Source organism: Setaria viridis, chromosome 7, assembly GCF_005286985.2.
Source record: "Setaria viridis chromosome 7, Setaria_viridis_v4.0, whole genome shotgun sequence".
Lineage (NCBI taxonomy): Eukaryota > Viridiplantae > Streptophyta > Magnoliopsida > Poales > Poaceae > Setaria > Setaria viridis.
In genome coordinates this window covers 17,515,002-17,618,045 of record NC_048269.2, presented here as the reverse complement: position 1 = coordinate 17,618,045, position 103,044 = coordinate 17,515,002, and the positions used below count along the sequence as shown (strand labels likewise).

At 44.8% G+C, this 103,044-nt stretch overlaps 12 protein-coding genes, 1 long non-coding RNA gene, 1 other non-coding gene and 2 pseudogenes across 21 annotated transcripts; 10 read left to right on the top strand and 6 right to left on the bottom strand.

The window, feature by feature from the left end:
- Nucleotides 1-10,691: 10,691 nt before the first annotated feature.
- Nucleotides 10,692-14,362, bottom strand: LOC117864683 (uncharacterized). Of its 2 annotated transcripts, XM_072294815.1 has the most exons (3): nt 12,714-14,362; nt 11,154-11,306; nt 10,692-11,074 (listed from the first exon to the last, which is right to left on the bottom strand). In XM_072294815.1, exons 1-3 carry the CDS (start codon nt 14,007-14,009, stop codon nt 10,727-10,729), a joined length of 1,797 nt encoding a protein of 598 aa, XP_072150916.1. In that variant the 5' UTR covers nt 14,010-14,362; the 3' UTR covers nt 10,692-10,726. The 2 variants fall into 2 exon arrangements, with proteins under 2 accessions (XP_072150916.1, XP_072150917.1); XM_072294816.1 differs by having other exon boundaries at nt 10,916-11,306.
- A 142-nt stretch (nt 14,363-14,504) lies between these two features.
- LOC117863354 (protein MEI2-like 4) lies at nt 14,505-22,783 on the bottom strand. 4 transcript variants are annotated; one of them, XM_034747014.2, is made up of 15 exons: nt 22,408-22,783; nt 21,685-21,811; nt 21,401-21,446; nt 20,488-20,778; nt 19,729-20,147; nt 19,492-19,650; nt 19,142-19,255; nt 18,908-19,056; nt 18,607-18,698; nt 18,076-18,549; nt 17,199-17,847; nt 17,017-17,101; nt 16,839-16,907; nt 16,146-16,325; nt 14,505-15,187 (listed from the first exon to the last, which is right to left on the bottom strand). In XM_034747014.2, exons 2-15 carry the CDS (start codon nt 21,781-21,783, stop codon nt 15,035-15,037), a joined length of 2,979 nt encoding a protein of 992 aa, XP_034602905.1. In that variant the 5' UTR covers nt 21,784-21,811; nt 22,408-22,783; the 3' UTR covers nt 14,505-15,034. The 4 variants fall into 4 exon arrangements, with proteins under 4 accessions (XP_034602905.1, XP_034602907.1, XP_034602906.1 ...); XM_034747016.2 differs by having other exon boundaries at nt 18,076-18,537; XM_034747015.2 differs by having other exon boundaries at nt 21,401-21,440.
- A 4,547-nt stretch (nt 22,784-27,330) lies between these two features.
- Nucleotides 27,331-29,865, top strand: LOC117865567 (uncharacterized; annotated as a pseudogene).
- Nucleotides 29,866-35,391: 5,526 nt separating this feature from the next.
- LOC117862625 (uncharacterized) lies at nt 35,392-39,680 on the top strand. Of its 3 annotated transcripts, none has more exons than XR_004642021.2 (4): nt 35,392-36,760; nt 36,887-38,051; nt 38,384-39,130; nt 39,243-39,383. It is a non-coding gene; the product is annotated as an uncharacterized lncRNA (long non-coding RNA). The 3 variants fall into 3 exon arrangements; XR_004642020.2 differs by adding an exon at nt 39,540-39,680 and having other exon boundaries at nt 35,393-36,760; nt 36,887-39,130; nt 39,243-39,405; XR_004642022.2 differs by having other exon boundaries at nt 35,393-36,312; nt 36,631-36,760; nt 36,887-39,130.
- On the bottom strand, nt 37,293-40,168 carry LOC140223380 (protein MHF1 homolog). Its single transcript, XM_072295166.1, has 4 exons — nt 39,880-40,168; nt 39,703-39,774; nt 37,920-38,000; nt 37,293-37,689 (listed from the first exon to the last, which is right to left on the bottom strand). The coding sequence occupies exons 1-4, from the start codon at nt 40,040-40,042 to the stop codon at nt 37,559-37,561; spliced, it is 447 nt and encodes a 148-aa protein (XP_072151267.1). The 5' UTR covers nt 40,043-40,168; the 3' UTR covers nt 37,293-37,558.
- A 6,110-nt stretch (nt 40,169-46,278) lies between these two features.
- LOC117864038 (trihelix transcription factor ASR3) lies at nt 46,279-49,523 on the top strand. 2 transcript variants are annotated; one of them, XM_034748007.2, is made up of 3 exons: nt 46,279-47,463; nt 47,808-47,849; nt 48,987-49,523. In XM_034748007.2, the coding sequence occupies exons 1-3, from the start codon at nt 46,809-46,811 to the stop codon at nt 49,277-49,279; spliced, it is 990 nt and encodes a 329-aa protein (XP_034603898.1). In that variant the 5' UTR covers nt 46,279-46,808; the 3' UTR covers nt 49,280-49,523. The 2 variants fall into 2 exon arrangements, with proteins under 2 accessions (XP_034603898.1, XP_034603897.1); XM_034748006.2 differs by having other exon boundaries at nt 48,984-49,523.
- A 195-nt stretch (nt 49,524-49,718) lies between these two features.
- Nucleotides 49,719-51,992, bottom strand: LOC117864037 (uncharacterized). The gene is made up of 2 exons (XM_034748005.2): nt 51,396-51,992; nt 49,719-50,767 (listed from the first exon to the last, which is right to left on the bottom strand). Exons 1-2 carry the CDS (start codon nt 51,825-51,827, stop codon nt 49,862-49,864), a joined length of 1,338 nt encoding a protein of 445 aa, XP_034603896.1. The 5' UTR covers nt 51,828-51,992; the 3' UTR covers nt 49,719-49,861.
- A 2,115-nt stretch (nt 51,993-54,107) lies between these two features.
- LOC117864681 (uncharacterized) lies at nt 54,108-58,265 on the top strand (annotated as a pseudogene).
- Nucleotides 58,266-58,443: 178 nt separating this feature from the next.
- LOC117862670 (chaperone protein ClpC1, chloroplastic) lies at nt 58,444-64,911 on the top strand. The gene is made up of 10 exons (XM_034746171.2): nt 58,444-58,609; nt 59,341-59,933; nt 60,585-60,700; nt 60,781-60,903; nt 60,987-61,172; nt 61,559-61,774; nt 61,959-62,176; nt 62,830-62,905; nt 62,989-63,078; nt 63,317-64,911. The coding sequence occupies exons 2-10, from the start codon at nt 59,381-59,383 to the stop codon at nt 64,493-64,495; spliced, it is 2,757 nt and encodes a 918-aa protein (XP_034602062.1). The 5' UTR covers nt 58,444-58,609; nt 59,341-59,380; the 3' UTR covers nt 64,496-64,911.
- Nucleotides 64,912-68,174: 3,263 nt separating this feature from the next.
- Nucleotides 68,175-75,228, top strand: LOC117862669 (chaperone protein ClpC1, chloroplastic). Its single transcript, XM_034746170.2, has 10 exons — nt 68,175-68,375; nt 68,980-69,585; nt 70,725-70,840; nt 70,932-71,054; nt 71,144-71,329; nt 71,886-72,101; nt 72,276-72,493; nt 73,067-73,142; nt 73,226-73,315; nt 73,591-75,228. The coding sequence occupies exons 2-10, from the start codon at nt 69,024-69,026 to the stop codon at nt 74,767-74,769; spliced, it is 2,766 nt and encodes a 921-aa protein (XP_034602061.1). The 5' UTR covers nt 68,175-68,375; nt 68,980-69,023; the 3' UTR covers nt 74,770-75,228.
- A 147-nt stretch (nt 75,229-75,375) lies between these two features.
- LOC117862671 (serine carboxypeptidase-like 45) lies at nt 75,376-78,483 on the bottom strand. The gene is made up of 9 exons (XM_034746172.2): nt 78,120-78,483; nt 77,472-77,573; nt 77,225-77,320; nt 77,050-77,142; nt 76,879-76,958; nt 76,488-76,769; nt 76,271-76,398; nt 76,040-76,132; nt 75,376-75,884 (listed from the first exon to the last, which is right to left on the bottom strand). The coding sequence occupies exons 1-9, from the start codon at nt 78,373-78,375 to the stop codon at nt 75,611-75,613; spliced, it is 1,404 nt and encodes a 467-aa protein (XP_034602063.1). The 5' UTR covers nt 78,376-78,483; the 3' UTR covers nt 75,376-75,610.
- A 6,706-nt stretch (nt 78,484-85,189) lies between these two features.
- Nucleotides 85,190-86,763, top strand: LOC117863052 (cytosolic sulfotransferase 3). The gene is made up of 2 exons (XM_034746631.2): nt 85,190-85,902; nt 86,115-86,763. The coding sequence occupies exons 1-2, from the start codon at nt 85,328-85,330 to the stop codon at nt 86,629-86,631; spliced, it is 1,092 nt and encodes a 363-aa protein (XP_034602522.1). The 5' UTR covers nt 85,190-85,327; the 3' UTR covers nt 86,632-86,763.
- Nucleotides 86,764-88,939: 2,176 nt separating this feature from the next.
- On the bottom strand, nt 88,940-90,742 carry LOC117863090 (cytosolic sulfotransferase 8). Its single transcript, XM_034746676.2, has 2 exons — nt 90,032-90,742; nt 88,940-89,694 (listed from the first exon to the last, which is right to left on the bottom strand). Exons 1-2 carry the CDS (start codon nt 90,592-90,594, stop codon nt 89,172-89,174), a joined length of 1,086 nt encoding a protein of 361 aa, XP_034602567.1. The 5' UTR covers nt 90,595-90,742; the 3' UTR covers nt 88,940-89,171.
- A 2,767-nt stretch (nt 90,743-93,509) lies between these two features.
- On the top strand, nt 93,510-95,464 carry LOC117865125 (anthocyanidin 3-O-glucosyltransferase). Its single transcript, XM_034749241.2, has 2 exons — nt 93,510-94,168; nt 94,248-95,464. The coding sequence occupies exons 1-2, from the start codon at nt 93,685-93,687 to the stop codon at nt 95,153-95,155; spliced, it is 1,392 nt and encodes a 463-aa protein (XP_034605132.1). The 5' UTR covers nt 93,510-93,684; the 3' UTR covers nt 95,156-95,464.
- Nucleotides 95,465-98,048: 2,584 nt separating this feature from the next.
- Nucleotides 98,049-99,691, top strand: LOC117864467 (2-oxoglutarate-dependent dioxygenase 11). Its single transcript, XM_034748583.2, has 3 exons — nt 98,049-98,396; nt 98,502-98,743; nt 98,833-99,691. Exons 1-3 carry the CDS (start codon nt 98,154-98,156, stop codon nt 99,398-99,400), a joined length of 1,053 nt encoding a protein of 350 aa, XP_034604474.1. The 5' UTR covers nt 98,049-98,153; the 3' UTR covers nt 99,401-99,691.
- A 2,743-nt stretch (nt 99,692-102,434) lies between these two features.
- LOC117866084 (small nucleolar RNA Z247) lies at nt 102,435-102,572 on the top strand. The gene has a single exon (XR_004642777.1). It is a non-coding gene; the product is annotated as a small nucleolar RNA Z247 (small nucleolar RNA).
- Nucleotides 102,573-103,044: the final 472 nt, after the last annotated feature.

Genomic DNA, 103,044 nt, shown 5'->3' with positions numbered 1-103,044 from the left:
ACTCCCTTTGTCCCAAAATATAAGGTACATTTTGTTTAATTAGTATGACCCTTGACTAACAATTACTCTATTAGTAGGTAATTTTTTGACATAAAATTGATCTTATTAGATTCGCATTCAAAAGTGGTCACTTATGAATTTGATTTGCCACATAAGGGTATTCCCTCAATCCTAAATGTAAGATGTTTTTGTTTATCTTATGTTAAACTTATATAACTTAACCGAGTTTAAAGAACAAATACATCGACATTTAAAATATCAAAAAAGTTTCATTAAATCCACCATGAAGTATATCTTGATAATACATTTATTTCGAATTTTAGATATTAATATTTTTTTCTATAAAGTTTGTCAAAGTTTGAATTAACCGGGATAGAACTAAAATGACTTGCGTTTAGAAAGAGAGGGAGAGCTCTGCACCACGTTTTTCGTATATATTGTGGGAGAATATAATATTAGTTGAGTAAATGTTTGATCATTGTCTTGTCCTAATGAATAAAAATACACCTCATATTTTGAGATGAAGGGAGTACTATACGATAATGCATTAGTTCCTTGTCTCATGGTGCTAACTTTTAGCTTTCATCATACCTGCTTCACCACACAACAAATACTTTCTCACATTTGTTTCATAAATATCACCTAAAGTCCGCAAATTGATTGTAATTTAGTTGGTTAGGTTCAGCCCACTTAAGTTTGAGTCTCTAGCTCATGTATGGGTACTCACATTTTTGACTTGTTTTGGTGGTAGATAACGGTCCTAGCTAGACATTTTTAGTTACTTCATCAATCTCAAAACGACTACACCGGCTCAGTTTAGGGAAAAAAATCACAAAGAAGTTTTATGTGATGACCTTTATAATACAGTGGCACGCATTATGTGCCTTACCTTCTTTTGGTAAAAAGTTCAGCTTTATTATCTTCTTTCGATGAAAAAAGTGGGTTTAGTATTACTATGATGCCTCTTCATGGGGTTAAGATGATGGAAATTTGGCCCTCAACCCCTCATATTCCCGCTTTCCATATCCACCTTAGTTATTACTCCCTCTGTTCCAAAAAAAATGAATTGTGCTAGAAATTTTAGAACATATTAACAAGAAGGTAAGATAACCTTCTTATTTTTTGGGATGGAGGAAGTATGTACTAATTGGTGTTAATTGACTATCTCATGCACATGCATATACTAAATGGGATAACAGTGACTTATTTTTTGGAACAAATTTCAAAGTTCAGAATGACTTGCTTTTTGGGATGGAGGAAGTATGTCAACTAGAGAGGACATGTGAAAATTGTACTCTTGCCATGAAGTTATTTTTACAACGTTATGCTTGGGATTTTTTTTAAAAAACAATTCAATTTGTACTCCCTCTATTATAAAAAGAAGTCACTCTAATTTTATCCGGACTCCAAAATCAAATCATTCTAAGTCTGATTAAATTTGGTAAAAAACATAGTATATCTATTCGATCCTATAAATATGGGTACTCTTCAATCATTATAAAAATCCTCTAAACTTTGTATAGATTTCCTATGTATGTGCATAACAATTTTCTAGATTGCAAAAGTGATTATTAATTGGAGGAACGGTTCATATTTTCACCACCATTTAACATTTCCTCAGTGCACATGTTTTTCACGTGCAGTGTTTTATTTGAGCCATGTGCTATTGCAGTGTGGCAGACATGGATGCTTTAGCAAGCCAGATTCAGATTTAGCAGCGCATGTCATGTGTGAAAACGAGTCTAATAATTCGGCTGTCCTTTTTTTTTCTTTTTACCAAAGCTTTCAAAATTCGTCTGTCCTTTTTCTGTTTACCGAACTTTTCAAAATTTTGGCGACCAATGGGCTTTCTGATAGAACAGTACTGGTTGGACACTACAGCAATACATGTGGATTGGTCAGAGAGGGGAATAATTCAGATCACGACCTGTAACGAGCCTGCAACCACAGAATGGAAGTTAAGCTGCCACCTTTTTCAGAATACAGGGCTGCGATCATGTTAAGCTGGGAGAAGTACATTATTAGACGTGCAGAGATTGCTGTAGTGTTTGGTTCCAGCTTTTTGCAACGTAAACGGAAACAGAAAATCGATAGCAGAGTTTGTTTATTTGGTTCAACCAGGTAATGAACATATACTGTACAATCCTCGCTGCTGCCCGTGCTTTCAAGTCAAGGAGAGCAAAGCCGATCGATGCTCCTGCCGCCGCTGCGAAGCCTCTACACGCGCACGTATGTACTTGCTGCTGCAATTGCACCCAGTCGAGTGGCTGTATCTGGTAACACCTGGGTGGGGCGGTGTAGCAGGTTTTCTGAAGGTCTGCATCCAAGCATTGTGAAGCCACCAGGTAGCAGGTGTGTGATAGTCAAGAGCGAACTAGTGATGCCAACTTAAATAGCTAAACTTGTGTGCAAAACAACTAAGAATGCGTAATTAAGTCGTAGCATACATATGCAGAGCAGGATCTTCATGACCCATCATGTCAGATGCATCAAAATAATCAAATCCTTGTTTGTTTGTTCGTTCGTTCATGTAAGCGACGTCTTCCAAGTCGACTCTTGAACGCAGTAGGGACGAAGTCGATGGGCGCAAATCGCCAAGGAAACATAACAGTAAACGAAGTTCCTCCGGTCAAATCGCACAATGCTTAGCATTTGCTGCTCTCGGACACACCAGCCCCGGTCTACTGTTCAGGTCTCCAGGAAGCCTATGATCTCCGGTTAAACACGATAGAGAATTGAATAATAAGCTGGCAGTTTGCGCTTGTGCCGAAAGTCCATGCATGTATTTTGGCCAAACGTACGTCCACTACATCCCAGAGAAACAAGCTAGCGATCGAGTCGACCGGGTGGAACGTCCCTGGAGAGTCAAAGTGGGCCCACGGGCCTATCTGTTGTGTGGCGGCTGTCACCGCCTTGACGCCAAACCGGCCGATCGTCGGCAGTCGCCGGAGCTCCGTATACGCCGTTGACAGCCGGCGCAGGGCCGTGACAGTGACACGGCTCGTCCCTGTGTGCTGGCTCGCTGGTCCCTTTTCACGGCTACACGTCGCTGGAGTGAGACCACACAAGAATTAGCTAGAGGAGCTAGAGTGAGCCGTGGGTGCACGACTTTATCCACTGGGTTCAAATCTTGGTACACACAATCAAGGATGGAGTCCCAAACTAAATCTTTTGCTTGCTAGGAGGGACGCAGTACGTGTAAAATTTTAAAAATTTATTTGAATTTGCAATGTTTAGTCCGAACACGCATGAACATCGTGTAATCTTTTGCCTTGTAGACCCTTGTTGATTCCAAAGCATCTCAACATGCAAGTGGCCTGCAATGCAATACGCATGGGTGACCTATGATCAAAGTCGACTCAATGGTCAATCGGGTCCGCATCGCAAGTCCTTGGAGCTTGCACCCACCATTGACATCAACCAACGCGTGTGTGAGACGTGCTGAGAGTGAAAGCCGAGGTTCATGTAATAGTAATGCACCCTGTTCACCACTATAGCCATGAAAGAATCCACACTGTTGACGGAGCTGATGGCAACATTCCCCACCTCCATATGCAGGGGGAGAGAACACGTAACCTAGTTACGATGCAACCAAAAGTGTAAGGTTCCTAGAGGCCGCAACAAAAGATTCAAGTTTGTTTCCTATTCTTTGAGGTTAGAAATTGGACCGTCAAAATCGCTCTCTAAACCTTGCATTGCACCTATCAAAAATTTGTTTTTGTTCCTTGCATATGTGGGTGAGAAAGAACAGAAGAAGAGATGTAAGTCCACAACTAGATAGCCCATTCACATGTCTACACACGCATAAAGCCTGAATTCCTCTATTCACTTATGGAAAGCATATTGATTTCAAATCCATTTCGACATGCAAGCAACCTGTAACGCAAAATGCATATGTGGCCCATGAACAAACTGGATTCGATGGTCCACCATGTCATCCGCAACGCAAAATTCTTCAGAGCTCACACCCACCATTAAGAACTTCTGCGTGCGTGGGACGTCGAGGGGGCACCTTTTTCACCGCTAGAGTCATGAAAGAGATTGCGCATGTGATAGAGCTAATGTGAACATGCCACCTTCAGATACGACCACACATAATCCAATAAGGTCAGATACGACCACACATAATCCAATAAGGGTGCAAAGAAATGTGAAAGTCTTATAGTATTCGAGATTAAAAGTTGGATCATTACATCTATAAAGATTGGGACAACCACCAAGGGCAGAGACCAGGCGAGGAGTGGCGATTTCCACTAAAATAATTCAAAATTCAAGCACTTTTTTTAAAAAAAATCACTATTGTGGGCCCTCTCAACAAAGAAAAGAAAAATCGAATTTATGGCTTCACTCCTAACAACCGCCATCCTAAACCACAAGTAAACAATAAATGGCGGGGCTAATCTATATATTAATCTCCTTTGTCTAAAATCACGGTCCCTATGCATTCTTCACAATCCAACTCAGCCCTATTTATTTTTAACTTAAAATCATATAGTATTATAACCCGATCTTTATTAAGCTCTACCCTTAAATTTGATAGGCTAAATTAGAGAGCCCTTTACGACCCCACACACAAGTGACAATTGACAATTCGAATGGTTAAGAATCGAAACGCCCGCTCAGGATGGGGAAACATGCCCCTGCTGTCCTTGCTGGAATAATCCAATTGTCCTCTCTCCATCAACACTATTGCAATTTTTACTTTTGTGTCGAGGATTCAATTCACCAATCGCTTCAAACAAGCATTACAATGAAGACTGGAAACAGTGGTTGCACGTAAGCCTACAGCCCCCTAGTTAGTTAGCAGCCCGAGCAGCATTCACGTAGGTGAGTTGGCTGCTGCTGGGGATTCAACGGTCTGCGTCCAGAACCGACACGACGACGAACACGGCCGCCATGCCGGTCAAAGAGGATCAGAGCAGGCGGCCAATGGACGACGCAACAGGGAAGGAATTGAAGGAAACCGTGGGCAATCACTTTCCGGCGGTCAAATTAGGATGGATCAAGCGCTCAACATGAACGGCTGCCATCATGAATTCCCTCAACTCCATCCATCTATACACTTCTGTTCTCGAATAAATGCTGCTTTCAGGACACGCGTAGTCAATTGTTTGGAAGTTTGACTATCAGTACATATATACAAAATGTTCGGGTTTGATATATGAAATTGATACTTGTGGACATGCGTGTCTTCAAAAATTCTTTTTACAGGATGTATATAATTTGTTCAAGTAATAATGGGCAAAGATGTACTGGAGACAATTGTGTCGGCGTCTAAAACAACAACGGGTCACTGGTAGAAAACTGAGCATTAGTTCCGGTTGGAGAGACGCATAGGTCTCGAAAATCCAACCGGAACTACCCCATCTTTAGTCCCGGGACTAAAGATAAACTTTTAGTCCCGGTTGGTATTTCCAACCGGGACCAAAGGGTTTTTGCGTTAAAAAAATATTCTAAATTCCCAAGAGGTTCCCCCCACACGCACGTCGCAAGTCACACGGTTTTCATGTGAAATATGCGCGTGCGATTCGAACCTGCAACCTCTTGCCTCGCGCGTAGCTTCCTTACCATCTCACCTACACAGCACATCCGACTGATGCTATCTTTTTGAATTCACCCGTGGGGGACTCTTTAGTCCCGGTTGGTGTTACCAACCAGGACTAAAGGAGGATCACGAAATTTAGACCCAGGTCTAAAGTCTCTTTAGTCCCGGGTCCAAAAAAGACCGAGATTTTTGTTGAGGATGGAAGGTCATTTTTCTACTTAGTGGGTGCTGCGACTGAATACAACTGAATATTTCATCTCTTTTTTTAAAAAAAAGGAATATTTCATCTCTAGTTACCCTTCATTATAGCTGCAAATGCTAGGCCTTATTTGAGACTCTGGAATTTTGCAATGATTTTTGTTGGTTCAGTAGTACAGCTGCTGAGAAATTCCCACCCCTTGCACTTGCAATTATTAGTCTGCACTACATTTCTGTCTCCTCCATCTCCATAGAAGTAAAAAAGAAAGAAGAACAAATCTGTTTGAGAAAAAAAAATAAATAAAGAAACCGGTGATCATTCAATGCATATACAAGTGTTTTTGTCAACACCCATGACTAACTGAGCTTGTCGCAGCATCTTGACTGGGTCAATACCCCACCTGTACTCAGGCGTTGAAAAATCCTTAAAACATGATCAGCTCACATGGCGGAAGAATACAATAATTTGGCAGCATTGCTAATTAAGCGTACTATTATATTCTTCTCCTTAATTATTTACTCGAAGCAAAGACGCAGCTGGCTACCCTCCAAACGTTCACGACACAAATTAAAAATAACCCAACACGATGCTTTTGGTCAAAGATGCACCACGGATCAATTGGAGCGAGAAGAACATATAGAGAGAATATTTTTTGCTGACTCGGAGAACCCTGGAGGCTGGCTGTAGCTTTCAGTTGGCGAGGCGACAAGCTGGTCAGCTACCTGCTCGCCCAGTTTGGGCAAAAGAAATTGTTGCTCAGCGCATAAGAAAATAGGTGGATAAATGGATTTTATTAGCTAGAAAACTGTTTGAATGTATCGATAAAATATAGAAAATTTGTTATTCTTTAAGTGGTATTACGAGCGACGTTGCCCGCCGGCAGCACGGCATCTACGGTGAATTCGTCAATCTCAAAAACAATGGGTGGCGAGTCTTTCTAATGCCACGATGCAAATGTCAGCTATATAGGTATGCACACACTGGATTTCGATCGGATAGATATTATTCGTGGGGATGGCTGCTTATGTCAGCATGGCAGGGAGCATGAGTGTGGGACTCCATCTCTGACCGAAGGTGATGGAGCAAGAAGATTGACCTGAACCTTTAATTGTACCTGGTCAGAGAGAGTTATCCTCCAAAGTTCTGTTTAGTAGAGCTCCAGTTCCTACTAAAACGGCTTCAGCTCTTGTTTCTCTAGTGGAGTAGCTGAAGCTGTTTTGGAAAACGTTCGGTAAAATAGCTTTTCAATGATAATATGACTAATTTTATGGTCAATTAATACTTGGAGAGGGAGGAGAAGCCAGTTGAGCTATTTTTTTATTTTTTTTACTTCTCTTTAGTGTAAGTCGTTTTATGACTTCTTCCCGACTTGAGTGATAGAGCCGTTTTGAAGTTGCTATTTTGGTAGGATTTCACAAAAACTAGTAGAGAATTTCTACGGAGTATCAACCCCTAGATGCTGGCTAGGTTACGGTGCCACACTACATGTATATGCTCAGCTCGCGACTTGTAACTAATCCAACTGAGGCGAGGCGACTTGGTATATATCAGGTGCCTGACGATGGCGATCGCCGGATCGGGCCACGTCGGCCGATCCACCGGTACACGTGCGCGCCAACTTGGACTCGATCTGGATAACTGTAACCCAGGATGGTGATCACACATACACTTGGTCGATCTCTGGTATCATATATAATATCTCTCGTTCGTCTCTATCCAGTTTGGATGCAGTGCAGGCCGTCCTTATCCGGAAGCTCCTGCTGCAAGAAGTCTGCAACGACTGAAGAGTGGTAGTGGCTTTCCCCTTTCGACATATGATCTCTGCTTCTCTTCCCTGTCCGCTTGGCCGGCGACGTGATTGCAATACAGTATAGAGGTGGCTCCTGCAAAAGCGTGCCACGTACTGTAATCTCTGTCAGTCAGTCGCTTCGTGTAATCTCTGTCAGTCAGTCGCTTCGTGTAGTCTCTGTCAGCCAGTCAATAATCCAGCGCTTTAATCACTTTGCTGCTAGCTTTTACGACGCTCCCTGTCTGTCGGCCGCGCGAACCTTTTCGTCGTCGCTGGTATCTTCGTTTCTTCGTCCCTGCCTCCCTTGCGTGCACACTTGCATTACTTTTACGTGGAGATTTTTCGATCGTCGCAGCCACGTGTGGATCGAAGAGTCGCGCTCCGAGATCTTTGGTGTTCCGTAGGCATAGTTCCTCGAATTGTTTGTATTATTTGAAGTAAGCAGAAGGAATTATATGCGGTCCAAGTAGTAGTTTCATATCTTATGTTCTAGGCAAAAACGATTAAACATGGATAGATATTATTTCAAAAGTAGAAAGAATTCTATGTTGTAAAGGTATTTTTCAGGATGAAATTGTGATGTTTTATACATCGACTGTAAAAATGCTAAGAAAGCTTGACCAATAGCAATAATCCTAGACGGATTTATATCTGGGGTCGGAGGAAGCAGCACTTGCTTGTTTCCCAATTATTGGTGAAAGCAACAGGAATCTGATTGGTTTACTCGATTTCCTTCTCTAAGATATGGAGATAGTCTCCGGTCTCCTCCGAGACAGCAAGCACAACGAGCAGAAGGATATACACTTGGTCACAGTCCATGCCTTCTTGTTTGAGCTACTCTCCTTTTCTTCCTCCATTTTCTTTGCTATGAAAAGTACCCAACACCAAACCTGTCGTCGCCTTCAACACAACATAACTTATAACATTATGAGAATCAAGCGGATTGTGTAAGCAAAAGGAAGGGGCAATGCAACCTGAAGATCTGAGCTTGTCCTGGTCAAACAAAATATTTTGTGATGTGTCTACTATCTTCTTCCTGCCTCTGCTGGCTCCTCCAGCAATCCAGACACAAATCCATCAACTAATGTCACCACAACTTTATCCTAGAAACAAATCGACACGTGACACTAAACCTCCTGACTTACTGATTGATTGGTCTGATTGGCAGGTAATCTGCAAGGGTTTGAACAACAAGAACATGAGATGACAGGAGCACAGAAGGTGAATGGGAAATCTTTGAACGGCTGAAACTACATAGCTGCCGACTGCAGCATATGTCAACACGATATTTGTTCGTTCAAATATCGTGTCGTGGGAGCAAGGGAACCGCGCCAGCTACAGGTCACCTAACTATACCTGGTTACCTGACATCTCATCTGAGATTTGCGATGCTGACTTTCTGGAGCTGTCTTCGCACTCTAAGAGCATCTCATCTGAGATTTGCGTTGCTGATGACTTCCTTGTTACCAAGCCTGATGAGATTTTTCATATTTACATGGCGTGTTCAGATTATGAAACCGCCTATTTTTAGAGTTCACTTCAAGAAACACAAATAATCAAGCTTAACTCTGATTTTTTAGAATTCGCACAAGATGGGTAAACAGGGGCGGCTCTGCATGGGCTCGAATTATCAGAATAAATGGGCTTCTTGTTGGAGGCCTTTTCGCACATGGGTCAGCAATCAGTGGGCTTTATGCCCCATCAAGCCCATCAACAACCTCATAAGCCTTTCTCACACAGTCGCACTGTCAGCACACGAAAACCAGTGTGCAATCATGAATCAGCACAGCCACCAAACATGTAATCCTCATATAGGAGCACCGTTACCACCTGATCTCGTTCGCCCGTATTTGATCCCAATTTTAGTGTTCAAACTTGTTGCTATACAACCTTCGGAATGTTATGTAAGACCAATCAAAGTTAATGACCACAATTTTCCAGCTCCTATTCGTTTCAAAAAAAATTCCAGCTCCTAGGCAGCATCAGAATCATTAACGTATAAACATCAGGATGTGAATTTACTACCGGCATGCCTCTGATTATATAAATATATACAAAAGCCTCATGCCTCTCTTTAGCCCAAAATAATTTCAGCATCAGAGCGAATTCGATCTCTAAGCTGGGAGATGATTTCATCCTTCTCGTCTTTCATCAACCACGACGGGCTTGCAATGCCTCCCTGTCGGCCTGACTTTAGTTCTGGGAGAGCATGGTGTCGAATTAAGGGTGTGTTTGGTTGGGCTGTGGCTTTTGGAAAAGCTGCTGTGAGCTGTGGGCTGTGGAAAAGCAGCTGTGAGAAAGCAGCTGTGGGAAAAGCAGAAGACCGTTTGGTTAGAGGAGTTGTGAAACTGTAGGCTGTGTAAGAAATACTTGTAATGCCCCTAAAGGTCTGTGAGTGTGTTTATACGCAAATTGCTCGTAACAAAATAAATTTTATATATTTTTCATCCTTTAAAGTGATTGGTCCACATAAATAAAATTATATCCATCAAAAGTTCTATACAAGGATGCCATCCTTCAACATGGATGAGCAGGGAGTGGCGGCCAGCTGGCTGACGGCCGGCAACTGGGAGCGACGGGCGGCGGGGTGCGGCGGCCAGGGTCGTCGGGCGGCGGATGTCCGGGGGGAGGGGTGTGGCGGGCGGCCGGGGGCGCCGGGAGGCGAGCCGGCGACCGAGGGTGGCGGACGACGGGCCGGCGGATGGCGAACGATGGGCCGGCAGATGGCGGACGGCTGGCCAGCAGCCGGCGACCTGGGGCGACGGGCGGCGGCAGTCGGGGTCGTCGGGCCGCGGCCGTCCGGGGGCGGGGGGTGTGGCGGGCGGCCGGGGGCATCGGGCTGGCGGCCGTCCGGGGGGCGGGGTGTGGCGGGCGGGGGCGCCGGGAGGCGGGGCGGCGACCGAGGGCGGCGGACAGCGAGCCGGCGGATGGCGGACGGCAGGCGACGGGCGTCAGGCGGCGACCGTCTGGGGGCGGGGGTGTGGCAGGCGGCCGGGGGCGCCGGGTCGGCGGGAAGCGGACCGGCGACCGGGGGCGGCGGATGGCGGGCCGGCGGACAGCGTCCGGCGGCGACGGGCGGCGGGGTGCGGCGACGGGCCGGTGACGGGGAGGAGCGGACGGACGCGTCGGGAGAAATAGATGGGGGCAAAAAACGAATCATTACCTTCATAATCAGTGGCAGGTGGGTAATTTTTTACCCCAAAAGCACTTGAAAGCAGGGGGGAAGGTGCTTTTGATTTTGTACTAGAGCAAAAGTAGCTTTTGGGCAAAAGCACGTAGAGCTTTTAGGCCCTTTGGTTGGCTTTTGGCTTTTGCAAAAGCAAAAGCAGGTTGGAAAGCCCAACCAAAGGCACCCTAAGAGAACAGTCTTAAGAGCCCCACATGAACTCAACAAAAGCCTAATCAGTGCAATTTGTTCTTTTGTCCCTTCAAATCCCTCCATCACAATCTGCCTCAGGAAAGTGTGCTGAAAATCATCTGTGTAGTCGCTGCAAGGAGTTATCGCCAATTCTTCTGATGTCTCCGATGAAAGTGCACAAAACTGAAGTGGCATGTGAACTACCTGTACATGAGCAGCAATATTGGCAACAACTAGGGAATAGATCAATAGAAACTCATACGTGGATGTGAAGCTTCTCCAAGCATGCTGCAGCTTCCAATAACTTCTCCAGTAATTTCTTGATTCGATGGAGCGGCCACACCCTTGGAAGGTCTATCAGTAACTTCTTGAGATTCTCAATCCTACTCGAAAATGCGGTAGGATGAACCCAAAACTTGCAACAAAAGAACTATTGTTAGTTCCAGCCTTTTTTTTACAGTCATGGGGATTTGATAAAACAAGATAGTTTGGATACAACAAGAGGAACATGATATTGGTTAAGTAGCAGCAGTAGGGTCAACAAAACCACTATAATTCATGAGTTGCTTTGCGCTCCACATAAGAAATGTGTGTGGGCATACTTACGGTCTTCATGAATCATGAAAACTCAATTTGAACTAAAAGGGTGACATTCATAATAATGCATAAAAGAATTCCATCACTGCACGTTAAACTTTTCATAAAGTCACAAACATAAATCCAGAGCCCTGCCTGATGGCCATACCATGAAGGCTTACTATGTTGTAGAGTCATGTTGGAGAGATCCTATCTAAAATGCTGTGTAATGAATCAAAGAATGCCAACGTGAGAGTGTGAAATTGGAACATCTCAAAAGGAAAATGAGATTGCAGTTATAAAAAGTTGGCCTTATGAGGAAAATGAAATGGATATAATTTTTTTTAAAAAGGCCAAAACAATTCACTATCTCATTGACGAGGAGATTTTTAGTTAAGTGTCAAATTAGGATCAGTTAAAAAAGTATTGCCATTACAGTTCTTTACACGATAGGGATTGATGAGCGACTCGATTAAAAACAGTAAGAATGCCATAACCTATCTCAGCATGTTTTAATTGGTTCTTAGTAATCATGATGTATTTATGTCATTTTTGGTCTTGTAAAATATCCCAGCTTGCTGTTGACTGTTGCAGTGCTACCCAGTGATTTACCTAACAATTTTTTATTGGTAACTAACCTTTTTTTACCAAAGTAAACCTTGGCATGCTTGACTGTTTGCTGAATTACTAGCACAGTCAGTATAATTTCTAGAACAGCTATATTTTGATTTCCGTACTAGTGAGGGTGGCACGGGCACCCCCTTCGGTAGTTCGGCCAAGGAAAAACAAACAAATTATATCATTTTGGACGACTGCATGGCCACCAACATGTATTTTTACCACACAAACAACAAAGCTCTTACTATTAGGTGTTCATGGCCTAACTAATGGTCAAAAAGTTCCTGAAAGACTCTTTTGTGATTGAAGGGAGTAAACTCTATAGGTTTCTTATTTAGGTTTGTGTGGGTTCCCATTGAGTTACTATCGTGCCCTTACCGGATCGTTCATCATATTTGTTGAGCTTCAATCCCATCAACTCTCTACAGCTAGGTGTTTGTGGCCTAACTAATGGTCAAAAAGTTCCTGAAGTCATCAGATGGGATGATCGGACCTTTGTTTTGACCGAAACTTCTAACTAGTGCAAGGAGCAAAGTTAAGGACATGAGCAATGATTTTGCCTTTAAATCACAACAATGTCCAGCAGTTTTTTTGAAAAAATATTGTTCTTATTTTATTGAGGACTTACCCATGGAGGACTCCGGAAGCATAGTTTCAGAACTTCGACCTTAGCAGCGCTCAGGAAGAAGGATGCTAGCTGCTCCGATGTCCGTCTGAAACCATCCCAGGCTCTCAGCTCCACGAACCGGAGGCTCGCCGTGCCGTCACCATACATCCGCGGCACCGCGCCGCGGCACACGAGGGTCGCGAGCCTCGGGGCGGTCCCGACGGTAAGGGACGAGAGCATGTTGCACCTCTCGATGACCAGCCTCTCCAGCCTCGGCGCGCTGGCTAGGCTGACATCCAAGAAGTTGCAGGCCTCCAAGATCAGCTCCTGGAGCGCTGGCGCCGGCGGCAGGTCCACCGTGGACGGCCGTGCCGCGGCGACGAAGCACAACACGAGGCGCAGGAACACGAGGCCACGGCACGACAGCAGGATGTCGCCGAAGTAGGTGCTCGGGAAGACGGCCTTGACCGCCCGCGGCGTGATCTCGATGGGGAGCCTCGTCAGGGCGGGGAACAGGAGCCCGTAGCCATGGCCGCTCTGCGCCAGGCAGTTCTTGAAGTGGAGCGTCGCGAGGCGGCTCGCCGTCAGGAGAGCCTGGACGGGCTCCGGGTCCGGGAACACGTGGGCGGGCTGCTTGTTCTCGGCTCCAGCCCCGCCCGCCGCCGCGCTGCGCGGGAAGGCGTAGACGGCCAGGCGGTCGAGCTTGCGCCAGCGGAAGGCGGAGGCGAGGCACGCCGCCATGGCCCTCCCGGCGGCGGCGGCGGAGGCGCCGTCGTGGTCCTCCGGCGGCGGCGCCGTGAGGAAGAACTCGAGCCTGAGGGACCTAGCGGCCGGGTACCGCTCGGGAGTGCAGAGGAAGCGGGCGAGCCCGCGCACGTAGGCCTCCATGGCGCGGTCCTCGCAGGCGGCGACCCGCTGGGCGAGCGCCCACCGCGCGTCATCGTCGCCTCCGCCGCCATTGCGGTAGCGGTGTAGGGTCCCCGCGTACTCTGGCGGGAGGTGGTCGCCGACGGAGAAGCCGAACGCGGGGATCCAGCGGGCGGGGTCGAGCCGTCGCCAGCGCCGCGAGAGCGCGGACGTGGACACCGCGGCGCGGGAGTCGCCAACACGGGAGAGGATGGCGATGAGGAGCTCGTCGGGGAGGGCGCAGAGCCAGTCAGCGTGGTCGCCGGAGCAGGACCCGTCGGAGAGGCGGCGCCGCTTGGGGTTGCGATCGCCGTCGTGGTGACCGGACTCCATCGCCTCGATTAGCCTCACTGACATGGCGATCGGCCGTTTCTTAGGTTTATTTAGTGTTGAAACCTTCCGTGTCCTCATCCAACGGTTGCGATGTGGAGGCCGTGGAATTTGGGTCGCGACCGATGGATCAGCCCACAGATCAGAATTTTTCCCGTAACGCCGGAAGTCCGATTCGCATAATTTTTTCTAGTCCATTGCAATGTGAAAAAAAAAACATCGACGCTTACCTTTCCCAAAATTCAATCAAAATATAAATATCAGTTCATTGACATCCGATTGAACGAATAAAAATAAATTTCCACCCCAACAAATGTAGATGTTTCGCGCAACATCCAATTCGAAATCCCCCTTTTATCTAAGATTTGTAATTTTGCAAAAATCAACTATTGAAACATACTAAAATACATATAAAACATTAAAGAAAGGCTAACACACAACAACTAAAATCAATGCTTTGAACAAAGGATGGGAATTATACAATAACAATATTGATACATTTCGAAAACAAGGATTATAACGTTACAAACTACTTGCTGCAACAACCGGAAAAAGATCAAAATTGATGTCGCAACATAAAAAAAATCAGATCATAACATCAGACTTGTATATTTGCAACATGATGGCACTCGGACATTCGGCTGCATCATCGAAGCAGTGAAGATGGTGCAGGCAACACTTATCAGTAGGGTCAAAGACGGCACATGGCTAACAGAATGCACGGGCAGCGTGTGACTTGCACAGTTAACAGCACCCAAAAAGAATTACTCCCCTACAAACGGCGTTCTTACCGGACAACCTGTACAACACTGGGTTACATCATACAGTACTACCCGAAACCTCGAAGCACTCCCTGCGCCTTTCGCCTTTCACAGCAGCAACATTCAGTTAATGGTTAACCGCACGGCTTCGATCAGGAGAAACTGAGCAGCACAGCATCCACCTCCTTGTTTATTACCAGCTGAAAAAATTTGCAACCATCTTTGGGAGCCTCTGGTCCGCAAATACTGTGCTGAAGTAGACATAGCTACATACACCAAAAGAGCGAAAGGGTGGGAGATGCAAATTCGGAAATAAAAAATGGATTGCAGAGTGTGGTTAGTGCTTCATGCGACGGACGTAGGATCAGTAATCACTGGCAATGGAGGAGTCTCGCCTTTGGCGTGATCAGATAGGACGTTATGGTGGTTTTGTTCCCAGCTCAAAATCCTGGACCTCCCAGGCCTGGAACGGACGTTTGGTCCCACAGGGAATGGTTCCTGACGAAAGACAAAAAGAAGTTACTGAAAATGCAAAAAGATGAAACAGAAACAGAATATTCACACTATTAGGGTCTGCTTGGTTCTCGTCCACACTGCCACATGGGCGTGCCCTTAGCCAAACCTGGTCTAAGGTATGTGTTAGGGACTTAGAGAGGGGGACAGCCATAGGCGCAGGAAAGAGGGCTGAGAGAGAGAGAGAACGGGAAGGTGGAAGGGATAAATCCCTAATTACTTCTTAATTCTCAAAGTACAATATTTCCTCGTATATATAGGGGAGATGACTTGACTCCTAAGTAACCTAATAGATTGATTCTTTATATAGATAGAATTCAATCTGATTACAAAAAGTCCTATGACCAAGGGGCACGAGTGGTCCAACCGCCTTTCTATTCCTAACCTGCCACTAACTTGCCCCTTCTCTTCCTGTAGCATGTCTTGCCGACCATAACAGTATGGCTGACAGTTTGGCTAAAAGTTGAGTTAATGACAATTGGGTCTATAGCTGAAAAACTGTGTTATGCCATAACTGTAGCACAAACCAAACATCTGCCACAGAAAGTGTGGCAAAGTTTCACAATTTGTGGTAACCTTGTCTAAAGAGTTGAAAAACGAAAGATAACCATCAAACATACTTTCATCAATCACAAAAGGGAAACAAGAAAACTGGTATGGCCATAGGAAATATAAACACTGAGATTTATGCTCATCGAGTAGAAACAACTCACTAAGGATGACAGTGATGTGCATAAATAGACCAGCCAATGCTGATGCAGGACAAGAGGATATAGATATGTGATAATGAAAAGACAGAATAACCAAAGCGTGGTTGAACTAGCATATTTCAACTTACACCAGAATTGCATTCAGAGCAGAGTTCAGGAATTGCCAGTCAATCAGTCATCATATACCATGATACAACAGATAATAGAAATAGATGGACAAGTAGAGAGCATACTTGATCTCCTGCATTGGGACCATCAGAGTGGAAGAGTATAGGGCGGCAGCGTTTATCTTCATTCATCAAACTTGAGTTCTGGAAATGAGCAACTAGAGCTGATTTTCCTTGGATTCTAGCATAAGCAAGTGATGCCACTTTCTCACTGTTGAACTTCTCCCACCTTTTCCCATTAAATGTCTGTAAGACACAGATGCATTAAAATTCATGTACTTTGTCCATTTTTATTCACAAGGCGCACATGCATTCCAAAATTGAAACTTCATAATCTTTGACTACCATTTAGAGAAAGAGTTTGTAGATTGTGGGATAAAACTTTAGTGTCATTGGATTTTTATCTAAAGCACTTTCCGTATGGTGTTGATCTTTATGGCCTTGAACTTGTAATATAAGATGCATTGCCAGTCAAAGTATGGCATTCAAACCACGAGTCAAACCTTACCTTGTATTGTGAAACAAAAAGAGTACCATTAAACATCATAAAGTAGCAAGTAACATACAACCAGAAATTCTCAAGAAACGACTTGAGACTATCTATATCTAACAGTCACCAATAATATTTCTTTCTTGACGAATGCACAAAAAAAAATCAAAGAGAATGTAGACATGAAAATGAGCCCAGGGCACAAAAAAATTATTATTGAATAGACTAAAACCGACATGGCAAGTTCTTGATATGTTGCAAAATCTCACCTTGTAAAATGGAACAATATTCTCAGGATTGATCATGTTAATAAATGCATAACCAACATTGCACTTATTCTGAAAATGGAGATGGTTAATGGTTAGTCCAACAAATATGCCAGTAACATTGAAGCAACTAAAATTAAGGAAATATCCACTAACAGAGACTAAGAGCAGAACCACACACCTTGAAGTCAATTGGCAGGTATATAAAATCATAAATTCCCCTGTGACTTTCATCAATAGCAGCCAGAAGCATCTTTGATGTGTACCTGCATCACCATAAGGTTTATGGGAACATCAAAACTTGCATGACTTAAAATATAGAGGCTCTTGCATAGAAAACTATAATAAATCCCAGATATATACTTGTTTGGGATATTCTTTATCATCAATGTCGTCCGGGAGTCCTCGCCCCGGACTATGCGGTCAATGTCAAGCTCAAACAGCCTTTTATTGTCAGATTGATTTACATTCGATTCGTTTCTTCGGATCCGCATCCGTTCACCAGCTGAATCAAATGAGGATGGAATCGGAGCCATATGACTCATTCGATGGAACATATGGCCCCTTTGCTGAGGAGATGGAGCACTCATGTGTGCAGGAGAAATAGCTGGGTCCATGAAAGTCCCTCCATTGTGCATACCATTGGTCTCCAACTGATGCAGATGTGTGCTGCCAGAGAAACCCATGACGCTTCCAGCACTCCCAGGATGGAAGCCTGGTGCTTCCATCATCTCCCCCGAATATCCACGTCTATCCCAAATTGATGGATTGAAAGCTGGGGAAGATCCCACATGTTCGTGATTCATAGGGATGATATTATCAAGCATGCGCAACGGTGCTCTTGAAAATCCATGCAATTTCATCAACGGGTGAGATGGTATGTTATTGATAGATGGGCCTGTGCTAGACCATAGCATGGGAGAAGAAGGCTGACAATGTAAGTTATTAGAATTACTCTGAGCTAGGTCGTGATCATGGAGAGGGCAACTGCCAATTCTTGAAATCCCAAGTGCTGTGAAAAAAAAATATTAGACCAAGTAAGCAATCATTTAGCATATTATAGTAACCATACAGAAGGTTTCTTGTAATCAACATCAAAGCATCCATGCTTGTCAGATGGCATTTTGAGAAATCATTGGAAGGTGGGGAGAAAAACGATGCAAATGCACCTAATATGGGTACTCGAAAAATACTACATCTAGATCACCAAATAAGAGAACCAGGATCTAGTAGTTTATACCTTCAGTATGGGTAGAAGATTGATTGCGGAGATTCCCAGAACCTCCTCTGTAAATATGTCTGGCGTCCATTGCTTCAGTAGCTCTAGCGTTGCTCTTAACACCAACAGATGGGATTGAGAAGTTATAAGGGCCACAATTGTTTAGTCTACCGTTAAACTCAGGGAGAGAATGAGGATGGAAACCGCTACTCTCTTGAACGCCATAATCCATTCGCTCATTGTTCTGTCCATTCATCTTTTCGAGTGAATGGCAGTGCTCATCAAGAGCATAGTGGCTGCTTTCTGATCCTGCAGTTGCAATTCCAACAGGAGAGGACCTACTTGGTATGGTAGTTGAGGGAAGACCTAGAAAACTTCTTCCCTCTCTGAATTGGTTTATCGGTGTCTGACCTCTAGAACGCAAAACCTGAACAGTTCCACTTTCTGGGCCAGTGGATCTGATTGATGCCATTTTGACGGAACCTTGCATTATGTCTTATACAGGTCAGAAAATACAACAGATGGTTCAATTTTAGAAATAAAAATACATACCAAAGTATGTTGACAAAGGACTGTTTGGGCTTCCTAGTTTGCATACACCAAACCTTTCCTGCTCCAACGCGCGAGACGTCTGCTTCATCAAACTGCCACACAGAAAACTAACATTAATAATTTAAGATCATTGTGACTACATATACAAAATTACAAATGTGGTTTAGGTGTTGGTGACTGGGTTTTTTGTGATGTATCAACAAGAGGCTCGTTGAAAAGTGAAACACATAACCGTTGAAAAGTGAATATAACCAGTATCGAATGTGGCCCTTAGAGATGTAAAGTGGTCACATAATATTACCGTTTAGTACCATCCAGACAGCTGGGCTCCAATTTGATTTTATTTCCTGCAATATCACTCCTGTTCAAGGCATATTGTGCAGCTTCAGCTGCTCTGAGATCAAAAAACTCTATTGATTTGTGACGATCGTTGTCTGAAGTATTGTGAATCTGCAAGGAAAGTCATTTAGCAATGTTTCACCTGAATTTAGAGCTAGTTGATGTAAGATTATATGTTTTGATCACGACATCATACCTCCTTGATTTCACCATAGACACCAAATATCCGGTGAAGATCATCATTTGTTATTGAGGGGTCAAGGTTGAGTATTAGGGTGCCATGGTTGATATATTTCTCCAAAGGATAGTCCTAAAAGGATTGAGTCACCATTAGATTGTGTAGTAGTTATCAAACTTGCAAATATTCTCATAGTTTCAGTGCCAACTGGCAAAATATAGGCAATTTCATAGATGGACTCAGGTTAAACAAATAAACAAGAAACACTGTAACAACATAACAAAGTATATACCCTCGCAACAAAGTAGAAAAGACACAACGAAAGTATGTTTTAGAATTTAGAAAACAGCATAATATCATGTAAATACCTTTGGAATGGAGTACCGTATGTCAAGTTTCCTATGTCTGATTGCCTTTCTTTGAAGGGCCCTCACAGCATTTTCAGCCGATCTTACATCATAGTAAGATACTATCACAAAACCATGATGTTTGCTAGAAGCATTAAGTGTATGCATGTCTCCGTATTGCTAAAAGGGAAAGTAAATATCATTAGACTACTTAAACCATTTGCCACAAGGTGTATCTAGCTGAAAAGGAAGACTTACCTCAAATATAAATTTCAATTCAGAATCCTCAATATTGCTATCAATGTTTCCAACAATAAGGATTCTCGAAGGTTGTTCCGCATAAGTGCATTTACCATTTAGTTGGACATTTGACCTAGTATGACTATAATCGACCCCACCATTAACTTTAAACAGTTTTTCATTTCTATCTGCTTCTAATTCCATTCCACCTCCAGTACAAAATATATCATCCTCAATGTCATCCTGATAATTACCTTGGGTATTATACCCAACACAACCAAGAACACCTGACAATAAGTCATCGTCGTCAGGGAGCAGGTTGCCAATTATTTGGTTCTCAATTTCCTTTGTCATCTCAAAAGGCTCATCATCTGCTTGGTTGTGATCGACTTTTTCAACCAGCTGACCGACAACACTGTCCTTTGGTGTTAATCTCACTGCACCATAGCAAATGAAAACAATATGAAATTGCCGCAAAAACAACACTTCTTTCTTTTTGGCTTGGATGTAGTATGAAAGTTGAAATTTCACTAAGCCAGTGGAAATGCACAGTGAATAAAGGAGAAAGATTCTTAAAGGAAAAAGGTAGAGTAAATTCGTTTTGTTATATTCTCTTTTGTTCATCTTTCTCCAACTGCTTCACAGACTCTTTCTTCATTTTTATGTTCATGCAAGGATGCTTTAGCTATTGCAGGTACAAACAAGCAGCACATTGTTCAGTATGACAAAATAGACTAAGTAAAAGAAAATGCAAGAGACAAAAGTATGATGGCTCACTTTTCTTGTCAAAAATGTCTGGAAGGGAGCTGGAAAAAAGTCCGCTTTCATATTGGGTCCCATTTAAACTTCCCATTCTACCTTCCAGAGGTGAAACCAACAGCTTGGGAAAAGAATCACGTTGGTGTACATGATTTTGATCTGCTCTCCAGAAAGATGGTGGCAGGTTAACATTTCTTTGGTCGAGCAACTTGTCGTCAAGGCCAAACTGGGCTTTCTGGTCCATTAGCTTGTATGGCTGCATATCTAACTGATTCACTACTGCTCCACTTGGAGAACATGCAAATCTGCCTGTTTGGAGCAAAAGATAAATCAGTCACCATCGGCCATCAAACAACAGTGACACCAACCCAAATAAGTAAGATGAAGCAAAACTAGCAATGTTTAATGAAGAACTGTGTAGGCAATACTGCCAAGACACCACAGGAAAACAGTTGGCAACTAAATCAGCAGTGTGCCCCTCCATAGAAATGCAGCTACCTAAAACTTTCTGGAAAATGGTATACACATCCTCAGATCTTGCTCAATCAGTTGTCCAAACTGAAGAAACATGAATGCCCCCACATAGACCGACTACCACTTCCGTTCTGATTCAGTTGTCATTTAGAGTATAACACGGTCAACCATGCACAATTTTCATCTTTACTCTTTCTAAGAGGTTTGTGGAAAAAAAATTAACAAAATTATAATGAATAAAGACACATTTGATGATAATCTGGTAACATCATTCTTATTTGACGATGTGGGACATCTAGATATTTTGATGTATAATGTGGTCCAAGAAATTAACTTGGTTGAACACAGGATGTAGCCTGCAAGTAGTTTTCTACTTGCCACAATTTTGTTTAGGCAGAGGAAGGTTACCAAGAGAAATTAATTGAACCACAATGTGAACCAAATTTCAGTTACTCACCAACATTCTCAGGAAAGCAACCCTGCTTCAAAACTCCAACCTGCCTCTACAAAAGAATTTGGCATGATGAAATGAATTAGCCTAGTTCTAGTTGTGCATCATAGTAACTAGGTCATGGGCAGTAAAACTAAAAAGCTACTGCTTCGCCAGAAAACATATATGAGTGCGAACCATCATTACCCATCATTTCAAGCTTCAACTAGTGCAAAAAGATCCTTCCAGGGGCAAACGCCTAGTTCATGAAAGGATTGAAGCAGCAATTTGGCAAGTACAGCCGGGCTCACCTCAGGACGCAACCCAAGCTCGTCAGTGAAGGGGGACGATTCAGACCCCGCCGGAAGAAAGTGGGTCGGGGGCATGCGGCGCCTCTGCTCGGTTGGCATCCTGCGGGCGCTGCGCCTCACCGCTAACCTAATAGCGCAAGCAAACGCACCAAGTTTCAACGCTTCCGGGAGCTCAGTTCAAACGGATCAAAATTTCAGGGCATGGAAACCGAAAGCTTGATGAAGAAGCGCGCGGAAATTGGGGTCTCGAAAGAAAATCGGTGACACGGGACACTTGGCAGAAACCAACAGTTTTGGGTGGGTTAAAAATTCCGGATCAGAAGCGCTCGCTTTTACCGATTAAAAAATGTTTGTGCGAAATTCCGTGCGAAACTATGGGCTCCAGCAACATTTGGCGGTAGTAAAAAAAAGTGTGCAGAAAAAGACGGGGAAAATTAATTGACCAAGGGACCTCGACCTCGAAGAGCACGGAAAGCACACAAGCAACTTGTGATCGAAATAAAAGCCGGAACAGAAAAAGAAAGGTTCTGCAAACCGCATCAAGGAACCGAGCTCAGATCATGCGGTGGAACCAAAATCACGCGAAACTCCCCGCGATTCAAGCGCCATTTGCTTCCAGAAAAGCTGGTAACCGTCGAGCCCAAATTGAAAAACCGCACGAGCAGCTCAAAGCACATCCAAAATTCCAAACAATGAGTAAAAATCGCAGAGAGACGGTCTCACCAGTTGGGCACCTGGATCCCCTTCCTTTCCGGTCACAGCCGGGAGCTCGACGGGAACACGCAACCGGTGGGCACAGGGGCGAGCGAGGGAGAAAGCTCCATGGCTCTAGTCCGTCCTACAGGAGCCTAGAGAGGCAGCAGGGCGGCAGCACAGCTCTAGTCCGTCCCCATTCCAGTTCCAGCACTCGCGCCCTCTCCCGCTCCCCCCACAGGTCGCCGCGAGCTCGCCGGGAGCCTTCTCCGGCGAGGTGGTGGTAGTGGTGGTTGTGGTGGTCTGGCGGTGGCGAGACGAAGACAGGAGCAGAGGCGAAGCACCGAAACGAATTTTAAAAGAGCAGAATATTATATTACTATTTTACGAAATTGGAAACGCGAAACAGGAGGGGCGCTCGACGCTCGGGCGAATTATATCGTGCCGGATAGCGCAGGCGCCAGCTTGGCCACGTGGATGGCAGGTGGGCTCTCGTGCGGCGGGCCCATGTGTCGGTGAGACTGCTTGGTTGATGCAAGGGTGGGGGGACCGACGTGGCGGTGGTGGTGGGAAGCGGCGTTCCGACGGGAGCGGAATTATTGGTGTGGGTCCCACGGGGGCAGTTGGGGCAGTGAGTGAGGCTGGCGCGGTGACGTGTGATCTTTTTGGTCCGTCAGGCGCGTCAGTGAGAAGGATAGGGACGCCGCGAGCTGGACCACATCGAGACGAGGACGATCGGCTCGACCGCTCGAGCTGAAAGCATGAGGCCGGTTTCCGTAGCTTATTTTTAGCACACATAGAATGTTTAGATAATTATTAGAAATATTAAATATAAATTATTTATAAAACTTATTACACGGAAGGAGGCTAAACGGCGAGATGAATCTATTAAATCTAATTAGTCCATGATTTGACAATATGCTGCTACAGTAAATATTTGCTAATGATGGATTAATTAGACTTAATAGATTCGTCTCGCCGTTTAGCCTCCATTTGTGCAATTAGTTTTATAATTAATTCATATTTAGTCCTCCTAAACTTTAACTCGAGGAACTAAATGCCCCTTAAACGCATGCGGAACCTGAGGTCTGTTTGGAATGAAAACACAGAGAAATTGAGAAAAATAAAGGAATTGGATAGTAATATAGTAGCAAAATAGAGGATTGAAAAAACACAGAAATCACACAAAATAAGGTGTTTGGAACGTAGAAATTTATAACACATGAATTAGATGATCACATAGACGATAAAACTCATTAGCATTTGATCTAACGCATTAACTAGCGGATAGTATGGACTAGACTACAAGCTGTCTCTCACTTGGGCCTTGTTTAGTTCCCAATTTGGGAGTGCCAAAGTTGGGAGTTTGTCATAAATGCGCAACTGTAGCATTTCGTTTGTATATGTGAATTATTATCCAAACATTGACTAATTAGGCTCAAAAGATTCGTCTCGCAAAGTGCAACAAAACTGTGCAATTAGTTTTTAATTTCGTCTACATTTAGTACTCCATGCATGTACTGCAAGTTTGATGTGATGGGGAATCTTCTTTTTGCATAGTGTCAAAATTTGAAATTTGGGGGAAACTAAACATGGCCTTGCCCTCTTACGTGTGGACCCATGGTCCAAGGACTGAATCTATACAGAATATACCCGTCCTTATCTTCTTCAACCTTTTCCCATGGACCTTTCACATCATTACCATAGCCTAGAAGATTTGTGTAGTTGGTGTTGTTGTTTCCTTTCGTTGGGAGAAAATAGATACTTGTTTCCTTTTATATCTTTCTCTTGATATGTTGGTTTGGAGCTCTTGTTCTTGTTCTCTCGTGGAAGTGAACTGTAGCACAGCGACAGTGACAAGGAAGAACTACTCCGGGTAAGCTTGATGAGTGTGCGGCGGCGCGCGCGCGTCATAGGAAAGTTTCCCTCAGCTCTGACCACATTTTTTCTTCCCTCCAAAAGTACATCTCTGGAAAGTTTCTCGCTCTTTCCTCCATTCCAAACGCGTTCATAGCTTTCCTTTTCTCTGGAACGAAAACCTCCAATTTTCCTGCATTTTTCCTCCGTTCCAATTGGAACGGGGCCTAAGGGTATGTTTGGTTTACGGCCAACGCTGACCAAACAAAATATTAATGTACCCTGACGAATTGGCGCATACTTGGTTGGTTACCATCAGTTGGCACGCCAACGTCTGCCAAACCAAAATACACACAGGCGCGGGTAAAAACACAGGCGGGCAAACTGCTCGCCAACAATTTGGCAGGACGTGGCACTCACAACTTCAAAAGCCAGCCAGCACTAGCGAGCAGGCTGAAAATCTCTTAAATGCCTCGTCTAATTACCATTCTATTTTCATATTTGTATTCTTCATAATTAAATCTACAAAACAAGATGTCACGTGACTATATTTCAATGGAAAAAATTATAATAACATGTGGACTTCACATATCATACTAAGAAGTTGAATGTGTTCTGACTAAATTTGGTAGGGTTACAGTCCAAACACAAGTTTGCCAATGTTTCGACGTTGCCCGCGATTTGATCATGACCAAAATTTAGCAGGACTATGGAGCTTAAACCAAATATGCCCTAAACTTGAGATGCTTGCTACACGGGTAGTTCGCTTCGTAATGCCGGTCATGTTTTCTTCACACTCCTTTGTCGTTTTTTCGAGTGCTTATTTTGGAATTATTTTGGAATATGTAAAGATGTTTATGCTTCAAAAGAGGAATTAATAAGGGGACTCGATGGACAAGAATACAGTCATCCTTATCAGCAATTAGCTAGTTTTTTTTTGTTTTGCGCGAAGGAAATAGAAACACATTCTTCCCTTGATACCATGATACCACCACCCTCTCCCACTGAAATCATCGCATCGCAGTTGGAGCATGCCACGTCTGCACAAGCAGCCAAACTCCGTGCGTCTCCTCCCGCGCCCGGCGCCCGGCGGGTTCGAATAACCGGGGTGCATCATGTGGGGACGGGCGCAAAAAGGAAACGGCGGTCGCCGCTTGGCGGGTCCCGCCTATCCTCGGAGGATAGGGTAGCCGTTTTCCATGACGAGACCGGCCTCGCGTTGTCGCGTTCAGCGGCGGGCCCCCGGGCCCCCCGGCGGGACGCGTGTCGCCACGCCGCTGGTTTTCCTCACGACCGGTCCCGCCTGGCGGTGGGATGGGTAGAGCGGAGGGTCGGGAACCGGGGCCCGTGCGTGCGTGCTTCGTCGAGCAGGTCACGGGTCCGTTCCGAAGATTCGATGCAGAAGGCACGGCGGGTCCCGCCAGACCCCGAGCGTCGGCGCCTCGGCCGCGTCCCGTACTCCCGTGCTTCCGGTGGGCCGTGGGCGCGTCCGGCTTCGGACCACCCGATGAATGCTGTGTGCTTGCGGCTTGCCTCCAGAGAGAGACAGAGATTGTGGGCCCGGCTGAACTCATGGGATGGGGGATTGGTTGGGTAAGGGTTGGGGGGCAGTCTTTTCCGAACTGCTCTATCCGTTCCCTCGGCTAGCCATCCCCGTCTCTCTTTCTGCCCTTTTTTTTTTTCCATGCGCTCTGAAACTGTAACGCGACGACGTTCTTCTGCTCGTTCCATGAAACTGCCACCATTGCTGAATGCTTGACGAATAACCCCTCTGCCTCTGTTGATGAATATCCTGATCGACACGGCAGGCCCGTACATCACCCATGGCAAGTGGGCTAACTGCACCAGGCCTCCAATTTTGGGGCCCCCATGTGTCGACCTCCCTCTGGTAGTCTGGTGCCTGGTGGTCTCTGTAACTCTGTTCCTGCCTGCATCTGCAATTCTGCATGCGACCAGCGGACCAGGCCTGCATGCAACTTTTTGATTTTTTGGCCTGGAGAATCTGTTGGGTCATTGGCTCATTGCGTGTTGCCGGACCAAGAGTCCATAACCGTCCGATAGACCGATACTCCGATTAGCAGGCCTGACCTGCAGGCTGCCGTCTGCCGATTAGGATTCTAAATCTAATCGCTAGATCGCGTGAGCGCCGCCAGCCGCAATCTTGCCGAGTCGCCATCTCCCCGAGCTGCGCGCGAACTGCGATTCTGCGAAGCTACTGCCACAATCAACCCTACATGCAGGCAGCGACTCCACCTCTGGGGCTCTGACGGCAGGTCTGACTTCTTCACAACAAAAGGTACCGCGTGAAGGCGTGATCACGTGATTCACTGAGAAGGTGCAGGTAATGTAATATTGTGCCTATTTTGAAGAATACTAGAAGAATGATGCTTTTTAATGGAAGCTAAGAACTTATCAGTAAGTAAACTTCATCATTTAATCGTTTTGTATGAATACTTATGGTATTACATGAGAAAGTCTACATGCATTTTAGCTATTTGCATGGCCAAAAAAACGTAGGTACGGGCGACACGGGCATCTCACAGTCTCTCACGGTTCCGGCCGTCGGGCCTCCCTCTCCTCGAGTACTCGCGTGACTCGTGGTGGACACCCACAGAACAGAGGCCATACGGGCGAGAGAAGAGAGTAGGGCCGGGGGGAAAAAAGGAACTGACGGTATAGCTGTTCACAAAGGTGCCTTGCCAAAAATACAGAAACGAAGATGGTCACTGAATCATTTTTTTTTTTGATAAAGTGGTCATTGAATCATTGGAATCTGGTAGAGGGCAGCAGGTAGCACACTGATCTCACTCCAATCCTCGTCGCCAACTACAGGACACGGCCGAGTGCGGTTTTATTTCTTATCTCGCTTCGCTCTCTATATCCTGGTGCTTCCTTTCTGGCGACGATAGGATCCCTATCCTTATTTTGACGTGTCGACCGGGGCATGCAGGAGTGGTGTCCGTGGATGCACGCACCAGGCCAGGCCACCAGGCCAGAAGCAAAAGACGGGACTAGCCAAGATGCCGTCATGCCATGCGGTCACTCCGATGCCTTCGTTCTGTGCAGTGCCGGTTCTATAATTTTGAAGGCCTACAATCGAACTAGATATTATGGACTTTTAGACTGAATATTTTTATTTATAATAAGAGTTTTGCTAAATATCTGTCATCAGATATTTCTGAAAAATCTGTCGAATTTTAATCCACCGGATGTTTTTCGAGATTCATGCTGTCATAGTTCTGTTTCCCCTCTGTTCCCTCGGGTACGCTGTGTTTAACGGGTCTGATTTCGCGCTCCAAGACCCGTACTTATCCCTAATTCTCCGTCTCATTGTTCTGTCACTTGCCGCCGCCTCTCCCCTGAAGCTGCACGGGCGTGTTCGCTGGTAGCTGCATCACCTTTCTCCACTGATTTCCCACTCTGATCTGATGTATTCTTTGCTGCTGTATTCGTGCGGTTCGTTGCCGCCCACACCCCCCTTTCCTGTTTTCCTGTTTGTGTTCGTCACCCAGCTGCTTGTTTCCATTTATTCCCCCAACAAATCGAAGGTGTTTTCAATGGAATTTGTTGTTTAATCAGATTAACATCGATGCAGGGCAAGATGTGGAAAGGCATGGGATCCGCGGGATGTGCAACGCGAAGCCGCTCCGTTGGTCCGGTTGCATCATGAACCTCCCCGAGAAGCCATCCTTATGCCTGCATACAATTTTGCTTTGCTGTCTGCAGTGAATTTGTGATTTGAGCGCTACTGCACTAGGGTTAGAGCATTAGTTTGGCAATTTTCGTTTCCCAAATCTTGTTGTTTGCCAACTCCCAAAATAATATAGCGAGGAAAAACAGATCTTATCTCCAACAGTTTGGCAAATTTCGTTTCCCAAAACCCAAAATTGTGGACCCACACGTTTTTTTGCCCGCGCTTTTTCTCTTGGTGGCGTCGCTTGGTCACGCGGGAGGTGTCGCACAGTTTCTTGACCGCGGCGTCGCTAGGTCACGGACAAGGGTTTCCCAAGGTCGCCGCCGGTGCTGGTCTCTAGGAAGCTACAGAAGCCACGGACGGGATCTTCCTTCCAGCCTGCCAGTCCACGAGAGGTCGCCAAGACGCCGAATCTTCCTTGCAGCCGCCCGCCGTCCTCCCAGTCAGGCACTGCAGGTATCCAAGGTTCGTGCTTCCTAGATCAATAACTTGCGGCCAGGATCTTGTATAGATTGTTTGGATCTTCTCAGTTGCACAATTGTCATTTGCAGGCGGGTTAGTCGACGTCATGAGTACTTACAAATCACTTCTCCAAATAGAATTGGATGACGATTCATCTTCAGATGATGATGATTATTTCATCATCACAGCTGCTCGAATTGTGCAAACGTTTTCGGGTCATAAACGAAGACATGGTAGTTCTGTCCCTGGCCATGTTGTTCTTTATCGAGATAGAGAAGGCGGCCATCAAAGGATGTTTCAAGATTATTTGGTAGATAATCCGATCGTACGGACCACATTTATTCCGTTGGAGGTTGGTGTTCATTCACCTTTCATTAGCCCCGTGCTATGCACTTAACTATTATATGTCTTGTTGAAATTTTGTTTATTTTCTTCAGGTACAGGATGAGTAGGGAGCTTTTCGTATGCATAATGAATGTTGTTGAGTCACATGATGATTACTTTGTGCAAAAAAGAAATGCGGCCAATGTACTTGGATTAAGTTGCTTCCAAAAAGTCATTGCTACATTTCGTATGCTCACATATGGGGTTCTTGCCGATGCTACAGATGAGTATGTTCGCATTGGCGAAAGTACTGCACTTGAGAGCCTACGTAGGTTCGTTGCTGCAGTTGTTGATGTATTTGAAGATGAGTACCTGAGACATCCCAATGAGGCCGACACAGCACGCTTAATGGCACTCGGTGAGAAAATAGTTTTCCTGGAATGTTAGGGTCCATCGACTGTATGCATTGGGCGTGGAAGAATTGTCCAGTAGAATCTCAGGGTCAGTACAAGGGGCATGTGGAGAAGTCCACTATCATTTTAGAAGCTGTTGCTTCGAACGATCTTTGGATATGGCATGCTTTTTTTGGAATGCCTGGGTCTCGTAATGACATCAATGTCCTTCACCGGTCTCCTTTATTTGCGAACCTAGCGGAGGGTAGAGCTCCAGATGTGAACTACACCATTAATGGTTGTGATTACACTATGGGTTATTATCTAGTAGATGGTATATACCCCTCATAGGCTACTTTAGTCAAGTCCATCTCTCTACCTATGGGGAACAAGAAGAAATATTTTGCTAAAGCACAACAAGCAACGAGAAAGGATGTTGAAAGAGCTTTTGGGGTTTTGCAATCTAGGTTCGCCATTGTTCAAGGACCAGCTCGCTTGTGGGACATAGAGACACTTAGATTGATCATGAGGGCTTATGTGATCATGCACAATATGATTGTTGAAGATGAAGCATTCGTCGACCCTACTGAGCGGTTCGATTATGGTGGTCAAAATGTGGAACCTTCTCGTGGCCAAGCTACTCGAACATTTGCTGAATTTATTGATGCTCATAAAAGGATCAGAGACCAGGAAACACATTTCCAGTTGAAAGAAGACCTCATCGAGCACCTATGGAACCATCATCCAGATTTATATTAGCTACATAGTACTTTCAATAAAAGGTTGTCTCAATCACATGTAAATAAAAGGTTCTCTGAAACACAAAAAAAAATGTTTACTGGTTCCTCAAATTATTAAATAACATGAACTAAATTTAATTTACCAAATGCCGAGCGATGATCTTCTGCTGCATCGTCTCATAGTACTGCTTCTGCAGCGGGGTAAGGGAGGTAATGTCCATTGACATTATTTCTTTTTCCTCTTTGATCAAGTCCGCTTCAGCTTTTTTTTTCTTCTAATGGGAGTCGCTTCTTCTCTACCTCAAGTGAAGCCAGTAACCTCTCCTCTTTCTTCTTCTCACATTCCATGTCAAAAGCCTCCTTCTTCGCCCACATTTGTCCAAAGCCTCATGGCAAGTTTCGCTACCTCCTCGTCTAAGAGCTTCTTTTGCCTTCTTCACACCCTGTGGTCTTTTTCTTGCTTTGGATTCTGGAGCTGCAATCTCTGTGACATCTTCAGTGTTTGTGGCTTCTACATTCCTTGACGTCGAGTCCATGTTAACCTTCTGTTTTTTCTTGCCTGCTCGCTTCTCCTGCTCGGCCAGTTCCACCCTCTTGGCTTTCCACTTGTCTTGTTCCTTCAATTTATTCCAACAATGTATAAGAGTAAATGTCTCCTTGTCCTTGTCTAATTCCTTGTACATCTCGCATGCGTCTGAAATCTGTACATGTTAATTGTCAATGTATATATCTTTTCAAATGAACCAAATAAAAAAAACAAATGATCCAACATGGAAAACAAACCTTGTCTTGGATAGTTAATCCACTTTGATTCCTACGCTCAATCGCCTCGTAGCATGAACAATACTTGTTCACCTGATATCGAATTGTCAGCCACCTATGCATAATGGAACTCTCTATCCTGACAGCTGCAGTTGTCTTGTTTTTCTTAAAAAAAGCATAAACTCTACTCCAAAACGTGGAACGAGATTGATTGGCCCCGTGAATGGGATCTTTGCTAACATTCAACCAAGCTGAGCATACAACTAGATCCTCCTTCGCATCAAATTTTTTTGTCCTCTTACACAAACCCTTTGTACTGCGAGGGCGTTCAGTACCTTGAGTTGGCTGCACTTCCACATCTTCTTGTTGAACTTCAAAAGAAAAGTCATAAATATCCTGAGTGCCTTGTGTCATCGGAAAGGTGAGGTCATCCAAACCAGCAACAGCAGCAGCATCTCCATTGATCATGTTCATCCAGAATCCACCACCTTCCATTTGAATGAATCTAAAAAAATGACAAATGCGATGATTCAGCAGACAACAATACCATTTGCCGGCCACGAGCAGCAGGTAGCAGAGTACAGTAGCATGCACGAAAACAGTACCATGCATGTCCTGGCAATCTTTTTGAAAGAATATATATGCTTGTTGTATCAGATTCAGGCCACGAAGAAACATTTTGGGTATCTGACGAACATCACAGAACTGAACTGAACTAAATTGTACTTCGACATATATGACAAATGCAATGACAGAAAGCAGGCAACAACAGCCTTTCATCCTAGCAGAGGCAGGCAGTAGCACCCAGCGGCGGCCCAGCAGGCCCTATAGAACCCTAGCAGCCGATGACGTGGATCAATCCTAGCGAGAACCCTAGCGCGCAGCCGCCGTCGTGGATGAAGGATCAAGATCGGCGACGGGAAATAGAGGGAAGATCATACCTGAACCCTAGCGCGCAGCCATCGTTGTCGATGATCTGGGCTTCGAGTCGAGGAAAAGATAAAGACCGGCAACGGGAATAATATCTTCGTGCGGGAAGAAGACGGGACGAAAGTCTTCGCGCGCACGGGAAGGAGATGGGAAGAAAGTCTTCGCGCGCACGGGAAGGGGGCGGCGGCACGGAGAAAGACCGATGCCAAGCACGGAACCCGCGCGTATATTTGCATGCTAGATAGGGAGATATGCCAATTTGAAAAAGATGGGGAATTGGGATACAAACTGTTGGAGAGGGTTTTTCCTCAATTTGCCAAAAAATTATGGATGGGGAAGGCATTTGTCAAACGGTTGGAGATGCTCTTATTTCTTAGTTTTGTTCATCCCCCCAATCTCCTTTTTTCCATGTTCAAGCAGGAGGTTCAAACAGGAGGTCTGCAGTCGCAGCTCCTCCTCGTTTGGACTCGTCAAACCTTACCTAAGGTCCGATCTCCTTTTCCTTCCCCTCCCCTCTCAATCTGGTTCATTTTTCTGTTGTGATTTGGAGGTGTGGTTGATTATGGGATGCATTGGTTTCTCATCTGCATTTTAAGTCTTTTGCTCATATGACATGTCTTTGTTGTTTCTTACGTGCAATTTGTTTCTGTTCTCATAGCAGTTTCCTATGTTCCTTATTTATCAATTTGTATCTTCTTTGTATATTTGTGCCCAGACAAATCTAGTAGTATGATAGCCTACATGTGTATTGATCTAGTGATATAAACATGACAGTAATAAGATATTATGGGTTTTCTTTTCAGTTCAAAAGAATTAGTTATCTTTTATGTCTAGTGTTACTCTCCCTATAGTTTAGACACTCAATAACAAGTCAATACTCACAGGTCTAGATATCTTCGACCCGTTTGGTTTGTGTCACATGCTGATGCGGAATCATCCGAAACCTGCATTGAGCCTAGCCAGTCTGTTTGGTTTGGTCGTAAACGATAAAGTCCATCACAGTGCTATCTAGTTTAACTAAGAAAGCTAGTACTTTCTCATGCTCAGGTGATCTGACGGAGAAGTACCTTAAGACACTGTCCGGAGCAGCTGCATCCTGGATGGATTGATCGATCCTCTAAGCCAAATAGGCTTCTTGTTTAGCATTTCAAGAATGTATGAATCTATATTGTGTGTTTATTTTCTTCCTTTAGGTTTTGCTATTATTTGGCATGCTGCATATCTCATATTCAGGCCATGTAGGCACAATAGAATCGTGGTAGCTAGTAGTTTGTCATGCATTACATGTGCTGACTTATGAATGTGAATTCTGTTGGGTAAAATTTCTACCTTTATGCATATACTGTTTTATATTTGAGCATCTGTGCTTATCGGGGGCATGAAGAAAATTGCATCAAATTTGTGATCATTTTGCTAGGAAATTTCTTTTTGCTTGTAATTCATTTATATTTTAATTATATCAAATATTTTTGAGCCAATTTGATTTGATGATCAGATATTTGTTTGGCACCTTCCCGATATTCATGTTTTTATTTTGTTTTCTATTATGCAGCTTTGTTATGCCGTGTTTGGACTTGTACCGAGGCTAGGTGAAGTGGGAGGAGCAGAGCGAGAATCAGTTTGGAACTGTGTGCATGTTGATGCTCGTTATTGACAAACTTTTACCCCTGTTTATCTTTAATAATGATATGAATTTAATACATAAACTATTGATCACACCTAATAAATCGGTCATTTTCACATTTGCAACATATTTTGGAGGATGTTCTATTTTTGCAGGGAATTGGATCTAAAAGCATATTTTTGGATAAAGCACTGAACGAGCATCAAACTAGACGAAGATGAAGGCCAACGGGCTCAGGAAGGGCTTCGGCCGATTGGCCCAGAGGAGCAGTCTAGGGTCTTCTGGAGCCTTGCGATGCTCATCTTTTGCAAGCAATTTTCCGAGATGACTTAAGAGATAAATTTGTGAAGATACGACAAGGATGACTTCAGGACCAAAGAAAATCAAGCGGAGATTTGGAAATTATTGAAGATCAATCTCATCCCGAAGCTACCTACATTCCAGGTCCACATGCAAGTGAAAATAAAATAAGACTCCTGAGCATCTAAAAAGATTTGGAGATGAAGCAGGATGCCAGGGCCAAGGAAGGCCCAGGCCAATCGGCCTGGGGTTTCCTTCGCCCCCTCACCTTCCAATTTTTGTCATGCGCTCTCTGGACTATAAGTACCTCAAAAATCCACTGAGCCCCATAAACAAGACAACGTACTCGACGTGAAGCGGCAGAGAGCAGAAGGAACTTGAGGGACAAGTCTTCGGAGAGCCAAGGGCCGTGCTGTTGTCGGGGGTTAGCGTAGGCGAACCTCTGCCAGCGTGATCACCCTGCGAGGAAGGTAGGATCACCCTGGAGTTCTGGAGCTAGGAGTCATCAAGATCAAGGTAGGATCCCAATGGTGATCTTGTGATGTACAATTATTCATGGTGAAGTAATAGATGTGTTTATGTTCTTAGCGATGTAAGTATCTTTTTTTGATGGTTTTATGTTTTATCGGGGTTGCTTGCTTTTCAATCTATGAATCGATGATAAATTGCTTAGAATATTCTTGTGGTCGTGGTGATTGGATTTGCATACCTGATCTACCAATGAGTATGACACGTTCTCTTGATCGTGCCCTTAACCTGCTTGCGCTGATAGAGGTGATCGTGACGGTATCTTTCTTGTATAAGGTGAGGGGTTTCGAGATCCAGACCGGAGGTGTAGATTTAAAGATGCTTTTTTACTAGGATCATATATGTGTTGTTTTGCTATTTATGCTCGGAATTATAACATATGCATAGTCTAGGTTTCTCTAGATTGGTTATCTCTGTTCTATCTGTTATCTGTCTGTACATGCTTAGTAGATTAGATCTGAATCATCATCAACACTAAGTCCATACTAACAATGCTAGTTAAAATAGATCTTGTGCTATAAGTTTCACGGATTGATAAACCTTGAGGGAAGAAAGAGATACAATTGATCCATACGCTTACAGTTCACAGCTTGGTGTGCTAACACCCGTAAAAAAATACTGAATATTTTGTCCACGCCTACATGCAACAGAGAGTGTTTAGTTCCCGTTGAGAACTGCAACAGTATTTTTTTTTATTTGTGCCATTCGATTTCAGCAGCAAGCCACTAGCTGCAGGGGACTTTGGTTGTTGTATTTTTTGTGCATGCTGACCTTGAAGCAGCAGTTTTTGTGTTGAGCAGGTCGTCAGCTACAACCTAGAGTTCATCAAGTTCTCGGCTTCTAGCAGGTCTGCTCAAATTTGTGTATTGTTCCTTAATCTTGCTCTGAGCACTTAATCTTGCTGTATTCTATTAGTGATTGTTTGCACTCATGTGTTTCTCCTGACAGCGGTTGTTGAGCACTTAGTTAACTCCTTTTGCTTGATTTGAGGTCTTTGTCATTTTTGATAGTCTTACCTTAGCCAAACAGTTGAGTATGGCAGTTTTTTTGCTAGGCATATCAAATGTGGGTTCTATTTGATAATTAAATCAGATTATGGGAAATGATTTAAGTTATTTTTGTTCTAATGTGCCATGATGGGAAATCAGATTGTGGGTTCTATGTAGGATCAAAAGTTGTTATTTTTTATATGTTTCTGTTCTAATGGGAGAATCTTTGTTGATGGCATGATGTTGTTGCCGGTTTCCATTTTTTGATGGTATGTTTACCTTTTTTTTTTGTTGATTTGTGCACCTATTTGTTGATCAAATGTTGTGGGACTGCCGGACTGGGAGCGGACGTTGGGCGACTGGCGGGCACCAGGGCACGCAGACTGGACAATGCCGAGATGTCCGGCGGGCGGTGGCCATGGGCCAGGCGAGGAGCCAATGATGAAAATTGGCGATTCGTGTCCCCTCCAGAGTCCCGACGTCTACTCGATTGCCTCACGCGGCGGCGGTGTCCTGCGATCGCACGCACAGGACAGGACTGCGGCGTTTGTGGGGGCCTTCTGTAGATACCGACTGTTGGGCCCCCTTCTCCTGTGGGCCCTCGGCCGTCGCCTCCGCTGCATGTCCCCCAGAGCCGGCCCTGGTTCTATGCTTTGTCGACTTCTTTTATTTATAAAATGGAGCGAGGAGCACTGCTTCTTTCGTTGATCCTTATCTTTGAAGCATGGGTCTAACTGGGACTCGACTGGAGCTGTTGGATTCCTCGCATATTCTAGTATTGCACTGCGCATGGACTCAGGCCTTTGGATGGAACAAGTTCCTGAGGCAGTACAAACTTCTTCAGCGGCATTCTTGGATTCTTGGATTCTTTGCTTCAACGGCATTCTTTGCTTCTTTGCCAGATCACATCCAAATCTGCACCTAGTAAAAATTTTAGTAGTCACTGCATGAATATCTCTTCCTGACAAAAAACCAAAAAAATGTCGCTGAAGTAAAGAAGCTTCTAGCAAAGAAGCAAAGAATGCCACCGAAGTAAAGAATCCAAGAACACGGCTGAAGAATTTTGTGCAGCCTCAGGAACTTGTGCCATCTAAAGGCCTGAGTCCATGCGTAGGGCAATACTAGAATATGCAAAGAGTCCAACAGCTCCAGTCAATCCCAATTAGATCCATGCTTCATAGATAAGGCTCAAGAAAGGGCCTCGCTCCACTATAAAAAGGAGTCGACACAGCATGGAACGAAGACATCGGAGAAGTTCGCAGATCACCTAGAGCAAAGTACTAGCATACAACCTGTAATTAGCTCATCGTGCAGTGTACCATAAGGTTGTAAGGTATTTTCCCTTTTTCTTTATCCAAGTGTTTGGGTTGCTTGTTTGCGAGCTGAATATAAATATATTAGAGTGGGTATTTGTCTATATATGATTAAGGATCTTGATTGAAATATTCACATTGGGTTCTTTGGCTTGTATGATTAAGATATTCGTATTAGAATATGCAGAGTATGTATAAGTCCTTGGTTCTTTGGCCAAAAATCGTGTCCTTAGCTTGGTGTCCTTATCTTCTGTTTCAGTCGTCTTAGGTCGCGTTTAGTGTGGTGACGGTGTTGTAGTTTCCTTTTAGTATTGTTATGCTTCTATTGTTGGTCGCAGGTGGTGGTTCATGTAAATCTGCATTTTGGAGGGATCTCTTCTGAAGTTGCATCATTGTAATTCTCTTCTTCTGGATAAAAACTGTGCTATGCACGTCGTGCATAAAAATTCCTCGCAGCTTAAGAGACAGGTTTGCTTCTATCGTGTGGATTATTTTTTTTTCGCGGGTACTATCGTGTGGATTATGAAAGAACCACGTACGAAGAAAATTGTATTGAGGTTCTAATGCCAATTTTGTTTTTGATTGATCGAGCAGGCGACCGGGGTGAGGTGAATCGGAATCTTTAAAAAATTCCCATAAAAAACAAGGCACGTATATTCAACTTTTTTTTGAGCCTACGTATATTCAACTTAAGAATGAAGTTGACCAGTAGCGGGGTGGGTGAGTTGTGCGTGCTGTTGTTGGCTGGTGTCGTTTTTCCTTTTGTTTTCCCCCGTTTAGGTAGCCTTCCAGGGCTACTTTCTTGACAGGCACTGTCGGTGCCGGTTCATTAATAAGAAATTTGTTAAAAAGGAATTTACATTCCTATTTTTGTACGTTTTTTCACGTATGTTTTTAAATTTATTGAAATGGAGATTGGAACTGAAATGGAAAATGAGCCAAAAACGAAGTGAAAATGTAAATACGTCTCAGTAGTCAGTGCATTCGTTTGCTTTCATGGTTAAGGCCGGGATTCAGGCCCAGCAATGTAGATTGGGCCTAAGGTGATGAAATTAATTTGCTTATGTCCACTCGTTCAGCTGAGAACGCGGCAAAGTGCCAGAAACTGAATAGGATGAACAATTACAACAGTATGTACAATATAAGTCAGTTCTCGGAATTGCACGCAGCTATGAGCCGTGTCCAAGAGTGCCGAATGCAGAACAGGTGGGTAGTTTGAGCGCTTGTGCTGCCTTCCTCTTTAGCCAACATAACGGATATCTGAATTCAAACGTCTATTACCCTCTCATCCTTCTTCGACGACTTCTTTCGCTTCCTCTCGCTGCTTGCAGGCTCCTTTCCCTTCAGTTCTTGAGCGAAGGTCCGCAGAAGGCCCATAAGATGCTCATTCCTGTGAGCTGCAGTTATACACCAAAGATTGCATTGAAAAAGTTTACTGAGAGGGCCAGAATGAGGGCCAATTTTCTACAGATACCATTAATAAGCAGCTAGTTAGATGGACTACTAGGAAAAGAGAGCGCAAAGCTAGTTCAAACAAGCCTAAACTGAACAAGACGTACTTTTATGAAGCCAAACATTTTTTCTCTCGTTTATTCCTGAATCAGCAGAACAGGATACTGTCAAGTACCTGTGAGTATGACATCATCCATCTTGATGGACTTGCGACCAGCATGCTGTGCAAACAACTCTGCATCCTTAGCCAGCTGCTCTGCACAGTGCACAGAAGATGTTAACTGGAATACCCATATAGTTCCCACAGGTACAAATTTAACTAGAGCCAGAGTGCCATGCTTCAGATGTGTTGTTTTTCATTTCTCTCTAAAAGGAACAGAAGCAAGGCAATTTACAGTAGCCACTTAGCCAGTAAGTGCCATGCTTCAGATGTGTTGTTTTTCAATTAGATGCACTTCTTCATCAACCCTATGCATCTGCTTCACCAACACTATAGTTATGCACTCAATATTTTCTGGAAAATCAAACATTTTCACTGCAAGAGACCTCAGATAGAAGATCTATGTGCTCAACTATCACTTTTTATCTGGATATAGTGTGTCAATCCAATACTATGATTCTGAAGTTTGCACTTTGCAGACAAGATGTGGGGCGTTATAGCTTTGACGTAACTGGACTCATTGATGAGTGAAAACTCAGAACTGTCAATGTGTGGCACTGCAGTAGATGGGCACATGGGTTATGGTTAAACAGGTGTGTTCTGTCCACACCACGAGCAGGTTTCACATTGAACAAGTATACTGTATGTTGATAGACAAGCTCGAAAGCGATAAGATAATAGCTATAATGCAATGGATTTGGGCGTTTTGGGTCCAATTTCTGAAACCAGTATCAGAGATGGGAACATCACCCTTTCTGGAGTATCAGGTGATTCAGGATTGAATCATTTCCCTGCTTTTTGCTATAGAGATTAGAGATGGCAAGTGGGATCACAATCCCTTAGTGCGCAAACTGGTGCTGATGCTAGTAATGCTATTGATGAAGAAAGGCGGCACAGAACTCTGTGGAGGCACATTAGATAACTCCAGAAAAAAAAAAGCACCTCTGGAGGAAGCAAAATCGGAATGCCATTTTTGTGTAACATTATCCCTGGGAGTTATTTTAGAGTCAGAGGACATTTATTGAAGGAGCCAAACAAAGGCACATCAGTATGTTCTACTGCAACACTAGAGATGCTTGAGGAACGGCCAGCAATTCTCAGGCTCATCCACTCCTTCAAGTCCAAGTCAACAAAGAAGAAAAGACAGTCTGGCATTTTGGAGTGTTTCCATCTTGAACTTCAACAAATGGCTAAATAAACTATTGCAAGAATGTTCTACACTGGAGGTTCGCCATTCTATTTCTTTTTCTCAATCTCAAGTCTCAAGTTCCTATTCCACTTGTAGCTTGATCCTTAACTGCTAACAGCTAGCATGATTTATCTATTGGTGATTTGCAGGTATTCCTTTCAACTTGGCAAGAAACTCAAATTGTGGAGCATCCTCCTCCTTTGTTGCAAACCATGAGAATAATGTAAAGTTACAGCCATCTAGAAGAAATCATTCATGTTTCCCCAACACCAGCCATATTCTACTAAACGTGTGGTGACCATTGAGATTACTGTAAGTCGCTAACTGAACCGCTCAACTCCTTCAGCATATTTTTCGTTTGGACAACCAATCTGTAAAATACTGAAACTAGTTCTTGTCTACTCCAAGCACTGCATTTCCTACATAAACTAACTTTACTGGAGCAGACAACTTGGCAGCCTAAGCAGTAGCTCGAGATAAATTATACTGCGAGGTTCAGAATAAGAGTTAATCGCGCAGCGCAATGGAACCGAAGAGAAGATAACGTGCACAAGCGGTTACTGGTAACAGGAGCAAATGCAGGGGAAGGTAGGGTTCTGGGGGAAGAACCTGCGCTCTTGTATGCCAAATCGGCGATGCAGGCAACAACCGGCTCGGCGACCGTCATTCCCGCCTTCTTCCCTGCGCAGACGGCGCACCCCAAGATTAGAAATTTTACCGGACCCTAACTCCTAAGGAGCCACCGGGACACGGAACGAAGGAATCCGCGAGAGGATGCTATGCTACCTTCGGCGGTGGCGATGCTGATGACGGCGAGGCGGAGGCGGTCACGGAGGAGGTCGGCCTCGGCCTCGGCGGCCTCGTAACGCTCGGCCTCGCCGCCGCTGTCGCGGGCGAGCGCCACGTCGGCGTCGTCGGCGAGGGTCTCAATGTCCATATCCATGTCCATGTCCCAGGGGCGGAGCTCCCCACAAGCAGTAGCAATGGCGGCGGCTGGAGCAGTTGGGGGGATTTGCCGATTCGCAGTGTTTCCCTTGGGCTGCTTCGTGGTAGTGTTTGGGCCGTGAAGTAGGCTACGAGATTTTTGGGCTTAGAAGAAGCAAAGGCTTAGCATTGGGCCCAGATAAGCTCAGAGCTCTTTCTCTTCTTTTTTTCTCGTTGTACTGGACAACTCCTTTCCAGAGGACCCTCAATCCTCACTTGTTTTAGACGAAATACCTAACAATTTTCAACTTTATACAGAAATACAAGTTCACCTGTCTCTTTCAAACGCTGATGAATGTACATAATACTGATGAAATTGTTTGCATTGCTGACAAACATAATCATTTGTTTTGTGGAAGTGTCAAATTGACTGCCTGTGTAGTATATTTATATTTGTTCCCAACAATTCCATTTCTATACAAGACAACATTGATCCAGAGGGGAGGAGGTGGAGCATGGACACATTCAGTCAAAACTGCTCCTAGTGGACAATTCCCTTTTTCCTTTCAAGGGTAGGGAATAACTTGTTTTTTAATGCAATATCGTATTGCAATCTCAATTATTTATCCAAAGGCAACATAGAATCATGCAAGAAAAATAAAGAAGGCCACTACATGCATATTCTTCTTTTAGGTCTTTAACTGTAGGCCTCAGGTGTACCCATCATCATTATCTAGAAAATAGGTGTGCCCATCATTATCTAGAAATATCATCGTTAATTTAAGCTGAACTGAGAAAAATATTTTTTTCTGGCTATTTTGTTAGATAATGGGATGATGATACTATGCATGAAGCCGTGATCATGTGAGACCAATATCTAAGGGGGTGTTTGGATACGAGGTGCTAAACTTTAACAGTGTCACATCGGATGTTCGGATGCTAATTAAATGGTCTAAACATGAGCTAATTATAAAATTAATTGCAGAACCCTATGCTAATTGGTGAGATGAATCTATTAAGCCTAATTAATCCATCATTAGCAAATGGTTACTGTAGCACCACATTATCAAATCATGGACTAATTAGACTTAATAGATTCATCTCGCAAATTATACTCCATCTGTGCAATTAGTTTTATAATTAGCCTATGTTTAATACTCCTAAGTAGCATCCAAACATCCGATGTGACAGGTGTTAAACTTTAACACGGTGTTCCCAAACACCCCCTAAGTTGAATTGATGCACATCAGTTTTATCAAAAGTAGATCACAGCAACTCTACTTAACAGCAGCAATAATACGCTATTAGCCATCAGCCTATCCCTGATGATGAACATCAGCATGCCATCATCCTTACACAAGACGAGGCGGTGTCATGTCATCGTCAGAGCCGATAGGGATTCTCATGTGGCACACAGATATAGGATATATATAGTTATAGTGGTGGTATGGACGCTCATGGTGATCAGTGCCCTTTTTATTTTGAGCACATCAATATGCAAATGTGGATAGGGTACTACTTCTTGCACCGAAAGGGAAGCCACTACTGTTTATGAAAGGGAGAAAAGGAGGTATTAACAAATACTTGTGTTGTACAGTAGAGTCCCATCCTTTTCTCTACTGCGTGTGTATGTGTGTGTGTACACACACACACACACACCACATCTTCGATTCAAGCTCAAATATAATACCTTTTGTTTTGTGCCTTTCAAATTTTGATTCGGTCGCATGCAGTTTATGTAGCCATTTTTACGAAAAAGATGGAGTAGCATACACTAGAAGAATATTTTGGTGCATGAGCAGAGACCCATCGAAATTTTCCAATATTGTCTTTGTAAAGACATTGAGAAGTGGTTGCATATAATTCTACAATCCTTGTTTTTGTCTCAAGCATTCTATTTTTTCTATAAAAAAGAAATCAAAGAAGAGCTTTATATATTATAGTTTATAGATAACAAGAATATATCTTGTATTGTACACAAGTGGCTCAGCTCTTCTACTAAAAATTTAGATCCATCTTTTTTTTAGATAGAAATGATTGTTCACCAAGTATTCCACGAGTTGCCAGGCCCACATATGCCTACACCATTCTTTAGACCGCCTCTCTGTTGCTATGGATGGCTACGCTAATCTCACCTGCCCCTTGGCGTGGGCTCTGTGGGGTACACACGAGCGCAGGTAGGATGATCCCTAAAGCACTCGCATAATTAACATAATCTTGTCTTAGTTATTGTGAGCAAGCAGGAATCAAATCTTTGTGACGCCACAGCGCGGCAGGCAATGGCATGCTTCCAAAGTGCCACTTGTATCCGCGAATTTCTTTTTTGTCCCACATTGATGGGAGGGTAGTAAATAATTTGTACTTTCAGGATTGTAGATGGAGGAGTAAATTATTTGCTTATCCAAAAACATAACATAACGGTCCCATATAGATTTTGTGTTAAGATAACAAGGTATTAGTACTACCTCTCAAACATACTAATTTAAGTAATGATATCATTTTTATGTTTCCTTTTTATGTACACAGGAGATGTGCCTAGGTTACCACTAATTGTAAATTGAGAGATGCTAATTAGTGATACATCTTGGTCCTTTCTTAGAACATTAAAAACAAGTAGCATGACAAGGACTGAAAATTAAACAATCATCGTCCTTACATGGCATGCATACACCATCTCTTTGATTTAATAATTCATCAACAGTTAAGTACTCCTGGCGAAGTAATTAGTCACTCCTGTGCTTTTACTCCAAAGTAAGCTACTCCCTCCGTCCCACAAAAACTGATCGCTTAGAAAATTCCCTCCATCCCACAAAGACTGTTCGTTTAGAAAATTTTAAACAAGATAGTAGCAATGCTAAAAGTCCAAAATACCCGTAATAACTTTTTTTCATCGGATGGATTACCGAGTAGAATTAATTATGCATGCACGGTTGCAATAATTGTCGGATCTATTAGCCTTCCTTATTTAGCGAGTCTAATTTGGGCATCGATTGTAGGAGTAAATGTGATTGATTCGTTAACTAGGTTAGAAGGTATTATGAGGGCCTTCGTCATGTGAACATAACTGAGTAACTGACCTCTTCGCAAAAAAAAAAAACACTTAGTAACTGGCCATTGGAGTGATACCATCATCTACCAACAACCTTATCTCCTCTCAGAAGCTGATGATCGAGGTCCCATCAGCATCCTGTTGGTCATTCCATGGGAGGGGAGTACCAAGACATCTACCATTCATGGCTCTCCTATTGTCCTATGGGGAAGTAAGCATCAAATCTATCTGTAAACGTCCATACCATAGGGGTTGTAATCTCTTCCAGTGGCTGAAAGGGCGGTGGCCCCTTTGGTCACACAAAGGAGACGAGCTAGGGTCCCCGGCCCGTTGGGGAGGTCGACATGAAAGCTACGCTCAAAGAAATTATACAAGTGGGAGAGATGGCCTCAAATCACACCTTCCATATGGGGTACATCATCTGACCTTGACGGTTCTTGCGTGATTTCCCGTCATTCTTTTCTTTCTTTTCTTTTCCTTCTCATCATCTTCTATATAGTCATTCTTGCATAACAATTATTTTTTTGGTTCTTTATTTTCTTATTTTAGAAGAATTTTAGTAGTCTACAATTTGATGTGCCAAGGTGAAGCCACACGATTGCTGCAAGTATGAAGCTAAGCAGCTCAAGCGACTGGGACATGGGGACATTTAGTGGTGTTTGGTTCAGAAGTTGTAACGCAAATGTAAATGTAATTAAAAAGCACCGGTATCCATTAGAAGCTAATAGATAACTAAGATTGTTTGGTTCCCACGCTGTAACGCAAATGGAAAACAACCATAGAGCAGCAGCAAGCTCTGGAGCGCAGCAGTTCCCGCACAGGAGCAGCGCAGCAAGCTTTGGCTGACGTCCCAAAGTGCCTCGATGCTTTTAATATCTGATGATTTTTTTTAAAAAAAATGGTAAATGGCCTTAAAAATTGGAAAAATTATCATGCCCTATGTAGTATTTAATTTGTAACCTAACTATGTTTATATGACCGTATTAAGTATTACCAGCTAGAAAATGTAGGATATAGAATTAAATAAATCATTTTCACGTGCTTATGAAAGCTTAAGTTACTCTAGACCAAATTGGCTTAGGGTCCAAAGTACTCATGTGTGAAGCAGAGGTTCCTTGGAGAGTATCTCTTTTTTTTCTATAAATACTCCATAGTAAAATGAGAATTTATTTAGAGTTTTTAAAAGTCATCCGTGAATTTTAAAATTTCAAACAATTTCACGCTGCCACATGATTGATGATCACCTATATCTAATCTTAATTCAGGTCAAGGTTGAAAAGTGAATGGTTTTGGCTTTTGATAGTTGATGGAAGAGTAAAGCTTTTGGAGTCAAGGTTAAATACCTAACTTATGACGCAGTTGAGGGTCGCAAAATAGAGTAATTATCAGAAGAAGAAAAAAGTGTGGTTTTCTTGAGCTAAAAAGTAGCCACAAATTCTCTTATATCCCTGTTAGCTCAAAACTCCCGAATGATCACATTTTCCGTCTTTTTAGACTCCCTTCCTTCACCCCTACAACTTGCGTCGTCGTTTCCACATTTCCCTACACACGAAAGCTGAAGAAGGAGATTGTACCAAAAAGATACAGTGTACCCTACTAGCCGATTTCAGGGACCACTGCCCGACCCAGCCGTCCCTGTTAAAAATCTGGGCGGAGTGATCCTGCCTAGAAAGGAACGGGACCGGGCTAGCTGCCGATTTGATGGGACAAAAACGAAATCCGGCGGAAGCAACGCGCGAAAAGCCCGGCCGCGCCACCGCTCCAACGATCGCCCATTCGATCCATCCCATCGATCCATCGTCCCGGACGCAAACCGATCATGGCTCGATCTTGCGTGTACGGAACCCGCCAAGGTTTATTAAGTGGCCCATCGATCTTAATCTAATTAGCAATAAGCACGTGCGAGGTTTTGGGTTGTCATTTGTCTGCTCCAGTGCTGGTCTCTGATCCTTCATCGTCTGATCGCACAAAGATGCGTCTCTACTTATGATTCACGTTTGTAGGACATGACAACACACGTTATATTTTCTTTTCCTCGGAAGCAAAATCACAGGACGTAGTCACGATATGTTTGTTTGAGCTTCCTAACAGCTTCTCAGAACAACAAACTTCTTGTACAGCTTTCGAAAAGCTAGAAGCTTAAAAAAGCTGAGTTTATATGAATATCTGGAAATCTCAATTTATGAGGTTTCCGTAGCTTTCTAAGCTTCGAAAGCTAAACACATCATGTAAAAACTAGTGCTGGATTTTCAGAACCAAAAGATCAGCAACAGCTTTTTAGAAAATTTTAAAATCTGCAGCTTAAATAAACAGATCCTCAGAGTGATGAGCTTCCCGTTGAACACTCAACGATCAAACTCAAATAAACTGGCTCGGCTACTGACTTAATTATGCTCAAAAGATTTATATTTGTTTCAAAGGAAAGAAGAGGGAGGAGGAGGAGGAGGAGGCACGCGGAGTCGTAGAAGTGGCGCTGTATATACGTTGTCCCCAACAGCGACGCGACATGTTGCCCGGCGCGTCCCTGATTGCCTTATCCGCAGCGAGGTCGGTCATCCTTCCGAGCCGAGCAAGGCGCGTTCCCTTCCCTCCGCTGGCAATTCCAGCTGTGCAAGCGATCAAGACCTGACGGCATCTCAATACATATATGTGAGGTTAGTTGCACTGACAGCAATGTACAATCACTACAATATTGCGGCACCGCTACATCCAATCCAAACGGCTCTCCGTTTCTAAATAGAATTTGTACGTACCAATTTATATTTTTTTTTAATTTGGACATCACTAAATAGAATCTGCACCACTTTATTTCCGGCTCGCGTCGGACCGACCAGCGGGCTTCGTTTAATGGTGATGGGATTTTACAGGTAATCTTCGCGATCCAAAAATATATCACGTACAACTATAAAATCTACCCGTCATTTACTCATTTCTTCAAAGTCATCAATTAGGCGTTATATGGTTGTAGGCATAGAAATTTATTTTTTGGAGACATCCAAGTATTTTCAGTGAAATGGAAAAGTAAATGGTTGGGAATTATAAATTTTGGATATTTATAATTATCGAAGAGAAACATCTTTTTTTCTCCTCGATGATGCCGTTGAAAGTGTTTTTCCTATAAAAAAAGGCCCCTAATTGTTGGCTAAACCACGATACCAACGAAAACAAAACTATATATAAAAGAAATGCTCCCAAGCGACAAATCCACACACGCGCGCACACACACAAAAAAAAGAAGGCGTGAGATCACAACAGTACCCACTCACTGTTCCTCTCCCTATTGCTGAGAAATCGAGACAGTAGGTTAGCTAGCCCCCCAACACCTACCCTACCCCTGTTGCTGTTGGAGCCCCCACTTGTTAATTCTTCTCTCTAATCTCCGAGCCCCCTCCTCTCCTAATCACTCACACCCAGTGCCTTTTCCTTGGTCCACTTCAAAAACAGCCCCCAACCCCAACCCCCAACACCCCCCCCACCCCCAAGCGTTTCCTCGATAGTCTTTGGGATGAGATCAGAGAGCAGAGAGGAGCCACCACTAACCCTTAATCAAAGCCCTTAACCCTGATTAGCCCACTCCTAATCAAGTCCACTCCCTCCTAATCCCCAGCTTTGGAGTCGAGGGACAACCGGACAAGCGCCCTTGTCTTCCCTCCCTGCTGCCCTGCGTCCCTGTTGCTTGCTGCACCGGTTCTTGGCGGGCGGCGGGCCAAGGAGAGCTCGCCGTGGGCCGGCCGGGGCGACCATGTCGAGCGCCGGCGAGGCTAGAGGCGTGGGGACCGGGCGCGGGTCGCGGCTGCCGCGGTGGACGCGGCAGGAGATCCTGGTGCTCATCGAGGGGAAGCGGGTGGTGGAGAGGAGCGGGCGCGGGCGCGGCCGGGGCCGGGCCAGGGGAGGAGGCGGCGCCGGCGGCGAGGGCGCGGAGCCAACCAAGTGGGCGGCGGTGGCGGAGTACTGCCGGCGCCACGGCGTGGACCGCGGGCCCGTGCAGTGCCGCAAGCGCTGGAGCAACCTCGCCGGCGACTACAAGAAGATCAGGGAGTGGGAGCGCGGCGGCTTCGCGGCCAGGAAGGAGGCCTCGTTCTGGGCCATGCGCAACGACGCGCGCCGGGAGAGGAGGCTCCCGGGGTTCTTCGACCGCGAGGTGTACGACATCCTCGAGGGGCGCGCTCCTGGTAATGCGGCGGCGGCCGCGGTGGCGCGCCCCGTGGCGATGGACGTGGAGAGCAAGGAGGAGGTGGCGGCGGCGCTCGACGGTGGTGCCCGCGGGGCCGAGGGGGCCGGGCTGTTCTCGTCGTCTGAGGATGAGGATGATCAAGAAGACGATGCGGCCACGCCGAGCCCCACGCCGATGGCGACGCCGGCGCTGGCGCCGGCGCCGGTGGCCTTGCCCATCTCCGGTAAGCTCTTCTTCCTTGCTGCTTCCTCTGATCTTTTTCTGACGCATGGCGAGCCTTTTGTTCCCTTTGCTGCTTGCTTTCCTGCATGGAAGAGTCTGAGCTTTCTGAGATAGGGCTACCTGCCATCTCCTTTGCCTTGCTCTGTTGTCTGGTGAACCCTCTTCTCCTGCTGCTGCGTTCGTATTCCAATGTTTAAAGAAGGTGAAAATTCTCGAGCTTTTGTTCATGCTGAGGGCAGAATAAAGCTCGAAATCAAGCAACAAATTTCCTCTTTTCTCTTGGGTTCCTGACCTCGAATTGTAATTGGCTGATATTAGCTTCAATTGCTCCTTTTCCGTTTGCAGAGAAGACGACTGATGCGTCCAGGCAAGAGAGCTCCGAGCAAGGTACTCTGCAGAAACTTCCTACTGTTCCATGGGTTTGCATTTCATCAGCCAAAGCGTAGTACGGACAGAGAATTTACAAACCATTGCGTCACTTCACTTCCTACCATTTAAAACCAATACATGAGACTTGTGGTGTTTGGTTACCAGTTGCTAAACTTTAGCCGTGTCACATCGGATGTTCGGATGCTAATTAGGAGTACTAAATATGAGCTGATTATAAAACTAATTGCAGAATCCCTAAGTTAATTCGTGGGGACGAATCTATTAAGGCTAATTAATCCATCATTAGCAAATGGTTACTGTAGCACCACATTATCAAATCATGGATTAATTAGGCTTAGTAGATTCGTCTCGCGAATTAGACTTCATCTGTGCAATTAGTTTTGTAATTAGCCTATGTTTAATACTCCTAATTAGTATCCAAACATCCGATGTGACAGGTGCTAAACTTTAGCACGTGGGAGCCAAACAGGCCCTAGCATATCATGAAAATGCTGCAAGTCCAATCAGAGCAAAAGTATGAGACTGCCCGTGTCGATTTCTCATGCATCCTAAGATTGTGAAACGCTAGCTTAACTTTTTTTCTTTTTATGCGAACCAACAATCCTTCTCACGAGTCAGCACTGCTCGACGATAAAAATAATTGTTTCAACATTGGGTGGTGCTGGCTGGGAATCGATGCCCACAAAGGCAATGTGTTGACTGGGGTCCTTTTTTGTAGCTAATAGTGGAAGAAACTGATGCTATCAGTTGCTACTTACAGAGTCATCCTTCTTTGTTGTATTTATCTGCTACGAAGATAGGGAATCATCAGTTGTTGAATCCAATTACTGCATAGACACGTGGAGATTTGATTAAGAAACATCCATTCTCCTCATCTCTTTTCAAATCATTTGAACGTTTCTCAAGTTATGGAGAGCAGTAAGGACTGCTGCTTTGTATTCAGTGTCTTCGCTTCATAGTGATTATCTTAGTCCCCTTCTAACACACAGAAAAATAATCAACCAATTCAGTGTCCACTTGAATGTTTCAGACTATTATCAAACAATGCAACCCGATGAAATCAACGGCGGTATAATTTAAGCTTGAGGAGTTCAGGTTTCATGCCTAACAACAATCCATGTTTCCAAACAGCAGGCACATCGAAAAGAAAGCAGCTGGAGCAAATTACTGAGGACTCACCAGCGCAGTGTGGGCAGAAGAGGCAGCGCAGCGATGACAACGCCTCTGGACGAGCCACCACCACCGACCTGCAGGAGCGGCTGGTCGAGATCCTAGACCGGAGCAGCCAGATGGTGGCGGCGCAGCTGGAGGCGCAGAACATCAACAGCCGACTGGACAGGGAGCAGAGGAAGGACCAGGTGAGCAGCCTGCTTAGTGTGCTCGGCAAGGTGGCTGATGCCCTCTTCAGAATTGCTGATAAGCTGTAGCCACCATCATGTGTCTTGAACACCGTAAATAAAACGCTGCAAGAATGTACAGATTTATACAGGTTCTTGGCGTCCAGCTATTCTTGTGGGTTGGTTCTGAAATTGGTCAGAAACCTCAAATGGGATGCCCTATTTTTTAGCCCATGGGATGTGTATCTGTATGCCCCCATGGCCCCAAAACTGTATATTCTGCTGACTCTGGATCCTGCAGAGGAATTGAAGTGCATATCTGATACACTGTCTAGGGTCTCTGTGTTTCCTCTAAACTGATTTCTGCAGGCAGAATAAACTGATGAAAGGGTTCTGGCTAGACAATCTGAGTGACACAAGGGATGAAAGCGACTGTTTCAGCACAGATTGTTAAATTTTCTAACAGCATAATTCTCTGTTGTTCCCACTATAAGCAATTTTATAGAACAATTGAGAATACGAGCAACACTAAACTAAATAAAAGCTGGTTGGCTCAGATCATAAGACCAAAGTAAAGGTACAGACACATATATCCTGATTTACATATGGAAATCTGAAACTTGAAAAATTCTTAAAACAAACATCAGCCTAGGGAATCTGCTAGCATCAGTTTCACTCATCATTATCTTCAGTTCTACTTGACCTGTAACGACGGGAGCTCAACTTTGAGTTTGTAGGCATCTGTGGTGTTGCCGATGCTCTGCTGTCATCTTCATCCATCTCGCATTGATCAGTTTCATCAGAGGCTCCTGCCACCATACCAATTACAGATGAGTTGGAATCACTAGTTCTGGGACCCTCGTCCACTGCCATCGCATCGACTGACTTCTTGCGGGGAATGAACGTGACTGAGCTAGGAATCTCAACAGGGGTCTCAGAATGTATCTTGTTGGGATCTGATTTCCCTAACAGATCATGCAGGTCTGCAAGAGCTCTCCTGTTAGAGGCATCATTAGACTCTGGTATATCCAGAGTGTAACGTGTGTACTTTGAAGGGTTCCTTACGTAGTCAGGGACCCCAGGAGACTCAGATGGAGTGGGCGTGCTATCCTTTTCCGTGACTACATCCATGGATTGAGGAACCATTGGAGAATCTTCGTCATGTTCTAACATATCTGACTCTGGATCCTTAACACTAGCATCGAACCTGACACGTTTCCTTGGTTTTAAATCGGCTTGCTCCTCCTTCCTCTTCAGTATTGGTTTTACATTGACATCCTCCACAGCTTTCTTCATCTGCATTCCTGCAGTAGGGAGCTCCTTGGCTCGAGCGGCAAAGTGAGAGGCACCATCTTTAGCAGAACCATCGTCTTCTCTGAGTCTTGCAGATGCTGCCCTGATGTCTGCTCGAGGATCTTTCGAGGAACGGTACACCTCTTCAATGGAATCATCAAGGAGGTCAGGGACTATACTGTTGATGCTCATGTTTATGCCATCATCCATTATATCATGCATGTACACACGGTCTGCAGCATCCTCTCGTCCGAAGGCCTCTCTGTCATACTTGTCCTCCTCTTCCTGTAAAAAGGCAACTCTGGTAAGATTACAAATACAAACAAACCACAGGCCATAGGGATGATAAGTCATAATGATATGCCACGAAGAAACATTCAGAATAATCCAGTTAAGTTACAATATCTAATTAGTCAATAACTCACTTCATCATTTACAACCTACAACTTAATGACCAAAATGGAACTGAGACAAAGAGCCCTTCCAAATAAAAAAATGCCCTTGATGGTCTAGCAAAAATCATTAAGGGCCAGTTGAAAGAGGGGGGCTAGAAACTTTAGTTAGGATTCATTTCATATTTGTACTAAACCCTATTTCCAAACAGACCATATATGTGAATTCACCGGGACATGCATCCATGATGACAACAGAGAAATAAGGTGGTCTGATTTTCTCTGCCTATTCTTTATTCAAATTATGCAGAACCCTAGTTAGGGGGCAACAAATCCTAAGTGAGAATGCTTCTTAAAGCAGACATAGACTGAAGATTGAAAGTTGATTTGGTCCTAATCTTAATTCACAGCGTAATTGCAATAATCTGTCAAGCATCAATTATGACATCGTAAGAACAGCTTATTATGGGGCACTAGTAACAGGCCAAATCAAATGGATGACCGAAGATAATTTCCCTCACCTCCCGATCCAGAGTCGGGTCGAGGCCGATGTTAACCCTAACCCCCTCCTCCTCGTCCTCCTCCGCCGCCTTCCTCCCCTTCCCCCCATCCTCCTCCTCCTCCTCGACCTCATCCAGGTCGTCGAGGTTCCCCTCGAACTCCTCCTGCCTGGACCTGCGCCTCCGGCCGCGGAGGCAGCCGTTGGCGTCGTAGAACGCGGAGGCGCAGGGCGTGTCGGCACGCCCCGCCTCCCCCGCGGCCTCCTCCTCCGCGTCCCGGGCCTCCGACGGCTTCGCCCAGCGGTGGCGCTCGACGTCCCCCGAGGCCACGGACCAGGAGGCCGCCGGGAACGAGGAGTCCGGGACGGCGTCGAAGAGGCGCGACCCGAAGAGGCGCTTCACCCGCGCCTCGAACGCCTCCTGCCCTCCGCCGCCGCCCCCCTCGGCCGCCATCGACGACGCGGCTTACGGAAGCTTCTCGAGGGTTCGGCTCGGCTCTCGCTGCGGGTGCGCGGGTTGGGTGGGGATCGGAGGGTTTGGGAGACGGCGCGGGCGAGGAGAGAGGGCGCTAGGCCTAGGCGCTTCGAGAGCAAGGGCCTGTTGGGATCCGAGTGCTAGGGGCCGAGAGTTTAGCATTTTGTGCATTAGCGTATCCAAATGGAGAGCTGTCCTATCCTTAAAAAGTAAAAAAAAATATTAATTGATGGGGAGAAATTAATGGATGCTAATAGCTTGTGTAAAGACAAATAAAATGGAAGAGAAAGGAAAAAGGTATGAAAATAAACAACAAAAGTGACATAAATATTTTAGTCCTATACATTAACCATCTTTTCGAACGGGAGAACTAAACTTTAGACATCCAAACACGCCTGAAGATGGAGACAGCGATGTGGCGTGTGCGGGATTGGCGGGGGAGGAGGCGTGGTCGGTTTCGGTCGTGGGCTTCGATTTCGGCTGAAAGAGTATGTTAATTGGGCTTGCGCTTACGGCAAGGCCCATAACGGAGCTAGTAGAGGAAAGCCCGTGGTTCGGATTCTGGACGATTGGTTTGACAGGCGCCGCCGCTCTCTGCGCTGGTCCGCGGCGGCAGCGTCGCAGCGAGCCAGCCACCGCCTTCGCCGCCTCCATTGTTACCTCCACGGCCACTGCCGCTTGGTCGCTGGTGAGGATGTGAGTATCCTCCCCCTCGTGCTCCCGCTTCGTACGTGATGAACGGATTGAAGAAGTTATCTCCTTCTTTGGTTTCTCGACTGATATTTCATAACATATATGCATATTATCGTAGTTTTTTTTTCTTCTTCTAAATTGCGGCAAGGGATTAAGAGCATGGTTCTTTTTTTTTTCTAATAGCGTTGCTCAGTTAATTACGGCAGGAGCCCTTCTGAACGGCACAAATACAAGCTGATTACTGTCAATCCTAGCGCTACTTAAATCATGTGTGAACTAAACAAACTTTTGTTTTGGTTGCTCTTTGTAATCTCTGTATTTAAATCATGTGTGGACTAAGTAATCGTCTTTGCTTTTTTTTTGGTTATGTTTCTGTAATCAGTAATTCAGGTAGTACTACTCAGATTGAACTGTCAGACAAGAAATGGGAAACTCGTGCTCGGATTATCTAGCTAACCAATCAGGGGGCTGCTTATTGTTTTTTCTTTTGTTTGCCAACTTTGTAATTGGAGTTTGTGTCCTTCATGCATCAATAACGTTTGTATTTCCCCTTTATTGGTTGATATATCCATACAACATTATAGATGTGAGTTGAAATGTTCCACTATTTCAGGCTGCCATCGCCATAACCACAGCTGCGCTGCTTGAGGGTGATTCAATGAGTGGCGGTTGATAAAGTGGACCCCATTAACCTCTATGGAGCTTATGGTTCAATTCAATCTTTTGGCAGGTTCTATGGTAGTCTAGATTGTGTTGTAAACACGAGAATATATTATCGTGGTGTAGTAGGCTTAAAGAATTCAAATTAAATAAGTTAGGTCCCTTCAAAACAGAATTCTAGGCTTAAATTCGCTCTTTACGGCTGCTGCCCATCTTTTCCATCATATGTGGCTCATCTAATAACCAATACTTGTCGTCTTCCGGTATGGACACTATTTCAGTGGAAACAGATCAATAAAACATTAGCAATACCGACCATTACTTAACATATGTCTCTTGTTACTTTTAAGTTCTGTTTTTCGTTTACCTTTAAAGAAACCAGTGAAACATGAACAGGGCATGTCTATTTTTTCTAGGAGAACTGCACATTATTGTAACATGGAAGGGTGCTGATCAATCTCGCTTTTAATTACTACTACAACTAATACTAGCCAGTAGTAGTGATTTTCACGAATCATGTTTGTTTATTTTACTTTCTTTACTTGTGCTTTGTACATCCATTTTTTTAATGTAAAAGCACTAAAAAATATCTCTTAGGGTATGTTAACAATTTACAATAAAATTATAGTGTTACGAAGTGAACTTTTTCAACAAGACACCAATAAGGTTGTGTTTTGTCCACAATGACTCATTGATTTTGCTTGTAGTACACCGCAAATACGTAGCTTTTGTCCACATGACACTGGAGTAGGAAAAAAATATCATCGTAGCCCTTTTCCCTCCAAACAACCCTGTTGATATTCCCCGGCCCTATGTATCAAACATGTTGATTCTGAATGCATGACTAACTCTGTTCCCATATGGGAGGTTACTTAGCAGCGTGGAGGTCCATCTGGAGCTGCAGAGATGGGTTAGAGCTTCTTGAGTTCACTGGTCCTTCCTTCCTACGGATAAATTAAAGCTTATTCGTGATTGCCTTCTGGTAAATTAAAGCTTATTCGTGAAATGCTTGGGCTTTTCACCACGAATGCCGGGATGAAAGTGGTTTGTGTTTTCCTCCATGCAGATATATACATGCTACATGTTTCCGCTACATAGACCAAGAGTCACTCTTATTATCAATATAAATGTTTGAAATGTGATTCCAAAAACATATAGACTGTTAACTGTAAATGTATGTAGTATACGTGTATAGATGCAAATCTTTGTCCATATGGCCTTATGGCCCAAGTCCTATATATCTCTCGTATATGTTCTGAACCATAACTCTAATGGAAGCATTCTGGATTCTTCCATTACACTATCATAGACAAACCTGTCGAACTCTTTAATTAGCTGAAATTGCCCTGCAACCAATACTCCTTGAATTGAAAACTGAGTATTATTTGGTTGCATAGTCCTAAGAAATAATGCGAATATTTCACTATAGTTTGGACCCGCACCACAATCAATCGTATAGATCTTCTCCTCTCTTTTGTCACGCCTTCATCTGCCTTTTTTTCTTTTTGGTCTCTGAGAGCAACCGTAATGGATACTTTGATTTCTGCTTTAATAAGTGTGCAGAACAAGTGCAATATAGCACAGCTAATTTTAGAATGAAATTGCCATCATCACATTTAGGACACATGTCGGGGACACGGAAGAACTCATATTAGATCTAATTATAGAGTTGCATTTTATTCAACACTCTTATTTGTTAGTTAGACCTTGTTTATCAAGAAAAAAGAAATTGTTTCCGGCCTCCAACCGCAAGTTTGTTAGACCTTGTAGAATCGTACTACATTGTTTAGAACACCTTTCTACATCTTACTCATCCAGCCTGCAAAAAAATAAGCTGCATAGATGTTTTTCTTTTTTATTGATTACAATTAGATAATTTCTTTGCTTTCTTATTTTTCTCAGATTTCTTGATTTTTAAATTAATATGGCGCTTTCAGGACCTTGATCTTGTACACAATTTTTTTTAATGTCGAGTGCAATTAATAAGATTGCTCCATCAGTATGCAGTGATTGACTATGGGCCTACTGTTCTAATACCCTCTTTAATATGCAATTAATTTAGGAGATCGACACTAGCTCTACTCAGACAGTTTATAGATCATCAGATTCTTCAGTTAAACTAATCTGCCCTACTGCTAGAGAAGTAATTTAAACAAAAATTACAAATGGTAGATAAATTAATAATGCAACTATGCTACAAGTAATAACTACAATAATTTATTAGTGGTGCAGACCTCAAAGACGCGATACGCAGTATAATGCCCTACATGGTGAGTTTAAGTGATACTGAATACAAGGCCATCTACTTCGATGGATGGCCGGATGGACTGGGTGCTTCTGCTGTGCTTAGAGCTATAGCATACGAGGAGCATCCATCTCTGACAAAAAAAATTCGACAAGATCATCCATATTGACTGCTCTAGATGGAAAAGCCGAAGAGAATTGCAGAGGGCAATCGCGGCTGAGCTTAAGCTTCCTCAACAAGTACTGGCAGTTTTTGATAGGCAAGACGAGGATGACGATTTCAGCATGGTAGATGAAGGTTCGAGAGCTGAGATAGGAGAAGTCGCGAGAGTGATGCTTGGATGCCTATTACAATACAGATGTTTAGTTCTCTTTCACAATGGAAGTAATGATGTAGTTCTCTTTCATCAAAGACAGATCACACATTTATATTGACTCTGTCGTTTCTAATTGCAACTTTTTAATCTGGGAAGAGGCGAAGGAAATCTCTTTGTACACACATAAGCTTGGCCTTGGCATCATGCCTGGGATAGCTAGAGAGTGCCTTTTGTATCTGTTGACATTGGATGATCTAGGCGGCAGGATCATGGACTACAATTGGGCAATCCATGCTTCCAACTACTGGGTTTGCGATGGGATTATAGCAAGAGGAGGCCAGGACAGCAACAAAGCATGGGAGGTTGCCCATGCTCTGCATCAGGAGATACGACTAGAGGACTACCCTACTACTAAACAGTCGACTGGGTGGGCTGATAGATTTGATGCTCCTCCAAATCGTTGGATTTGTATCATCAACCCTCATATGCACATGAAGACACAGCCAGGTCAAGGGACAACGTCCCTTTTCATTGCACCCCAAAGTGGGTCTGCTCAGCCATTGGCATCATTATTACCTAATGACATGTTTCATCAAGCGGACCAACTCCGTGTACTGAAATTATGCTGTTGCTCCTTCAGCTTTTCGTCACCTCTTTTCCGTTGCTGTCACAATTTAAGGTTCCTTGGACTGGATAGCTGCATGGATTCACCCCAATCAGGAGAAGGGGAGGAGAAATATAGACAGGCATTGGAGATTTTTCTGAGGCTATGGGTACTAGACGTATGGAATACAGATTGGGAAGTGCATTTTCCCCCAGAAACAGAAGAGCAAATGGCTGCAAACATTAGGGAGATACATATAAAGAAGGGAAGGATTAGGCACAACCATCTTGCATGGCGGCGAATGCAGAACCTTCACAAGCTTCGAGTAATCGAGCCGACCTGCTCTTGGGCGACGGGCGAAATGGACGAATTCACAGATATGGTGAAGTTGGAGCATCTTGACCTTTCTGGAAACAGTACCATACAAGTTTTGCCGAGCCTGTCCAAGGCAACTGGCCTCAAGACTCTGGTCCTAGATGGTTGTGTCGGGTTGGAGCACGTTTGCCCTGAAGGACTACCTCCATCACTTGAAACTTTCTGCTTGGATGCAGGATCTGGCCCAAAGGTTGCAGCCAGACTTTCCAAGATCTCTTTGGCAGGTTGTGTACATTTGAAGGATTTCTTGTTGCGTGGAGAATTGCCAGAGCTTGAGGAGTTGAACCTATCAGGCACATCAATAAGAAAAGTTGACCTCAGCGACGAGGTTGTGCAAGTGCAAGGACTCGAGAAAGTCTTTCTGGTGGGTTGCAAGCAGCTGCGTGGAATACTGTGGTGGGAAAGAAGAAAGGAACAAAAACTGAAGGTGCTATGCATTGACACCCATGGAATGGAAGAAACAGTGACCTATTCGTCACAGATCAGCATCCAACAAAAAACCTACAATGGCTACGTGATTGCAAGCGATGTAAGGATCATTCAGTCCTTGTTTATCAGCTCGTTTTCAGTTTCAATGATAATTGGGAGCTTATACCTATATCTGTATAAACCACCTTCACGCAGCAGTTCTAACGGGCAAAGCATCAGCAGCGAGGCTGCTGTCACCGAAGCTTGTTGCTACAGTGATGTCTTGCTTCAGCTTCCTGGGGCTGTCAGTTTGGCTTGTGGTGAGATCATCTCATGGCGTGCACCCTCATATTCCCATGTCGAGGTTGGTGAAGGAATCAGCTTCACCGACATGGGAAGCGATAAGGGAATCGAACGATATGCAACGTATCATGGGACAAGTAATCCATTCCCTGCACGTGCATGAGAATTCGAGAATCCTTGCTGTCACCCCCAAGCTCTCGAGCTTGGACCGAGCAAGATCAATAAGCCAGCGTATCGATCTCAGATGGTGCCGTGTGGAGAGATGCCCAAAGTTACAGGCCGTGTTTGACTCCTACGGTAGCCGGGCCACTTATTTCTTTTACGAACTGGTGACCATCTGGGCATCCGATCTCCTCACAGCTTGCAGCATTTGGCGATCAATTTTAAAGCGCTGTGGAGCATACACTTGCACAACTGCCCCAGGCTCAAGTAGGTTCTCCCATGGGATGTCACCACACGCCGAGGACGCCAAGTGAAGAAATTCCAGAATCTGAAGCACATCCACATGCTCGACCTCCCCAGCCTGCAGGAGATATGCAAGGGAGGGATATGTACGCCCCCGTGCTCGAAAGCGTCGTGCTCAGTGGCTGCTGGTCCCCTCAGGCGCCTCCCGGCGGTCGGCAGCGAAGGCCGCAGCGACCGGCCGGTCGTGCTCTGCGAGGAGGACTGCTTGGAGAAGCTGGAGTGGGACGGGCTGTGAATCCTCTCAAAAAAAAAAAAGAAGAAGAGACGGAGACGGTTTTGGTCGTGGGCTTTAGTGGGTTTTGGGTCGGCCGTCGGCAACTAGGCGGGGCTCAATTGGACATAACGGGCTGGCGGAACAGGCTAGTTGGGCTGTATACTTGGGCTAAGGAAAAAGAGCGCACGTGTTTCGGATGACGTAAGCGTAGACGCGACCTCTCTCTCTCTGTCGTCGCCTCGCCCTCGCGTAGCCGTCTCCGTCTCCCCCCCTTCTTATCTACTGACCCCCTCCCCCCCCCCCCCCCTCCCCGACCGCGAGAGCTACCGCTCCATCCCCTCCCCCTCACCCTAGGGCTCCGTCGCCGCGCCGGCGCAGCGTTCAGCCGCCGCCGCCGCCGTCGGCCCCGCCCGCCCTCTTCAGGACCACCCTCCTCCGGTCCCGCCACTCTCCTCCGCGCGTAATCTCTCCGGCTCAGGTTTCCCTTCCCCCGAATCAATCCCGTCCCGTGCCCTGTTCGTTCGTTCGTTCGTTTGTTTATCCATGTGGGTGTGCGTCTGCGGATGAATCTGGGGGGACTGGAATTTGCGGCACGTCCGCGGATGTTCTCCTCCCAGCTGGGGTGGCGTTTGGAGATGTGGATACTGGATAAGATTAAGGTGGCGGCTAGTCGTTTGAACGGGCAGGCACGCTAGCGGATTATTCTTGAAGTGTGTAGCGTAATATAGATGGAGCCAGACTAAATGAGATGTTTTGATGATGCTAATTACTGAAGCCTGAACCTAGGTGTTAGGGAAGAAATACTATCAAGATATGTTAGTTGCCTTTTCTATCCAACTGTGATCTGCAATGGTTAACTGTATTGCTTCCTAGGTTGTTGGTGTAATTTCCTTCCCCCTCTCATGTTCATGTTGCATGGTGCCTCTGGGATGTAAAGGGGAGTTTAATTTTGTTATGTTGGTGAATCTAGCAGGAACCGTGGTGTTAAACTAATATCTATCCAGTAGAAGTGTAGAACCTGTATGGGGGAAAAGTTATAAGCAAAGGAATGTCGTAGAGCCGATTTTACAGAATGATATCTTTTCTCCTGAAGTGAACTGTTGTCACCGTACAATTTTAGTTGATAACTTGTTTCCTGCATCACTAAGTGCTATGTGGCTTAGCTTCATGTGCTATTTGGCTTCTGATAGAATGCTGTACCTCTTGCAGGCTCCACTGATTTGGATAGGGATTCATTGGCTGATTCAATATGGAGGGGACTCTAGTTCAGTCCGCGATTGTTCCCACCGTATTACACCGGAGCAGCTCTGGTCGATCTCGTGTGCGCGCAAGGGCCACGATGCTGCGCAGTACGCCAACGCGGACCCTTACTCTTGGAGGCTTCCAAGGGCTGCGGCAGACAAATTTTCTGGACACGAGGTCCGTGGTTAAGCGTGACTTTGGATATATTGTAGCAAGTCAGATTTCGCGACCACGAGGTTCAGCATCAAGAGGGGTGGTTCGTGCCATGTTCGAACGCTTCACTGAAAAGGCCATCAAGGTGGTTATGCTTGCACAAGAGGAGGCCAGACGTCTAGGCCACAACTTTGTTGGGACAGAGCAGATTTTACTAGGTCTTATTGGTGAGGGAACTGGGATTGCAGCTAAGGTTCTGAAATCTATGGGAATTAATCTTAAGGATGCCCGAGTTGAAGTTGAGAAGATTATTGGCCGAGGTAGTGGGTTTGTGGCTGTTGAAATCCCATTCACACCCCGTGCCAAGCGTGTATTGGAACTGTCACTTGAAGAAGCTCGCCAGCTAGGTAATTCTTCACCTATCCACAGATTTACTAGTTCCATGTCACAGTCTTATTCGAAGTATATACCTTCATTCTTAATTTTCTGATTGCTTGCTATGTTCATGGCTCTGTGGGCATTACTTTAATTTTAGTCTGATTTAAACTGTGGTTTCCTTATAATCGGAAAAATCCTGGTTCTGAATTCCTCGTACCTATATTATTAGTCATGAAATAATTTTAATGCATGTTTCCGAGAGTTCATGAATGCATGATTATGCATAGTGGATTGCTCTCTAGCATGTATTATACTATTATGTTTGAATCTATGGCTAATTGCTGGTTTGGAATTATACTTAGGAGAAAATGCCATAAAGATGAGCAGGTTTTGCTTACAAAGCAGGCATTATCATTTACAACAGTGTTCTCGTGCATGCTACATTGCTCTATTAGCACACAGTAACTGTGAATCATTGCTCATGAAGCTGGTAATGAAATTATATTATATTATCTATTGTGCTCGGGTGAAACCTTGAGATTGCATCAATCATCGAGTCATTAGTACCAAAAACAATCTTGCTACTTGGCTGTCCTCTACATCTGTTCATTTCTGAGTTTGTCTCTTTTAAAAAAGGTACATATACTTTTTGCTAATATTCTTCAACGATCATGATTCAGGGCACAACTATATAGGATCTGAGCACTTACTCCTGGGGCTACTTCGCGAGGGTGAAGGTGTGGCCGCCCGTGTGCTTGAGAGCCTTGGTGCTGATCCAAACAACATCCGTACCCAGGTAAATCTTTTATTCTTGGTCATGGTCGATTCTTTTGAAGTCAAAATTATGCAGGTAGTCATATTTTACATGATGTGCAGGTCATAAGAATGGTTGGTGAAAGCACGGAAGCTGTTGGTGCTGGAGTTGGTGGAGGAACTAGTGGCCAGAAGATGCCCACACTTGAGGAATATGGTACTAATTTGACAAAACTGGCAGAAGAGGTATTTCTGTTTCTCCCTTTGGCTTGTTCTATCACATAAGTTAGCTAGTAAAGAAAATTAAGTCTAACCTTCTTGTGCTGCAGGGAAAACTTGACCCAGTTGTTGGCAGACAGAACCAGATTGAGCGTGTAACCCAGATTTTGGGCAGGCGAACAAAGAACAACCCCTGCTTAATTGGAGAGCCTGGTGTTGGCAAGACTGCTATTGCAGAGGGGCTGGCGCAGCGTATCGCCAATGGGGATGTCCCAGAAACAATTGAAGGAAAGAAGGTTTGTTTAGACCAACCTATTTTGGATCCATGCTGTTATGTGTCAATAGATTGCTGCACTTGCTATTCTTCCCAGATGTGCCCCTTGCGGGAGGATTCATCATTTTCACTTCCAAATTATGTAGTTTGTAGTAACGAACATGTTGCTTTTACCAGGTAAGTTCCTACTGTAACATGCCCAGGCAAGTTGATGTTGTGCTTTTGTATAGTACACTAACATCATTAGTATGAAGTGTGATTTTGTGCTTGGTGGGATCAGTATCGATTTCTTATATTGTCAAGTGTAGTTGAAAACAGAACAACCATTGTTTGCAAATAAATCATGTCTTCCTGATTACTCCCATGTTGTTTCAGAAAAAATGAACATTTTTTTTTTCTCTGGGCCAGGTTATTACTCTTGACATGGGGCTTCTTGTGGCTGGTACCAAGTACCGTGGAGAGTTTGAAGAAAGATTGAAGAAGCTTATGGAGGAAATCAAGCAAAATGAAGATATTATTCTCTTTATTGATGAAGTGCACACACTTATTGGAGCTGGTGCAGCTGAAGGTGCAATTGATGCTGCTAACATCTTGAAACCAGCTCTTGCTAGAGGTGAATTGCAGGTACAGGTTCTTGATTTGGCATTATGTTGTTTGTGTCTTGTTAAAGTCCAAAGGTCCCAAAGCCCTTATCATAGTCGACTCTAGTAGTTATTCCTTCTACTTTGTAAACCATGCCCACAAATAGCATATGAACTTGCCCATTTACCCCCTAATTTACAACTATATGATGTTGTTTACTCTTCAGTGCATTGGTGCCACAACTCTGGATGAGTATAGGAAGCACATCGAGAAAGATCCTGCATTAGAGAGAAGATTCCAGCCAGTTAAAGTTCCAGAGCCAACTGTTGATGAAACAACACAGATCTTAAGAGGTCTTCGTGAGAGATATGAACTCCATCATAAGCTGAGATACACAGATGAAGCTCTAGTTGCCGCAGCACAGTTGTCATATCAGTATATCAGGTTTGCAAAGCGCCGTTCTTTTATAAAACTTTGGCTTATATGTCATGTCCATACAAATATGTACCACTGCTGGTTTTCTTTAGTGGCTGCAATTTTACCTTTTTAAAAAGTTTGTTTGACTTGGTCATGGTGATGTTGATAAATCTGTGGGGATCACTTTTTTGTAGAGTGGTAGTTTTGTTTCTGTTTCCTTAGTTAATGGTTATTCTGGGGCGAGCGAAAAGGGCCTGCAGTGATTTACATACAGATTTGCCATCATAATAGGAATGCTTGATTCAATTGTCCATTATTGAAAGATTGATCATATTCATATTACCCCAAGTTGTTAGTTCTTCCATGTTCATAGTGTATGCGAGGATTCCTTTGGCTGGATGAGTTAAGCTGCTTAAACTTTGATGTTTTGTCCTTCATCCATGGGACATGGTTGGTGTTTATCCTAGAAGCAAAAATGTCGAAGTACAATAATATATTTTGGGATCTGTCCAGCTTCTGTTTTTGTACTAGTCAAAGAACATATGGTTACAGAGTAGGTTTTAATAGATTAAAAGAAAAGCTCTATTCTTCTTGCAGAAAATTTATATGGGTTATTTTTTACATTCAAGTCTATCTTTAAGTCTACTTTTAACAAACTTGTTATTTAATTATTTCTCCAGTGACCGCTTCCTGCCTGATAAAGCTATCGACTTGATTGATGAAGCTGGATCCCGTGTTAGGCTGAGGCATGCACAGGTACTACCAGTGAATTGGTCTGATCCTAGACAATACAGTTAGCTGCATTGTTCTTTTCTGAACATGTCCTTTATATGTTATAGCTGCCTGATGAAGCCAAAGAGTTGGACAAAGAGCTCAGGCAGATAACCAAGCAGAAGAATGAGGCTGTACGTGGCCAAGATTTTGAGAAGGTGTAACTTCTGAGAATTGCTTTATACTAAGATTCAGTGACTTGCTTATGTAAGAAATGTGTGTATGTGTATGTGTATGTTTTGCAAGGATATAAATTGAACAAACCATTTTTTATTTGTGTTGGGGAAATTCTGGATGCTAAAAGTTCTAATGCAATCAGAATAGTCATGATCCTCAAACAATTGTACTGCCTCTAGAACTTGTACACGTGATCTGATAATTATTGTTTGTTGACAGGCAGGGGAACTAAGAGATCGGGAAATGGAGCTGAAGGCCCAAATTACAGCCATTATTGACAAGAGCAAGGAGATGATTAAAGCAGAGACTGAATCTGGTGAAGTTGGTCCTCTTGTCACAGAGGCAGACATTCAGCATATTGTCTCCTCTTGGACTGGAATACCAGTGGAGAAAGTCTCAGCTGACGAGTCTGACCGTCTCCTTAAGATGGAGGAGACATTGCATACGCGTATCATTGGCCAGGACGAGGCTGTAAAAGCTATTAGCCGTGCTATCCGCCGTGCTCGTGTTGGCCTCAAGAATCCGAACCGACCAATTGCTAGCTTCATATTCTCCGGACCAACTGGTGTTGGAAAATCAGAATTAGCGAAGTCTCTGGCAGCCTACTACTTTGGCTCAGAGGAGGCTATGATCAGGCTGGACATGAGTGAGTTCATGGAGAGACATACTGTCGCCAAGCTCATAGGGTCACCTCCAGGTTATGTTGGCTACACTGAGGGTGGCCAACTTACTGAAGCCGTTCGTCGCCGTCCATACACTGTTGTTCTGTTTGATGAGATTGAAAAGGCACATCCAGATGTCTTCAATATGATGCTTCAGATCTTAGAAGATGGGAGACTAACTGACAGTAAAGGAAGAACAGTTGATTTCAAGAACACATTGCTGATCATGACATCCAATGTTGGGAGCAGTGTCATCGAGAAGGGAGGCCGTAAGATTGGGTTTGATCTTGACTATGATGAGAAGGACAGCAGCTACACCAGGATCAAGAGCCTGGTGACGGAGGAGTTGAAGCAGTACTTCCGGCCAGAGTTCCTGAACAGATTGGATGAGATGATTGTGTTCCGGCAGCTGACAAAGTTGGAGGTGAAGGAGATTGCTGATATTATGCTGAAAGAAGTATTTAATCGGCTCAAGGCGAAGGACATTGATCTCCAGGTCACTGAGAGGTTCCGCGATAGGGTTGTTGATGAAGGTTACAACCCGAGCTATGGTGCCAGGCCTCTGCGCCGTGCTATCATGAGGCTCTTGGAAGACAGTTTGGCAGAGAAGATGCTGGCTGGTGAGGTGAAAGAAGGTGACTCTGCTATTGTCGATGTGGATTCAGAAGGCAAGGTAATAGTCCTGAACGGTGGGAGTGGTGTTCCTGAGCCACTGGAACCTGCTCTCAGTGTCTAGGGGAGGCTGAAATCCTCGGTTTGGAATCTGGCCTTTTCACATCTCAGCGGGGCTCCTCATGAATTATGATAGTAAAACTAGATATACAGCGCTAGCCCCCTTCCGTTAGGTTTCTCTTTCATTGTTTTTTTGGGGTTTCTTTTTGGAATTGAGGCAGTAGAAATGCTATGGAATTGAATAGGTAGGGGCAAAGTGGATGCTAGATCCTGAGTTGCTTTGTTTTTGGAAGGATTTTGGAAGCTTTATTTTTGGAAGGATGTCGGAAGCTTGGTTTCCTGCAATTACCGTATTGCTAGGTCATGCTTGCAGTAAGATATTGGATACGGTTGCACTGTTGTACGGAACCTTCCAATTATGTATGAAAATATAACTTATCCACGCCTTCAATAACAGTGGCTTATCATGATTCTAAGTCATGCTGGTTATTCTACAACACTGATGCTAGAACTGTACTTGAATGTTATTGCTCCTGTAGGTTGTAAATTTAGCACTGTTAAATCAAATTTTGCTGCGTTACGCCTCTGTGCTGGTGTTAGAATGAACTAGTGATCGTAAAGCGTTGCTCGTCAGTCGTCACGTTTGTTCCATGAAATTTGTAACTGCTGGAGCCTGGAGGCCTGATCTGGCCAGTCTATGCTTAAATCAGATCAACGAGTACCTTTGTTCTCCTCGGCATCCGTGTATGCTCCAAGAAACATTTTCAGCTTTAAACTTATAAGAGGCTGTGCGTGTTCCTTAACCATCACTTCAAGCGACGGGTTTAAGAGCACGCCTTGGGGTTCCGGGGATTGCTAGGGGTTAAATTGAGTGTCCTAGCCTTAGGTTTGGTCCAGCTAGGTTAAATTGTGCGTGTTCCTTAACCATCACTTCAATCTTTGCTCGACGAGTCTTTTTCTCATTTTCATTAGAGTTTTATTTTTCACAAAGAAGGTGCCATGTAAGCAAATAAAATGGTATGGCGCTAGAGCTGTTGAAAGAGGAAATATGTTAGATGAATCCTCGGTTCATACGGTTTCCAACATAGAAAACTCTATCATATATATATGAAGAGTAGAGTTTTATTTTCGTAAGTCTCCTGTCCAATTAAACGGTTCTGAAGAAATTAAATACTATGAACAAAAAGAAAAAAAAAATGAAACTTGCATCGGGAGGAATGGTTTTGTTTTATTAAAATCATGGCACTCTAAATGACGTTGCATCTTTAGAAATAACAAAATAAAATTTTTCATTAGAATTAAGATGAAAATTAGCTATATGTAGGAGATTATACGAAGCTTCCTATGCATCTTCCATAAGATGGTTAAGTTATGTATTTTCCTATCCACTAAGAGTGTGTTTGGTTGCATGCATGGATGATCCTGGATAGGGAGGTTCAACCAATTTGCTTGTACCATATGGTTCACTCTAATTAGTAGAATAATGTATTAAGTGGGATGGCCTCATCCTGGATGAGTTGGTCCAATTCACCCAAACAAACAAAAGAGTCATTATTATTTTGAATTATTTCATACATGAATCAAATGATACAACCAATCAAACACACCCTAAGTCCATTTAGCTTAACCAGTACAGCTGCCAACCTTCTACCGCGTATATCATTTAACAACTTTTTTTACATTTGATTTGACAATCTGCAATCTTGTATCAATATTTCAGACAGACTAATTCAACATTTTAGAGGATCGTGTATGTATGTACGGCTTGCTCCCTCTACCATCAAGGTTGTCCATCGCCTGATACATGTTTCCATATTATTTTACAAGTATTACAACCAATTCAACATTAAACGAAATCCGACTCAAAATTTTGGATAAATTAATTGAGTATTTTGTAAGGATTGGGTATGTATATATACGGAGAGTATACTTCGTGGTCGGGCTCAGGCTCGTAGCCCACTCGCCATGTCTGTTGCATGCACCAGCTGAGCAGGTTGGAGCCAAGGCGCTGGAACACACGTTAACTACTGTGATTATGGTAAATAAACACGTAAAGATCCGGTAGTTAATTCAGGCGGATTAGTTGATGGTTGTTTCGGGAACTTTGAGTTCACGGTTGTGGCGTGCGTGCAAGCTAGTGGTCTGGGTTACGATAATACGTGAGCAAGCAAGATTTGTGTACACATGCTGCATGTGTACGTGATTTTCTTTTTAATCATGCATCCGTATGTGTTAAGAGAACGAGACCATTCTGATATATATGTAGAACTTGTGCTTGCAATATATAATAAATATTTAGACGCTTATAAAAATACATGATGTACAACCGTCGGATTCCGGTAATACATAGAAGAGTGACGATCGTAGGAAATTGTTACTATTATGATGAGTTGAATTTACCATGAAATCGTTACTATCATGATGAGTTGAATTTATGAAGTTTCACGTTAAGAGAATGTGGATGCCACGAGTTGATAATTAGGATGGAGAGTTACTACAATCTTGTGTGTTTTCAAGGAACCAATTAGTATAATAACGGAACGAATTTACCATGAATTAGTCACGAGAATTTGGAAGTCACGAGGCGATAATTAGAAATTTAGGATGCAGAGTTACCGCAATTTTAATTTTGCGTCAAGCTGTTACCAAGGGACCAATTACTGTAATGATGAGGGGACATGAAATGTTTACAAGAATTTGGATGACGCAAAACAATAATTAGGATGGGAAGTTACCACTTTTTTCATCAAGCAACCAATTACTATAGTAAGGAGACGAATTTACCATAACGTAACATATTTACAAGAATTCAAACAAAATACTGGGACAGAAGTTTTTGACATAAATCATCTGCTATAAACTTCAAGATCGAGCTTTGTGTGCCTAGTCTGTCAGAAGCTTCCTGATCATGTTCGGTGGGTTGTAAAGCTTCCCGAACCGAGGTACCTTTTCCTGCATTTGTAGTGAGATAAAATTAGAAGGAATGAACTAGCTTTGCATATGTTAACGAACAAACAGAATGGAATTGAACCTTCACCAGTACAGCGGTAGGTCATTTATCAGCAAAATTACAATATGCTAGTGCTAGTTACGAAGCTAATAGAGTTACAGTAACAATAGCAAGAAAAATTGACATATCAAATTTTTTATTCTAGCAAAATATGGCCTGGGACTTATAAAGTGAGAATTGAGTTACCATACAACAGGTAAAAAAAATAACTTCACTGGTTCACAATCAACCACATTACATGATGGAATTTTCCCAATTATACTAGGTGGATGGAATCAGGAACCAAATGATTGTGATTTCAATTGGGAAAATATAGAAAGAAAACTGGCAGATATCTCTTTGCTTGTATTGAGGATGCAGCAGATCTGCTGGAACAAATCGATTTCAATATGCAAGGGTGAAGAAATTGAAAATCTCACTGAGAAATTAGGACTCACCAACGAATAAAAAGGCAGCAGCAAGAAAAATTGGGGGTAATCACAACTTGCAGTTGCATGATCATCTGCAGCAAGAAATCCGCGTTGCACGAATCAACGAATGTTCCTAAATCTGTCAAAAAAAAGAGAAAAAGATAAATGTTTGACAAAAAAGAGAGAAAAAAAGCAAAAGCGGCCTGTGCTGGTCGGGTTACGGGCCGCCGTTGGGCTAAACGGGCTGCGCAGGGATGGGATGGGATGACGTACGGTTCACTCCACCGAACACGCTGCGCCAGCTCTCGTCGCCTTCCTCCTCTCCTTATCCCTTGACCTCTCCCACCTTCCTTCCTTCCCTGTTCCCTCCCCACTACCGCGGCAGGCAGAGGCAGCTACCCCCTCCCTCCCGTCTGCTCCGCCGCCTCCTCTCGTTTCCACTCGCCGGCGCAGGGTCGAGACGCCTACGCCGGCGCCCGCTCCACGGCCCCTCTCTGGGAGACGAACCTCGGCGTGGCCTCGTGGTAATCTCCCTGTCCCCCTTTCCCCGTACGGATATCCATGGGGTGTCTGTCGGTTTGTCTTGAAATTTTTCTCGACGGTGCATCCCTAGGCTGACAGCGTGGCGCATCCGCGGGTGCTTCCGTAGCGGGTAGCGCGCATAGCTGCGGCGGCGTGGCTTTTGATGCGCGTCGCCTAAGCTAGATGTTGCCCGCTTGAGGTGCTGCTGCGGATACGATTTTGGTAGAGGGCGTCTTGTTGGCTGAACCACCAACCATATCTGTTGATTTTGGTAGCGTGGCGTGCTGGAGGGGTAATCAATGTGGAATGCTGAATTGCACACCTGTGTCAACACAGGAAAGACTGTAGACTCGGTGGAATGCTGAATTGCACACCTGTGTCGACACAGGAAAGACTGTAGACTCGATTCTGGAAATATAATCTGTTCTAGATCTACAACCGTTTAAATTTGGGGTTGCCATGGTATCTAGTGGTTTTGTGAATTTCTGTCACCTTAGCTGCAAACTCATTTCTTATGTGGGAGCTAGTTCACTTAGCTGCATCTGTCCACCACTCAACATTTCGTGATACTTATAATTTTACTAAGTTCCTTTTGCGATTTTTCAGGGCTTGGTAGATAGAGGACCAGGATTGTCTCCTGCTAGTTCGATATGGAGGGGGCTCTAGTTCAGTCTGCAATTGTTCCGACCGTCTACAGAAGCAGCTCTGGTCGGTTCCGTGTGCGTGCAAGGGCCAGAACAAATGCCACAATGGTGCGGAATATGCCGACAAGGACCCTTACTCTTGGCGGCTTCCAAGGGCTGCGTCAGACAAATTTTCTGGACACGAGGTCCGTGGTCAAGCGGGACTTTGGATCTATTGTGGCAAGCCAGATTGCAAGGCCGCGGGGGTCGGCGTCAAGGGGGGTGGTTCGCGCCATGTTCGAGCGCTTCACTGAAAAAGCAATCAAGGTGATTATGCTTGCGCAGGAGGAGGCAAGGCGTCTGGGCCACAACTTTGTTGGGACGGAGCAGATTTTGCTCGGGCTTATTGGTGAGGGCACTGGAATTGCTGCTAAGGTTCTCAAGTCCATGGGAATCAATCTTAAGGATGCCCGAGTGGAAGTTGAGAAGATCATTGGACGAGGCAGTGGGTTTGTGGCTGTTGAAATCCCATTCACACCTCGTGCAAAACGTGTACTGGAACTCTCCCTTGAAGAAGCCCGCCAGCTAGGTATTACCTTCACTTATTCACCTTTTCTTTTGCTAGTTTTATGTTGCAATCCAATTGTCATTTGGTCTGGCTGGTTAATATGTCCTCACCCATAACTTTATCTGTGTGCTTACTAGTTACTACTATCTGTGAACTTCGTTGACACACCTCTTTTTTTTTCCTTCAAATTAGTGCAAATTCTAGTATTCTAGATTCCTGGTATGGCACCCCATTCTGACTTTCTCAGTGACATTGGGAAATGCAAAATGCCTGTTTTTATGTTTATTAACTAATTCCAGATTTTGAATGACACCAAGACAAGTGTTGCCATTTTGTGGGACTTGAGCATAAATCTAGTACCATTATACTAAAATAATTAATAGGCACTTTTATATAACATTGCACTATAAGGTGTGCAGAAGTGTGGAATGACAACTATATAGTATTGTTCCTGAAGATTACGCTGATTGTAATTTTACCCTTTTTGGGGGTTAAGTTTAAACCTTGTGATATCACCAGATTGTCTGGTTCTTAACAACATAGCAATGTGTTTGTGTATCATTCATTTTTGATTTAAAAGTATATACATGCGTGTGATTTCAGTTGGTTATGTATTTGTTATATTTCTCTCTGAGCTTACTGTTTCCTGTGAACTTTGTTGATATACATCTACATTTTTAATTGGATCAGTGTAAGCTCTTTGTTCATTTGTTGCCGATATGGTGTCTTGTTCGGGCTTTTAAGTTATTGATTCAGAATGCTTCTAAGTTACTATGGGTACTATTGATTAGATCATGTGGGGGTTTGAATAGAAATGGGGACTATCATGTGGGGTTTGAATAGAAATGAGAGACTATCATACTAAATTATCAATATACACACTGATGTTCCTTTGGTATGTATTTACATTGCAATAAGCACAGGTGTGAAACTACAACTATAATATTGTTCTCTAGGATTATGCGTAGCTCATCTTGAACTCTGGTGATACCTTGTTATATCACATCAAATTATCTTGTCCTTAAAACGACTCGTGCGAGTTGGTTAGCCATTTACATTCATCCTTTTTCAAGTTTGGAATCTGCTACTCCTGTGTAGTAGTTTGTTGTAAAGCAATATGTGCATATTCTCACTTATGTTCTTCCATTTTCGTTCCTTAGGGCATAACTATATAGGATCTGAACACTTACTCCTGGGGCTACTTCGTGAGGGTGAAGGTGTTGCAGCCCGCGTGCTTGAAAGCCTTGGTGCTGATCCAAACAACATCCGCACCCAGGTAGATTTCTTTACTGTTGCTTTTCTTGGCCAATTTTCTTTTGAGCCAAAATTATTCAGGGAGTGATGTTGACATGATATCCATTGTGCAGGTCATAAGAATGGTCGGTGAAAGTACAGAAGCTGTTGGTGCTGGAGTTGGTGGAGGAAGCAGTGGCCAGAAGATGCCCACACTTGAAGAATATGGTACAAATTTGACAAAATTAGCAGAAGAGGTATATCCTCTTTCCCCAATCTGCTTGTTGCTTTACTTGCATAGGTAATAGTGAAGATTAAAACAAAAACTCACCTTCTTTTCGTGCAGGGCAAATTGGACCCAGTTGTTGGTAGACAGGATCAAATCGAGCGTGTGACACAGATTTTGGGCAGGCGGACAAAGAACAACCCCTGCCTCATTGGAGAGCCTGGTGTTGGTAAGACTGCTATTGCTGAGGGGCTAGCTCAACGTATTTCCAACGGGGATGTTCCTGAGACAATTGAAGGAAAGAAGGTTAGTCTGGACCGTCCTGTGTCATCTGGGCACCAGTTTTTGTTTTTTAGTGCTTGTGTAGATAAGTAGCATTACTATTTCATTTCTTTCAAGGTTTCCTTTTGGTCTGAATTCATTATGCTAATTTACAAAAGTAGCTCATTATGAATTAGTCTACTTCCTCTGCTGGGCAAGTTTTTGTAACATACCCAGGTTTATTTGTGAACTTACTTTTCAACGGTGGACTGGTTGCCATTAGTGTGACAATTAGGATCTGCATTGATTTCTGATATTATCAGATGTTGGTGCAAAGGGAACTAAATGTTTTTTTTGCAAATATAATCAGATGTAAATCAGGCATCCATAATTAGACGTCGTATTGTTTTTAGAACTAAAAAACACGTACCCCGCTCTTGGGTTTGCATTAGTGCGATTGCTATGGTCAGAATTGATTTATGATGTTATCAGATGGTGATATTCTCAGTAGGCTTTGCAGATTTTAGTGGTAAATCATGTGTACCTAATTATCCTCCTTGTTTGGATAATCTGATCAGTATTTCTCCTGTTCTCTGGTTAGGTTATTACTCTTGACATGGGACTCCTTGTTGCTGGAACCAAATACCGTGGAGAGTTTGAAGAGAGACTGAAGAAACTTATGGAGGAAATTAAGCAAAATGAAGACATTATTCTCTTTATTGATGAAGTGCACACACTTATTGGAGCAGGTGCAGCAGAAGGTGCAATTGATGCTGCAAATATTTTGAAGCCAGCTCTTGCCAGAGGTGAACTGCAGGTATAAGTTCCTGACTTTGCCTTCTGTTGCTTCTAGTATTACATTATTTGTCTTATTAGCTCATATGGCTGGTTTAGTTTAGAGAAAGTCATAAAGGCCTCATCTAGACTGATTCCAGAATTGTGTGATTATCCCTAGTTAACCACTTCTTTTTATATTCTGTTCCCTCTGTAGTGCATCGGTGCAACAACGCTGGATGAGTATAGGAAGCATATAGAGAAGGATCCTGCCTTGGAAAGAAGGTTTCAACCAGTTAAGGTTCCTGAGCCTACTGTTGATGAAACGATACAGATCTTAAGAGGACTTCGTGAAAGATATGAGCTTCACCACAAGTTGCGATACACAGATGAAGCTTTAATTGCTGCCGCACAGCTGTCTTATCAGTATATCAGGTTCGCAATACGCCTAAATTTTAAGTAACATCATATCTTTTTGCTGCATTTTACCTTTTGAAGAAGTCACTTGGATATAGCCATGGTGTAGTCATATACTTTGTTTTGGCTGTTTGGTTTACTTTTTCCTTGCATAGAAAAATGCCGTGCAGCTTTTTATAGATTCTGAAGCAGTACGTGTTTTGATTGTTCTCCATTGAATGTTCCATAACATTATCCGGACTTTGCTAAATTTATTTGCAATCTGTGATTCCCTTTGCTTCAGATTTTTGCTAAAAGAATGTGAGCAGGTGTTCTAAATTGCATAGCACTTAGGTTTCACCCTTAATTTATGTGACATACATGGTATTTTGAACCTACTTGTTAATTCCAATCATCTGTTTTGAGATTTTGAGCAATTTCTATTTGCCACATTCTAGGATCCAAGTAAAATTTCTAGGTTAGTCAAAGAATATATGATTATAGCTGAACAAAATAAATAGTGTATTTTTCTCAAAGAGAGAATGCATCTAATATTTATATTTGTCAGACATTTTATAATAACATAATTTTATATTTCTTTTATTTCCTCAGTGACCGCTTCCTGCCTGACAAAGCCATTGACTTAATTGATGAAGCTGGGTCTCGTGTTAGGCTGAGGCACGCCCAGGTAACGAATGCTGAATTTTTCGGGCTACAAGCAATATGCTTCACTGCATTGTTCTTGCTGAGTGTGGTTCTTTGGCGTTACAGCTCCCTGATGAAGCCAAAGAGCTGGACAAAGAGCTTCGGCAGATAACCAAGCAGAAAAACGAGGCTGTACGAGGCCAAGATTTTGAGAAGGTATGTTACTGTTGCACAGCTATAAATTGATCTAACCATATTCACTTTTTCAGAGGACCATGAACAATTTCTACCATCTCCATATTTTCATGTTATCTCATCATTATTGTTTTTATGAATTGATTTGACCATCTCATGGGAAATAAAAAAATGGCTTTGGATGTAACACAGACTCTGATGCTATTGGAGTTTTACATGGATCCTCAACCAGCTGTACTGCTTCTAAAATATTGTCCATGTTATCTTATCGACTTATTGTATTTGTTCCTTGATAGGCTGGTGAATTAAGGGATCGGGAAATGGAGTTGAAGGCCCAGATTACAGCCATCATCGACAAGAGCAAAGAAATGATTAAAGCAGAGACTGAATCTGGTGAAGTTGGTCCTCTTGTCACAGAGGCAGACATTCAGCATATCGTCTCCTCTTGGACTGGAATTCCTGTGGAGAAAGTCTCATCTGATGAGTCTGATCGTCTCCTTAAGATGGAGGAGACACTACACACACGTATCATTGGTCAGGACGAAGCAGTCAAAGCTATTAGCCGTGCTATTCGACGTGCTCGTGTCGGGCTCAAGAATCCGAATCGTCCAATTGCTAGCTTCATATTCTCTGGACCTACTGGAGTTGGTAAATCAGAATTAGCAAAGGCTCTGGCGGCTTACTACTTTGGCTCAGAGGAGGCTATGATCAGGCTTGACATGAGTGAGTTCATGGAGAGACATACTGTCTCCAAACTCATTGGATCACCTCCAGGTTATGTTGGCTACACCGAGGGAGGCCAATTGACTGAAGCAGTTCGTCGCCGTCCGTACACTGTTGTTCTCTTTGATGAGATTGAAAAAGCACATCCAGATGTTTTCAACATGATGCTTCAGATCTTAGAAGATGGGAGGCTAACTGACAGCAAGGGGCGCACTGTTGATTTCAAGAACACACTATTGATCATGACATCGAATGTCGGAAGCAGTGTCATTGAGAAGGGAGGCCGTAAGATTGGGTTCGATCTTGACTATGACGAGAAGGACACTAGCTACAACAGGATCAAGAGCCTGGTGACGGAGGAGTTGAAGCAGTATTTCCGTCCAGAATTCTTGAACAGATTGGATGAGATGATTGTGTTCCGGCAGCTGACAAAATTGGAGGTGAAGGAGATTGCAGACATTATGCTGAAGGAAGTGTTCAACAGGCTTAAGGCCAAGGACATTGATCTCCAGGTTACAGAGAAGTTCCGTGATAGAGTTGTTGATGAGGGTTACAACCCAAGTTATGGTGCCCGGCCTTTGCGGCGTGCTATCATGAGGCTTCTGGAGGATAGTCTGGCAGAGAAGATGCTTGCTGGTGAGGTGAAAGAAGGTGACTCTTGCATTGTGGATGTGGATTCTGAGGGCAAGGTAATAGTCCTGAATGGCAGTAGTGGTGTTGCTGAGCCCTTGGAACCTGCTCTAAGTGCCTAACTGAGGTAGAAAAATCTTTGGTCTGAAAGATGGCCTTCTGTACAAGTCAGCTGGGCTCCTCATGATGGTAAAAACTTGATTGACATGGCTCGCCCACCCCATTAGACGCTTTATCTAGATATTTTTTCAGTTGGAAGTGAGGCAGTAGGAATGCTATGGAAATGAATAGGCAGAGACGCATTTAGCGAACACACTGTATGCTAGACCTTGAGTTGCCTTGTTTTTGAAAGAAACTTGGAATTTTCAGTTCCCTGCAGTTACTTGTATCATTACTTCATTAGGGTTCTGCTAGCAGGATGACACGGATATCGCTTGCACTGTCGTACTTAAATCTCCCAGCTTGCACTGTCGTACTTAAATCTCCCAGTTATGTATGGATGTAACTTATTCAAGTCACAAATAACATTGATGGGTGATTGTATGTTCTTTTTTTGAGAGTAAGATAATGGTATGTTGTTAGGGCGCCTGGATCATCAGGTTTCCTTTCTTTTCTTTTTTGTTCATTGATTGCACTGTGGTTAGCGTTCTATTCTGCGTGTCAGTAACCAGAAACCATTAGTGGATTCAATGGATGCTATAATTTTCCCTTTTCCACAGGTTTCTGAATGTTGACGTGCACTAAAGAGTGCCCGTGTAATGGAACATATTTCCATTGCATCTCTACATCTTACAATACAATCTCAGTTTCAAGGACATCTTGTTACACTTGGGGAGACGAACCCGATTGCGTTTGCCAGTGTCAACCGGATCACGGCATACGCAGCCTGAGTTAGCTGCACGCTTACAAACATACACGGGGGAGAGGCTTTCCTCTCAACGACCACCAAGAACTTATCTCCCATCACTCGAACGACTCCGGCAGCGGCCGGCCGGCGAGGAAGGCCCTGAAGAGCCCGAGCGACCTCTCCGGCTGCGAGAATGGCGCCTCGTGCGACGCGCCCCGCACCGTGGCGAAGGAGAGCGCGCCGCCGCCGAACACCCGCGTCCACCCGCCGACCTGCTTCCCCTGGAACCAGGCCCGGTACGGCGCCGTCGCGTTGAGCCGGAGCCTGCTCGCCAGCCGGCTCACCAGCGTCCTGCTCCCTGTCAGCGGGATCACCGAGTCCTGGTCGCCGCTGCAGACGCAATGCAGGCAAAGAAACATGATGAGATTTTTTTCCCCCCAGCGTCAGGTTCTGTATGCCTGCATCTGCCTGAAATGAGAACTGCATTCTGTATATGCAGATGCCAGCTTGGAGCAATCGGTTTCTTCAGAAGTTCAGATGATCACCTGTAAACCAGCACGGGGATGCCGGACTTCACGAGCGCTCCGACGGTGTTGATGGTGGGGATCTGGAGGTCCAGCTGCTTGTACTCAAGAACACTGCTCAATTGAACCAAAGTACCAAACATTGCGGAGTCAGTTGATCTCGATGACGAAATGCAGAATTGAACACTGAAATGGAGCAATCGCCGAGCATCTGAGAGCAAGTTCAGACAGGGAGCGCGCACACACTCTCACCTGCTGCAGACCGTCCACCTCTGCACGCCGCCGCTGAGGCGGGCGTGCATGGCCTGCTGCACGTCCTTCCGGTTCAGGTAGCTCATCGTCTCGTCCTCCACGCACACGTCCAGCTCCCTGCTCCCTTGCTGCACGGTGAACACAAACAGAAGACAATGTCAACAATATAACATGCTAACAACCTCCAAGCATGGTGAACGATGGCAAAGTCAACAACCTGGGGGGAAAGGATTTGGGACTGCATCAGGACAGAGGAGATGCAGACGTCCAGGGTGACGTCGTACTTATCGACGAACCGGCTGGTCTCCCTGGTCACCTGGCTCATCACCCGGTCGCAGGACGCGCTCAGGGAGCCGTGGTAGTACTCGCTCACATACCGCGAGTAGTTGCACACCGTCGTGAAGATGTTGTAGGTCGAATCCGAGATCAGGCCGTGCGACCAGAAGAACTCGGCCCTCGAGTTGAAATCGGTGGAGAATTCGAGGACCGGGTTACCCAGCTATTGAACCAATGGGAGGGAATTAAGCAGTAAGTACACCTTTGTCCAATGCCTGAAATTATTTAGCAGTTGAGGTTTCCATAACTAAGCTTGTTAGGAATTTGCTTACAGCAATGCCTTTCAGATTGAATAGCTTCTCCTTCTTGTTGAATTCAACCATGCGCTGTGCTAACTGTGGGACATAGTGGCCTGAAAAAAAAATCCTACTAGTCAGGAGATGAAGTTACAAATTCAGAATTGGAGCAACTTCAGGATGCTGGTGGAGTAAAATGGGCTTTACCAGCATAGCTCTCTCCTGTAATGTACAGGTCCCTGCCCTTGTACTGTGGGAACTTGGCAAACCAGCCTTGCAAGAACTTCAAATTGTCTCTGGCTTCAGAAATTTAAAAGACCCCAAGAATAATTAGCCTGCCAGTCAAACTCTACAGCAAAAATGAGCTATGATTAGAACTCACCTGTCATGCTGTCACCAACACCCTGATAGAAGGAAGGATCAGTGGAGTATGAGAAGCCAACTCCTGCAGGGCTCTCCAAATACAGCATGTTGGCCTCTGGAACAACAAACAGGTACCAAAAGGGAAATTAAGGCCTCCTAAATTTCTGACCTTTTCCCACCAAAAAGAAGTACCAACCAAAAAGGAGCCATTGTGCACCAAAAGTTTTGCTTTGGTGCGGTTACTACAACTTGCAAGAAATGCTCACCTTTGTTCCAGCTATACTCATTCCTGACTAGCACATTGCCACTAGGCCTGAATGGCCCATTCTCTGAGAACGCCCCCACTCCTACGGATGAACACCCAGGTCCTACATTCACATGCATGAGCATCACCAGAATCTCTTTCCAAGACAAAAAAAGAAGAAGATTGCATTGGCAGCAGAACACAAAACTTCAAGGGGAGGGGGAAAGTAACCCTGATAAGAATCCTAGAGGGAATCTGATTTCATCCTATACCCTCCCCCTAAAAAGAACGAAAGATGCTATATAGGAGCCTTTTGCTTTCTTTTTCGAAAATTTTTCATTTCCATGTTCAACTAGAATTACCTTCTAAACATTAGTAAAATCAAAAGGTCTGCTTTTAACTCTCTATCGCTGAAGAAGAAATATGTCTATAGTTTTTTTTTTGGAGTAAGAACTGAACAGATTAAATATTTAGCCACATGTGCATTTGCACTGAAAATTGAGCTCCCTTCTCCTCATTGGCATCATCCATGATGCTCCATTGCTCCATTTCTATTCCACCCAGGTCTTATCAAACTACCCTTGCACGCCGCGCCAGATTGAAACACCCCACTAGGCAATAATTCAGCAAAACGCACAGTGACAGAGCTCTGCCGACAAGTGAATTTTACCTCCGTTGAGCCAGAGCACGAGCGGCTTGGCCGCCGGATCCGCCTCCGCCTCGGCGAAGTAGTAGAAGAGCGACCGCTTCCCGGCGTCGTCCACCGGGACGTAGCCGGCGTACTGCGCGAAGCCCACCGGCGGCTGGCCCGGCAGGCCGCCGATCTTGTCCTCCGCCGCCGCCGCCTGCGCGCAGCGGCCACCGCCGAGCATCAGCGCCGCCGCGCACACCAATGCCGCAGCGACGGCGCCCCTGCGTCCCTGCATGTTGTTGGTTGCAGGAGATGCAGAGCAGGAGCACTGGAGCAGGGGAGAGAGGAGTGCAGGGAGTGAGCAGTGGGTGAGTGAATGCTGCAGGGTGGCGAGGTGAGAAATGGATGGATGGCAATAAATAGGTCTGACATCTGCAGGTGTTGCGTGTGTGCAACACATTGCCTAGTTAACCCTCCTGTTATTAGTATAAAAATGTTAAGTGTTTGTTTAGTACCAGTTTATACCTTTTAAACTCTTAAGGTTTGGTTGACTGATGTAAACGATATGGAGTTTAAGTGAAAAAGGCAGGCTTGCTGAGTGCCTCCTGCTCATATCACTTTCCGTGGCTCATATCAGTAAACAGTGATCTTTAGATGATGGTGGATGCACTGTAAGCTTGTTTTCCCCCCCAAATTTATGCAGGAACCGGTGGAAGATAGGTGGTTGAAAGCTGGGAAGCTCTCAAAATAGCATGCATCATGTGTGGAGACCAGAGAGACCTCTTTAGAGTTTTCCTTCCTTTTCAACTGCAAGATGTACCTTCAACTAATACTGTCACCTTTATTTACATGTGGAAATTCAGTTCCATTTTAGTTATTGTTTTTCTGCTAGATCTATAGATTTGTACCAAAATGTTGGCATTAGATGTACCTTCAACTAATACTGTCACCTTTATTTACATGTGGAAATTCAGTTCCATTTTAATTATTGTTTTTCTGCTAGATCTATAGATTTGTACCAAAATGTTGGCATTTAGTATAGAGGGAAACAATTAGGTCATGCAAACTCTAACAGTATTCTTCACAATCTATATCATTATATACCTATATCGTACGGTTTACGAAATGCTCTTTGGATTACCATTATTATAAATAGAAATATTGTAGATATATATAGAAGATGTGATATCTAAATATGTAATTTAGAGTAAAGTACACCATCAGTCCATGAATCATTGACCTTTCATGTTTGCAGCATCTAGAATTTTGAATTTGAGAAAGTGACAGTCCTAGTTGCAGCATCTAGAATCTTCAACTAACACCTCCCCCGTCGTCGCTACTAGAGCCCGCGGCATCAGCTTATCCGGCCGCGGCAGTTGCTCCTCGCAGACCCTCGTTGCTGCTCTAGCCACCACGTGACCCTTGCCGTCGCAGGAACAGGAGCAAGGCGGGGCGGTGGCCGCCGCCGTCGCAGTACTACTTTAAAATGGCAAGGGTATGATAGTCCAACAGTACAATTAGCTGGTGGATCTAAACACCCTAGCTTAGCTTTTTTTGTGTTTAGCTTAACTGGCTAAAATTTAGATGGGTGGATGTAAGCATGACCTATTTCTTATACAGAACCTTTACAATCATGGTATAAATGGTATAAAGAGGGCCATCCGTTGCCTAGATCTGAGTTAATCCATACTGTACGGTTGAATGGTTGATCCGGTTTAATTTGTGTTAGCCGTAGTGTCTGTCAGGCGTACTACGGACGTGTGCCCCCAGCATTTTCTCACGGCCGGGTTTATCGGTGGGCCAGGGCCACTCCTCAGAGCACACACACTGCACATCCCAAAGTTTTACTATTGGATCTGGTGGCCACATCATCACATGCGAGTAGGCCCAGCCCAAGTGGGCCCACGGGGTTCCTCTTTGATTGGCAGTAGAAAAAAGAGGAGAGCTCGCCGTCAGAGTCAGATCACTACTACGACACTGGAACACGGCCACAGTAATTGACGGTGGTTTGCAGTGTTGTCGCGGGCTACAGCATGTTATCCTGTCCTGTCTGGTGATAAAAGTAAAAGCTCCTATTTTTTCTGCAGCCCTCGATCTGCAACTGATTAGTGCTAATCGAGAAGTGATTTTTGTGCAAAACTGGTAATCCCAAGGGCATCCAACGGGTTGTTTTTTCACTTTCAGTTTTTGACCATGGTTGTTGCTTCCCAGTTTGACTAGTGTTCGGTTGGCATATGGTGATATGGATATATAATTTTCAACATGAAGAAATTCTAGGCGAGCTTGTGAGAAATTAACCACATCTTCTCATTGTAAATATATGTCCGTTTAAATTTTTCTATGTATTTTTTTTAATTCTTGCAATATGTAACTCTTTTCGTCCAGATGGTTGATATAAAATTGATGTTACGAGATATGTCATGAGGGATACTTTAAGTGCATATACTTGTTTCATATAGATTAAAAGTGTTCTTTTACAAGGATACCTTCATAATATATTTTCACAATGTATAACTTTTTTCAACACATATACAGTAGGTGTTTTGTTTCATATGTTATGAAAGTACACTTTTGCAAGGTGCTTGTCGGGTGGTCTATTGCTAGGTTATTTGTGTAGCAAGAGTTTGTTGTTGTATACTAAGTACTAACCAAATTCAATCAACAATGAAGCTCTCAATTCCGTCAAGGAAAAGATATTTTGTTCCTGGCTAGAACTTCTTCTCTGGGAGACTGGGACCCATAAACAACCTTTAGCATCGATGCAAGACGGTCTATTTTTGAGTAAAGAAAAAGAAGTGGTGTATGGGCTAGCTGAGCTACTAGTGATAAGTACTGATGCGTGGTCTTTAAAGAGATTTTTTTAATATACATAGGAGTAGCTCCCTTCCCCTTGTGTGGAGACATGATTAACCCTGAGGAGAAAGACGAACCCTCCCGTACCGTACGCCATCACCGATCCACACATGCCGTGTCCATGCTTGGGGCTATCTCTGTGCTGTGCTCCGTGATGTTGACAATACCATGCGTCCATATACATGCTATCGAATGTCTGCCACCTCCATTCGCTCGCTGTACCCGCCTATGTGGTCACTGCATCGCGGATTTTATTCATCCATCCGTTCTACCGAGCTACTCCCTCCGTTCTAAATTACAAGAGAGTCAATTTATTTTATGATTGACTAAAATTATTGAGAGGATCAAAAAAAATTTATGACACCGATAGATATATTATGAAAATATATTTAATGAAGAAACTAATGATACTTATTTGATATCAGGAACGTTAAAACTTGAGATGTTTTGACCTTTAAAAAAAAGTTAGAATGCCTTATAATTTGGAACGGTGCAGACACGTACAGGGGATGCCGCTAGAGAAATAAACCAGCGTGGTATGGTATCTTGCCACCCAGCCAATGTCCCAAATGACCTGACCTGTAGAATTAATAGACCACCCGGAGAATGAAAGCAGACTACATCGGTTGTGAAAGAGGTTGGCCCAAAGCTCCTGCAAATTGTCCACCGATAAAGCTGGTAATAAAGCCGCATCGTCGCAGGATGGTGGACGCGTTTGTTAGGGCAATTAGCGAGCGGCAGGGCCGAGGATCCGAATTGCCGACTGGAATCTGAAAAGAGGAAAGACAACCCCTGACGAACAATGCAGGTAAAACCCTGACGCGGCCAGCAGGCATAAGATGGGGGCGAGGGCTGAAGAATATGGGTAGGCGCTGCTGCTAAAGGGACGGGGGAGGTCGCGGCTCACAAAAGCCGCCGCTCCCTGCCGACCGGCATGGCCCGGCAGCACGGCATGGCAGTGGCAGCTGCAACGCATTATTCTCCCTTCTGCTTCCCGTCATCCCGTGGCCGGGCGAGGCGCGAGCATCTCGTTCTTCCCTCCCCGGACCCCCGCTCCGTCTCTGTCTCCCGTCTCCCTACGGATCGGAGCGAGAATTCCTGTCATGTCAGGATCACAATTAACCCGGCGTGTTTCTGACGGAAGTTCCGTTCCATGCGAAGTAGTGCCGCAGCTCATCTGTGTGATGATTTTGGGCAGGCTCTGCTTTTCTTTTCTTTTTTGGACAGTATAGTTCAGAACTTCAGATATACTGGAATACCAGCATGTTATTATGCTGCTTACAGGCACTGATGAAAGAAATGGCCTAGGGTTCAGAACTTCCAAAGAAAGAAATGGCCTAGGGTTTATGTGCATGTGCGCTTGGCATGTGCCTGCGTTGAGATCTCGGCCTTGTCTCCTTGAGATTTCAGGGGCCACCTTGTCTCCTGAACCGAGCAACAGCTTCATCTGGGTGTCCTTTTGGTGCTCACGCCCTCTTCCCAGCTGCGATGGCAGCCAAGGCAACTTAATTTTCAGACCATCTATATTCCTTTCAAACCAACAATCTCCTCGTCTGAAAACCGTTCGGAAGCCTATGAATTTGTAGAACAGAATAAGATCCTGCATGTCGTAACAGAATAAGAAGCTGTAGTTTTCTTTTCCTAGAAAAGCTTTAGTAGAAAGGGGAAAAGAGGAGGAGAAAAATGGAAACCTGCAAGTTGTTGGGCCGTGCGCCTGCTAATATCAGCATGACGGCCCGGATCTCCATCAAGCGAGCGTGGTGGGCCGGGGGCCTCCGGTCTGGATGAGATTCCGTAAGTTCTGTCGCGGGCTGGGCTCAGGAAAAGAGGTTGGCTAACTTCATCATACTTCTTCTCTCTTTTCAATTACGTTCCCTAAAACAAATGTTTTCAGTAACAAGAATGACTTTTTTTTTCGCGGAGGATTACAAGAATGACTTAGACGCATGCACACCATGATCACACAGGCGAGTCCATCTCATGTCATACGTCTACAGCAGGCAAATGGCCAATGGATGTGACAGTTGTTATTGTCATGTCAATTTTAGATCACTGGGTTTTATTTTGATCCATCTACAAACTCAATAATGTATGTTTCAGTACTTTATTATGTTTCTGTCTCTTTACGTTTGTGTGGTTCCGGGTTTGTTGGCATGCAAGTTTTCGGTTGATGCAGTTACCCTGCTGGGTTTGATTAGCAAATCGGCTGATTTTTGGCTTTTTCTCACTCAATTTTTGCCAACTGGCCAATTCTATATGGCATCATTTCATTGGTCCAAAAATTGAATACAATTTTACTAGATTTCCCATGAAAAGAAGGGTGAAGTTCCTCACTCCCTCACCCCCTAGACTTGAAAAGGAGGCTAAATATAGGTCCAAGACGCACGGTAGTTTGGACGTTACATGTACTAAGGTTGAAAAAAATAACATGCCAGAACAAAGCTTGGCAATCTCGGAATAGCCATAGACCGGGGGCTTTTCAAGTGGTCTAATAGGGAGTCTCGATTTGAGGAGTACTGCATATCACAACTTAAAGGCAACTTTTGTATCTTTTGTATCATTCTTTGCACGCTGAATTGCCCGTCCAGATACTTGATCGTCCGATGAATAATGTATTCATAGACTAACGGTGTAAGCGTTTGTAGATGCCTACACAAACAGCGCTGGACCCACAGCAGCCGCTCGACAGTATAGATTTCCGCTAGGGGCCACATGCATGCGCCTGCTTTCCCCAAGAGCGCATCTAAAATCCCGGTCTCCTCCTCAAGAAATCAGCTCCATGCGGTCTGAGTTTACTGGGGTGGATCCAGAGCCATGCATTCTCAGGCCATTGAACCTTTCTTTCCATTGTAAATACACTGCACATTTAGAGATTCACATATATGCACATTTGCACGACACGTAGCTGTGCATTTTCTCAGGCCATGCTTTTGATTATAGGCCTTGTTTAGTTACCCAAAATCCCAACTTTGGCACTATGCAAAAAGAAGATTCCCCATCACATCAAACTTACGGTACATGCATGAAGTACTGAATGTAGATGAAATCAAAAACTAATTGCACAGTTTGGTTGTACTTTGCGAGACGAATCTTTTGAGCCTAATTAGTCAATATTTGGACAATAATTTACAAATACAAACGAAACGCTACAGTATGCTACAGTGCTGCGCGCAGTGATTTTAGTTGTCCAAAATCGGGCAACTAAACAGGCCCAGAATCTGAATTCGGCTTCAGCAGCAGACAAAGCATCAGCCTTCGTGACAGTTCCTTTCCATCCGACCGACTCTTGCAGTTGTAGCCACAACCTCTCTATCTGTATTGCATCCACAGGCGTCAAATGTCTTGTCACGGTGAGCGCAGGCGTCTAAGAATCATTTGCACCTTTGCGCTGAGTTGACAATAATCCGCAACAACAACAAAAAAAAAACCATTTCCGTGATGTATTATTGTTGTCAAAATCATCTGAAGATAGGGGAAAATGATCGATCGGTTGCGATCTGTTTCTCTATCAGAGATTTGGTGCGCTGGACCATCACCACCATGCACGTTGAGGGAGACCTGCCTGTTGCCATCTGCCCATGCCACACCCTGACGACGATGGACATGGCAGCAGCACGAGATATTTAGCGACCGGCACACGAAGTTCGCCATTCGTCTATCCCTCTCGGTGCCAAATTCTACATCACCAATTCAACCTTTTTTTCCTTGCAAATACACTACACATAGATTCGATCATATGCACCAACATCAATCTCAAGTGCAAATTTACACGATGTAGCTCTGCATTTTCTCGGGCCTTGTGCTTTGAATTAGAATCTGAATTCAGTGGTGTGGCTTTTCTTCAGCAGCAGACAAACACATCAGCCTTCCTGGCAGTTCCTTTCCATCCCAATCTAGCTTGCTGATCCTCCGGTTCGTCTGGAACAGTGAACGTCTAATCTTTGTACCTGCACCAAGACCAAGTTGCCCATTCAATCGCAACCAAAAAACATTTTCATGGACCATGGTGTACGTACCCATCGATGGGAAAAAGATGATCGGTTGCCATCAGCTGTCAGCTAGGTTGACGCTTAAGGAATTGTACATACACAGTACATACCAAAACATTGATTTAAGATATGTACAATCGGTTGCAATTCAATCACTATCAACACTTGTTTTTGGTGTAAAAAAGACAATCAGTTGCAATCAGTTAAGGATCACAATAATCGATTGACACAACTGCGCAACAGTTTACAGATCTTCAAAAGGATATCACAGTTAACAAAACAAGGAAAATTTTTGTGAAACTGGTAAGTAGCGAAAGCCACGTCTTTGCACACGCAATAATCGATCGGCATGCATGCAAACCCTAGCTAGCTAGCAGCTGCAACAAGCTACACTAGCTAGCTAGCATGGCTAATGTTACTACTGGCACTAGCCCAGCTACTGTACTCTCTGGACTATCTGCGCCGGTGCCGTTCAAGGACGTCGTCGTCATCATTGGCGACCGTGACGCCGGGCAGCAAGACGCCGACGCCTCAGCGCCGGAGGAGTACGCGAGCGCTGCCGTCTCCGCCCTCCCGAGCAACCCGAAGCTGTTCCTGCGCCGCTACCAGGGCACGTGGGTGCTGGAGCCGTGGGTGCCGGGGATCGTCTGCATCCAGCGGGGCGCCTTCGCGCCGCGCCGCGGCGACGTCGTCATCGCGAGCCCGCCCATGTGCGGCGCGCCGTGGCTCAAGGCCCTGGCCTTCGCCGCCATGGCGCGCGGCGTGCACCCGCCGGCCGCCGACCCCGCCGGGCACCCGCTCCTCCGCGTCCACCCCGACGACTGCGTCCCGTCCATGGAGAAGCAGTTCGGCACCGCGCTGGGGAGAAAGGCCATGGACGCGCTGCCGTCGCCGAGGCTCATGGCCACGCACATGCACCGTTCCATCCTGCCGGCGTCCATCGCCGAGAATCCCGACTGCAAAATCGTCTACATATGCAGGTATTCTATTTTCTACTCTCTCCGTCCCAAATAGTAGTCGTTTTAATATTTCTAGGTTCATTTGTCGTTTTAACATTTATAGGTTCATTGCTTTTGCTAGATATATAGTAAAAAACTATAAATCTAAAAATACCAAAACAACCTGTAATGGAGAGAAGGAGTAATGGCCAAATGTTGAAATATTTCTACTGATCGATCGGATCAAACGGCAGGGATCCGAAGGACATGTTGGTTTCTATGTGGCAGTTCTCCAGGAAGATCCGGCCGGACCTTGAATTCTCCGACCTGTTAGAGGCAGCATGCGAGGGCAGCTGCCTGAGCGGGCCCATCTGGGACCATGTCCTTGGGTACTGGAACGCCAGCAAGGCGAGCCCGGAGAGAGTGTTGTTCATGAGATACGAGGAGATGCTGCAAGACCCAGTCGGTAACGTCGTCAAGCTGTCGCGGTTCCTGGGGCGGCCGTTCTCGCCGGACGAGGAGGAGGCGGGGGTCGCCATGGACGTGGTGAGGATGTGCAGCAAGCTCAAAGATCTGGAGGTGAACAGGGTAGGCTCTGGCTCGTCACCCCTACCAGGCATTCGTGAAGGTGGCTTGATGAACAAGAACAACTCCTACTTCAGCAGAGGGGAGGTGGGAGACTGGGCGAATCACATGACACCGGAGATGGCGCGACGTCTGGACGTAGTCATGGAAGAGAGGCTCCTCGGATCAGGCTTCTCGTTCTGCTGATCTATCCGTGTACTATACGTGTGTGTGTCCCATGAACAATGCTGTATTGTACGTGTACTCAGATGTGTGCCAGCGAACAATGTTTTTTGTTTAAAGAAAGACACAGAATGAAAGAGTGCTTTATATCTGATATTTATCAAGAACAAACAGCATCTAGTACAAAACAAGGATAACTTATGTACACCCACCGGAGCTTGAAAATTGCACTGAACAGACAATAAGGGAAAGGAACAACTGTAAATGCCCTCGCTACACCAGGATTTGAAGACCACAATAACCACCCGCTGCTAGCAATGAGATTTAGAAGCTACTGAAAGAATATCAGCTGGGGATCACCTCAAACAATGTAGGCTTGGAATCCTTCGCCACTGTGTAGGGGAAACCGGACCTAGACTTGTGCATTGTGGGGCCAACAGAAAGTCCAATTTTTTTTGGCCTAAAATCAGCGTAGTATAGGGGCAGATATTTGCAATAAAATTACTTATGGGGGAAAGGAGGACGTTAAACTTGAAGTTACTTATGGTTGATGTTTATACAATTGTACCTTAATTTAGATGTCTGAATGCACACACCCCTGCACAACAGAGCTCGTTAATACGGAGTATGAACCTGCCATCACCCCACTGTGTATGCTCATTTCAGCATTGACAATGGCACAGGTCCGAAGTTGGCGAGGAGCTTTATAGTTTGTTTTCATCTGAATTCATATGAAAAAATTACGGTTTTGTGAATACAGGCTAAAATTCAAGTCACAAAAGACTGTCTTTTTTATGGTGGCTCTTGTTGAGAATCGGCATGGATAATTTTTATCGGCGCTCTTATTGAGAGCCAGCACGTCGGTATTATTTGTGGATTTTTTTGAACGACTGATGCGGATGAACGGAGACAGATAAGTGTTTCTTTAATAGTGCACTTTCCTTCCAATATCACTGAAATCTTTTTGGTGCTACGTGGAGGTTATTATATATACAACCTTTTACTTATGAGCTGAGATTGGCAAGGCCTTTTGGGTGTTGTGTCGAGTTTAAATGATTAAAGATTTTCCTTTTGACCTTTTATGCAAGAATCAAGCAGTTTATGCTGCAGACCAGTTTATGCTGAAATAAGATGCTGGAATAATGAATCAAGCCAGAGTGCATCCAAAAACCATATGCATCTATCACACCTTTTCCATAATGTTGTCCATACTCCATAAGGTATCCGATGACATCCCAACAATCCATCATGTGCCAGCATTCCCCTAATAAATATTTCCCAATAGAGATATCCCAATAACAAATGAGTCACTCACAACTATTGATAACAAAGTTGACATTTTTGGATCCTTGCCACCCTTTCTTTATCAAGTAGTCTTTGGTTAAAATGTTGCCTTCTATCTTTTTGATGTGCGGTTCGAAGATGTTGGTATCTCTGAGAGTGTTATATTTTTAGTGGTGCAATACCTCTAATAACTTCCAAGGACGGTAAAAACACTCTGAGGCAGTCTCAAAAATAACTTTAAAATGGAAAAGGCAGCCATAAAGTCTCCAAAATTATAGAAAAAAAATTAGGAATGTGCATTCCTGTAGCTCGTAAACCTCCAAATAGTTTGTGTTGTTCACCAAATATTAAGCTGGAGCACATAACTATTGGAGCTGAGAGATCACTTCACCATTGCATATGCCTATGGCAAATGGCATAGTCCCGTTTCATGAAAGGTGAGGTTAAAAGGTCTGAGGGAGCTGCACACATGGTCATATGGATAAAGAATCCTTGTTAGAAAAAGATCAGTTCTTTTACCATTTCCAAATTTGTTGCACAAATGCTCAACTTGAATATTTATAATAATTTAAGTCCACATGGCACCTTGTAAATTTGTAAAAAAAAATTATCTCCTTCTCATTTTTTTTATCTCCTTCTCCATCAATACCCGCAAGGCAGTTAACATGTCGGCTGATTCAAAACAAAAAAAACTTGACACATTACTAAAAAAGGGCTGTGTTCAGGAACCAATGATTGTATAACAAGTTAATAACCTCCAGACAGCACCAAAGAATTGCACTTTTCTTAACGGTATTGAAATGAAATTAAAGAACGATCCAACTGTCACAAATGCGAAGGAGACATGGAAAAACACAAGCAAAAGGAAACTGGTATTGATCAACAATTTTTCTTGAAATTCCAAGTGATTTGGGTTGTGGCACTTAGCAGGAAAAGGATGTACACACAACTTTCCAAATTAATTTTATATATTGCACTGCCTCATTGTCTCCTGCTATATTTTCTTTATGAATATAATTTTTTTTCTCAAACATGCAGGAGAGCTGTGTATCAATATATTAAGAGAAATTCCTTAATAGAATTATGGAGCAATTCAGGAGTAATATTATCATCTAGAGCTCATCGTCAACTGTGCATCTGTGCGCAACAGTGTGCATTTATCAGGCATCTAACTAATAAGAGGCGCATGCATGAGAATGAAGAGGCAGTTGATGGCTTGCGGAAATCTTTATCGGTTCATCGTGTGATGACACAAACAGGGTACGCCGATGACCGATCGATCAGGAGAAGGAGAAGCCTGATCCGCAGAACCTCTCTTCCATGACAGCGTCCAGACGCCGGGCCATCTCCGGCGTCATGTGGTTCGCCCAGTCTCCCGCCTCGCCTCTCCTGAAGTAGGAGCTGTTCACGAAGGCACCTTCACGAACGCCTCGCAGGGATGGCGATCCTGAGCCTGAGCCTGCCTTGTTCACCTCCAGATCTTTCAGCTTCTCGAAGCTGCACAACCTCATCACGTCCATGGCGACCCCCGCCTCCTCCTCGGCCGGCGAGAACGGCCGTCCCAGGAACCGCGACAGCTTGACGACATTGCTGACGGGGTCTTGCAGCATCTCCTCGTATCTCAGGAACAGCACCGTCTCCGGGCTCGCCTTGCTGGCATTCCAGTACCCAAGGACATGGTCCCAGATGGGGCCGCTCAGGCAGCTGCCATCGCAGGCTGCCTCCAACAGGTCGGATAATTCAAGGTCTGGTCGAATCCTCCTGGAGAACTGCCACATAGAAACCAACATGTCCTTCGGATCCCTGCATACCGTTTAGTGGAGGTTAACTATTATTACTCTCTCCATCCTAAATTATAAGTTGTTTTATTGTAAATCAAACTTCTTTAATTTATCTTTGACTAAGTTAATAGAAAAAATACATAATTTATTAGATAGAACATGAAATATATTTTTATATATAGTGCATATATTTGACATTGAAGATATTAATATATTTTTTTATAAAAAATTGATCAAAGTTAGACAAATTTAATTTAAGATAAAATTAAAGTGACTTGGAACGGAAAGAATAGCACATTTGCCGATGGACTAGAAATACTATCTAGAATTAATCATCCTAAACTGTTAAGTTATATAACCTGCATATGTAGACGATTTTGCAGTCGGGGTTCTTTTTGATGGAGGCCGGCAGGACGGAGTGGTGCATGTGCGTGGCCATGAGCCGCGGCGACGGCAGCGCGTCCATGACCTTGCTCCCCAGCCCGGCGGCGAAGAGCTTCTCCATGAAGGGGACGCAGTCGTGCGGGTTGACGCGGAGGAGCGGGTGCCCGGGGTCGCCGGCCGGTGGGTGAACGCCGCGCGCCATGGTGGCGAAGGCCAGGGCCTTGAGCCACGTGGTGCCGCACTTGGGCGGGCTGGCGAGGACGACATCGCCGCCGCGCGGCGCGAAGCCCCGCTGGATGGCGACGATCCCCGGCACCCATGACTCCAGCACCCACGTGCCCTGGTAGCGGCGCAGGAACAGCTTCGGGTTGCTCGGGAGGTCGGAGATGACGGCTCTCGCGTACTCCTCCGGCGCTGAGGCGTCGGCGTCCTGCTGCCCGGCATCACCGTCGCCGCCGACGACGTCCTTGAATGGCACCGGCGCAGGTAGTCCAGAGAGTACAGTAGCCGGGCCGGTGCAGGCAGTAACATTAGCCATGCTAGCTAGCTAGCCTAGCTTCCGGCCCTTAGCTAGGGTTTGTATGCATGAATGCCGAACGATTTTCACTTGTACGGTTTTCACTCTCTTCTTCCAAATGCCTGGATTTTCCTTGTTTTAATTTGTTGGTTTGCTATGCTATCCTCTTCGAGATTTAACTTGCAAAGTGTTGCGTAGTGGTGATGGTCCTGCAAGTCAATCGTCCGCGTGAGGCATGTGCAGATGGCAACAGGCAGGTCTCCCTCAACGTGTAGTGGCATGCATGGATCAATGTTCACCCACCCTCCTTTCTTTTGTTAGTTTCTGTCTAGTTGCTGGAATTTTTTAATTTCGAGTGTTACATCCGGGCCAGCGAATTGTGTGTCGTCCATACAAACGTGGTGAGAGGGAAATTTGGGTGAAAACGGCAAGAGGGAGGAGAGTTTTGGCCATCTGGACCAAGGGATTATTTCGCTCCATGCACTCCAGTTTCCATGCAGATCTATGGATCGACCACACCATCAAAGTTTTCCCGGTGACCTTCAGATGGGGATTTCTCTTATCTTTTTTTTTTCCCATTGATCAACAGCTCCATTGGTTGCTGACATGGCTATATCGCCCGCACCAATCTGAGTGTCTGCCTAACCGCTAATCTTCATGACTATGTAACTATGACTACTATGTGAGTTTGACGATTGTTAGAAGAGAGGCATGCAGGGGCAAAATTGAGATATAGGCCAAATCTCTTCCTCGACCAAGAAATTTTTATCAGCTTTCCCTCTGGTCGTCATTTGAGTCCTTCGATAATCACAGTACCTCTATCACATCCTAACAACGGTAAAATAATTCTAGCATGGAACTTTTTTTAGATAATGGAATCGTCTCCGCCTCTCCGACCGCACATAACCAGGTCCTTACAATATTATCAGCACCAACGCTAATCACCAAAATATAAGGAAAAGAGAACACGAACGAAAGGAAATCATCATAAGCATAGTCTAAAAGGTAAAGACATCTGCTGTATTTTATTCTAGACAGCAACAAAAGAAGATATAGAATGGAAACACAGCTGGTAATAACCTACAAATAATCTATACTCCGCACATGCGCACCAAAAATTGGAATAGTAGCCAGTATGCAGGCAGTAGCATAATACTATGTGCAATTTACAGATTTTCGCTGCCGCATAGTTTAGTTGATCCCGTTTCTTCAATCTCTTTCGGAACTCAACATTGTTCCCTTTTGTTTGTGAGTTGAAGTTGGACTACGGCCATGTAGCCCATCCGGTTAATGTCCTGCCACCTCTGAAGTTATAAACTCCTATCTTGGCTCCTGTTTGCATAAACAAAGTCATAAACATCAATGATTACTTGATGACTAAGCGTATGAATATATTTTCATATAGAGAATTTAACGAGGAACCAACTATTCCAACGAAAAAAAAATCATTTTCAAGATCCCACAATTTCAGTGTCCTCATATGGGTGCCTAACTATGAGAAATCGGGACTGTTTTCAGTTATAAAGTTCTTATAACTGGCCTTTTTTTACCAGGTGAGGCATGAGGCATCATGGTCCTGATGGAGTGATGGTGAAAGAAAAATGTGGAAATCAGTTTGACAAGCTCCTACTCCTTCAAAGGTAAGTGTCTTATTTGGAAAATTGTAGATAATTGTATACCTGATCAACTAGACTCTAAGCTTTGCGTGGTTTCCTGGAGGAAGATATTTTCATGTAGTAATTGCCTAATTGGGTGTCCCTGGCCTTGCATTTTTCCATGCATTCTTTGTGTCATACTACCTCCGTCCAAAAAAATTAATGATTTTTTGGGATTTTCAGACAGATTAGGAGTGAATGAAAATGACACATGTACCTTTCAGTTTGTATATAGAAAATGGAGGAATATGTTTCCTTTTAATTATGCATGCACAAGATCAACACGCCAGATTATGCATGCATAAGATTTAAATCCTAGAACATCGTTCTTTTTGGATAAATTTTGAATTCTAGAATGTCATTCTTTTTTGGGATGGAAGGAGTATGAAAAGTCCACCCAAATGTTGTTGTGCGGTTTCCAATAGTTAGATTCCATGCCCAAGCTATCTTTGATATAGTTTTTTTCTCTCAATATTTACCACCAAATCAGAAAAAAAAATCCTAAGTAGCATCTACTCCCTCCATCCAAAAAAATGAATTCTTTTCAGGATTGAGGATTAATATGCATTGTACTATCTACTGGAACTAGGTGTTGTGTTAAGCATCTTTATGAAGCAGGTTCTTCTGACCTTAAAAGTGTGCTCGCTCTCTATCTATCTATCTACTCTCTCCGTTCCTACTCCCTCCGTTCCTACTCCCTCCGTTCCAAATTGTAGGTCGTTTTAGTTTTTCTAGATGTATAATTTTTGTTATGCACTATCTAAGTGTATGTATTGATGCATAATATAAGGGGAAAGTTATATCTCACCCGAGTGAAATTGAGCCCCTCCTCACCCAAATTTTTCTTCACCCCCATCCCTCCTTCTCCAACTCCGGCGAGATTCCGGCTGGGTTAGGGGTTCGGGGTTAGAGTTTCGAGGTTAGGGGTTCGGGATTGCCAGGGTGGCTGCTCACCGCCGGCCTTAGAGGGAGGGCCGGCGGAGGTGGCGGACGCGGGGGCGGTGAGGCGCGGTGCTGGGGCGACAATGGTGACGGCGACGGCAGGAGGGGTAGGAGGCGGCCGGCGTGGGCGGGCTAGGGTCCGCCAGAGCTTCGCGTCGGCCGGCTAGCATGGAGCTCCGGTGGACCCTAGCCCGCCTGCACCGGAGGGGTGGGGGAGGGCTTGGGCGGTGGGCAGCGGAGGGGTGGGGGAGGAAGAAGAAGAGGGTGGGGGAAGAGATAAGGTAGAGAGAGGGGGGATCCGAACCGCCGATTTTAGATCCAATAGCTTAGAAACTCTATTTCACCTGGGTGAACTATATCTATCTATATATTTATGTATCTACCTACACGACGAGATCATGCCATGATGGTCCTGTAAGAACAGATAAGTGCTGACCAAGTGACCATCCATTTTGAAACAGCAACCGAGAGATTTGAGCGTGATAAGACAAAAAAAACTTCCCCGCTCTAAACGATGGGGTCATCGCCGCACGTCGCCGTGGTGGCCTTCCCCTTCAGCTCCCACGCCCCCAAGCTCCTCGCGGTGGCGCGCGCCCTCGCCACCGCGGCGCCGTCCGCGACCTTCTCCTTCCTCTCCACCGCCGGCTCCCTCGAGCGGCTCCGAGGCGCCGGCGCGGCCGTCCCGGGGAACCTGCGCTTGGTGGAGGTACCCACGGGAGGCGGGGACGACGACGACGAGGACACGCCGGCGTGGCGCCGGATGGAGCTCTTCGTGGAGGCCGCCGAGGCCGGCGGGCTCAAGCAGTCGCTGGAAGCGGCGGCCCGCGCCGCGGCGCCTGCTGGGGCCGCCGCGACGGTGACCTGCGTGGTCGGCGACGCCTTCATGTCCATGGCCGCCGAGGCCGGCGTGCCCTGGGTCGCGGTTTGGACGGGCGGCCCGTGCGCTCTCCTGGCGCACCTCCTCGGTGACGCGCTGCGCGAGGACATCGGCGACCACGGTACGATGACCGATCCCGCCGAGGAAGAACTCTTCATCAGGCCATGAGCTCATGCACTCAGTTCTTTTTTCCATTGCAGCGGCGAGCCGGGGTGACGAGCTTCTGACCTCCCACGCGGGCCTCGGGAGCTTCCGCGTGCGTGACCTCCCCTTCGGTGGCGACAACCCCAGCGGCGAGATGCACCGCGTCATGAGCCTTCTCCTCCACCGCGTCGCACGGAGGTTGCCCCGCGCCGCCAGCGCCGTCGCGCTCAATGCGTTCCCGGGCCTCTTTCCGCCGGACGTCTCCGCCGCCCTCGACGGCGCACTCCCCAACAGCCTCGCCCTCGGGCCGTACCACCTCCTCCCGGGCGCCACCGCCCCGGCCGCCTCCGGCGACCCCCACGGCTGCCTCGCCTGGCTCGACCGCCGGCCCGAGCGCGCCGTGGTGTACGTCAGCTTCGGCACGGTGGCCGCGCTGCCGCCGGACGAGCTGCGCCAGCTGGCCTCGGGGCTCGAGGCCGCCGGCGCGCCGTTCCTGTGGTCTCTCCGGGAGGAGTCATGGCCGCTGCTCCCGCCGGGGTTCCTGGACCGCGCCGGGGCCAGTGGCTCCGGCACCGGCCTCGTCGTGCCGTGGGCGCCGCAGGGCGCCGTGCTAAGGCACCCGGCGGTGGGCGCGTTCGTCGCGCACTCCGGTTGGGGGGCGGTCGTCGAAGGGATGTCGGGCGGCGTGCCCATGGCGTGCCGCCCCTTCTTCGGCGACCAGCAGATGAACGCCCGCGCCGTGGCGGAGCTGTGGGGTTTCGGCACGTCGTTCGAAGATAGCGGGCCGATGACACGCGGCGGAGTGGCGGCGGCGGTGACGTCGCTGCTCGCCGGGGAGGAAGGGGCCCCGATGAGGGCCAGGGCGCGGGAGCTGCAGGCCAAGGTTGACGAGGCGTTCCAGCCCGACGGCGGATCCATGAACAACTTCCGCAAGTTTGTCGAGATAGTGTGTGCTCGTGCGTGATGCATGGAGTTGTGCGTTCGGCCATGCACTCGAGATCAGAAACAACTCTCTTACAGTAAAAAGTACAAACAAACGGAAGTCTCTTAAGGACCTATTTCGATCTAACGGGTCATATCGATAAGGATCTAACGGGTCATTATCAAAACTATTTTAATTCCTAATGGGTTTAATTTGTCACTTAATAACAACACAACACGATCAGGTTGAAGGAACATATTCACAATTGTTCCCATGAGTGTACATATATGTTTGCCGCCATCTTTGTGATGAGCCCTATCATGAAAGATGCTAGTACTTCCTCCGTTTCAATTACAGTTCACTTTAACTTTGTATGAAGTCAAATTTTTTTAACTTTGATCAAATTTATAAAAAAAACCATCTCCATGATGAGCCCTATGGACTATGGAGGCTCTTTTAGCTCATGGAAAACACCAGTACTTCCTCTGTTCCAAATTACGGTTCACTTTAACTTTGTATTAAGTCAAACTTTTTACTTTGATCAAGTTTATAAAAAATATCAATATTTACAACATCCAATTAGTTATATTAAATCCACAAAGAAATATGTCTTGATAATGCATTCATTTGGATTTGATAATGTAGATACTAATATATTTTTTCCTAAATAATTTGTCAATGTTAGAGCAATTTGACTTAGGACAAATTGAAGTAAACTATAATTTGGAACACATGGTGTATTTTGTTTGGTGGAAACTAAGGGTGATGTTGGTCCTCGGTGGCATGAAAATTCAATAAATCTAACAAATGAAACTCATGAAATCTCGATGGGATAATGAATTTGTTCCCTTTTTTCCTTTGGTTTGGCAGCTCATGTGTTCTTCTCCAACGTGACAAGTCAACAAAGGCAGCAAACGGGTAACACCACCATTTTTCCCACTCCTTCCCCAAAGCCTTCCTCTCTAAACTAACACGACGAAACCCTCCCAATGACGTACCCCACAGATCTTGAACCATAGCAGTCAACGGAAAAGTTATCACATGTTTAGACTTTTGTCACATACAGTCAACCAAAGGATCTGCTGATTTCATGCTTTTGAAATATAGGAGGCCTCAGAAAATAATGGTAATGATGCTATACTCAAAAAAAAAAGTTCAGTCACCTTTTTCTTAGTGTTTCCTTCTTCCTTTTGTTAAAAAACAGCAAACAACGTGCTAATATAACAAGCCTTGTGCTCTCTAGTTTTTTCGCCTCCTGCACCCATCGCTAGTTGTGTTCCCACGCTGCCGGCCCACCATGTGTGGATGGCCGCACCCACGCTAACTAGTGTTGCCCCTGCCCTCAACCTGCCTATCCAATTGTCCTCCACCACTGTAGTCGTGGTGTTCCACCACCTCCATGATGCCTTATGCCTATCCCTAGAGATACCAACATTTGGCGACATATATATTATTGGCTATAAATGATTGTTCATGAGATAGGATAATTAGGAGGATGCTAAAGAACTTTAGCAAGGTCATATCGGATGTTCAGATGCTAATTAGGAGGACTAAATATGAGCTAATTATAAAACTAATTACATAGATGGAGTCTAATTCACGAGACGAATCTATTAAGGCTAATTAATCCATCATTAGCAAATGGTTACTGTAGCACCACATTGTCAAATCATGGACTAATTAGGATTAATAGATTCGTCTCGCGAATTAGACTCCATCTGTGCAATTAGTTTTGTAATTAGATTATGTTTAATACTCCTAATTAGTATCCAAATATTCGATGTGACAGGTGCTCAAATTTAAAACCCCTGGCAAGATTCAAAGTGCCACCATACTGGGCCCATTAATGCTTTACGGGGCTGCGATTGACTCCGGGAAGTGCAACCATAGCAAGATCCATTTTAGGATTTCATCTGATGGGGAAAAAAATCTAGCTGATTTGCACAAAAATTAGTCAGGTGGTACATATATACACACAATAAACTCAAATTTTTATTATAGGTTTTAAGTCATATTTGAATTATATTTACTTTGCATATGCCAACATTTGCAAAAATAGTTATAGAAGTAGTTGTGCTCATCTTATTATAGAACGTCAAATTATGGAAAAAGTTTCATAATATTTTTCCCATGACACCTCTAAGAAAATACACTAAATCTGATCACAAATCATCGTGGGCGCTCCTGATTGTTCTAACTAAATCTTTTGTAGGACTTTCCTCGTAGCATGGCACACAAAGATCAAAAAGACGACTGCAGCAAAACTCTGGTTCCAGGGCCAAGGTCCCATTTCCTTGGCCCTGACTAGATAACATTCGAATGGACAAGAAATGACACGTGCACATAAGTAAAATATCACCCCCAAGCATTTTAGTTAAATGGCTAAAACACTTGGATTTTAGTGTTTCAGATTTGTGCCAAATAAAATATGTGCTTTAGGATGACAAGTATGAGGTAAGAAAACTTCTAGGGTCTTGTATATTGCTTAACACTTGAATTTTTTTTTGTTTGAGCCTTATATATAGTTAGTATTAAAATTATAGTTAATGTTTGCATGAGATACAATTACTTTTTGTATAATTTTCAGTAGTGCCTCAGCCTAAATAACCTCCTCTACAAAATACAGGGTACTGTAGGAAACCATTCTTTTCACCTATATATGTTTTATGGTAGCGTTAGCGTAGGGTTTAATATTTCCGTATATTCATTCTTTTGCTATACTAGGGAAAAATTTGAAGCATATGGAATAAGTATAATTGGTTTAACAAAAAATTCGGTGTTGAACTACCCTAAATCAATACTTGAATTTTGAAACACCTTTAAAAATACCTGAAATTTTTCTTAACAGAAAATTACATGCACGTTCACAAAAAATCGGGTGTGACTACAAGCCAACAATACACCCGGGTGTTAGGTAGACAGCTCCAAGAAGAAAGTCCGTGAGCGAGTCACTAGAAAAGGCACCGTACGCCTGAACACACTAGCCGTGCCGTGGTGCTGTGACGAACCGAGAGGTGAAGAAGGCTGAAGACGCAGAACAATGGAGGTTGCTAGCAACAAGATCGTCCATAGAGACGAGATCACGGACGACGCCTTCACCGACTCGGCGCACATCCCGGAGAAGTACATCCGGACCGACGAGGTCTCTGCCGGCGCCGTCGTCGGTGAAGACGAGGCCTACGAGCTTCCCGTCATCGACATGGCGAAGCTTCTTGACCCGGAGCTATCGGCGTCGGAGACGGCCAAGCTTGGCTCCGCGTGCAGAGACTGGGGTTTCTTCCAGGTAATAACGATCACTTCTGCAAACCTGTCGCGTTTTTGTGAGTCTGGTGATGTGCTGCAACTGCAATAATCCTGACGTACGACGGCTTTGTTTGTTTCTCTGCAGCTCACAAACCATGGAGTTGACGAGGCAGTGATCCAGCACATGAAGGAGAGCACCGTGCAGTTCTTCGGCTTGCCGCTCGACAGCAAGAACGACGTGGCAGTCCGAGGAGACGGCTTCGAAGGCTACGGCCACCACTACAGCAGGTTGTCGAAGCTGGACTGGGCAGAGAGTGTGATCCTCATCACCCAGCCAGTCCAGGACAGGAACATGGAGCTCTGGCCAACTAACCCACCCATGTTTAGGTAAATCTTGTTTAATTCTAATCACTCAATCATCTATATGTAAGCTGGAAGCTTGATTTGTGTATGGTTTCCATCATTGATTGTTCCAGGGATGCGCTTGAGGAGTATTCGGCGGCGGTGACGAAGCTCATGAGGCAGCTGTTGGGTTCCATGGCGGCGGACCTCGGCGTCGGCGAGGCGGCGCTCCTGGGCGCGTTCAGCGGGAAGCGGCAGAGCATGGCGATCCACCACTACCCGCCGTGCCGGCACCCGGAGAAGGTGATAGGCAACACGGCGCACACCGACGGGCTCGCCCTGACGGTGCTGCTGCACGTCGACGACACGCCGGGGCTGCAGATGCTGCAGGGCGGGCGGTGGTTCCCTGTGCGGCCGCGGCCGGGCGCCATGGTCGTCAACGTCGGCGACATCCTCCACATCCTCACCAACGGCGCGTACCGGAGCGCCGAGCACAGGGTGGTGGTGAACGCCGAGCGGGGACGGACCACCGCCGTGATTTTCCAGGACGCCTCCGTCGGCGGGATGGTGGCGCCGCTCCCGGAGCTGCTCGTCGATGGAGGCGAGGCGCGGTACAGGTCCATCCCGAGGTTTGAGTACCTCAAGGTTAGGTTCAGTGCCCTGGCCCAGAGGAAAGGGTTCCTCGAGAGCCTCAAGCTGTAGCGTCCATCCATGAATAATCCTCATGGATAAACTTGTCTTTTTAGCCAATAAACAAGTTTATGGCAGCAGCAGCGCGTGCTCCGACGCGAGGCGACGACGCCCGGGGCGCGTTGCGCGAGCCGCTGCCTGTAAGAGTTCGAATGTAATCGAAACAGAAAATCTGGTGAGATGTCTTTGGCCGAGCAGTTGGTTGGTTAAGCTGTTGTACAGATATATGTTTGTAGATTGGTTTGGCTAAAGATAGCTCCCAGAGGTCTTATCTATATCTATATATACTTACTTAATATTAAAGAGAGGATGTTTCTTCCAACCGTCATTTTTTTCAACCGTCGTGGTCATTTTGCAAAAAACCCCTCAGCCTTTTAGTAATCAACCCGCAGTCTAAATGCTGAACGGATGGGAGGTTCGGGTGCAAAAAGGAGGGAAGGGAGGGGGTTAAAGGGAAAAAGCTTCTCCTTTTCGTCCCCTCCTCGCCTCGTCGTCGGTTGACCCTGTCGCCCCGGGTCCCCGCGCCACCCCCGGTCGCCGCCCTCCACATCCCGTGCCACCCCCCGTCGCCGCCCCTCCACATCCCGTGCCGCCCTGACCGCGCCGCCCCCCGTCGCCGTCCTCCACGTCCCGCTTCGCCCCGACCTTCTTCGGTCCCTCTCTCCCTTCCGAGGCCCGCCCATCCCTTCCTCTATCTCTTGCCAGCGGCACGGCGGTTCATTCCCAGCTGAGGTTGATGACGATGTAGAGGTAGCGTATGAGCCCCTTCTGGATGCGGGCCGCGGCGGTAGCGGCGGATCGGAGCAGGAGGTGGTAGCGGTATTGCGCGTGGACTAGGGTCTTGGTGTCAATGGGGTTCTGCAGTATGCAGGAACACTGGTCAAAGTGAGTAGTGAGTATTTTGCAGATCTGATTCGGCTTCTGTGGAGAAATTTGTGACTGATGTGTTGTTCTTTATTCTGCGCAGCCGGCTGTGACGACGGATGAGATTGATAGAGTTGTGCATCAGATGATCATCGACGCAGATGCCTACCCTTCTCCCCTTGGAACGGTGGTTTCCGAACAGTGTCTGCACGTCATTGGACGAGTGCACCTGTCATGGAATCCCTGATTCTCGTGAGCTACAGGTTGATCGATTTTTTTGGCTTTGAATTGCTTTAAGTGTAGCGGTTAATCAGATGCATTTCTTGTTGAGCCATAAAAGCAGAATAACATACTATAGTTAGTAAATATTCTCGTAAGTAACTAGATTGCATTATAACAATTGCAAACTAGCTCTGAAACAAGACGTGTCAGCTCGTACAATTGATGAACTTAATTTTGAGCTGAACAGTTATGCTTGCTTCGACTGACCTTGCAGGATGGAGACATTATCAACATTGATGTTACTGTCTACTTGAACGTATGTGCTACAGCTGTTCTTTTCCTTATCAGCCACCATGTTCCTTTCCTTGTCATCGCTCTGTTCTAATGTGGTCGATATGGTCATTGCTAATCTTCTCGCTTTGTAAAGTGACATGGAGTGTTGCTCCAGGGATATCATGGGGACACCTCAAGAACATACGTTTGTGGAGATGTTGATGAATCTGCTAAACAACTTGTCAAGGTGTAATTCTGCTGTTCCATCTTCTGACTACTTACCTAACACATTGTTTGAGCCCGTATCTGAATAACCTGACTTTTTTGGTCTGTTACAGGTCATTGAAGAGTACATGATGAGGGGCATATCAGCCTGCAGGCATGGTGATTTAATCATATATATCGTTATTAATCATAACATGGGAAAAAATCTATTTTTAAAGAAATTTAAATGGCATTCGAGTGCCCTGCTTGGGCTGTGAATTAGGTGTTGCAAGTGAGCTGGGCTATAGGCACAAGGTGATGACATAAAAAAAAAGGATAAATTCGATTTAAATAAGGCTTCTGTGTTTGAATAATTATGAATAAAATAACGTAGAATGTAAATAATAAAAAAATATAGATTCAGGGTAATACTAAAAAAAGAAAAATTGAAATTTTCTACAATTAAGTTATTTAAAGTAAAGCCAAACAAAAAAAATTATCCAATGCCCGTAGCAATGCATGGACAAGTCCATACATTAATTAATTAATTTGCAAATATCTAAGTAGATATTACTCTTAGAACTCTCAACTACAGCTATTTCGATCCTCAACCTAATAAAACTCAACTATAGCTATTACACTTTTATAAATTATCCAAATATAACATCAAAAGTACATATTAAGTCATATTAAAACATGATTAGCTACATATAGACCATATTATATAGTATGGTAATATATCGATGTAGTTTTCATGTACCCGTAGCAACGCACGGGCATTTCTGCTAGTATATTGTAATTTCCTTTGTGCCGATTGTGAACAATATATTAACACAAAACCTTCGCACCCTTGGCTCTGGGGTGACGTTCCACGCAGTATCTAAGTATAAATACTAAGAAAAAACAGAAAGAAGGATTGATTTGCGGCAATAGATGTCTTTCACATACAACTAGCAAGCGCCTCTGTTATCTTTCATGGTAATCGGAGCTTAGAATTAGATTCATGGCGCCAAGCTCAAGTGTCTCCAATCCCCTGCTTGATGTTCAGATTACAGAGAAGCTGAGCAAGAGAAAATATGCGCTTTGGAAGGTGCAGGTGCTCACCGCCATACGTGGCGTGCGGATGGAAGGTTACATCACCAACAAGATCGGCACTCCTCCATCTGAGATCGACGACAAGCTACCTGATGGCAAGATCACCAAGGTGCCGAATCTGGCATATGAAGAATGGTATGCCCGGGACCAGCAGGTTCTTGGGCTCATCTTTTCAAGCGTGGGGGAGGATGCTCTCGCGCAAATTGCTACTGCAAAGATGGTGGCGCAGGCATGGCAAGAAGTCAAGAGCATGTTCACCGCCCAAAGTAGGGCTCGGTCAGTGAATGTGCGCCTGGCGTTGACAACCACAAAGAAAGGTGCATTGTCAATTATTGAATACTATGCCAAGATGAAAGGGTTTGCAGATGAGATGGCAGCCTCTGTAAAGCCGCTAGATGATGAAGAACTCGTCGCATACATCGTCAACGGGTTGGATTTAGAATTCAAACCATGGTGTCGGCGCTCGTCACAAGGGTGGAACCAATCTCGTTTACTGAGCTCTACTCCCAGCTGCTCAGTTTCGAGAATGAGCTTGAACTCCAAGATGGCTCGGGATCCTCCGTCAACAACATCAGCAAGGGTAGTTGTGGCTCATCTGGAGGTCGTGGTGGTGGAAACCGTGGGCGTGGCCCTAGGCGTGGTGGTCGTGGCGGCTTTGGCCATGGATGCGGCAACCAGAACCAGCCACGTACCAATCAGCATCAGCATCGCTCATCTGGAAGCTCCAGCAACATCTGCCTGCTCTGCCAAGTCTGCTTCAAGAAGGGGCACCTCGCCTCTGACTGTTGGCATCGCTACAACGACACCTACATCCTCGACAAGCGCCTTGTTGCTACTGACTACAACAACACCTACAGTGTGGATACCAATTGGTATACCGACACTGGAGCTATGAATCACGTCACAAGCGAGCTAGAGAAGCTCTCCTTCCATGACAAGTACAAGGGAGGCGAGCACATTCATACAGAAAGCGGTGCAGGTATGGAGATCAAACATGT

Bases quoted from the DNA above. Each gene is read 5' to 3' on its own strand.
- LOC117864037 (XM_034748005.2), bottom strand. From the start codon at position 51,827: ATGGCGGCCGAGGGGGGCGGCGGCGGAGGGCAGGAGGCGTTCGAGGCG. The intron at 50,768-51,395 runs GTGAGGGAAATT...GCCTTTTTACAG, and splicing joins ACCCGACTCTGGATCGGGAG to GAAGAGGAGGACAAGTATGA.
- LOC117864038 (XM_034748006.2), top strand. From the start codon at position 46,809: ATGTCGAGCGCCGGCGAGGCTAGAGGCGTGGGGACCGGGCGCGGGTCG. The intron at 47,464-47,807 runs GTAAGCTCTTCT...TTCCGTTTGCAG, and splicing joins GGTGGCCTTGCCCATCTCCG to AGAAGACGACTGATGCGTCC. The intron at 47,850-48,983 runs GTACTCTGCAGA...GTTTCCAAACAG, and splicing joins GCAAGAGAGCTCCGAGCAAG to CAGGCACATCGAAAAGAAAG.
- LOC117862670 (XM_034746171.2), top strand. From the start codon at position 59,381: ATGGAGGGGACTCTAGTTCAGTCCGCGATTGTTCCCACCGTATTACAC. The intron at 60,701-60,780 runs GTAAATCTTTTA...CATGATGTGCAG, and splicing joins CAAACAACATCCGTACCCAG to GTCATAAGAATGGTTGGTGA. The intron at 63,079-63,316 runs GTGTAACTTCTG...GTTTGTTGACAG, and splicing joins GTGGCCAAGATTTTGAGAAG to GCAGGGGAACTAAGAGATCG.
- LOC140223380 (XM_072295166.1), bottom strand. From the start codon at position 40,042: ATGGACATGGATATGGACATTGAGACCCTCGCCGACGACGCCGACGTG. The intron at 39,775-39,879 runs GTAGCATAGCAT...CCGTCTGCGCAG, and splicing joins CAGCATCGCCACCGCCGAAG to GGAAGAAGGCGGGAATGACG. The intron at 37,690-37,919 runs GTACTTGACAGT...GTATAACTGCAG, and splicing joins GGATGATGTCATACTCACAG to CTCACAGGAATGAGCATCTT.
- LOC117863354 (XM_034747014.2), bottom strand. From the start codon at position 21,783: ATGCCAACCGAGCAGAGGCGCCGCATGCCCCCGACCCACTTTCTTCCG. The intron at 21,447-21,684 runs GTGAGCCCGGCT...ATTCTTTTGTAG, and splicing joins AGCTTGGGTTGCGTCCTGAG to AGGCAGGTTGGAGTTTTGAA. The intron at 19,256-19,491 runs GTATTTACATGA...CAATCCTTTTAG, and splicing joins TACGGTACTCCATTCCAAAG to GACTATCCTTTGGAGAAATA.
- LOC117862669 (XM_034746170.2), top strand. From the start codon at position 69,024: ATGGAGGGGGCTCTAGTTCAGTCTGCAATTGTTCCGACCGTCTACAGA. The intron at 71,330-71,885 runs GTTAGTCTGGAC...TTCTCTGGTTAG, and splicing joins AGACAATTGAAGGAAAGAAG to GTTATTACTCTTGACATGGG. The intron at 72,102-72,275 runs GTATAAGTTCCT...TTCCCTCTGTAG, and splicing joins TTGCCAGAGGTGAACTGCAG to TGCATCGGTGCAACAACGCT.
- LOC117865125 (XM_034749241.2), top strand. From the start codon at position 93,685: ATGGGGTCATCGCCGCACGTCGCCGTGGTGGCCTTCCCCTTCAGCTCC. The intron at 94,169-94,247 runs GTACGATGACCG...TTTCCATTGCAG, and splicing joins CGAGGACATCGGCGACCACG to CGGCGAGCCGGGGTGACGAG.
- LOC117863052 (XM_034746631.2), top strand. From the start codon at position 85,328: ATGGCTAATGTTACTACTGGCACTAGCCCAGCTACTGTACTCTCTGGA. The intron at 85,903-86,114 runs GTATTCTATTTT...ATCAAACGGCAG, and splicing joins AAAATCGTCTACATATGCAG to GGATCCGAAGGACATGTTGG.
- LOC117864683 (XM_072294815.1), bottom strand. From the start codon at position 14,009: ATGAGGACACGGAAGGTTTCAACACTAAATAAACCTAAGAAACGGCCG. The intron at 11,307-12,713 runs GTAAGTCCTCAA...TTTTGTTGCAAG, and splicing joins GCTTCCGGAGTCCTCCATGG to TTTTGGGTTCATCCTACCGC. The intron at 11,075-11,153 runs GTATGAGTTTCT...ATGCCACTTCAG, and splicing joins TGGAGAAGCTTCACATCCAC to TTTTGTGCACTTTCATCGGA.
- LOC117863090 (XM_034746676.2), bottom strand. From the start codon at position 90,594: ATGGCTAATGTTACTGCCTGCACCGGCCCGGCTACTGTACTCTCTGGA. The intron at 89,695-90,031 runs GTTATATAACTT...AACGGTATGCAG, and splicing joins AAAATCGTCTACATATGCAG to GGATCCGAAGGACATGTTGG.
- LOC117864467 (XM_034748583.2), top strand. From the start codon at position 98,154: ATGGAGGTTGCTAGCAACAAGATCGTCCATAGAGACGAGATCACGGAC. The intron at 98,397-98,501 runs GTAATAACGATC...GTTTCTCTGCAG, and splicing joins GAGACTGGGGTTTCTTCCAG to CTCACAAACCATGGAGTTGA. The intron at 98,744-98,832 runs GTAAATCTTGTT...TGATTGTTCCAG, and splicing joins ACTAACCCACCCATGTTTAG to GGATGCGCTTGAGGAGTATT.
- LOC117862671 (XM_034746172.2), bottom strand. From the start codon at position 78,375: ATGCAGGGACGCAGGGGCGCCGTCGCTGCGGCATTGGTGTGCGCGGCG. The intron at 77,574-78,119 runs GTAAAATTCACT...ATGTGAATGTAG, and splicing joins CGTGCTCTGGCTCAACGGAG to GACCTGGGTGTTCATCCGTA. The intron at 75,885-76,039 runs GTGATCATCTGA...TTGCGTCTGCAG, and splicing joins ATCCCCGTGCTGGTTTACAG to CGGCGACCAGGACTCGGTGA.